The sequence below is a fragment of the Pipistrellus kuhlii genome, unplaced genomic scaffold (genome assembly GCF_014108245.1).
Source record: "Pipistrellus kuhlii isolate mPipKuh1 unplaced genomic scaffold, mPipKuh1.p scaffold_m20_p_16, whole genome shotgun sequence".
NCBI lineage: Eukaryota > Metazoa > Chordata > Mammalia > Chiroptera > Vespertilionidae > Pipistrellus > Pipistrellus kuhlii.
The window spans coordinates 9,389,538-9,533,716 of record NW_023425471.1 but is presented as its reverse complement, the minus strand read 5'-3'; the positions used below and the strand labels follow the sequence as shown (position 1 = coordinate 9,533,716).

The following is a 144,179-nucleotide window of genomic DNA, read 5'->3' as shown; positions in this document are numbered from 1 at the left end:
CCTCTCCCTCTCCGTCTCCATCACCGTCTCTCTCTGTCTCTCTCCTCCCTTCTTCCCTTTCATTCTCCCAAAAATATAGGCCCACAAAATTTGCATCACATGAAATTGGTACACATAATGGCCATAAAAGTACACTCACTTATAAGAGGTTAACATTTTTTAAATAAAATTTAAAACAAGTTTTCATAGTGATATTTTTATGAATTAACATTTTCAGATGAAAATCATTTCAATAATTCTTAATGCCTCCACAGGAATAGTAAGAATAGTTACATTGATATAAAGTACAACATAGGAAATATAATCAACTAGAGGCCTAGAGCACGAAATTTGTGCATAGGTAGTATCCAAAGCCTGGCCTGCAATCAGGGCCGATCATCCCTAGCTGCCGGCAGCTGGCCCTGCCCCCTGCCACTGCAGCCACTGGTTGCCCTCGTATGTGGAATGACCGGCAAGGTGATTGGGGGCTGGGGGCAGCTCCTGTGTTGAGCGTCTGCCTCCTGGTGGTCAGTGCAAGTCATAGCTGATTGATGCTGCTGTCTGGTCTATTTGCATATTATGCTTTTATATATATAGATAATATTGCAATAATTATGTATGGGTTCTGTTGGCTTCTGGCAATATTAGTGGGAACACTGTGTAAAGCATAGGATTGTGTAATCACTATGCTGTACTCCGAAAACTAATACAAAATAATACTGAAAGTGAAAAATAAAAATTGGCCAAAACCAGTTTGGCTCAGTGGATAGAGTATTGGCCTGCAGACTCAAGGGTCCTGGGTTTGATTCTGGTCAAGGTCATGTACCTTGGTTGCGGGCACATCCCTGGTGGGTGGTGTGCAGGAGGCTACTGATCAATGTTTCTCTCTCGATGTTTCTGACTCTCTAACTCCCTTCCTCTCTGTAAAAAATCAATAAAATATGTTAAAGCCAAAACCGGTTTGGCTCAGTGGTAGAGCGTCGGTCTGCGGACTGAAAGGTCCCAGGTTCGATTCCTGTCAAGGGCATGTACATTGGTTGCCGGCACATCCCGGGTAGGGGGTTTGCAAGAGGCAGCTGGTCGATGTTTCTCTCTCATCGATGTTTCTAGCTCTCTATCTCTCTCCCTTCCTCTCTGTAAAAAATCAATAAAATATATTAAAATAAATAAATATGTTAAAAAAATAAAAATTATAAAAGCAAACAAAAATAATTTCAATAAAATAAAAGCCAATAAAAATACTAGAAACATTTAATCTAGATTATAGAGGAATTTGATATCAAGGGATTAAATTGATTTGAATTTGCTCAGGAAAATATGTTCTTTGTAAAATTTCAGCCATGCTGGCATGATTCTGATTAGGGTGTTTTTACTCACAAACATGGAGTCACAGTGTCCTCAGGCTCAAAACAAGAGGAGGATGGAAACATCCTGTTCTTGAGTTACTAGAGGCCAAAAAATGAAGAGGATTTGTGCCAGGGGAAATTGCATGGGTAAATGCAGAGTGGAAAAGCATATGGAATGCTTTGAGAATGATGAATTCCTCACTGACAGAGCTATGGGAGCAGATGTTAAGCAAAATAAATAAATAAATAAATCAAAATCATTCATGAATATTCTGTGGATCTGCAGATTTCTTTGTTGAAAGAGGATAAGAAAAATTGGATCTTACAGTCTTCCAGTGTAACTTCACAGCTTGTCACTAAAATATCCCATGACCTTACAGGAAAAGAACAAAAACCCATTAAAAATAATGAAAGATTGACAGGCAGCATAATATAAAATTGTGAACAGCCTTGTAAATAATCTTAAGGCAAATGGAGTTTGAGTAAAATAGACCCGCACTTTTTCACCTTATGTAATATTCAGGCTTTCCTCATGAAAGAAAGCAGCTAGAGAAATATTTTTTAAAATATACACTGCTTTTGCTCCACCCACCGAATCCTGACTCAGAGATTCAGGCCTTTACTAGCCTGAGGACTGGGTATGCGTCTCTCTTGATCCCAAGATATATGAGGAGGCAGATTTATTCTTGTGTTTTCCCCTTTTCTTGAAACCTCGCAGTCCCCCCTTCTCGCCAGCAGCCCTCATTGCCCCCCCCCCCCCCCGCAAGTGTACTCATTGTCTTTTTACATTGAAAAAGGACCACAGTAATCAAGTAGGCAGGAAGTAGGGGCTGACTGGCCGAGGTGTAGTGTATATCCTCCCCATTACTCATCCACTGTGACCGCAGACATAGGAAGAGCTATTTCACTGCCATTGGCTTCCAGTACCAGAGTAGACAACGTGAGGAGGTTGATAACCACCAGAGTACAAAAAGGTACAATAACAGACAACCCATTAGAAACTAAAATGTAGACTGGAAGTTGTGCCCAACAACTCACCTCCTTTCCAGTTGCAGACTTATGAAAGGGGTGACACTACTACCCAGATGGATAGAAGTTGGGATGAAAGGCAATGCACATGTTCTGTTGACACACTGAGTCTGGAAGGGTCTTTCCTTGTTTGTGTATGAATTAAGACAAAAAACAAATTGGGATCTACAAACAAAGACTATGATCAAAGAAATGGAAGACTTGGGGAAAAGGAAATAAACTTGTGGGAAATTATGTGCTTTCAGAGCCAGGAGAAAAAGTCAAATTGTTAGGCATCTTCAAAAGATTGCAGGAGAAGCAAAAGATCATAGGTAGAAAAAGAGCAAAAGTGTAAAAGGTACTTGACTCAAAGAAAGACTAAGAACATTCCAAAGGCAGCAGCAGAATTAAAATCCATAGGCAGTAGAGATGGCGTAGAAAATTCACCTGCCAGTGTGAAAGGTGTCCTTGAGGTGTTTCCCGGAGTGCAGGTGAAAAGGACAGATTCAGTTCTTCACCACATGCTTCATGAACACCTACTATGTGCTAGTCATGTGCTAGGTGCTGGATCTAAAGGCTTGCACATTATCCTCAGAGTATAAGAGGCAGTCAAACCCTTAAACACAAATCTTATATAATAAAAGTCCCATATGCAAAGTGACTAAACGGAACAGCCAGTTGCTATGATGCACACTGATCACCAGTGGGCAGATGCTCAATGCGGGAGCGCTAAGGATATCGGACTACTGGGAGCAGGCGTAAACTGGCAGCTGGACATCCCCCAATGGCTCCTGAACTATGAGAGGGCACAGACCAGGCTGAGGGACCCCACAAGTGCACAAATTTCATGCACTGGGCCTCTAGTTAATATAATTGCAAATCTTGATGGTTGCCTCAACTGAAAACTGGCTCTATAAGGATTGCCTGTGTAGGAGAAGCCAGTTCTGATTGGGTGATTAGGGAAGGTCTCTGTAAAGAACAGATAGCTGGAAAGAGAGAGGGTGAGTGGGAGAAAAGAGATTATAGAGAGTGGACAGGGGTGTGAAAAGCATGTGCAGCAGAGACTGAAAGAGGCCCAGGGCCTCTGGTGACGTGAGGGAGGTGAGGAATGTGGTGCAAGGTGTGTAATGGGAGCCACTATGGCCATACCTCACAGGGCTAAGGCTGGGTGAGGAGGTAGTATTTCATTCTAAGGCAGGGGTCTTCAAACTATGGCCCGTGGGCCACATGCGGCCCGCAGAGGAGTCTGATCCGGCCCGCCAGGTTTTTTGGGCAGTGAGCGCAGCCGAGGTGTTACAGTAGGAATTAGTAGTTCATATAGTCCGGCCCTCCAGCTCTCTGAGGGACCGTGATCTGGCCCCCACTTTAAAAAGTTTGAGGACGCCTGTAAGGGAAGTGGGAAGTTCCTGAAGGCTTCTAGGTAGGCGGCTGATGTGATGTATGTCTTAAAAGGTCATCTGGTCCTTGAATCAGGGTAAGGAGGAAAGCTGACTGAGGGGCCAGGGAGTATGAAGGGTGATGACGATTTAGACCACATGTGTCAAACACAAGGCCCTCGGGCCAAATCCGTCCCGCCAGGCCTTGCAATGTGGCCCGCACCGCGCTGTCATCACTGCACTCCGCTGTGTTTCCATCACAATGACAGTTTATGACTGTTCAGTAAAGCATTCGGCCCGCGATTTAGGCTGGATTTTAGATTTTGGCCCCTTCTCTGATTGAGTTCGACACCCCTAATTTAGACGGTAGTGGTGGCTGACACTGCAGACAGAGAAGTGAAGGGATTTAGGATGTGCCCTGGAGGCTACCACTGGCAGAGCTTGGGAATGAATTGGATGGTATAGGAGAATGGATGGCCCGTAACAACTCCAGGGTGCACTGTAAACACGGGGCCTATTGGCATTAATCATGATGGAAAAAATGGGTAGAAGAGTGGTTTGGGAAGGGACCAGTGGGAGCACAGGTTCAGGCTCTTTATTTTTTTAAAATATATTTTATTAATTTTGTACAGAGAGGAAGGGAGAGAGATAGAGAGCTAGAAACATCGATGAGAGAGAGTCATCCATCAGCTGCCTCTTGCACACGCCCCACTGGGGATATGCCCGCAACCAAGGTACATTCCCTTGACTGGAATCAAACCCAGGACCCTTCAGTACGCAGGCCGACGCTCTATCCACTGAGCCAAACCGGTTTCGACAGGTTCAGGCTCTTTAGGTCTCAGATACCTGTGAGGTGTTTAAGCGTGAAGAAGTGAAAAATATCACTGGATATGAATCTGGATGAATCTCATGCGAGAGGTCCGAACTGACAGTATCCACTATTACAGATAGTATTTACTTGGGTTTTATTTGATTATGTTCCCTTTAAAAGACACAAAAGTAGACCAAATAGCATACTGAATCTCTGTGTCCCCATCATAGTACAAATGATATTTTGCCATGAAAATGCCAAGTCACCTAAAAAAAAGAAAAATCCCAACTACAGCGCATATAGGCCTAAACCTATGTTTTAACTGTAAAATTAGGGGGTCGTCTTATATGCCGGAAAATACGTACTCCAGTCTGAGCTTTCTCATCTGACAATGGGTACATTCTGACATCATGGAGTTCTGGTGAGAATTATATCAGATTAACCATGTCAACAGTGCATGGTAAGCAATGTTATCCATTAATATTTGGTTATTTTGGAGTGGGAAATGTCAATCCAATAATGGAGAAGGAATATATATCAGGGTTAGTGACTGGAAACAAATTGAGTTAAGTTTATAAGTTCAGTAGGAAGTGTTCAAATTATTGAGCTTTTATGGAGAGAACAAAACAAGCTGGTGGACACAACTATAGCACATTCTGGAATTCTTGCGAGCTGAGGACACAGCAAGAGCAAGTAGACTTAAGGTTTCTATATGAGTCCCTGGTACCCCCACAATGGAACCCCCACTTTATGGTCATTATATTCAGGGGAAATTCACATAAAAATTAAGTAAGTACTCAAGTGTCAGAGCATTACATGATCTGGTCTGGTCATTTTGGGAAGATTTTTGCTGAAAAGAATGACCGTGAGAAGATCCAAAAATGGATTATGAACAAAAGGCTCAAACTGATCCTGTGCTCTGGAGCAGAGCTTCTCAAACTTTATGGGCCAGAAAGCCCTGGGGACGTGAAAAGGCTCCTGATGAGGACGGGGCCTGAGAGCCTGCATTTCCCACGAGCTCCAGGGCGCCGCGGAGGGAGCAGGGCTCTCTGGGGTCCTCACTCTGAAGTCTGTCACTGGGGAATCCTGCAGCGCAGACCCTGCCACTAGGAAGACAGTGGGCCAAGGACAAGGCAGGAACCCTTTGGGGCCGGACCTGTGGCAGCCAGTGGCTAGAGTCCTCCCGTGGGCACGGTGTGGCCCAGCAGCAACAGCTCGTGGCATGGATACTGCATCACCCACGTCCATGCCCCTGGGAACTGGTGCTCAGATGTGGAGGAGAAGGAGGAGAACGTGGACACGGGGACAATGATCAACAAATCACAGGTGCGTGATGTTCCTGGCCAAGACATACATGATGAAAGATGTTTTATTTTATTTTTTTTAATGTTCATTTATTGGTGAGAGGGAGGAGAGAGAGAGAGAGAGAGAGAGAGAGAGAGAGAGAGAGAGAGAGAGAGAGAAGAGAGATTTGTTGTTCCACTTATATATTCACTGGTTGATCCTTGTGTGTGCCCTGACCGGGAATCAAACCAGCAACCATGACATACTGGGACAACGCTCTAACCAGTGGTCGGCAAACTGCGGCTCATGAGCCACATGTGGCTCTTTGGCCCCTTGAGTTTTTAGCAAAGGCCAGCTTAGGAGTACCCTAATTAAGTTAATAACAATGTACCTACCTGTATATGCTTAAAAAATTTGGCTCTCAAAAGAATTTCAATTATTGTGTTGATATTTGGCTCTGCTGACTAATGAGTTTGCCAACCACTGCTCTAACCAACTGAGCTAGCCGGCCAGGACATGAAAGATCTTTTAGGTTTTTCTGAGTTTAAGGGCGATCTCCACGTGTAGACTGAAGGAAGGAACTTGCCCCATTTCAGGGAGGATTATCTAATCTCACACACACACACACGGCAATACGTTTTAGCTCCAAAAGCAAAGGGCCTGGGACCCTCAGGACAGGAGAAAACATCATTTGTTCTGCGCCCTTGGTGCCCTGCGTGACTTCTCTCCTGTGGCCTTCATACATTCCAGACCAGGGTGGTGCTGGCCTTTAGGTGACCAGAGTCAGGAACTCCAGCTATGCTGTTGGGATCCCTTTGCTCTCCAGCTGCCTCACTCTCATTCCTCCCGGGGGCCCACGGGCTGCCTCCAGACAGCCCAGCAGCTCCTGCTCACTTATCAGAGCTCAGTGACACCAGGAGAGAGGGAGTCTGTCCTGGTTTCACCAGAGAAGGTCTCTTTTTGCCTTGTGCTCGCCCTGGGATCCATCACAGTGGCCAAGGGAACGGGGTGAGAGAACTGGCCAGGGGCTGCGGGTCCTGTGATTCGAAATCCCCCCAGAATGAAAAGGGCGGAGCGAGAAAAGTAAGCGAATCAAAGAGAAGCTTGGCCAACAAGCACCAAGGGCACACATGGGGAGGGGGGTCTAGGAGTAGCCCCGCTGTGCAGATGCTGGCAGTAAGGTTAGAGGTGGAGACCTTTGCCCAAGGTCACACATCCATGTAAACTGAGGCGGTCAGAGTGCAAACCAAGGCAGTCCGACCAGCGTCCCTCCCCACTCTGCTCCCAGGCAGCAGAGGCCATTTGGGTTCAGACTCCTGCCACATCAGCTTTCAGAATGAATGCTTTGAAAATTGTTGTTCAGCTTGAATATTTGTTACCAGTTTTCTAAATAGAGCTGGTGCCTCCTAACTGGTTTGGCTCAGTGGATAGAGCTTTGGCCCATGAACTGAAGAGTCCAGGGTTCGATTCTGATCAAGGGCACATGCCCAGGTTTCAGGCTCAATCCTCAGTAGGAGGAGTGCAGGAGGCAGCCGGTCAATGGTTCTCTCTCATCACTGATGTTTCTGTCTCTTCCTCTTCTTTACTCTTTGAAATATATAGATATAGATATAGATATAGATATAGATATAGATATAGATATACAATAGATATAGATATATATTGCCTGAGCTGGTGTGGTTCAGTGGTTGAGCATCCACCTATAAACCAGGAGGTCATGGTTTAATTCCTGGTCAGGGCATATACCCGGGTTTTGGGCTTGATCCCCAGTGTGGGACATGCAGGAGGCAGCCAATCAATGATTCTCTCTCATCGTTGATGTTTTCTCTTTGTCCCTCTCCCTTCCTCTCTGACATCAATAAAATATATTAAAAAATATATATATATAAATACAGCTGGTGCCATAAACTCCTCTATAGGAGAAAAAAGTATTTTTTAAAGAAAGGTAGTATTTTTAAAAATATGTTTTTATTGATTTCAGGGAGAAGAAGGGAGGAGAGAGATACAAACATCAATGATGAGGAAGACTGATTGGTGCCCTCCTGCACGCTCCATCCCTCACTGGGGATGGAGCCCACAACCCAGGCATGTGCCCTGACTGGGAATTGAACTGTGACCTTCTGGTTCATAAGTCGATTCTCAACCATACCAGCCAGGCAAACTGGGATTTTGTTTGTTTGTTTGTTTTGGTAATATGAACTCAAGGATTAAAACTTATTTGATGTGTATAACCCATGTAATTATCTTTACTGATGCTCAAATGATTCTAACTGTGACTAGCTGAAACTTTAAATTGAATTCTGTGTCCCTTTACCATGACCTAGTAATCTCTGAAAGCTTTATTGCTATTAAAAAGCTTGTATGTGTCTTTCCCCAGATCCACAGAATGCTTCAAGGTCATACAATTTTAAAAGAATATATATATATATATATATATATATATATATATATATATATATATACACCTTCCAAAGCAAAGAAGAAGATACAAGCAAAGAAAATACTTATAAGACAGAAAACAAATCATAAAGCAAAACAAATGGCAAAGAAAAAGATGGCTGTGTCCAGTCTTGCTCAGTTGGTGGATCATCATCCTGAGCATCACAAGGTTGCTCATTCCATTCCTAGTCAGGGCACATGTCCAGGTTTCAGGCTTGATCCCTAGTGGTGGGCATACAGGAGGCAGCCGATCGATGTTACATTCTCACATCTATATTTCTATCTCCCTTCCCCTCTCTTTCAAAATCAATAAAAAATCCTTTTTTAAAAAGATAAACTGCCCTGGCTGGTTTTGCACAGTGGTTGGAGTGTCAGCCCATGTACTAAAGTCTTCGGTTTGATTCCCAGTCAAGGGCATGAACCTCATTTGTGGTTTTAATCCCCAATCCAGGTCAGGTGCATGGCGGAGGCAACTGATCTATGTGTCTCTCTCACGCCGATCTCTCTCTCTCTGTCTCTGTCTCTCCTTTCTCCTTCTCTTCCACTTTCTCTGAAAATTAATGGAAAAATATCCTTGGGTGAGGATTAACAACAACAACAAAAAGATGAAACATGATACACTAAATGTATTAGTTATAATGCTAAATCTAAATGGAACCTACTCTCATCTATATAATAAAAGCCTAAGTGACATTATGGCAGAATGACCTGAACGACCAGTCACTATGACACACACTGACCACCAGGGTCAGACACTAAATGCAGGAGCTGCCCTCTGGTGGTCAGTGTGCTCCCACAGGGGGAGCACCACTCAGCTAGAAGCCGGGCTCACGGCTGGCGAGTGCAGATGCCATGGGTGGTAGCACTACCGAGCTGCAGCGGGCCGGGATGAGTGTGAGCAGTGCAGCACCTGGCCCTAATTCAGGTTCCTCTCTGGCCGCCTGCAGCTTGGCGCACTGCTACATCCCTCAGGGGATGTCCGACTGCTGTTTAGGTAGTCAGACATCCCCCAAGGCGTCCCCGGACTTTGAGAGGGAGGTCCAGTTGCCAGCTTAGGCCCAATCCCAGTGCCGTTCTCTCTAGAAAGCAGACAGTCTGAATAACTCAGTGCCTCAGAGAAGCGCAGGAAACTCAGGGTGAGCCCACCTCCATGCTTGACTCACCCACTCGATGGTGTTCGCAGGACAGACTGTGGTGGCCCAGCCCGCACACGTGCAGCAGCTGCTGAAGCTCAAGCAGCAGGCTGCGCAGCAGTAGAAGGCCATCCAGCCACAAGCCGGCAGTCAGACATCCCCCGAGGGGTCCCGGACCGCGAGAGGTTGCAGGCTCAAGCTGAAGGACCCCCCCGCCCCGAGTGCACAAATTTTATGCACCAGGCCTCTAGTATACAAATAAAGTTTCCCAGACTGGACTTAAAACAATTATTTCTATGCTATTTACAAGAATCACAAAATGACACAAAAAGATCAATGCAAGAGAATCAGGGAAATTGCAAAACAAACACAACGAAGGGAAACAAAAGATCAAAATACTTGTGAGTAGAATTTGAGACAAAAAACTGAATAAAATGGCATTGAAATGTATAAAACCAAAATAAGAAGGATAGAAACTCAATAATTCAATCAATGTCTTATTTAATAGTTTCCCAAAAAGAAACATGAATATTAGACAAATATACCTTTTTCCCATGGAACACATATACAATTTGAATATATAGCTGCACTCACAGTGGCACTTCAGCAGGGTTCCTTTGCTGAAGAAGACTCATGGGACCTAAAAGACAAAGCTTTCAAATGTAGTTTATGATAGAGAAAGGACACCCTATAGCAAGAGCCTAAAAATCAGAATAAACATCACAGGAGGGTTCTGGAGAGGCCACATGCAGGCTCTGATTGTCCCTGGACAGGGAACCCCGGATGTGAGCACAGATCACTTCGGAACCAGGGAGACAAAAATGAAGCCTTTGCTGAGGGTGTTTATATTTTGCTTGTTACCTAGGTGTACCCCTGCTGCAGACCCAGCAGAACCTGGGGCAGGGGGCGCTGTTGAGCATCACACCCAGACCAGGTACAACTCTCCAAGCTTATTGTTTGTTGTTGTTGTTGTTGTTTTTGTTTTGGGTAATCCTCATCTGAGGATATTTTTGCCTTTAAAAAAATATATTTTATTGATTTTTCACAGAGAGGAAGGGAGAGGGATAGAGAGTTAGAAACATCGATGAGAGAGAATCATCAATCAGCTGTCTCCTGCACACCCCCTATCGGGGATGTGCCCGCAACCAAGGTACATGCCCTTGACTGGGATCGAACCTGGAACCTTTCAGTCCACAGGCCAACGCTCTGTCCACTGAGCCAAACCAGTTAGGGCCCGAGGATATTTTTTTCCATTGATTTTTATAGAGAGAGTGGAAGGGAGGGGGCGCGACAGAGAGAGAAACATCGATGTAAGAGAGACACATCTCTTGGTTGCCTCCTGCATGCACTCTGACCAAGGTGGGGATCAAACCCACAACTGAGGTACGTGCCCTTGATCAGGAATTGAACCCACGACCCTTCAGTCCGCTGGCTAGGGCCTAGCTCATTGTTATTAATAAGCAATGCTGACAAGGTGGGTCGAATTCCCCTGAAACTCTTTGGACTCATAGTTACATGGACACATTATACACCAAAGCTTTGTGCTTTGACCAGGAACCACATCAGGCAGGAGCTTTAATTTAACCAAACAGCTCAGGTTGCTTGTAGACCTGCGATGAATAAGCTTTATAGCACAATAGCAAAGCACAAAGTCTATCTTAATAATTTCCAAAACACTGCAACCATACAAACTAGTTTTGGATCACAATTCAAAAAATATATATATGATAAAACAAAGTAATCAAAATGCAAATTTAAAACAAGGCATTTTTCTTTAGATTATAAGTCTAATGAAAATTAATAAGAATGATCATATCCAATATCAATAAGGATCTAGGGGAACTGGGCCTCTTTGTTCATTGCTCCTGGAAATATAAATATGTACAATCTTTGTCAGGTACATCTTGGTAATCTGGATCAAAATCCTTAAAAATGTACATCCTCTTTGCCCAGAAATTACTTATTTGGCATTTCATCATGAGGAAATTATTGAGGATATGGGCAGGAAAAAATGCTTATTGCAGCATAGTGGATGATAGCAAAATGTCCAGCAAAATGGGGAGTGTTTCAGTAAGTCATAGCCATAGCCAATGATTCAAAATAATTTTGTAGCGGTCTGTTAGTGGCAGGCTCTGTTAGTTGCATGTCTACAAAATTTCCCCTCTTCTATAGTAATAGAACCCAGATACTCTTCAGGGCAATGATGTTCACTGCTCCAGGCATAAATCATGACAGTCCTATTCCCACTTGCCAAGTTTCCCTTGCAATCAGGAGCGGCCATGTGATCCAGTTTTATTTTCATTAAATATTTTTTTATTGACTTCAGAAAGGAAGGGAGAGGGAGAGAGAAACATCAATGATAAGAATCATTGATCAGATGCCTCCTGCATGCCCCCTACTGGGGATTGAGTCGACATGTGCCCATGACTGGAATTGAACCTGGGACCCTTTAGTCTGCAGGCTGATGCTCTATCCACTGAGCTAAACCAGCTAGGGCGTGATCCAGTGTTTAAAAAATGTATATTTTTTATTGATTTTTTTTTTTATAGAGAGGAAGGGGTCGGGGGAGAGAAAGAGAGAGAGAGAGAGACATCAATGTAAGAGAAACATCAATCAGTTGCCTCCTACACCCAACCCGACCGGGTATGTGCTCTGACCAGGAATCAAGCCAGCGACCTTTAGGTTCATGGGATGACACTCAACCAACTGAGCCACAGTGGCTGGGCTGTGATCCAGTTGTTGTCAATAAAAATGTAAGAAGTCTACTGGGAGTTTTGAGAAAGTTTTGCTTTCCTAGTAAAAGGGAAAGATGCTGTTCATGCCAGCAATCATCTACTGCAGACCTTACATTAAGTGAGAAAAATTAATTATTTGTTAAGCAAGAGTTGTTTGGGGCCCAAAGAGTCCCTAACTCTTTGGATACTATAATGTGCCTCTCCAGAACCTCCTCAGGACTCCCAGACACTGGGAGTGCTATAGGCTGACAGTTTTCACCTGCCAGCTATATCCAGGAATTGAACTCATTGAAGTCAGCTGCCTTGCCCAATTTCACATCCCCTTCCTGGGAGGCAACCCATCCTATATAATAAAAGGCTAATATGCAATGACAGAGCAACTGGAACAACCAACCAGTCACTATGATGTGCACTGACCACCAGGGGCCACATGTGGAATATGGTGTGAGCTGCGGTGGGATGGTGGAGCAGGTGAGCGGGGGACTGGGGGGGCCAGACCAAGGCGGGGCACTGGTTGCTGTCTTTGGGGCGAGCCTCTAGTGGTTACTGAAAAGTTTGCTCCTGAGCGCTGTGGTCCCACTTGGCACTTGCACCTGCTGCTGGTGCTGGCCCAGATCGCACCTGATGCCGGTGCCTGAACCACTGATCACACCCACTACCGGCACCTGGCACTGGCCCTGATTGCTTGGTGCCGTCAGTGCGTGCAAGCAGAGGCTGCCGGCCCTGATTGCCCCTCAGGGCTTCTCCACCTCTCCCTGCTCCTGAGGGGCGATCGGGGCAGCAGCCACTGCTTGCACGCACTGACGGCACTGGCTCTGCTGGCACCCACTGCTGGCGCCGACCCCAATCACTCCACTCCTTCAGCAGGTGAAAGTGGGGCAGGTGCTATGAGCGCATGGGAATGGCAGTGGCGGGAGCAGGCCTACCAGCAGATTGGACTGGGGGCCATAGCAGGAGGGGCTGGGTGGGGGCATGGAGGATGGGCCGAGACCCACCCTGTGCCCACCGCAGCCTTGTGGCCCACAGTTCCTTTCAAGGTACATGAATTCGTGCACTGGGCCCCTAGTATTATAGGACTATAAAGGCTCGGCCTTCTTTCTTCAATTTGGGACAACTCTGCAGGTCCTCCCAGCTCCACAGCCGGAGCCCTTCTAACCACTGCACCATTGCCTAACTTCCCTTTGTGCTTAATCCTACTTTATTCCCTTTCACGATGGTGTTGATCTTAAGAGCACTTCTTAATACATTTCCTGCACTCAAATCTCTTGTCTCAAAGTCCGTTTCCTGGGTAACCCTACCCACGGCATCACTGACATTTATTCATGTAAAAAGGTATTTAAAATATATTGCTAAATGACACAAGAACATGTTATAAAGCAGCATGCATGGTGTCTTCTTATTATACCTATTAAACAGAGGTGGGCAAAAGTAGGTTGATAATAAAAAAGTACAATACTTAAGAAATAATACAAAAATAAACTCTGTGTTTCGTATAGTCATAACTATAAACCTACTTTTGCCCTACCTTGTATATCTGCATAGTAAAAATGCAAAGGAAAAGACGAATATTTTAACACCAGGATTTGTGTTTCCAACAATATCCTGGCCAAATGTTTAGAGAAACTCTAGTTTAGAACACATTAAATGCCAAAAAATAAGTTTGAATATTTGAATACAGAGTTGTAGTGGAACTCCAAGGGTGGTGGTGGTGGTGGGGGCACAGAAATTAGAGAGAAGCACAAATTCACAAGAGCTAACGATCACATTTGCTCTGGAGGTAGCTGCTGATTCCTGATGGCCTAGAGCCAGGTTTTCATGAGCATTGCTGGGGGAGACGGGAGACAAAGCCTAGAGTGTGAGCAGGATGGAGACCCTTGCATTAAGGCAGAAGAGCCTAAGAGCAACAACCTTAAGAAGTTCAACTGAAAAAGATGGCATCTGGAGATGTCAACTCCATGGGAACAACCAGGTATGAGCAAATAACCGATATAAATATGGGGAAAATATTTGACCAGACACTTCGTCAAAGAAGATATAGGAATGGCAAACACATGAAAAGATGTTCACCATCACTGAGCCTTAAGGGAATGCACAGGGTTGGGGCAAAAGTAGGTTTACAGTTCTGAGTGTGCGAATCAGAGTTTATTCTTGTATTGTTTCTTATTATTTTTAAGATATATCTTTATTGATTTCTGAGAGAAAGGGAAAGGGAGAGAGAAAAATATCAGTGATGAGAGATAATCATTGATCAGCTGCCTCCTGTACACCCCTACTGGAGGTTGAGGCCACAACTCCAGTATATGTCCTTGACTGGGAATCAAACTGTGACCTCCTGGTTCATAGATCAGCGCTCAACCACTGAGCCATGCTGGTTGGGCTACTTATTAATTATTGTATTATTTTCTATATGATCAACTGTAACCTACTTTTGCCCCACCCTGTATTAAATCACAGTGGGATGCCATTTCACACCAATCAGAATGGCTAAACTTAAAAAGATTGAGCATCTGTTCTCTGAGCATGCCCACGCCCCCCTTTTCTCAGGCAGGCACTTTGCTTCTATCCTAAGCTTTAAGGGTCCCAATGAGATTTGCACCCAGGGGAGCAATTGTGCAGCAGCAGGTCATCCCGGGTTTACCCCTAATCCTGTCTCTAGGAGCCCTTCCTTTGCCTCACTATCCCAAGCTTTAATAAACGTACTCTCACTTTCACCAGAACTTGTGTGTGTGCTGAAATTTTCCCTGCATGAGTCAATAACCTGAAGGTGGCCTGAAAGGTCCTGGACCTCATCTGGGCAAGGCCAGCTCTTGGCACGGAAGTGGTCTGGTAACATTTTTGCACCTTAAGATAAATACCTTTGAAATGTCAGTAATTTCCTTTTCCAGATTACTCAGGGCAAAAAAAAAAAAAAAAAAAAAAAAAAAAAAAAAGAAAGAAAGAAAGAAAGGAAGGAAGGAAGAAAAAGACCAGGCAGTTCCAATATATTCCTAATTTGCTGAGAGTGTTTATTATGAATGGGCATTTAATTTTATTAAATGCTTTTTTGGCATTAATTATATTATCGTGTGATTATTCTGTTATCCTGTTGATATGATTGATTATACTGATTGTTTTTGAAAAATATTTATTGTTGAGAGTATTACAGATGTCCCACTTTTCCCTCGATTGTCCCCCTCCATGGGGTTCCCAACCCGCCCCAGGCTTCACCACCCTACTATCTGTGTCCATAGGTAAAATCTTTGGTTAATATCTTCCTGCCCCTTCTCCCCCTTCCTTCTGAGATTCATCAGTCTGTTCCATGCCTCTGATCCTATTTTATTCATCAGATTTCTTATTTGTTTATTTTGATTTTTAGATTCAATTGTTGATAGGTGTTTGTTGCCATCTTATCTATAATAATAAAAGCATAATATGCTAATTAGACACAATATCCTTCCAGACGAAGGACTGTTAGGGAAGCCCGGGTCCTGGGTGCGAGAGGGAAGCCGGTGCCGGCAGCTGGGGGAAGGACCGCCTACTCTTGCACGAATTTTGTGCATTTGGCCTCTAGTTGTTCATATTTTCTATTATTTCTCCTTCTTCTCCCTCCTTCTCCCCCTTCTTCTTTTTCAAGACTACCCTTCAGAATTTCATATGATAATGGTTTGGTGGTGATGAATTCCTTTATCTTTTTCTTGTCTGTGAAGCTCTTTATCTGACCTTCAATTCTAAATGATAACTTTGCTGGGTACAGTGATCTTGGTTGTAGGTCCCTGTTACTCATCTTTTGAGTATTTCTTGCCACTCCCTTCTGGCCTGCAATGTTTCTGTTGAGAAATCAGCTGACAGTCGTATGGGTACTCCCTTGTAGGTAACTAATTGCTTTTCTCTTGCTATTTTTAAAAAAATATTTTTTATTGGTTTCAGAGAGGAAGGGAGAGGGAAATAGAAACATCATTGATGAGAGAGAATCATTGATTGGCTGCCTCCTGCACAGCCCCCCACTGGGGATCAAGCCCACAACCCAGGCATGTGTACCTGACCGGAATTGAACCCGGGATCCTTCAGTCCATAGGCCAATGCTCTATCCACTGAGCCAAACTGAGCAGGGCTCTCTATTTTTAAGATTCTACCTTTGTCTTTAACCTTTGGCATTTTAATTATGTCTTGGTGTGGGCCTCTTTGCATTCCTCTTGTTTGGGACTCTCTGCGCTTCCTAGACTTGTAAGCCTGTTTCTTTCACCAAGTAGGGGAAGTTCTCTGCCATTATTTCTTCAAATAGGTTTTCAATATCTTGCTCTCTCTCTTTTCCTTCTGACATATCCATAATGTGAATTCTGGTACACTTGAAGTTGTCCCAGAGGCTCCTTACACTTTCTTCATATTTTTGGATTCTTTTTTCTTTTTGTTCTTCTGACTGGGTGCTTTTTGCTTGCTCATATTCCATATTGTTAATTTGATTCTCAGAATCCTCTACTCTACTGTTGAATCCCTGTAAGTTATTGTTTATTTTAGTTAGTGTATGCTTAATTTCTGTCTAGTCCTTCTTCATGAGTTAGAAATTCTCACTAAGATCTTTGAAAGTCTCACTAAGTCCCTTGAAGCTTTCATTAAGATCTTTGAGCAACCTTATAACCATTGTTTTGAAGTTTGTATCTAGTAGTTTGCTTCCATTTCATTTAGTTCTTTTTCACAAGATTTCTTCTGTTCTTTCATTTGTGACATATTTCTTTGTCTCTGCTTTCTTGTGTTTGTTTCTGTGTATTAGATAGAGCTGCTATACATCCTAAAATTGGTAGAGTGGCCTTGTGTGGTAGGTGTCCCATAGGGCCCAATAGTTCAGCCTCCTCAGTCACCTGAGCTAGGCGCTCTAGGTGCACATCTGTATGGACTGTCTGCAGTCTTGTAGTTGAACCTTGATTGCTGTTGGTGTCTCTGGGAAGAGTTGACCTCCAGGCCAATTACCTGTGAGGACCATCTGTGACTACAGTGGGAGAGCTGCTGTGCAGGAGGCAAGGCCCAGCTGTGAAGCAAGGAAGGCTGGTGCTAGTGCTGGGTCTTGGGCCTTTTATTGACAGGTTTAGGGCGTGCTGTCACCAGCTGCAGCTTATTTGAGAAATTTAAGCAAAGCCTGAGCCAGGACAGGCCATTCATTTGGAAAAGCTGCTGCAAACAGGTTGGGTGGGGCTGTAAATTGGATGGGCGGGGCCTCAGGGAACCACCAGGGTGGAGCAAACAGAGTGAGCCATGCTGATATTGCTGCCAGTCAGCGATGGTACAGGGGAGGTCTTGGCATAGAAACAATGACCCTTGTGAGCACCTCTGTCTGGGAGAAAGCTGCTCCCAGGTTCCTGCCCCGATGCTAGACAGTCCAGTTCCTCCTATGTGTTCACCCTGGCACTGGAGCTCAGAGGAAGCAGGACCTTGTAAGTTCAGTACGTACGCTGGCCCTTTAAGGGGGACACCTGGGCCCCCAGCAGCCACTGTGCCACTGAGCCCCAATCTCTGTTGGTTTTTACAGCCCATAGTTATGGGGACATCTTTTCCCAGCTCTGAGACCCTGGACTAGGGGTCTGGTGTGGGGCAGGGACCCCTTGCTTCTCATGGCAGCCTCCATATGGATGATCTCCCTCCAGGTTAAAAAAGTGGCATGTGTGTGTGGGACCAGCCAGTTGACACCTCCACCCCTCCTTCCAGTCTCAGTGTGCTTTCTTCTTTACCTCTCTAGTTGTAGGACTTCCATTCAGCCAGCTTTCCAGTGGTTCTGGATGATGGTTGTTCTGTATTTTAGTTGTAATTTTGATGTGGTTGTGGCAGGCAGTGAGTGTTTACCTACACTGCCCTCTGGGTTCTGATTGTTTTGAATACCGCACCTTTACATCCTGAAGCAAACCTCACTTGGTCATGATATAAACTTTGTATATATTGCTGAATTCCATTTGCTAAATATTTTTGAGAATTTTGGTGTCTAAATTCATGAGTGACGTTGTTTTGTAGGTTTTTTATAGTGCTTTTGTCTGGTTTGGGTATTATATTGTCCTCAAACTGAGTTGTAAAGTACTCTCTACTATTCAATTTTCTGGAATAGTTTCTGTAGAATTATTGCTAAAACTCATAGAATTTTAAAGCTGGAAGACACCCTTGAAATCACTAAGTACTGACCAGAAACTTGATTCGACTTTAAAGATACCTTTTTATTCTCTCCAGGTAGCCAGATTCAATTTAGTCTTCTATACCTTGGAGGATTAGCAGAGAAATTTAATGATTTTTCTTTTTAAAATATTTTTTTATTGATTTCAGAGAAGAAGGAAGAGAGAGAAACATCAATGATGGGAGAGAATAATTGATTGGTTTCCTCCTGCAGACAGTCCATACAGATGTGCACCTAGAGCGCCTAGCTCAGGTGACTGAGGAGGCTGAACTATTGGGCCCTATGGGACACCTACCATACAAGGCCACTCTACCAATTTTAGGATGTATAGCAGCTCTATCTAATACACAGAAACAAACACAAGAAAGCAGAGACAAAGAAATATGTCACAAATGAAAGAACAGAAGAAATCTTGCAACACAGGCATGTGCCATTGGCTGGAATCAAACCCAGGACCCTTCAGTCTGCAGGTGGACCCTCTATCCACTGAGCCAAACCAGCTAGGGCAAATGATTTTTCTTGATACGGTGTAAAAAGAAGAAAGTATACTCAGAAAGGAGCCAAAAAGTCATTTCCTAAAAAATTGACAGTTACTCTCTTCATTGCACTATAAAACCAGGAAATAGCCCTGGCTGGTTTGGCTCAGTGGATAGAGCGTCGGTCTGTGGACTGAAAGGTCCCAGGTTTGATTCCGGTCAAGGGCATGTACCTTGATTTCGGGCACATCCCCAGTGGGAGGTGTGCAGGAGACAGCTGGTCGATGTTTCTCTCTTATCAATGTTTCTAACTCTCTATCCTCTCCCTTCCTCTCTGTAAAAAAATCAATAAAATACATTAAAAAAAAGGAAAAAAAAAAAAAAGAATAGGTGTTCAGGGGCTGGTAAATTGGAAATTAGGGAATATGGGCAGCACATCTACCGCATCTGCCACAGCTTGGGAGGAGAATCACATTTAAGACACAGAGAAATTACCTTCCAGAAAAAGATTGGTATGATTTTAGAAAGGAAATATAAATACCTCGATTTAATTTATTCCAAAATTACTCAAACTATAGAGATCTATTCTTGGGGATGACACTGTAAGAACTTTTTTAAAATATATTTTTTATTGATTTCAGAGAAGGCAGACGGAGAGACAAAAACATCATCATGAAAGAGAATCACTGATTGGCTGCCTCTTGAATACCCCCAACTGGGGATTGAGCCTGCAACCGGGACATGAGTCCTTGGCTGGAATGGAACCCACGGCCCTTCAGTCTGCAGGCCAAAGCTCTATTCACTGAGCCAAACTGACTAGAACTAAAATTTTTGTCAATTATGATACTCGTTTGATGCTGTGCCTTCAAAAATAATTTGTGAAGGCAGAAAGGAACTGGTAATGTATGGTCTTTGCATAGAGCATTTGACTCACTTTAAATTAATGCAAACCTGGATATCATCATCTGAACCTATTTTCTCTGGCATGTTAAAAGAATTGCATTAACTTATTTGTGCTAAATGAGAAAGTACTCTGAATGAGAAAAAAAATAATGGATTGCATGCTGAGAATAACCTATGGATTAATATTTAAAGTTTCTCAAGAGAAGTCATAATACAACTCCCTGGAACAGATAGTATAATGGTATTAGTCATAGATTTCTGGAAATGCTGATCCAACCACTTTTAGCACTGGAAGCTTTTTATTTATAGAAACCCATAATAATTATTGATCCAAAATAAGCTCGGTTGTATTTGATTCTTTCTTAATATTCTGTGGTGGAGTGGTATAATTTTTGAATTTATTGTTTTAGTCTGGTCCATAAGCATCGTGTCTTGATTATTTCACTTTTAGAAGTTCCTCGGAACTCTGCAAATGTTGGAGAATTTTGGAGACTATAATTTGACAGGTTAATTTTACTGCCAAAGATTGTCATAATTTAATATTACCAGGGAGAAATGAATATTCACTTTTCCAAAAATACAGGAGGAAATGACTTACTTTTGGACAACTTTAAAAAAAAAATGACACACATGAATATTTTAAACTTAATGTCATTTCTATGAATCATAGCTGAATATAATGCTGTAAATTTATAGCGCAGGGCTGAAAATTTTTCAGGGGCCATCTTCATTCTCTCATATCTCCCTGGTTCACAAATCTGAGCATATACCCTTACTTCCAAGGAAGTAAATAATAATAGAAGTGCAGTTAAGTTATTGTTACTAGAACTTCATTAATTTTATAAACATTAGGGGTGACTTAAATGTTTGACCAAATATTGCAGGCTAATTTTTAAGTGGACAATTTTGTCTAGCCCATGAATAATGCTATAAAGATCCAAATGGCTCTTGGCAGAAAAAAGGTTTCCCACCCCTGTCCTAGAGAAAACCTAAAACACAACAACAAGGCTTATCAGAATAATTTATGTTAGCTACTGTAACAAACAACCTCTACAATTGCTGGGGCTTAACTCCAGGAAGTTTATTTCTTGCTCACATATCAATCCATCAGGTCGGGTTGCTGCTCTGGCTGTCACTCTTTCATTCGGTGACATAGGAATCTGGGATCCTTCAATCCTATACCATCTTGGAGTTCTTTGTCTCTAGACACGCACACAGAAGATCATGGATGACGTTTTTGTCACGCCTAGAAGTGGTATACCTCACTTCTGCCCACATTCTTCTGGCGGTACCAATGGAATTGCAAAAAGAGCTGGGAAATGTAGGCCTGTGTTTCCAGGAAGAGGAAATGGAATTAGTGAGCACTCAGGCAGTCTCTGACACATGAAAAGGTTAAAAATAAGAAAATATGCAGCCCTAACCAGTTTGGCTCAGTGGATAGAGTGTCGGCCTGCGGACTGAAGGGTCCCAGGTTTGATTTCAGTCAGGGGCATGTACCTTGGTTGCGGGCGCATCCCAGTGGGGAGTGTGCAGGAGGCGGCTGATAGATGTTTCTCTCTCATCAATGTTTCTAACTCTCTATCCCTCTCCCATCTCTCTGTAAAAAATTAATAAAACAGATCAACCGAAGGACTTGTATACATGCATATAAGTACAACCAATGGACATAAAACTCTGGGGAGGGAGGGTACGTACGGGAGGGGGGTCATTGGTATATGTACAAAAATATAAAAAAATCAATAAAACATACTTAAAAAAAGAAAAGAAAATATGCAAAATATGCCAGTCAGATGCTAATCAGAAGAAAGCTAAAGTAGCTTTGCTCATAATGGATAAAATAGTCTTCAAGGCTAAGTGCATTATACTATCTAATAAAAGAGTAATAGCAAATTGACCATCACTCCAACACATAAGATGGCTGTCCCCCATGTGGTCAAAGATACTGCCCCCATGTGAACACAAAATGGCCACCACATGATGGCTAGCAGGAGAGGGCAGTTGGGAGGGACCAGGCCTGCAATAGAGGGCAGTTGAGGGCAATCAAGCCTACAGGAGAGGGCAATTAGGGGTGACCAGGCCAGCAGAGGAGGGAAGTTGGGGGCGACGAGGCCTGCAGGGAAAAGCAGTTGGGGGGGTGGGGACCAGGCCTGCAGGGGAGGGCAGTTAGGGGGTGATCAGGTTGGCAGGCAGAAGCAGTTAGGGGCAATCAAGAAGGCAGGCAGGCGAGCATTTGGGAGCCAGCAGTCTTGGCTTCTGAGAGGGATCCCAGAGAGGAAAGGATACAGGCTGGGACACTCCCCCACCCTCCGTGCATGAATTTCATGCACCGGGCCTCTGGTTAGGAATAAGGATAGTAGCTACAAAAAGATAACAGATTCAAATCACCTGGAAGAGATGCTAATTTTGAAATTATATATGTACCTAATGATATCTTTAAATAACAAAGAGCAAAAACTGACAGAATTTGAGGAGAAACTGAAAGTCCACTGCCGTAGAAATTAACATATACCCTTCCCAGTAATTGATGTCACACAGCCTCCAAATTAGTAGCAATAGAAAATATAAACAATAGAATAACAAGCTGGATCAAAAAAAGGACATGTATTGGGGAAAATTTTTATTTAGTAATAATTGCACCTTGGATAAACCTCCTTGGCTGTGATAATGCACTGAGCAATGCTGAAGAAAGGACAAGTATAGAATCTTGTATCCAGTGGCAGACAATGCACATTTTTCTTTTTCTATCCTGGATGCTTTCTTTCTTTTCTTCCTTAAGAGTGCAAAAAACGTTTATCCAACTGAAGATGTACTTGGCTAGAAAGCCAGTCTCAACCAATTTCCCAGAATCAGTATCATACAAATCATGTTCTCTGATTACAGTGCAATTAGGTTAAAAATAAACAACAAAAAGATAAGCAAAAGAAAGAAAACTGTGTATGATGGTGTTTACTCTAGTGTTAATTACCTACAATAGTGAAAAATTAGAATCACTGAAATATCCAATGATATAGTACGGTTACAAAAATTATGCCTCATCAACCCAATGGTTATCATGTGGCCATTAAAATTATTTTTAAATGGATTATGTTTAAGATACAATATTAAGTGAAAAATTTAAATCTACAGGGGTGGGCAAAAGAAGGACTACAGTTGTAATACAAATAAATAACACAGTAATTGCCCTAGCTGATTTGGCTCAGTGAATAGAGAGTTGGCCTGCAGACTGAAGGGTCCTGGGTTTGATTCCGGTCAAGGGCATGTACTGAGGTTGCAGGCTCCTCTCTGGCCTGGACCCTGGTTGGGGCACATGCAGGAGGCAACCCATCAATATGTTTCTTTCACATCAATGTTTCTCTCTGTCTTTCCCTCTCTCTTCCTCTCTCTCTAAAAACCAATGGAAAAATATCCTTGGGTGAGGATTAAAAAAGAAAAAAATACAAGAATTAATAAATAATACAAGAATAAACTCTTCACACAATTTTCTTCCTTTTGCTTATCTTTGTGTACTCACAATTGTAAACCTTTGTTTTGCCCACCTTTGTATGTTACTTATGATTATAACCATGTGAAAATATGTGTGCATTTAGACAGATTAGAAAGATATGAGCAAATTAAAACAATTGTTGTATTATAGCAATGAGATTATGTGTGATTCTACTTTTAAAAGGGTTTTCTATGATGTGGTTATATTGTTTAATGTAAGTTAAAAGAATCAATAGAAGACATTCTCTGGCAGCTGATGGTATTTATGTCTTTTTTATGCTAGTTATGTCTTAATATCTATTATCACTTTCTTTTATAACAACTGAATTTTAGTATGGTACAGAATTGCCCAAAACAAGAGTACATTTCCCAGCCTCCCTTGCAGCTAGGCGTTATGACAGGACAAAATCGTAGCTAATAAGAGAAGTGGCTGCTCTTAAACGTAAAGAGTCTGTCCTTCCTTTGTCCTTTTCCTTCATCTTGTTACCCTAAATCTCCCTTAGCTTTTGTTTTTGCACATACTATGGGTCGACTGAATCTGATATGCATTTGATTGAAATAGGAACTGTTTCATAATTTAACAAATGAGAATATACATGACTCATGAGGTATGTGTTTTCTATTGAACCAGTGTCCAGTACAAACGCTGAAAACAAGGGGATTATCTGTCCCATTTCTGGAGATCAAATGAGGGTATATTAATATTGAAGAGTGCATGTTTAGTGCTCTCCCTCCTGGGAGCAGGCCTGTGCCTTTTCCTCCCTCTATTCTTCCCCCACAGACATGCATCTCCTAAACCCTAAGGGTCTCCACAAGACTTGTAGCCAGGGGAGCAATGGGCAGCGGCAGCTCGTCCTGGGCTAACCCCCTGAACCTGTCTCCAAGGCCCCCTTTTCTCTGGCTTCCCAGGGAGCCTTTTTCTTGCTAAGCCCTCCCTTGTTTCACTGTCCCAGCTTTCATAAATGAACCCCCCCCCCAAAAAAAAAGAGTACACATTTTTGTTAAATATATTCTAGTGGGAATCATACACATTGACTCCAATATTCCTTGTCATTTAAGGGAGTGTTTTAGCAGAGAATGAGATCCATGTATAGGCTGCTTTGTCTGAGTTAGAGCAGCAATCAGCTTCCACATTTTAAATGTTAAGCAAAATAAAAAATTGTATTTTTAAAGTTAACTAAATAATGCCCTTTGTTTAACTATCATAGCTGCTGGTAAGGTTTGATATCATCTGATAGCCTGGATCACAAAAGATCAATACTTCACACTATATCAGGCATGAGAATTTATCAATTCAAAAGGAAATTGATGAATACTACTGAAAATAGTCTTCATACTTGGAAAACAGCCAAAGTGCAACATGAAAGCAGATGCAACATTCTGTCCCAACTGCTTACAATGCTCAGTAATGATTAGGTATGCTATGTCACACCGACTGTAGCAACAAATGCATTATTAATTTTATTATAATTGAGAGTAGGTCAATCACAAGCTGTTCTGTAAAAACAAAATGCTACTGAAAAAAGACACTGGAGGCTGATTCCATAGCAGCCTTTTATCCTGCGAATTCTAATATTTATGCTAAGCCTGGCCTGTTCAGATATTTTTTAAAATGAAGGAAAATCAAAATTGAATAAAAGTGCTAGGGATTCATATATGTACCATTTCTCAAACAAAACTGTATATGCTTAGTTTGAGGGCATCTAGTTGAAATAATTTGTTCAGATTAAACTTCTGCCAGCAAAAAAAATATTTGCACCCCTGGTATTACAAAAAGGGCTTAAAAATCTGTCGCGCATTTGGTTTAGAGAGCATACTGAGGCCTTGTTTATATTTTTTTCTTTGATATTCATATTCATCATTTATAGACAGACAAGCAATTTATTAAATCACTTGGTTTTCTTTCAATTAGCTGCACATTAAAATGGTGGATCACGATGAACATACAATTTTTGACGCCAGAAAAATGGTTCCTTTTTGTCTTTTTCCGATTTTTCATCTAAGGTGGGGTCTTTAAATTTCACAATTTCAAAAGTTGAGGTGGAGAAGACAACCTTTCGCTGTTGCTTTGTTTCTGGTTTGTCTGTCTGAGGTTCCTAGGTAGATTATAAATGAAAGCAGAAAGTGTTTTATATTTGCTTTTTATTACTTTATCATTGACTTTTTGTACTTAGCCTCATCTCAATAAATGTATAACATATTAACAATTACATAGCAATACATGAATACAGGTGCATTATAAATATGCCTATGGTGTAGAGTATACTGAGGCAGAATTTACACAGTATAGCTTTTTTATTTTCTAAATATGTTTTTATTGATTTCAGAGAAGAAGGGAGAGGGGGAGAGAGAGAAACATCAATAATGAGGGAGAATCGCTGATCGGCTGTCTCCTGCACGCCCCCGCACTGGGAATGGAGCCTGCCACCTGGGCATGTGCCCTGACCGGGAATCAAACTGTGACCTCCTGGTTCATAGGTTTATACTCAACCACTGAGCCATTCTGGCCAGGCAGTGTAGCTTTTTTAACTTTATTTTTATTGTTGACACTATTTCAGATGTCCCCCTCCTCACGACCTAACCCCCCCATCCACCTCCACCCAGCCCTGCCCCTCTTCCCTCTGGCCAACACCACACTGGTGTCTGTCCATAGACTGTGCATACATGTTCTTCGGCTAATGTCTTCACCTTCTTTCACCCAGTCCCCCCCCCCTCCTCCCCTCTGTCAGCTGTCAGTCTATTTCATTTCTGTATGCCTGTTTCTATTTTGTAATCAGTTTATTTTGTTCGTTAGAATCACAGTATAGCTTTTAAGAAGTTCATATAGAAATGACTTCCTCTGAGAAAAGCACCATTAAGGATGTGCTGATTCATCAGTATAAATATACAGAGTGGGGTTTTTTTGTGTGTGTGTGTGTGTTGTTTTTTTTGTGTTTTTTTTTTGTGTGTGTGTGTGTGTTTTGGTTTTTTTTTTGCCAGTTCATACCAGCCTGTTATTAATCAGGTTTAAGAATTTCAAAAAGGCCGAAGCCGGTTTGGCTCAGTGGTAGAGCGTCGGCCTGCGGACTGAAGGGTCCCAGGTTCGATTCCAGTCAAGGGCATGTACATTGGTTGCAGGCACATCCCCGATGGGGAATATGCAGGAGGCAGCTGGTCGATGTTTCTCTCTCATCGATGTTCCTAGCTCTCTATCCCTCTCTCTTCCTCTCTGTGAAAAATCAATAAAATATATTAAAAAAAAAAGAATTTCAAAAAGATGTGTTACCAAGAGAAATGTAGCTTTATACTATCTAAAATATTTAACAGGGTTTTCAGCATTGAACTTGTAGATTAGGAAAACTCGACTCGTAGAAGTACTTGCAGTTTGCATATTGCTCAAAACGATGAATTCAGTACAAGTTAAACTTACACTCTTCGCAGAAGTGCTTGCTTTTTTCTCCTTCTCATAAGCTTTTTTCATTTTTTCATTTTTCAATCGCGCTTGCTTGGATCGCCGACCCAGATGTTTAAATTGACTTTGCTGTTGGGCGGGCCGAAATAAACTTTGGCTTTTCAACAGAGGTAAGTACCTAGGAAATATTTGTATTACCGACAGAAAAATGGAACAAAATAAAAGTTAAACATACAGCAAGTTCCAAATTTTATTAAAGCATCCTCTAGCAAATATATCATAGATCTCAGTACTTGTAGCAATACTGCATATATATATATTTTAGGCCAAAGTTATCATTTCTACTTGAGGTACATAGCATGGTTCTTTAAATGCCATGATGACATTGATGATAATGATAAAAATTATAAAACGTGGTATCAATTGAAAATCATTTTTCCCCCCTGGAAAATACTGTATAGTAGCCATTTGAATATTTTTAACCATATACTAATACAAAAAGGTATTAAATTTCATAATAGCTGGGAGGAAAACCCCACAAACTTTTTATTTTAAAATTTTTTTTATTTTTTTAAATTTTAATTGATTTTTTACAGAGTGGACGAGAGAAGAATAGAGAGTTAGAAACATCAAAGAGAGAGAAAAATCAACCAGCTGCCTCTTTCACACCCTCATTTGGATGTGCCCGCAACCAAGGTACATGCCCTTGACAGGAATTGAACCTGGGACCCTGCAGTCCGCAGGCCAACACTCTAGCCACTGAGCCAAACCAGCTGGGGCCCCCAAAAATGTTTTAAATGTGTTGGGTTCAGACCTAGTGTGTATTATGCCCATAGTCCCCTGGCTTTACCACTGCAGGCACACCGCCCCAACTTCCAACTGCTAGCATTGCCCTCCCTCAGCCTGCAGCTCTCTTGTGTAAACAGGAACCCATGTTCTGGGAAACTGCCCGAGAACTAATACAGCCCCTCCTAAGCAATCCTTTTTTTTTTTTTTTAAATATACTTTATTGATTTTTATACAGAGAGGAAGGGAGAGAGATAGAGAGTTAGAAACATCGATGAGAGAGAAACATCGACCAGCTGCCTCTTGCACCCCCCCCACTGGGGATGTGCCCACAACCAAGGCACATGCCCTTGACCGGAATCGAACCCGGGACCCTTCAGTCCCAAAGCCGACGCTCTATCCATTGAGCCAAACCGGTCCCAGCCTAAATGGACACTGGTGGACAAATATCCCAACTCCTTTGCCCCCTGTGGGGTAACTTGAGTTGCATATTCTATATTTGCTCAGACATTTTTCAGCTCGTTACCCATAGTGGTAGCTTGCTTGCTAACCCACATTGTTTTGGCGCCTGCCCTTCCCCATTTCACTTCTCTACCGCCTCTTATCAGTAGCCCCTGGTATCACCCCCCCCCCCCAAATAAACTATACTCAAATCTTTGTCTCATGTTTTGCTAAGACTACATTCGAGAAAGCCTTTAAGCAAATCCTTTGCCCTCTCCAATTGATTTAGCGTTTGGCTACTTATCTGGTTAAAGCAACTCATTCTTGGATAATCAGTAGCATGAGCTCAAACAGCTAGGAGTCTAGGGTTATATATGGTGGCAAAGAAAATGACATCATGTATTTGACCTTGGTGCTAATAGGGTTAAGTTCTATAGTCAGTGCTTATACGGATGAGTGAGAGAAAATCTATTTTACGATGACAGACTGTGCCCTGCACCAGGCCATCTGTCTGGCAAATGTATAGTCTTGATCATAAAAATAAATGGGCTAAATTATGTTATTGGGTCAGCACCACTCATCTCTCCTCCTGAAGAAAACAACACCCACACAGAACAACAAGACCCAGCATGTCTGCGTGACAATGGGTCACCGGTGTTTTCTTCAGGTATTAAAGGAGGATTTTTCATTTCCAATATGACAGTGTGAAAATAGGTCCTCTTCGGTCTTATTATCTTTTTCTTAAGAATGCAAGCTTAATCTGTAAACAAGGTGGGTTTAGGTGAGACTTGGTAATGGAAGGGAAAAAAGCGATAATTGGAGTAGGCATATTCTGTTCATGTTGTTCGGCTCATAATACAGTCCATTTTGCTACAACAGGCATTTCTATAATGTGAATTGGCTCGCATGCTATTGGTAAAGAAGGGAATAATGTAACTGTGATTTATATGCAATTTATCTACAGCAAGGCGAGGCAGAATAGCAAGAGCAGAATCATAACCTTCAGCAGAAAGGAAAAAGTCTTGTGCAGCATGGGCAATGGGAGCCCTTCCGGCTGGATTTATCAAAACAACAGTTAGCACCTCACCCCCACAGTCCACCCTTACGTAAGGTGACCAGACGTCCCGATTTCTAACAATTTGTGCCGCGTTGTTTTAAAAAAGTTGTTTTATAAAAAATTGGGACTTTAAAAAAATATATATTTTATTGATTTTTTTCAGAGAGGAAGGGAGAGAGACAGAGAGCTAGAAATGTCGATGAGAGAGAAACATCGACCAGCTGCCTCTTGCACACCCCCTACCGGGGATGTGCCCGCAACCAAGGTACATGCCCTTGACCGGAATCGAACCTGGGACCTTTCAGTCCGCAGACCGACGCTCTACCACTGAGCCAAACCGGCTTTGGCAAAATCGGGACTTTTTTAAAACGCCACAAATCGTTAAAAATCGGGACTGGCCCGCCAAAAGCGGGACATCTGGTCACCTTACCCTTAATGTCCTCCACCCACTCCCCACCTTGGGTGGCTCTCGGATCTTGGCAAGTGGTACTGCCTCTCATGTCCACTTGAAAGGCAATCACGCTGGCTCAGGGCTCCACTTCTCTCTGCACTATTTCGATGCCCACTCTTGCTCTAATTAAAGAGTTGCCAACATCTCTACCCTACATTTTTATATTCGCTCTGGTGGCCTCCAGCCATCCTAAACCGCCTGTCTGGTGAGTCAACTTACCTCCCTAGGTAGCAATTGTCCTTTTGGTTGGTGCTCTGTTTACGAAGTTGCATAAGTTCTGAGCCATCTGCCTCAAACCTGCTATTATATTGTGTGAACTATTGGGCGGAATATGAACATTTCCAGAAACGTCTCTAGTATCCTAACTCTGGTAAGGGTCACTTTTACCTCGTTTCGGTAATAATCTGCAGCTGCTTTCGACGCATCTCTTCAGTTCGTGGTTTCTGTAACAGGTACTTCATTTCTTTTTGCAGACGTTTTGTGAGTACTTTAGACTCTGCATAATCAAGTATGTCATACATTATCATTGTCTTGGGAATGCTGCTGAGGGTCAATCTTCTCCAATAGTTATTTCTTCCACCAGAAGATGCAGGTGTCTTATCCAGAATACTGGAATACTGCAGGGGTGGGGGACCAAAGTAGGTTTACACTGGTGAGTAGTCGAAACACAGAGTTTATACTTGTATTATTATCTATTAATTATTATAGTATTTTCCATACAAACAACTATAAACCTATTCTTGCCCCACCCGGTGGAAAAAAACAACTAAGAATGATTGGTTGTGGTGCTCCAGAATGGTTTTAGACACATTTCCCACGGTTCCACTCATTCAAAAGGCATTCCTTGAACATCTCTGATTTTATTGGTATCTCTCTTCTATGGCTCTGATTGTTGACAAATTGATGGTTTAGCTATCTGTGTGTATCTTAGCTCCCCTACTAGAAGGCAGAATCCCTGTCACATAGAATCATGCATAGGATACCACACTCACTACATATTTCTTTAATGTATAAACATTTTAATGGCAGCTGAAATCGGTTTGGCTCAGTGGTAGAGAGTCAGTCCCAGGTTTGATTCTGGTCAAGGGCATGTACATTGGTTGCGGGCATATCCCTGATAGGGGGTGTGCAAGAGGCAGCTGGTCGATGTTTCTCTCTCATCGACCTTTCTAGCTCTCTATCTCTCTCCCTTCCTCTCTGTAAAAAATCAATAAAATATATTTTAAAAAGACACACAACATTTTAATGGCAAATAGAACTCACAGAAGAGTCTCTGATGAAAAATGGTAGCAGAGTAAGTGGAAGCCACACTGACACTGTCCTAGGACCAAACTGGAAATACAACTAAAATACAGAAGAACCACCTTGAGAAATCAACTGAAGACTTGCTGGAGAGAACCCTAACCCAGAATGGACAGTGGCGACCGCACCGAGACTGGTGGAAGGGTGGAGATGCAAGAGGGTGGACCACAGGCAGCAGATGAAGGTCTGGAGCAGGGGTCCTCAAACTTTTTAAAGTGGGGGCCAGATCACGGTCCCTCAGAGAGCTGGAGGGCCGGACTATATGAACTACTAATTCCTACTGTAACACCTCGGCTGCGCTCACTGCCCAAAAAACCTGGCGGCCGGATCAGACTCCTCTGCGGGCCGCATGTGGCCCGCGGGCCGTAGTTTGAAGACGCCTGTCTGGAGGGATATCGCAGCTGTGGGGGCTTCCCAGTGAGAACCCTGGGGTCTAAACCCCAAGCTGGGCTTCCCAGCCCAGGGCACCAGGACTGAGAAAGGCGCCCACATAAAGCTCAGCTTAAAAAGCAGCAGGGCAGTCAGAGACTCCTGGAAAAGCAGGTACCCTCTTAAAGGGCCAATGCACACAATTTTGTGTGCAGCCAATTACACTGGGCTCTGGCAGAGGGAAGGAAGAGTGGACTGGAACTGTGTGAGGAGAGTCCAGGGTTAGGGGCTTTGGGGTAGGAGCTTGGATGGCAGCCAGCCCAGTTTCCCGCGTTGTCATTCCCTCACTCTTCGGGGAATGTCTTTCTCAGCAGACCTTAGCTATCCAGGTGGTTTTAGCCTGGGGGAAGGCAGTTACCACACCCGGTTGAAAGACCTCTATCGTCCTGTGTTCCCTACCCCGAGGCTAATCAAGGCTGATAACATTCACACTGCAGATAGAGACGGAACCCTGGAGGCTTTGAGTCTTTGCCTGATATCTGTCTGGGCCCAGGGCGAGGAAAAGCAGACCCAGGTGCACGTCTTGGTCTTTGCCAAAGGCACTCGGCTCCAGCAGAGGGGCCCGCAAGCTGGGGCTTTCTGGGAGTCCCAAACAGGGTACTCAGGGCCAGTCAGAAACAGCATCTGATATTTTCCTGCAGTAGAGGTTGGCAGTTGTAGCAGATCTACCCAATACTTAGACACAAACCCAAACAGACTGCCAAAATGGGGAGACAAAAACAAAAACAAAACCCAAAACAAAAGAGCAAGAGAATTCTCCAGAAGAGCTAAACGAAATGGAGATAAGAAATTTATCTGATACCAGAGGCCTGGTGCATGAAATTAATGCACAGGTAGGGTTCCCTAAGCCAGACTGGTGATCAGGGCCAATCTGTGGGCTGACCAGCAGGTGATTAGGGTCCCCCGTTCACATCTGCCTTGGCTGGCCTGTTGCTGCCCACTCACTAGCCCCCTACCCCCACCGCCTGTCTCCTCCCTCTGTGGGGCAACCAGGGGACCCCTGCTCACATCTGCCTGGGGCCTGTGGGCTGGGGGCAGCTCCTGTGTTGAGAGTCTGCCCCCTGGTGGTCAGTGTGCATCATAGCGACCAGTTGTTCTGCAGGTCATTCCACTGTTCTGTTGATTTGCATATTAGGCTTTTATTATATAGGATAGAGTTCAGAATAATGATGGCAGAGATGCTCAACAGCATGAGAAAAGATATAGTAACTATAAAAAAAGGCCAGTCAGAAATAAAGAATGACATAGTATTAATAAAGAACAAATTAGAAGGAATACTCTGCAGATTAGGGGAAGCAAGGTTTGGATCAGTGAATTAGAAGACAGGGCAGAAAAAAATCACTCAATCAGAGAACCAAAAAGAAAGAAAAAAGAAGAAAACAGGACAGCCTACCCAGCATGACTCGGTGGTTGAACCTTGAACTATGAACCAGGAGTGTACAGTTCGAATCTCAGTCAGGGCACAGCCTGGGTTGTGGGCTTGATCCCCTGTGGTGGATATGCAGGAGGCAGCTAATCAATGATTGGAGAACATCATGCTGAGTGAAATAAGCCAGTCAATGAAAGAGAAACACCACATGACCTCATTCATTTATGGATAATAAAGAACATTATAAACTGACGAACCAAAAGATAGATTTAGAGACAGTAAAGCAACAAGTAGACTGTCAAATTACAGCAGGGAGGGTAGGAAGATCTCATCATTGATGTTTCTATCTTTCTCTACCCCTCTCCTGTCCTCTCTGAAATCAATAAAAATATATTTAAAAATAAAACAAAAAAACAGGAGGATAGCCTAAGAAAGCTGTTGGACAACATGAAATGTAACAATATTCACATAATTGGAGTGCCAGAATTAGAGGAAAGTGAGCAAGGGATAGGATAGAGAACGGATATAATGGCAGAAAATTCCCTAACCTTTTACTGTTTCACTTCATTACTGCTGTGTATGTGCTCCATGTGAGAGACGTAGGTGCTTACGTAGGTGGGTTCTGACTTATGGCGAAAATTGCGTTCTGTCCCACCATAGGAACGGATCTCCAATTTAACTCAAGGACCTACTGTATATAAAATCAGAAACCAAAGCGGAGAAGTAACAACTGACATCACTGAAACACAAAGGGCAACTATGTAAGAATATATTATGGCCAAAACCGGTTTGGCTCAGTGGATAGAGCATCAGCTTGTGGACTGAAGGGTCCCAGGTTCGATTCTGGTCAAGGGCATGTACCTTGGTTGCGGGCACATCCCCAGTAGTGGGTGTGCAAGAGGCAGCTGACTGATGATTGTCTCTCATCGATATTTCTAACACTCTATCCCTCTCTCTTCCTCTCTGTAAAAAAAATGAATAATTTTTTAAAAAAGAATATATTATGAACAACTATATGCCATCAAGCTGGACAATGTGGATGAAATTCCTAGAAAACTATAATCTCCCAAAACTGAATCAGGAAGAATCAGAAAACCTGAATAGGCCAATAACAACAGATGAAATAGAAACAGTAATAAAAAAAAATTCCCAGCAAACAAAAGCCTGAGTCCAGACGGCTTCACAGGGAAGTTTTATCAAATATTCAAAGAACTAACACCTATACTCTTCAAACAATTCAAAAAAATATATTTAAAAATATATTTAAATAAATCCAATAGGAAGAAAGACTTCCAAGCTCTCTTTATGAGGCCAGCATTATCTTAATTCCAAAACCAGATAAAGACACTACAAAGAGAATTACAGACCAATATCCCTGATCAACATACACTGAGTGGCCAGATTATTATGACCTCTGAATGCATAAAAATCTGGCTACTCAGTGTATATCTTATATATAATAATAAAAGGCTAATATGCAAATTGTCCCCTCAACCAGGAGTTCGGCCAGCAGGCAGGCTGGCCAACCACCCATGTCCCCTCCCCCTGGCCAGGCTGGCCGGATCCCACCCATGCACAAATTCATGCACTGGGACACACACACACACACACACACACACACACACACACACACACACTGAGTGGCCAGATTATTATGTGTTCAGAGATCATAATAATCTGACCACTCATTACATATGCCAAAATCCTCAACAGAATATTAGCAACTCAGATCCAGCAATATATGAAAAAGATTATACACCAAGACCAAGAGGGATTTATTTCAGGAATTCAAGGCTGGTACAATATTTGCAAATCAACACATGTGATACATCACCTAAACAAATTGAAAATAAATTCACATGATTATACCAATATATGCAGAAGAGTATTTGACAAAATCCAATACCTATTTTTGATGAAATCTCTCAGTAAAGTGGGAATACAGGGAGCATATCTCAACATAATAAAGGCCATATATGACAAACCTACAGCAAACATTATACTTAGTGGGGAAAAATTAAAACCATTTCCCCTAAGAAAAATAACAGGACAGGGATGTCCGCTTTCACCACTCTTATTCAACACAGTACTGGAAGTCCTAGCCACAGTTATCAGACAAGAAAGAAAAGGAATCCAAATTGGAAAAGAGGAAGTAAAACTGTCATTATAAACAGATGATATAATACTGTACATACAAAACCCTAGAGACTCCACCAAAAACCTATTACCGGTAGATATAATAAATGATTTAGGTAATGTAGCAGAATATAAAATTAACAACCAGAAATTGATAGCATTTTAAAAAAATATATTTTATTGATTTTACACAGAGAGGAATTGAGAGGGACAGAGAGTTAGAAACATCGATGATAGAGAAACATCAACCAGCTACCTCCTGCACACCCCCTACTGGGGATGTGCCCGCAACCAAGGTACATGCCCTTGACCGGAATTGAACCCGGGACCCTTCAGTCTGCAGGCCGACATTCTACCCACTGAGCCAAACTGGTCCCGGCTGATAGCATTTTTATACACCAACTAGAGACCCGGTGCATCATACAACTTAACAAAATTCAATTTAAAATGGGCAAAATAGACACTTCTCCAAAGTGAACATATAGATGGACAAGAGACAAAAAGTGCTCAAAATCACTGATCAGCAGAGTGATGCAAATTAAAATGACAATGAGGTATCACCTCACACCTGTCAGAATGACTACTATCATCAAATAAACAAAGGACAAGTGCTGGCGAGGATGCGGAGAAAAGGAACCTTAGTACACTGCTGGTGGAATGCAGACTGGTAAAGACATTATGGAAAACAGTATGGAGTTTCCTCAAAAAATTAAATATGGTCCTAGCTGGTTTGGCACAAGTAGATAGATTATTAGCCTGTAGACTGAAGGGCCTTGGGTTTGATTCTGGTCAAGGGCACATACCTCAGTCGCAGGCTCTGGTCGAGGCCTTGGCAGGAGGCAACCAATCATTGTGTCTCTCTCACATCAATGTTTCTCTTTCTCTGCCTCTCTTCTCTTCCACTCACTCTAAAAATCAATGGAAAAATATCCTCTGGAGAGGATTAACAAAAAAAAAATTTTTTTAATTTATATATAGAATTGCCATTTGACCCAGTGATCCCACTTCTAGGAATATATCCTAAGAAACCTGAAACACCAATCAGAAAGGATATATACACCCTTATGTTCATAGCAGCACAATTCACCATAGCTAAGATCTGGAAATAGCCCAAGTGCCCATCAGCAGATGAGTGGATAAAAAAGCTGTGGTACATCTACACCATGGAATACTATGCAGCTGTAAAAAGAAGGACCTGTTACCCTTACAGACAGTATGGAGGGACATGGAGAGTATCATGCTAAGCAAAATAAGCCAGTCAGAGAAAGACAAGTATCACATGATCTCACTCATATGAGGAATCTAATGAACAAAATAAAATGATGAACAAAATAGATCCAGAGACATAGAAACATGGCACAGATTGTTGAATTTCAGAGGGAAGGTGGGGGTAGGGAGTGGCGTGGGCCGGGAGAAATTAACCAAAGCACTTATATGCATATATGCATAAGCCATGGACACAGACAGTGGGTTGGTGGAGGCCTGGGGTGTTGTGTGGGGATGGGCTAGGAGTCGATGGGGGGGAAAAGGGGACTTATGCAATATTTTCAATAATAAAGTTTTAATTAAAAAATATAAATCTAAATTAAACTCAGGATGAGCCTAACATTTGGTAATAGCTATGTGATCTGCATACCTGGTAGTGCTCCTTCATGACATGCTTGATTTGAGATGACATTTGCATAAAGCTTTTTAGAAATAATGAGTTTGTATTTGGTACTAAGTGGCAAATTTCACTATAGTCATTTGAAGAATTTATAGAAACCCCACTTTTCTTTTTACAATATGTAAAATATAAAATTAGGAATTTTAAAAGTGCAAATATATATTATCAATTCAACGTTATATAATAAATGCTCATTTAAGGGATAGGAATAGGGAAGCAAGATCTATGATGCTAGGAAATGGAATAACAGCAAGACAGGGTATATACACACACACTCACACATACAGGCCACTCTCCCTTTGTATTATTTAGGCATGCATGAATTTTAATTACCGCTATTTAGTTGAATAAGCCCAGTCCTCTAACAACATGGATCAAATTTCAGTTACCACAGTATAATTGAGTAATTGCATCAAGTACAAACTCTGCTGCTCGCTCTTCAGTCCATAAATCACTGTATAAATAACAGATGTGTATGGTGATTATGACAAATCATGTCACTTCTTTCAAAGTGTGTCAATGATTGGTCGCAATGGGTCTGTTATTTAATTCACACACAGACAGCAAAGTAAATAGTTGTGTTGCCTCTTTGTCCCCTCGTAACAACAACAAAATCAAAAGAGGGAACAGGCCAAAAAAGTGATAATGCTGGAAGTGAAATTCAAATCCCATGTACATGGACTTTTAGAAGAAATAGGTGACTGTGGGGATGTTGATGCAGCCATCATTCAAGAGACTGCACATAGGCAGCTGGGGGAACCTGGAGAGAGTGAAGTTATCAGCATAAGTGAGGAGCGAGGCTGTAACAAAAGGGACGAAGCTGTCCCAGAGGAAGTGACCCTGACAAAAAAGACACTTCACAGGAAAGGAACTCTGAGATATCTCACAACATTTAAAGTCCAAAGGATAAGCCCTGGCCAGGTAGCTCAGTTGCAAACACCAAGGTTGTGAACTCAATCCCAGGTTAGGGCACACACATGAAGCAACCAATGAATGCATAAATAAGTGGACCAACAAATTGATGCGCATTCTCTCTCTCTCTCTCCAATAAAAAAATGTTTTAAAATATATTCTATTGATTTTTTTTTTTTTTACAGAGAGGAAGGGAGATAGAAACACATCCATCATCTGCCTCCTGTACACCCCCTACTGGGGATGTGCCCACAACCAAGGTACATGCCCTTAACCTTTCATTCCGCAGGCTGATGCTCTATCCACTGAACCAAACCAGTTTTGGCTCCAATTAAAAAATTTAAAGGATAAAATGTTGGTGGGTAATCCAAACTTAAGAGAAGTATGACAATTTTCCAAGACATAGAGAAGATGCATTGTAAGTTGCATAAGAACAAGAAGGCAAGCACTTTAAACTACTCTAGCTAGCTAAACTTTTTTTTAGTAGCTTTATTGAGATTCACATCGCATGCAATTCACTTATTTATTTATTTTTAAATATATATTTTTATTGATTTCAGAGGGAAGAGAGAGGGAGGGAGAGAGAGATAGAAACATCAGTGATGAGAGAGAATCATTGATCAGCTGCCTTCTGCACACCCCCTACTGGGGATCGAGCCCGCAACCCAGGCATGTGCCCTTGACCATCCGCACGCTGATGCTCTATCCACTGAGCCAAACCAGCTAGAGCCAATTCACCTATTTAAAGTGTATAAGTCAGCCGAAACCGGTTTGGCTCAATGGATAGAGCGTCGGCTTGGGGACTGAAAGGTCCCGGGTTCGATTCTGGTCAAGGGCATGTACCTTGGTTGTGGGCACATCCCCAGTGCGGGGTGTGCAAGAGGCAGCTGAGTGAATGATGACTCTCATCAATGTTTCTAGCTCTCTATCTCTCTCCTTTCCTCTCTGTACAAAATCAATAATATATATATATATTATATAGTGTATAAGTCAGTGGTTTTCAATGAGTTCAAGTTTTTATTTATTTTTTACAAAGATATAAACACTTTACAATGAAATAAAACACTCTGCTGGTACAGTGAGGACTGCCTGTATATTTTATTTCCCGAGGGTAGAGTAGTAAAATGGGTAAACATCTCACCACTGTCAATGATGTGCTCTGCACTTATTAGCTATGTGACCTTGGGCCAGTTTTAGAAAAATCTCATTAAACTTAATTTTTTCCTCATCTGTTAAAGGGTCACATAATTTATGAACGTGAAGATGAAAGGAGATAATATGCATATAAAGAGCTGAAGTCTGTGCTGTGTCCATAAAGGGCTCAATAAATATCAGGAATCACCATATCTCTCTCTTCCAAAATGTCAATCTGGGGACTTTTTTCCTATGACCCCAATCCTTGGCATAGCTACGATCTGCAAGTACGAGACCCATGTCCTTAGCAAAGACAGTTAGCATCCTGAAGCTCTAGTCATTTCCTGGTGCCCTAATCTTCTAGGTTAAGGCTTTGAAAGAAAGCAGAAGTGGGAGTATCCAAGGCAGTATATTAATTTCATGTTTCACACTGAAACAACTGAGTGAGTAGTTAAGACCATGTGCTATTATTATGAGCTAGAATTTTGGGATCCCTTAGTCTTTTAAAAAATATATATTTTATTGATTTTTTTCCAGAGAGGAAGAGAGCGGGATAAAGAGTTAGAAACAGCAGTGAGAGAGAAACATCAGCTGCCTCTTGCACACCCCCTACTGGCGATGTGCCTGCCACCGAGGTACCTGCCCTTGACCGGAATCGAACCTGGGACCTTTCAGTCCGCAGGCCGAGAGGAAGGGAGGAAGGGAGAGGGAGCGATAGAAACATCAATGATGAGAGAGAATCATTGGCTCTATCCACTGAGACAAACCAGTTTCGGCTCCCTTAGTCTTTAGAATGTGTGAAATAGGGTAATAATAATACCTATCTTTTAGGGTTATGAGAATAAAAGGAGTTGGTATTACAGATATGCGCCACATAATGATGTTTTGGTCAACAACACACCACACAGATGATGGTGGTCCCATGAGATTATAATGAAGCTGAAAAATTCCTTTCACCTAGTGACGCCATAGCCATTATGACATCATAATGCACTATTCACATGTTTGTAGTGCTGCTGCTGTAAACCTACAGTACAAAAAAAGTACAACACATACAATTATAGTAGCAACTACACCATCTAGACTTGTGTAAGTGCAATCTGTGATGTTCGCACAATGCTGAACTCCCTAATGATGCATTTCTCAGAATGTGTCCCTATCGCTAAGTGGCGCATGACTGTACATTGGCATTTGCTATTATTGTTATTTAGGTATCTAGTGTAAGTTCCCTGATTCAGCACTGCTGTCCTATTAGTTATGCAAACCAGAAGACTTGGAGCCATGTTAAGGAAGGCTAGGACACCTTCCTTTAACTTACCACCCTGTCACCAAGGCCAACTGCTTTAAAAAATTTTTTTTTTATTGATTTCAGAGAGGAAGGGAGAGGGAGCGATAGAAACATCAATGATGAGAGAGAATCATTGATTGGCTGTCTCCTGCACATCCTCACGGAATTGAACCCAGGACCCTTCAGTCTGCAGGATCACTCTCCTCTGAGTGAAACTAGCTAGGGCAAAGCCTACTGCTTTTATTCCCTAACTAGAGGCCCGGTGCACGAAATTCATGCACTGGAGGTGGGGGTGTACCCTCAGACTGGTCTGTGCCCTCTCATAGTCCAGGACCCCTTGGGGAATGTCCACCTGCCTGCTCGCTGCTCCTTACTGCTCAGCTCACTGCTCCTTAGTGCTGCCGTGGAGGCGGGAGAGGCTCCTGCCACCACTGCTGTGCTTGCCAACGGTGAGCCCGGCCTCTGGCTGAGCGGTGCTCCCCCTGTGGGAGCACACTGATCACCAAGGGGCAACTCCTGCAGAGCGTCTGCCCCCTGGTGGTCAGTGTGCATCATAGCGACCAGTTGTTCTGTCATAACTAGGGGTGTCGAACTCAATCAGAGAAGGGGCCAAAATCTAAAATCCAGCCTAAATCGCGGGCCGAATGGTTTACTGAACAGTCATAAACTGTCATTGTGATGGAAACGCAGCGGAGTGCAGTGATGACAGTGTGGTGCGGGCCACATTGCAAGGCCTGGCGGGACGGATTTGGCCCGCGGGCCTTGTGTTTGACACATGTGGTCATAACAGTTGCTTAGGCTTTTATTTATTTATTATTATTATTTTTAAAAATATATATTTTATTGATTTTTTACAGAGAGGAAGGGAGAGAGATAGAGAGCCAGAAATGTTGATGAGAGAGAAACATCGACCAGCCACCTCCTGCACACCCCCCACCGGGGATGTGCCCGCAACCAATGTACATGCCCTTGACCGGAATCGAACCTGGGACCTTTCAGTCCGCAGACCACCGCTCTACCACTGAGCCAAACCGGTTTCGGCTAGGCTTTTATTATATAGATTATCCCTTGCATCTCCAGCCTCACTGCCCTAAACCAATATGCCACTCCTATGATAAAATACTGTGGGAACCTCCAAACTAAAAGGCTGTTACTGTGCTCCATTCTATATTCTACATTGTGACTGCATGGATCTCCTCACTCATCAGATTCTGTCACCTCATTTCTTGAAACACTGTACCAGCTTCTCATTGTACACAGAATCAAGAAAACAAATATCCCTCCAAATAAAAAACAAAAGAAAAAAAAAAGAAACACCTTACTATGGTTGAAAGCCCTGCATGATGATCTTAGTGGCTCTCCAGCCTGACTACATACCGCCACACTCTGCTCTCTCTACTCCAGTCCCACAGACCTGCCTCCAGGCCCCACAGCCCCTCCTGCTACAGGGCCTTTACCTTGGGTATGCCGCCTGCTCAGCCCCAGACCGAGGCTGTGACACATTATTGATTGCCTACCCATTTCTCTCTTGCTCCTGGAGCCCTGGTTGTTTTGGTTTTTCCAGGTATGGACCAGCAATATACTCCGGGAAGGAGAGTCCCAGCACACAAACCAATCGGTGATTGGTTTAGGGGGGAACACGTGATCTGATTCTGACCAATGGGGCCTGAGGGGAAGTCTGTGGGGGTCTTCTGGGAAAGAGTTTTCTTCCTGAGATAAAAAGACTCATGGGGTCTCCTTCTTCCCGCTAGTGAATATAGTTGAGAATGTGATAGTTATCTTGCTCCCGTGTGAAGGAAGCCAAGAGAACTGTAGAGAAGCTGACCCAGAACCCTAATGTCTTTGAGCTGCCACATTCGCTAGTCCAGGACTTCTTGCACGGGACAATAACATGTCCTTTTCGTTTCAGTCTCTTGTGGCTGGAAATATTCTGTGACTTGTAGTAGAAAGCATCCCAACAATAAAAGAATCCTTCTTTATTCGGTCAAATCCCCATGCATTCTCTTAGCACCATGTATTTATTTTTGTTTTTTAATTGAGATAACATTTATATAAAATTCACCATTTTGTAGTGTACAAGTCAGCGGTTTTTAGTAAATTCATGCCATATATCACCACTCTCTAATTCCAAAACATTCCCACCACACCAGAAAGAAACCCTACATTCCTTAGGTACTACTCCTTAGACACAAAAAGCCATACATTATATGATTTCATAAGTATGAAATATCCAGAATAGGCAAATTCAGAGACAGAAGGTAGATCGGTGGTTGATAAGGGCCGTAGTGATGGAGGAATAAGGAGTGACTGCTTAATGCACATGTGTCAAACACAAGGCCCGCGGGCCAAATCCGTCCCGCCAGGCCTTGCAATGTGGCCCGCACCGCGCTGTCATCACTGCACTCCGCTGCGTTTCCATCACAATGACAGTTTATGACTGTTTAGTAAACCATTCGGCCCGCGATTTAGGCTGGATTTTAGATTTTGGCCCCTTCTCTGATTTTGTTCGACATCCCTAGCTTAATGGATGAGAGGTTTCCTTTTGGGGCCCCCAAAAAGGTTCTAATACTAGATGGTGGTGAAGTTTACACAATACTGTGAATGTACTTAATGCCACTGAATTGTTCACTTTCAAAATGGAACATTTTGTATTGTGTGTGTTTTTAAATAATATTGATATTGATTTATTTTAGAGAGAGGGAAGGGAGCAGGAGAGAAACATCGATGTGAGAGCATAACATCGATTGGCTGCCTCCTGCACACCTGCTACCAGGGATTGAGCCTGCAACCCGGGCATGTGTCCTGACTAGGAGTTGAGCCAGCAACCTTTTGGTGTATGGGATGACGCCAAACCTACTGAGCTACATCAGGCAAGGCTATATAGTGTGTATTTTACCATGATAAAAAAATGTATGGTTCTTGGAAAATAGGGTAAGAAGGCTTTTTGTTGTTGTTTGGTTTCAATATCTAAATCTAAATTCCTTACTGTCACGTAATCTTGCATGGTGACAATATCCACTTCATCAGTTATTTTGAACCTCTGGAAAAGATATTCATCTTCTATAATTTGTTCATGAAACTTCTTCTTCCCCATAAGTTTATAAGCATCATATGAGGCCTATAAAAAGAATAGAGCATAGACTTAAAATAATATAATAGCAATAATAATCAGCACACACTTTATGTATTTTTCTGACAAATACATAAAATATTGTTCCTTTCTTCTAACAGCTTTTATTCAATAAAAGCGCAGTATTTAAAAAGAAAATATTATATAGGGATTTCTAAACTACCTAAAATTTGTTCCCATAACCATATCTATATAGTTTTAAAATGCAGCTAGAAGAGCTGAGTTTACAATTCTCAGAGAACCAGTTTTTAATTAAAAAAAATTCTCATCTGAGGATATGATTTTAGAGAGAGAATAAGGGAGAGAGAGAAACATTGATGAGAGCCATCTATTACGTGCCCCAACTTGGGATCGAACCCGCAACCTAGGTATGTGTCCTGACTAGGAATTGAACCTGCAACCATCTTGATTTACAGGATGATGCTCTAACCCAGTGTTTTTCAACCTTTTTTGGGCAAAGGCACACTTGTTTCATGAAAAAAATCACGAGGCACACCACCATTAGAAAATGTTAAAAAATTTAACTCTGTGCCTATATTGACTATATGTAAAGTAATTCTCTTGAATAGGAATCAAATAAACACAAAGAAAGTATTTTATAATTACTTTATTATGAAATATTAAGTAAACAAAATAGTGAAAAATTATAAAATTCTTGTCTTGTCTGCACCTACGGCACACCAGGCAACATCTCGCGGCACACTAGTGTGCCGCGGAACAGCGCTTGAAAAACGCTGCTCTAACCAACTGAGCCACCCAGCCAGGGCAAGGACCATATTTTGTTTTTTGAAAAAAAAATTTATTGATTTTTTACAGAGAGGAAGAGAGAGAGAGATAGAGAGTTAGAATCATCAATGAGAGAGAAACATTGACCAGCTGCCTCCTGCACACCCCCTACCGGGGGTGTGCCCGCAACCAAGGTACATGCCCTTGACCAGAATCGAACCTGGGACCCTTCATTCCGCAGGCCGACGCTCTATCCACTGAGCCAAGGACAAGTTATTAAAGGACCAGTTAGGGCAAGGACCAGTTATTAAAAGATGTTTTTTACCCCTTAAAAACACATTCCTTTCCCTTAAAACAAAACAAAACAAACCTATAATGCCATTCATGTTGTCCATGCAGGAAAAATTTATCTAATTATTAAATAGGTTGGCCTAGGAACTGCAATAAAAGGTATCACTGGGCCAACTATCTTTATGTGTTAATACAGTATATAGCCCCCAAATGGAGACATGTACGTTTTATTTTTATTTATTTTAAAATATATTTTATTGATTTTTTTTTTACAGAGAGGAAAAGAGAGAGAGAGAGAGAGAGAGAGAGAGAGAGAGAGAGAGAGAGAGAGAGAAACATCAATGAGAGAGAAACATCAATCAGCTGCCTCCTGCACACCCCCCACTGGGGATGTGCCTGCAACCAAGGTACATGCCCTTGACCGGAATCGAACCTGGGACCTTTCAGTCCGCAGGCTGACGCTCTATCCACTGAGCCAAACCGGTTTCGGCGACATGTATGTTTTAGATTGCTCAGACTTCTTTCTCCCTCAGACTTCATTCTCATTAGCCATAGATTGGCAAACAAAGGGTTTTTCACATTTACTGCTTAAGGAAAGCACCTGAGAGGGCAAAGACAGAAAAATCACAGAAAATACTGATGCTCAAATCCTGTCTGGCCCTATTGATACCAAACTCTTCCATGCACATTTCTCCTTGTTCTAAGAGCTATACACAGACTGTGAGGAGAGCCTTAAGTAGCACCCACCCTCTTTCCCACTCCCCACAGTATGTGCCGCTGCTTCGAACACATATTTGTATTATGCATCTGTGCTTCTGGCCACAAAGGGTACGCTTATGTGAAGGGAGAGTAGCGTAGATGAAGATTTCAATATCTTTTGATTCCAGATCAGTCTCAGTTTTCTTTTGCATCTCACAATGTGACGCTGGTGAAAGTATGGGCGCTCTGTGTTATATAATGCTGATGTAAGCCACAGAGAAGTCACTGAGATAGGATGGACTCAGAATCTGTTCTTTTTACTTACCACACAAGACAACAGCCAGCTTTGATGTATTTTCTATTTCAGTTCTCTTTTGTTGTCTAGAATGTTGCTTTTTAATTTTCTGAGCTTAGAACACAGATACATATGAAAAATAAGAGAAAACACAGGGTGGCCCGGCCGGTGTGGCTCAGTGGTTGAGCATCGACCTGTGAACCAGGAAATCACAGTTCGATTCCTGGTCAGGGTATATGCCTGGGTTGAGGACTCGATCCAAAGTGTGGGACATGCAGAAGGCAGCCAATCAATGACTCTCTCTTATCATTGATGTTTTTGTCTTTCTTTCCCTCTTCCTTTGTCTCTGAAATCAATACAATATATATATTTATATATTTATAAAGAAAATAGCCACAGCTGGTTTGGCTCAGTGGATAGAGTGTCGGCTTGTAGACAGAAGGGTCCCAGGTTCAATTCTGGTAAAGGGCACGTGCCTGGGTTGCAGGCTAGATCCCCAGAAGGGGGCGTGCAAGAGGCAGCCGATCAGTGATTCTCATTCATCATTGATGTTTCTATCTCTCTCCCCCTCTCCCTTCCTCTCAGAAATTAATAAAAATATATATTCTTAAAAAAAAAGAAAAGAAAATACACAGTGAGGTAAAAGTAGGTGTATAGTTTTGAGTATGCAAAACGCTGTTTATTCTTGTATTATTATTTATTAATTATTGTATTATTTTTTTTCTTGTGCAGATTGTTTATTTACTTTAAAAAATATATTTTATTGATTTTTTTACAGAGAGGAAGGGAGCGAGATAGAGAGCTAGAAATGTTGATGAGAGACAAACATTGACCAGCTGCCTCTCGCACACCCCCTACTGGGAATGTGCCCGTAACCAATGTATGTACATGCCCTTGACCGGAATCGAACCTGGGACCTTTCAGTCCGCAGACCGACGCTCTACCACTGAGCCAAACCGGTTTCGGCTATTTATTTTTTAAAATAAATCTTTATTGTTCATATTATTACAACTGTTCCTCATTTTTCCCCCCTCCATTGCTCCCCTCCACCAGGTTCCCACCCCACCCTCTGCCCTTTCCCCACCCCCCATTGTCCTCATCCATAGGTGCACAGTTTATGTTCAGTCTCTTCCCACACCCTCCACGCCCCTTTTCCCCGAGAATCGTCAGTCCACTCCCCTTCCATACTTCTGATTCTATTATATTCAACAATTAATATTGTTCATCAGATTTTTTTAAATTCCCTTGGTTTTTAGATTCACTTGTTGATAGTTACATATTTGTTGTTCATAATTTTTTAAATATATTTTTTATTGATTTTATACAGAGAGGAAGGGAGAGAGATAGAGAGTTAGAAACATCGATGAGAGAGAGTCATCGATCAGCTGCCTCTTGCACACCCCCTACTGGGGATATGCCCGCAACCAAGGTACATGCCCTTGACCGGAATCGAACCTGGGACCCTTCAGTCCCCAAGCCGACACTCTATCCATTGAGCCAAACCGGTCCTGGCTGTTGTTCATAATTTTTATCTTTATTTTCTTTCTCTTCCGAAAGAACCCCCTTCAGCAATTCATATAATTCTGGTTTGGTGGTGATGAACTCCTTTAGCTTTTTTTTTATTAGTGAAGCTCTTTATCTGGCCTTCGATTCTGAGTGATAGCTTTGCTGGGTAGATTATTTTTGGCTGTAGATTCTTGCTATTCATCACCTTGAATATTTCTTGCCATTCCCGTCTGGCCTACATGGTTTCTGTTGAGAAATCAGCTGACAATTGTATGGGTGCTCCTTTATAGGTAACTACCTGCTTTGCTCTTGCTGCTTTTAATATTCTCTCTTTGTATTTTGCTCTTGGAATTTTAAATATATATATTTTATTGATTTTTTACAGAGAAGAAGGGAGAGAGAGATAGAGAGCTAGAAACATCAATGAGAGAGAAACATCGACCAGCTGCCTCTTGCACACCCCCTACCGGGGATGTGCCCACAACCAATGTACATGCCCTTGAGCGGAATCAAACCTGGGACCTTTCAGTCCGCAGACCGACACTCTACCACTGAGCCAAACCGGCTTGGGCTGCTCTTGGAATTTTAATTATGATGTGTCTTGGTGTGGTCCTCTTTGGATTCCTTTTGTTTGGGGTTCTGTGCGCTTCCTAGACTTGTAAGTCTAATTCTTTCAACAGGTGGGGGAAGTTTTCTGTCACTATTTCTTTCAGTATATTTTCGGTATCTTGCTCTCTCTCTTCTTCTGGGACCCCCATAATTCTGATGTTGGTTTGCCTGAAGTTGTCCCAGAGGTTTCTTACATTATCTTCAACTTTCTGGATTCTCTTGTCTTCTTGCTTCTGCGGAGGAGTGTCTTCTGGCTCTTTATGTTCTAATCTTTGACTTGATTCTTGCGATCTTCCATTCTGTTATTAGGACTCTGTATACTATTTTTTATTTCAGAGAATGTATTCTTTATTTCTTGTTGATCCCTTATTATTCCTAGTTGATCCCTTTTCATATCCTCATAGGTCTTGTTTATTTTATCGGCCTTTTCTAGGAAATTCTTGAAAAACCTTATAAGTGTGGTTTTGAACTCTATATCCAGTTGCTTTTTGTCCTCCATTTCTTTCGTTTGTGATCTGTTTCCTTGTCTCGGCATTTTCACAGCTTCCCTGAGTTGGTAGCCTTAAAAGTCTCTGTGTTCAGCTTGGATGGGACAGAGTTTCAGGGTGGAGCCTACAGCCTTGTCTTCCGTCAGCCCCGCCCTATGAGTCTCCTGAGTCTCAGTGTTCCCCAGGGTCCCCCGGTACTCACCGCAAGCACCTCTGAGAGACAGACGCCCTTGAGTTTCGCCTGCTACCAAACAGTCTAGGCTCTCCCCAATGAGCCCAGAACTGGGGTTCAGTTCAGTTGGAAGTGGAGATGGAAGTGGGGTTCAGAGCAGTCTGAAGCCCCTGTCTCCCTCCCGCCAGGGCAATCCAGCAGCACAGCCAACTGTCCGTTCTCTGCATGCAATGTGTACGCCTCTGGGACCTCCTTTCTCTGCTCCCCCGGGTTTCCGCCTTACAGCCCAGGCTCCCTCTGTATGAGCCTGGGTCCACAGAGTCTAGCCCAGAACTGGGGCTCAGTGCTGTCGGATCTGGGGTTCAGCACAGTCTGGAACTTTTATCTCCTTCCCGCTAGGGAACACCAGCCAGGCACTCAGCCGCCCCCTCCTCTCTGCACGCGCAATGCGTCTCCGTACCTTAGGCTTTTACAGTTCCTCTGCTTTTCCTTCTGGCTTTCTCTTTCCTTCTCATTGTAGAATTTCCAGTCAGTCGACTTTCCTGTAGTTCTGGGTAATGTCCATTTTATATTTTAGTTGTATTTTATTGAAATTGTTGTTTGAGGCTGTGGTTAGGTGTTTACCTGTGCAGCCATCTTGGATTCTCCTCGTTTCTATTGTATTATTTTTTATATGAACAAATATCATCCTAGTTTTGCCCCACCCTTTATTCAAATGGTTGTAGTTTTATTCCTAAGGCAGTAAATTAAAGGGATAGAAATAGTTTACTAAACATGTGATAGAATGTTCCTTTGGGCAGATTATTTTGCTTTTCCATTTCATTAGTTTCTTTCTACATCTAACAAAAGGCAGTATTGGCACGTAACTCAATTGTGCTTTCTTACAGAGAGGAAGGGAGAGGGATAGAGAGTTAGAAACATCGATGAGAGAGAAACATCGATCAGCTGCCTAGGTACATGACCCTTGACTGGAATCGAACCTGGGACCTTTCAGTCCGCAGGCCGCCGCTCTATCCACTGAGTCAAACCGGTTTAGGCTCCATTGTGCTTTCTTGCAATTAATTTTCTGAGCGTCCTAATTAACCATTCTGACAGTGACTCTAAAGGTAAAAGCAAATAGTTATATACTGAACAGGTCTGAAAAACCACTTAACTTCTGCTTTGAACATTTCTTTAGATACAGTTATATTTTATTTTAGAACAAGTTACTTGAAAAGGCATTTGTTGTTTCCTCCCTACTGTACTCCACTCTGCCACCACCACCAATCTCTCCAAGCCCTGGTTTCTTTATTGGTACAGGGCCTCAGCTGTGTGAGGCCCATCCCAGTCTCTCAGCCAAAACTCTCTATGCCTGGCAGTATACAGCAGGCCTGCTGCTCATTTGTGACAAGGATTTGAAAAAAGTTTGCCCTCCAGTGGCCAGGATGTTCTTTCTCATACCTCTGTCGTGTATGGCCAGATTCAGGAAAGTCCTTTTAGACAGAAAGAGATGGAAAGCAGAGCTCAGCCCCAAAAAGGAAGGGTAACAACTAGGCAATGTTCTAGCTTGACCCCCAGTGTGGGGTGAGCAGGAGGCAGCTGATCAATGACTCTCTCTCATCCTTGATGTTTCTGTATCTCTCTCTCCCTCTCTGAAATCAATAAAAAATCTATATATTTTAACGCCCTGACCGGTTTTGCTCAGTGGATAGAGCATTGGCCAGCGGACTGAAAGGTCTCAGGTTTGATTCCAGTCAAGGGCATGTACCTTGGTTGTGGGCACATCCCCAAGTAGGAGGTGTGCAGGAGGCGGCTGATCGATGTTTCTCTCTCATCGATGTTTCTAACTCTTTATCCCTCTCTCTTCCTCTCTGTAAAAAGTCAATAAAATATATTTTAAAAAATAAAATAACTCCTAGCTCTGGCAGGTTTTGCTCAGTGGATAGAGCGTCGGCCTGCAGACTGAAGGGTCCCAGGTTCGATTCCAGTCAAGGGCACATACTTTGGTTGTAGGCTCAATCCATAGCCCTGGTTGGGATGCATGCATGAAGCAACCAATCGAGAGGCACATCTCTCTCTCTCTCTCTCTCTCTCTCTCTCTCTCTCTCTCTCTCTCTCTCTCTCTCTCTCTCTCTCTCTCCCGTCCCTTCCTTCCAATCTCTCTAAAAATCAATCGGAAAACATCCTCCAGTGAGGGTTAATAAAAAACAATACAAAATAAAACAAAAAACTAGGCAAGGAGCCAGGACCGGTTTGGCTCAATGGATAGAGCGTCGGCTTGGGGACTGAAAGGTCCCGGGTTCGATTCCGGTCAAGGGCATGTACCTTGGTTGCGGGCATATCCCCAGTAGGGGGTGTGCAAGAGGCAGCTGATTGATGACTCTCTCTCATCGATGTTTCTAACTCTCTATCTCTCTCCCTTCCTCTCTGTACAAAATCAATAAAATATATTAAAAAAAAAAAAAACAAAAAAAAACTAGGCAAGGATTCCGGCATAGCCACCAATCAGACTAAGATTCAAGAGGCAGGCTCCATTCTTAGCGGGTGACTCAGAGGGTCAGAAGGGGGCATCTCTAAATTTGACACCTCCCCTGATACCCGGCATCAATGTGGCCCAGAACCCCCCCCCCTTCCCCAATCCCTGTGGTTACTTGCTGGCCTAGATCCATACTTGGGCTATCAAGTTACTGTACCATCTCAAGTCTCTTCCCTGCCTGGCTGGAAATTCTTATTCACGAAGGTAGTAATAACTAGTGTCTCTGCACGGGGACAGTTTATTGGTTTGAAACAGTTCAATTAGATACAGGCTCAGAATTAATAAAACCACCACAATGGCCACAAAAATGTGCCCAGTACACAGAGAAGTGTTCAAGTCTCGGTTCTGCCCCTGACAAGCCTCTGTAAGTTTCAGTTTCCTCACAGGCATATAAGAGAACGTGTTTAGTGGGATTGCTGACTAAGGAGTGGGTAAGAGCATGGACTATGAAGTCAGGCTCACTGTTTTGTTTTGATTTTTTAATATATATAATTTCAGATAGGAAGGAAGAGGGAGAGATGGAAATATCAATCATGACAGAGAATCATTGATCGGCTACCTTCCGCACGCCCCACACTGGGGATCGAGCCTGCAACCTAGGCATGTGCCCTGACCAGGAATTGACCATGACTTCCTGGTTCAACCACTGAGCACACTGGTCGGGCAGGCTCACTGGGTTTTGATGTCAGTTCCTTCACTTTCTAGTTATGAGGCCTTAGGTAAGTTACCTAGTGTCTTTAAAATGAAGATAATAACAGAATCTACATTGTAGAGTTTGTGAGAATTAAATAATAATGCACATAAAGTGTTATACATCATACTTGATAGTGTTCAATAAGGATAGTTATTATTCATATTAATGTTTTTCTTTTTTACATAAATACACAATCCTCAAAAAGATGGGATCTTCAATTTAAAATAATAGTGAATGGCCGAAACCGGTTTGGCTCAGTGGATAGAGCGTCAGCCTGGGGACTGAAAGGTCCCAGGTTCGATTCCGGTCAAGGGCATGTACCTTGGTTTCAGGCACATCCCCAGTACGGGGTGTGCAGAAGGCAGCTGATCGATGTTTCTCTCTCATCGATGTTTCTAACTCTCTATCCCTCTCTCTTCCTCTCTGTAAAAAATCAATAAAATATATTTAAAAAAATAATAGTTAGTGAATGTTAATGTTTAAGAGCTGTCAGTTACCCAGAGGGGTCCCAGACCATGTCATTTGGGCATCTTGTTAAGGGCAGATGCTGGTTCAGTGGGTCTTGGGTAGGGCCTGAGAGTCTATGCTTTTTGGTCAATACTAACCCGAGGATATTTTTTCCATTGATTTTTACAGAGACTGGAGGAGAGGTAGAAGCCAGTGAGAGGGTGAGAAGGTGGAAGAGGGAGAGAGGGATGCCGGGAGGGAGGGGGAAAGGGAAGAAAGGAAGGAAAGAAGGAGGGAGGGAGGGAGAGAGAGAGAGACATCGATTGCTTCTCGCATGCACCCTGACCAGGGCCTGGGATCGAACCTGCAACTCCAGTACGTACCCTTGACTGGGAATTGAAATCACAACCCTTCAGTGTGCAGGCTGACACTTTAACCACTGAGCACACTGGCCATGGCTAGGGCTAGAGATTCTGCATTTTGAAAAATATTTTTTAGTGACTTTAGAGAGAGAAAGGGAGAGGGATAAAGAGAAACAATGACGAGAGAGAAAACTATTGGCTGCTTCCTGCACACCCCCTCACTGAAGATAGAGCCCACAACTCGGACATGTGCCCTAATGGGGAATTGAACCGTGACCTCCTGGTTCATGGGCTGATGCTCAACCACTGAGCCACACCGGCTGGGCATGAGTCTGCATTTTTAGTAAGTTCCAAGGGATGCCAGTGTTGTAGGTCAGCAGGCCACACTCTGAGTAAGTCACAAGGCTTTAGAATATTCTAAATATAGTTGGTCAACTAACCAGAGTGACAACCCTCTGTAAATAAGTATTGCTCTGAAAATAGATCATGGAAGTAGGTAACTGCAATAAGATCTCTCTTTTTTTTCTACACACAACTATACAATTGTGTATTTTTTTTCTAAAAATATATATTTTTATTGATTTTTTACAAAGAGGAAGAGAGAGGGACAGAGAGTTAGAAACATCAATGTGAGAGAACCATCGATCAGCTGCCTCCTGCACACCCCCTACTGGGGATGTGCAGGCAACCAAGGCACATGCCCTTGACCAGAATCGAACCTGGGACCTTTCGGTCCACAGGCTGATGCTCTATCCACTAAGCCAAACCGGTTTTGGCAACACACAACTATACAACTGTTCTCGCATCATTTGAACTGTCTTGGCACCTTTGATGAAAATCAATTCGTCATCTATGGGTAGGTCTATTTCTGAATTCTCTATTCCCTCTCATTGATCTACATGTCTATATGTTATCACTACACTGCTGGGATTACTGTGGCTTTTTAAGTCTTAAAATCAGGTAGTGTAAATTTTCTAACTTTCCCTTCTCCAAAGTTTGTTAGGCTACTCTATACTCTTTCACTTGTCTTTGCTTATTTTTGGTGAACACATGAAAGATAAGGAAATGAAACTAGAAATGGCAACAAAAACAAGAGAAAAGCTGGAACAACAACCACCTGTGAAACGCACCTCCTTCATAAATGAACTTAGATTAAACATCTGAGTGGACTAAAATTGACTTCTTTCTTTCATATCCTATCTAGTAAAGAGAGAATATGCTAATTGACCCTCACGCATTGCAAAGATGGCAGTGCCCACAGCCAATCAAGAGACAATATGCCAATTGCTGCCATGCCTTCAAAGATGGCAGCACCCACAGCCAATCAGGAGGGAATATGCTAATTGACTGCCATGCCCTCAAAAATGGCGGCATCCACAGCCACAAGATGGCAGTGCCAAGTCCCTTCAGCCTCCTAGCCACCCTGGGCTGTTCCGAGGTGCAGGCAAGTCTTGGATGGTGGCTGCTCAGCTTCCCAGGGCTGCTTGAGGCTCAGGTAACCAGAGCCAGCTGAGGCTTGCACTGCCGGCAGTGGCAGCAGCAGAGGTGTGAAGGGGCGTCACCTTCTCCTAATTGCCGGGTAGCCTCCTGCCCGTGAGAGCTGCTGGACTGAGAGAAGGGGCAGGCTGGGCTGAGGGACACCCCCTCCAACGTATGAGTTTTCATGCACCGGGCCTCTAGTTAAGAAATAAGTCAACTTAGGAAGTTGTGCCACTTTGCTAAAGACACAATTTCTACATTCAAAGAGCAAAGGAGTTGAGTAAACTTACAGTGAGAAAAATTCCACTTCTATCAATCATTAATCCAAGTGTTACCAGAGTTTGTTTTGAAGCTGAACTGAAGGGAAACAGGAACCCTAAACTGTGCTCTCCAAACTGAGTATGCCATCGTCATTTAAAACCCGTATAGCCGAAACCGGTTTGGCTCAGTGGTAGAGCGTCGGTCTGCGGACTGAAAGGTCCCAGGTTCGATTCCAGTCAAGGGCATGTACCTTGGTTGCGGGCACATCCCCGGTAGGGGGTGTGCAAGAGGCAGCTGGTCGATGTTTCTCTCTCATCGACGTTTCTAGCTCTCTATCCCCCTCTCTTCCTCTCTGTAAAAAATCAATAAAAATATATATTTAAATCCTGTATAATGTTTAGTGAAAAACTCAAGCTGAATGATGTGATTGCATTTTTACAATAAGAACAAAAATGTTTAAAAATATATCTGTGTGGTCCTGACCGGTTTGGCTCAGTATATAGGGCGTCGGCCTTCGGACTGAAAGGTCCCAGGTTCGATTCCTGTCAAGGGCATGTACCTTGGATGAGTGCACATCCCCAGTAGGAGGTATGCAGGAAGCAGCTGATGGATGTTTCTCTCTCAGTGATGTTTCTAACTCTCTATCCCTCTCTCTTCATCTCTGTAAAAAAAAAAAAGCAATAAGCTATATATTTTTTAAAAAATATCTGAATGTGTATTAAAAAATAAATATATGTGTGTATATGTATGTATATATATATATATATATATATATATATATATATATATATATATAAAATTGATTTTTTACAGAGAGGAAGAGAGAGGGATATAGAGTTAGGAACATCGATGAGAGAGAAACATCGGTCAGTTGCCTCTTGCACACCCCCTACTGGGGTGTGCCCGCAACCAAGGTACATGCCCTTGACCAGAATTGAACCTGGGACCTTTCAGTCCACAGGCCGATGCTCTATCCACTGAGCCAAACTGGTTTCGGCATGTGTGTGTATTTTTATGGGAAAAATGTGAAGGGGTGATGGGAGCGGGCTAGAAGAGGTTAATGGAAGAAAAGGAGGACCTATGTAATACTTTCAACAATAAAGATTAAAAAAAAGAAAGAAAGAAAAACATGAAGGCTACAAAGCAAACTGTTAACATTAATCATCAGGCGAGTGAAAGTTGCAGTACAGAGGAGCCATAAAGGCACATTTCCCCTTTTTGAAAAAACAACTATGCTATATCCTTTTTAAAAACAGTGATTTTGTAATTTGAATAAAAACTGAAGTTGTTATACAGCATTTACAAGCTTTAATGTACACACAGTGCTTTCCAGTCACGGCGTCCAACGTTCTCATGCGCTCCAGCCTGGGGACAGTAGGGGCCTCCAGGAGCTGACCCAGGAGAATTGCAGTTCCTGGAAAGGCCCCATTATGTAACCTCAGAAAAGCAGCAACTGATGCTGTTTTCTAGGGCCAACTCTAAGCTAATTCTGTAGATAAATGTGGTATGCACATAAAGTAAACGTCCACTTTTGTGTTGGAAGTCCTCCTATATACTGTACATGAAAAATAGTAATGTTTCTGAAACACCATGTTCCATATGAAAACACATAATCCATTTGATACATTTCTGAAACGGACTTAAATTTTCTCCGACAGTGCCTGAGAACAGAGAAAAGCAGTCTCTTTTCCTCTTCTAATATTCTTGGGAGAAGAAATGGTACACATGTTGGAGCTGATCAGAAACTGCCAGGCTGTGTGGTCTTCTATCCTTAATTTATGCCTTTACTGATTACTTCAGGTGGCCCACACTTTTCATGTAAAATACTTCCAGAAGGCAATAGGAAAAGGACCTTTTTTTTTAAAAAAAATATATTTTATTGATTTTGTACAGAGAGGAAGGAAGAGAGACAGAGAGTTAGAAACATCGATGAGAGAGAGAGTCATCAATCAGTTGCCTCTTGCACACCCCCTACTGGGGATATGCCCGCAACCAAGGTACATGCCCTTGACCGGAATCGAACCCAGGACCCTTCAGTCCGCAAGCCGACGCTCTATCCATTGAGCCAAACCGGTCTTGGTGAAAAGAACCTTTTTTTTTTTTTTTTTTTAAATAGGATACATCTTTTTAAAAAAATATATTTTATTGATTTTTTACAGAGAGGAAGGGAGAGAGATAGTTAGAAACATCAGTGAGAGTCACTGATCAGCTGCCTCTTGCACGCCCCCTATTGGGGATGTGCCCGCAACCACAGTACATGCCCTTGACGGGAATCGAACCCGGGACCCTTCAGTCTGCAGGCTGACGCTCTATCCACTGAGCCAAACCAGTTTTGGCAGGAAAAGAACCTTTGATTTATGGTTTATAAAAGGCTAAATATGAGTCCTAGCTGGTTTTTCTCAGTGGTTAGAGCGTCGGGTTGGATTCAGGTAAAGGGCAAGTACCTTCGTTGCAGGTTTGATCCCTGTGGGAGGCAACCAATCTATGTCTCTCTCACATTGATGTTTCTCTCTCTCTCTTCCTCCCTTCCATTCTCTCTAAAATCAATGGGGGAAAATATGCTCAGGTGAGGATTAACAACAACAACAATAAAAAGCTAAATATTAGAATGTTTATTTTTTAAAACTCAATTACAGCTATATAAGGGTCAACAGAATAAAACATACATCACTGGCAGGGGAGATACCATGATCAAGAAGGCAGTTTTCCCAGGGTAAGCTTATCCATTGCACTCCGGATGTGCTGACACCTGGGACTACCCCAAATGTGGGGAACTTGACTGCATAATTTGGGGAGGCGGGGAGAAAAAAAGTATGGCCCATGGGCCCCAGCTGGTTTTGCTCAGTGGATAGAGCATTGGCCTGCAGACCAAAGAGTCCCGGGTTTGATTCTGGTCAAGGGCACAAACCTTGGTTGCAGGCTCCTCCCTGGCCCAGGCCCTGATTGGGGCTTGTGTAGGAGGCAACTATTGGATGTTTCTCTTTGTCTTTCCCTCTCTCTTCCACTCTCCCTAAAAAAATCAACGGGAAAATGTCCTCAAGTGAGGATTAAAAAAAAAAAAGTGTGATCCATGGGAGCTGGTGAGATTCAGGCCCCACTCCAGATCTACTGAATCAGAAACTGCATCTTTAACAAGATCCTCAGGTGATCCCTATGCTGCAGACAATTTTGGTGAATATTCATGAAACTTAAAAGTTAAGAACGCAGATTTTAAAAAAAAAGGATAAATATTTTAAAAGTTCATTTCCAATAGTCCAGCATGGCTTTTTCTAAATATGCTACCAGAATTGAAGAAACAACGATAAACTGCTATTAAGACAAAATTGAATCAAAGGTTATGAATAATTTTAAAGCACTGACCAATAGGTCACTTTAGTCCGTTACAGGGTTGGCAAAAGTAGGTTTACAGTTGTGAATATGCGAAACAGAGAATTTATTCTTTAAATTTTTTTTTTTTTAAATTTCCATGTCGGTGTGCCTCAGTGGTTGACGGTCAACCTGTGGACCTGGAGGTCATAGTTCGATTCCTGGTGAGGGCACATGCCCAAGTTGTGGGCTCGATCCTCAGTGGGGGGTATGCAGGAGGCAGCTGATCAATGATTCTCACTCCCTCTCCCTTCCTCTCTGAAATCAATAAAAATACATCTTATTGATTATATTTAAAATATGTATATTTATTGACTATATTTAAAAGGTGTTTTATTGATTATTAATTATTATAGTTATTATTAACCTACCCCTGTCTTAACAAACCAAAAATTTAATATTAAGAATAATGGTGTATATTTTCTAGAGCCTTATATAAGTAATCATTCCAAATATTTTTTAGCTAATAACCAGACACACTTTGAAACATATGCTTAAGAAAATACTAACTGCATGCTGGGATGTTTAATGGTGAAATAATAGTCTGTATAGTTAAGTGCAATCCAGATACTATTGATATTAAGATGTGTAAGAAGCTAAATAACAAAATATACAGTGTGAAACATTACCTTACTTGCCAGCTTTAACGTATTTCTTCCGCTGAAATACTTGTAGCCATGGCCTCCAGTATGTAGAAAAATTTTATACACAATAAAAGGTGGAAATTTTTCACCACTGAATCTGAAATAAAGACCAAAAATGTGTCATTTGGAATCAGGTTTGGGAGTCAGTTATGGCTCCCCCTTGTGGTTAAGATAGTTTCCTGCATGTAGGATAAAGGCTATACCAGAGCTAGAACAAACTGGTAATAAAATGGATTACAGGAGATTAAAGAGCCACACCTAGGAGGTGTGTATGCTCACAACTATTCTCATATCTGGCAGGCTGGGCACATCATGGGACACGAGCTACTCTCAAGGCAACTTTGGCTCAAGAACCATGCCTCAGTTTCTTTTCACAATAAATGTAAATAAAAACCTATTTACTTTGCAGTTATATACTGAGAAGGTATGAGGGCTTAAAACACATTTCTACAGTAAAATGTCTTCATATTCGCTCAGCACTTCTTGAAAGAAATCAGCACAGAAACATTACCTGAATTTAATTTTACAGTTCATGCCACGATCTTTAGCAAACTCAGCCTCCAAGGGGCTCACATTCTTCAGTATATCATATGTCAGACAATATTCCTGAAATAGACGATGGTGCTATAAATGGAAGGTGGTACCTTGCCCAGTTGCAATTTACTGAAAATAACAGGCGGCATGATAAAGCGAACGGTAGACCAGACTCGGGAGTTCTGAAGAACTGGGCTCTAGAGTTGGCTTCTCCATTTATCATCCGGGTGGCCTGGAGTTAGTGATTCACTCTTTTGGCCTCCAAGTTTGGGGGTGTTCCTCCTCAAGATCCCAGGCACTGTTCTTTCCCTATGCTAGCCCTTCTCACAATGTACTGTAATGAACTACAAACTCCTTTTTTAGCTTCTACTAGACCCGTGGTCAGCAAACTGCGGCTCGCGAGCCACATGCAGCTCTTTGGCCCCTTGAATGTGGCTCTTCCAAAATGTGTCTGGGAGGGTCTATTTTGAAGAAGTGGCGTTAGGAGAAGTTTAAGTTTAGAAAATGTGGCTCTCAAAAGAAATTTCAATCGTTGTACTGTTGATATTTGGCTCTGTTGACTAATGAGTTTGCCAACCATTTACTAGACTGTACAAGCTTAATGAAGGTAGGGGCAGTGTCCTTTTTCTTTATCACTGTATTCCCACCACCTGGAACACAGCAGGTGCTTCAAAATATTTGATATTGAATGAATCACTGTAAATGAGGATGATCATAGTACTGTTACTAGCTTTTAAGCACTTTCATATTCCACATACTACATTAGGTACCTTATACACATAACCTCATCTAATCCTTACAACTCAGCAATATTATTTGAATCCTAGAGTCCTGTTGCAGGAAGATTCCTGCAATTGGGCTTCCTGCTGAGGTCGCTGCCCCGCCTGCTTCCCTCCCTTCTCCCCGCCCTGCTTGCTTGCTTCTCTGCAGCTTCACTCCCTTCTGCAGCGCTGTCTTCAGTCTTCACTCTGGCCTGGATATGCAAATTAACCACCACCTTGATTGAGTTAATTTGCATGTTCACCCTGATTGGCTGGTGGGTGTGGCAAAGGTGTGGTCAATTTGCATGCTTCTCTTTTATTAGGTAGGATTATCATTCCCATTTTACAAATGAGCAGGCTGAGGCACTGGGAGTGTCTGTAACTTATCCAAAGGCATACAGGTAGTAAGTGGGGAAGCCAGGATTCAAGCTTCAACCTGTTTGACTTTAAAGCCCCCACTTCTCCCCATATGACCCTGTCCAACATTTATGCCTATGCCAATCACATACAAATATATGCCAAAGGGATTTAAAAATGACAAAGCATTTTTAATGTAAGGTATTAACTTGAAGTATTAGGATAACACGAAAAAAAAATGAATTTCCTTCTTTCTGTCACTAAAAGAATCTAAAATGATAACGAAACCAGAATAATCATACTTAAATACAAGTTCCATATGTGAAGATGATGGACAATGAACCTGCAATGTCACAAGTTGACCTGGGTGGGTTTTCTCTGAATTATTCTGCGGTCACTGACATCACAACCATGTCTGTGGAGTCAGATGGTGAACAGGTGTATACAGTGCTGAGACTTTGTGATTTTTTTCAAAGGGGCTAAAATTCCCTTAATATGACTATCTATAATAATAAAAGTGTAATATGCTAATTAGACTGGACAACCTTCCCGAAGAAGCTGGGTCCTGGGTGCCTGCCGGGGGGGGGGGGGGGGAGGGGGTGGAGGGAGGCCCGGGTCCCAGTTGCCAGCGGGAAGCCGGTGCCTGCAGCCAGGGGAAGGCAGGCCTACTCTTGCACGAATTTCATGCATCGTGCCTCTAGTTACTAATAATAGACTACTGTAATCATGGGTGATTTTATTAGGAAAGTATTTGGTACTGTGTGATGGAAATTCTACTACTCCGCTTGGGTTGACAGAGTTGTTCAATGCATTTCATTTTACTCAAATAGGACTTTATTATTTATACTGTTCTGCACTTGCCTTTTTTATTAGCACAATATCTTAGCTATCTTTCCACTGCAGAATTACATGCAAGGCTTTGAGGTTTAACACTATGAAAGCACCAACACTTACTTTACTTAACCATATAATTGATGAACATTACATGGTTTTCCTTCCTTGCTATTACAAATAAGACTGCAGTGAAACGGTACATAGATTACAGAACAGTCCTAGAAGTGAAATTGCTAGGTGGAAGGTAAGGGCACTTCTTTCCTTTTTATTGTTAATTCTCACTGAGGATATTTCCATTAACTTTTAGAGAGAGTGAGGGAGGGAAGGGGAGAAATAGGAGGGGAGGGTGGGAGGGAGAGAGAGAAATCTTAATGTGAGAGAGACACATTGATTGGTTGCCTCCCACATGCACCTGGACTAGGGTTGGGGATCTAACCTGCAACCCAGGCACATGCCCTTGACTGGGAATCAAACCCGAAACCCTTGGTGATGCTGAAATCACTGGCCAGGGTGAAAAGGGCATTTTTAATTGAGATTTTTATTGTTGGGCGATCACTGTCTCTCATCTTCAAATAAACTGAATTTAAAAATATTATGTGGCCGAAACCAGTTTGGCTCAGTGGATAGAGCGTCTGTCTGTGGACAGAAAGGTCCCAGGTTCAATTCCGGTCAAGGGCATGTACCTTGGTTGCGGGCACATCCCCAGTAGGGGTTGTGCAAGAGGCAGCTGATCGATGATTCTCTCATCGATGTTTCTAACTCTCTGTCCCTCTCTCTTTTTCTCTGTAAAAAATCAATAAAATATATTAAAAAATATGTGGGTTTATGTAATAAAAGGCTAACATGCAAGAAATAATAGTCACTTATGTTAAAATAAGTCCAGAAATATTCATTTAGCGCGTATCAAAGAAGCAATCTCAGAACCCTTAATATTAGATTTAAATAGGAGGGAAAAAGTTACATATTTTATCCTTAGTTAACAGATACTTTAGCTTGATAAGTAATTAAATCTGTCAGAGAAAACAGAAAGCAAGATACATACTGCTGCACAAATTATATGCTTTAGGAGTTGAAATATTGACCTGTCCATATAAGATAGCCAAGCTCTTTGTATCTTTAGAGCTGAAATATCTTTACGAGATCTGAGAGGAAAAAAAAAAAGAGGTTAAGATTTGTGAAGTTGTTTTCATTTTCCTAAAATCTTGGGGAACTCTGAATTAATGCTCCCTCTTTTCGGCACCTCCCCACTCCCACCCTAAAACTGACCTAACAAGGAACAGTTAGATGTGGTTCTTGGAACTGGTTATTTGCTGAATCTACCGTGTTTCCCCGAAAATAAGACATCCTCCGAAAATAAGACCTACTTACAGGTTTTCTTCTGAGTGAAATATAAGGCATCCCCCCGAAAATAAGGCCGCCCTAGGCTAAACATGAGAGATTTGGTCCACTGATTCTGAAAGAAATGGAGTCACAAGAAATTCACCAGGAAATTCAGGATTGGATTGTTATGATGATGTTCCAGAAGATGATGACATGATTGTCATTGAATAAATGAGTAAATTCTTGATACTGTAGGATTCACAGTTTGTCTGGTTTGTGTTGACAACTACCGTACTACCGTACCGTAAAGAGGTAATAAATTTCCTTTATTTTCATTTAACAATAAATGTGTACCGTATTCTTCTTCATGGAAAAATAAAACATCCCCTGAAAATAAGACCTAGCGCATCTTTGGGAGCAAAAATTAATATAAGACACTGTATTATTTTTGGGGAAACAGGGTAGTTAGAATGAGGATATGAAATACTTGAGAAGATTTTCATGGAGATTAAAAAATCATTCTGGCTAAAATTTTATCATCAAAAGGCATATATATTATAATAATGTGTGAGGAGACAAACTTGTTTTCTAAAAACATCCATGACCTAAAATGATTTTTGCTGTAGTTAGTTCTTAAAAACACTGTCCAACTGCCCTAGCCGGTTTGGCTCAGTGGATAGAGCGTTGGACTCCGGACCAAAAGGCCCGGGTTCAATTCTGGTCAAGGGCCCTGGCTGGGGTGCGTGCAGGAGGCAACCAATCGATGTGTTTCTCTCCCATCGATATATCTCTCTGTCTTTCCCTCTCTAAAAATCAATGCAGCCGAAACCGGTTTGGCTCAGTGGATAGAGCCTCAGCCTGCGGACTGAAAGGTCCCAGGTTCGAATCCGGTCAAGGGCATGTCCATTGGTTGCAGGCACATCCCTAGTGGGGGCTGTGCAGGAGGCAGCTGGTCGATATTTCTCTCTCATTGATGTTTCTGGCTCTCTATCCCGCTCCCTTCCTCTCTGTAAAAAATCAGTAAAATATATTAAAAAAAATAAAAATCAATGGAAAAATATCCTCAGGTGAGGATTAACAAAAAGACACTGCCCAACTAATTCAAGTGCTAAGGAAATACAATGTGGAATTGTTGAGGTTTATAGCAGGCCCAATTCTCTCCTGAGAGCCGATGACCAGCCCTAGAAAAGAAACTCCTTTGTGATCTATGCTTAAACCAGGTTCATCCCAGTCAGGCCAGGTAATTATTTTACTTTTGTTCACATCCCAGCACTGGCAGGTCACAGGGATCTCCTTCTCCCCAACCTCCCAACCCCACAGGGCTACAGGCACAAAGAGAGGTATTCCCTGTATAGCGTCACTGTTGGTTGGCAAAACGCAGGCTACAAGGTGTAGAGTGGAAAAGGCCCGGAGTATGGAAACAGTCCTTTGGCTCCGAGCCCATGCCATTTATTAGCCGTCTAACCTTCTGCAAGCCACCTACCTTCTCCCAGTTGCGGCTTCCTCATTTATAAAATATAACAAGACAGCTTTATAGGGTTGTGTTGGGATCAAAGAGATGTGCGTTAACATGCTTTATAAATTATGAAATACTATCCTATGTAATAAAAGGCTAATATGCAAATCGACTGAACGGCAGAACGACCGGTTGCTATGACGCACACTGACCACCAGGGGGGCAGATGCTCAATGCAGGAGCTGCCCCCTGGTGGTCAGTGCGTTCCCACAGGGGGAGCGCCGCTCAGCCAGAGGCCCTGAGGTGGGCTCACAGCTGGTGGTGGAGCCTCTCCCGCCTCTGTGGCAGCACTAAGGATGTCCAACTGCCGGCTTAGGCTCGCTCGCTCCCTCATCCGTGGACATCCCCCGAGGGCTCCTGGATTGCACAGGCCAGGCTGAGGGACCTTCCCACCCACCGAGAGCACAAGTTTCGTGCACCGAGCCTCTAGTAATTATAATAATTACCCAGTTCGAAAGTAATTTAAAAACACAAAAATCTATAATTTACAAAACAAGAAGTGTTTGCCGGGACTGGTTTGGCTCAATGGACAGAGCGTCGGCTTGGGGACTGAAGGGTCCCGGGTTCGATTCTGGTCAAGGGCATGTACCTTGGTTGTGGGCACATCCCCAGTAGGGGGTGTGTAAGAGGCAGCTGATCGATGACTCCCTCTCATTGATGTTTCTAACTCTCTATTTCTCTCCCTTCCTCTCTGTATAAAATCAGTAAAATATATTTAAAAAACAACAACAACAACAAAAAAAGAAGTGTTTGATGTTAGCTAAGTAAATACCATATGTAAACTGTCCAGTTGTGGAAAATGATACAAGGCGAAATTTGGCTACTTACGGTCGTACTGGCCTTGTCTTTCTAGTACGTGGAAAAGGATGTTTTTGGTGGCCTTTTACCATCGTTGGATGAACTGATTTTTCATTACTAGTGGCCTCTATCTTTGAGGAACTACTCATTTTTCTTATAATGAAGTAATCTGAAAGTATACAAATTAAGCATTTGAGATCATAATCTGTATTATTACACTATTTGGATGAGACTCAAGTGTCATTGACTGTTGTACTAATTCCAGAACCCTTAAAAAGGAAGGCATCATGTATCTCTTAATATTGCTTACAGTTTATAGTCTTTGTGTACTAAAAATATCATGAGGAATATGGGAAAGACAAAGGGATCTATCCAATCGCCTTCTAACTGGTTTCCCTGTCTCCAGGCTCTTCATCCTCCTATTCTGTACACCCTGCAGCTGGAGTTAACTTTCTGGAGCAATACCCCAACCTTATCACTCCCCAACTTAAAATATTTTAGGGCCTGGCCACAGTGGCTCAGTGGCTGAGCATCAACCTATGAATGGTTAGATTCTGAGTCAGGGCACAGGCCTGGGTTGTGGCCTCCAGCCCCAATGTGGGTTGAGCAGGAGGCAGCCAATCAATGATTCTCTCTCATCATTGATGTTTCTCTCTCTCTCTCCCTCTCCCTTCCTCTCTGAAGTCAATAAAATTTATTTATTTATTTTTATTTTTTAAAATATATTTTCTTGATTTTTTACAGAGAGGAAGAGAGAGGGATAGAGAGTTAGAAACATGGATCAGCTGCCTCTTGCACACCCCCTAGTGGGGATGTGCCCGCAACCAAGGTACATGCCCTTGACCGGAATCGAACCTGGGACCTTCCAGTCCGCAGGCCCACGCTCTATCCACTGAGCCAAACCGGTTTCGGCTGAAGTTAATAAAATTTATTAAAAAATAAAACAAAATCTTTCAGGGACACCTCATTTCCTCCAAGCTGAAGTCTAGACTCCCAAGTATGCCACTCCAGCCTTTTCACAATCTAGTTCCATTCTCTCTCAAACCTCAAAATACCAACTTTCATCAGCATTCCTCGCTACGCTCTGTGAGAACAGGAACTTCTTGCCCAAACCAGTCAATGTTTTACAACTCTGGACTGCTGATCAGGCTATGTCCTCTGCCCGAAATGACTTCCCCGCCAGCAGCAAACACCAAGTCATCCTTGAAGACCCCAGCTAACTGATGCCTCTTCTCGTTTTCCATCTTTTATTTTTTTTCACAGAACTTCTCACTCCGATCTTCAAGGTCCCATAGTGCTGTACATGTTTTTCTTTTATAGTACTTCTCATATTGCATTATAATTTGTTTTCTTGGCTGTCATCCCAAGAAGTTCATTGAAGGCAGGAGGCATATTGCTAACTATGGAATCCCCAATGCCTAGCAGAGTGAAGGGTTTTCACATGCTAGTCTAAAAAATTTCCACTCCGGGTTTGTCACGGAATAGCTGTGAAACTTTGGGCAAGTCCCTTAAACCAGTGGTTGCCAACCTTTCAGACCTCATGGATCACCAGTGGTCTGTGGACCACCGGTGGGTGACTGCTGCCTGAAACTCTCAGTTACACAGTTCCCAACTTGGTAAAATGAGATAGTGTACTAAATCAGTGGTCGGCAAACTGCGGCTCGCGAGCCACAGCCTCGGTTTGCCGCTCTGTTGACTAATGAGTTTTCCAACCACTGTACTAAATGACCTGATTCCATCTCTGATTTTCTATCCTTTGAAGCATTACTCCAGTTTGGATGAAGTTCCCAAATTCTTAGTCACTGCTTAGTCTTTTCTACTAAACCAGGGGCTCTTTATCTTTTCAAATCTATTTTACTGATTTTTTTACAGAGAGGAAGGGAAAGGGAGAGAGAGTTAGAAACATCGATGAGAGAGAAACATCAATCAGCTGCCTCCTGCACACCCCCTACTGGGAATGTGCCTGCAACCAAGGTACATGCCCTTGACCGAAATCGAACCCGGGACCCTTTATCCACTGAGCTAAACCAGCCAGGGCTCTTTATCTTTTCTTTGGTATTGTAAATCCCTATGGGCAGACTCCTTCCAAGAACTATGCTTTTTAAATTTATTTAAATATATTTTATTTTAAATATATATATATTTTATTGATTTTTCACAGAGAGGAAGGGAGAGGGATAGAGAGCTAGAAACATCGATGAGAGAGAACCATCGACCAGCTGCCTCCTGCACATCCCCTACTGGGGATGTGCCCACAACCAAGGTACATTCCCTTGACCGGAATCGGACCCGGGACCCTTCAGTCCGCAGACCGAAGCTCTATCCACTGAGCCAACCCGGTTTCGGCAGGCTAAGAACTATGTTTTTAAAAAGGCACAACATAATATATATATAGGATTCCAGAAAACTTCAATTATATTGAAATCATTGTCGCAATATTTTAAAAAAAACAAATTACAGAAATATGTGCCTTCTTTCTGCACTTAATAAAAGGAGAGTTCTAATCACTACTGTACTTATGAAGTGGTAAATGAGTAGAAATGATATCTCAAGAAATCTTCCATGACTAAAACATGATATGAAGACATCTGTGCTTTCTCTTAATGACCAAGTCACAGGTACCGTTGATATTACCGTGGTTTGTTGCCTGCACTATAATAGAAAGAAATGGTAAAGTTCAGTTAGAGGTTAGTAAAAATCAAGTTGTAATTTTCCCCCATCCAAGTTCACATACTTCCCAAATTAAAAACTCCTGCCCTAATTTATCACTATACTTCACATTTTTATATACATACTAGAGGCCCAGTGCATGAAATTCATGCAAGGGGGAGGGGAGGTTCTCAGCCCAGCTTGCACCCTCTCCAATCTGGGACATCCCTCTCACAATCCAGGACTGCTGGCTCCCAACCATTCGACTGCCTGCCTGCCTGCCTGATTGCCTCTAACCGCTTCTGCCTGTCAGCTTGATCACCTCCTAACCACTCCTCTGCCAGCCTGATCAACATCTAACTGCTCCCCTGCTAGCCCAATTGCCCCTAACTGTCCTCCCCTGCCAGCTTGGTCACCCCTAACTGCCCTCCCCTGCTGGCCTGGTCATCCCTAACTGCTCTCCCCTGTTAGTCTGGTCACCCCTAACTGTCCTCCCCTGCAGGCCTGGTCACCCCCAACTGCCCACCCTTGCAGGCCTGGTCTCCGACAACTGCACTTCCCTGCAGACCTTATCCTTCCCAATTGCCCTCCTCTGCTGGCCTGGTCCCTCCCAACTGCCTTCCCTTGCTGGCCATCTTGTGGTAGCCATCTTTGACCACTTGGGGGCAGCTATCTTGTGTGTTGGAGTGATGGTCAATTTGCATATCAGGCTTTTATTATATGTCATTCTACTACTAATGCAGAGCCTTCAGAGTCTTCTCAATATTTCTCTTTAAGTATGTGGATGGGGGTAGCTTGGAACATACAATTCACTTCAGAAGGAGAATAGCCTTTAACATCTGGGAACTGGCCTGGTACTCACAGCTGGGATTTGGTGTTACACTAGCTTCCTAACCATACCCAATCCAGAGCAAAGCCCCGTTTCCTTTAACTTACCCCCCAAATCACCCAAAGCTCAAGTCCTATAATAAATCTTTCTAACACCCTCTTACTGAGATGCCCCACTGTGTCCCAAAGTGTGCGTTTTCCTTGCAGCAATGAGAAATAGACCCAAGTTGTTAAACTATACTGGTGTTCCCAGTGGTCTTTGACTGGAGGGCAGTGACATGCCACCACACAAACCTCCCACATCTTTCAGATGGCTGCCTGGATGGCTTTACACTTTCTATGGGGTTAGAGCATGAAACACAGGATAAAATATGAACACACACCCCGCCCCATTATGACACATTATACCAATTATTTGTGTGAGATCACAGGTTTTAAAGGTAGACTAGGTTTGATCCTGGCTTCCCACTTTCCTTCTGTGTGGCCTTGTACAAATTACTTCTCTGTGCCTCAGTTTTATCATCTCTTAGGTTGGGAAAAACAATCATGCCCATCTACTTTGGTTGTCCAAAAGATTAGATAAGTATGTGTAAGTAGTTGAGGGCTGAACTGGGTACGTACCGTAGTAAACGCCGTGTGAGAGCTTACTATCCTTGTGCATAGGATATTACTTATTTCTACTATAGTATTAAGGGATTCCCAGTGAAGGGCATGCACTTAGTATATCAAAGAGAAAACAAAAGGTTAGGGCCTTTAGAGACGAAAGGACATAGCAAATTAGTTTAAGACTAAGGTGACCAGACGTCCCGATTTTTAACAATTTGTCCCGCGGCGTTTTAAAAAAAAGTCCCGATTCTTTAAAACGCCACTGGACGCATTGTTCAAAATCGGGACTGTCCCGCCCAAAGCGGGACGTCTGGTCACCTTATTTAAGACCTCAGAAACTCCAGCCAAGGTAAAAAAAATATATATATATCTAAAAACCTTTTGAGAGGTAAATCCAGGCGCCCCGAAGTCGGCGGTTCCGGGTCCGAGGCTTTCCGAGCTTCCCGAGCCGTTCGGGCGCCCTCGCCCGGAGGCCTCGCGCACAAGATTCTCAGCCCACGCCGCCGGGCATCCAATCAGGACGGCGAAAGCCTCGTCCTAGTGCCGCGAGGCATCCTGCGCCTCCCTCTGCGCTCCCACACTGAGCAGGCGCATTCTGGTCGCCTAGCAACCACCTGCTCAGGGGCGGAGCCTGCGGGAGGCGGGCTTAAGCGCGCCGGTCGCGCGACGCGCGACGCGCGACGCGCTGCAGCTTAGCGACGTCGCTTCTAATCCTCGCTTCCGAACTAAACTTTCGCGGGACCAACTTGGCTGTACCAAGACAACCACCCGCTCCGCGGCCGTCTGGCGGTAGGAAGAATCAGGGCCCTATCCGGCTGCCGTAGCCGCCTCGTTCTAGTGGGCGGGGCCTAGGTCGGGGTGACCCCGCCAGAGCCGCCGTTGCCAGCGACATGTTCAAGGTGAGAGCGTGGAGCCGGGTCACATCTGTCACCGCTCCCTCCCGGTGTCCCGGAGCCTCTCTGGGGACCAGGCCTACTGGCCCTGAGGTTTTTCCCGCCTCCGGGCCGGCTGCATCTTGGTGCCGCGGTTCATTCACCTGTCCGCTCGGAGCCAACGGCTGCCGGGCGGAGGCGTGAGACTCCGGGGAGGGTGGGTGGGGCCATTTGGGTCGTATTCTCGTGAATAAAACACTTTGAAAAATTAAAGTACCCCCCAAAGTACCCACCCTCTCCCCGCTGTGCCCTCCTGGGTTTGTGGGTAGAATGAGGCCAACTCGGGGCTCTGCGGGGTTCGGCTTTGGTTGCTTGGCAGGGTCAGATTTCAGAACCTTGTGTATGAATGGGGGAGGGCCACCCTCTTGAGAAGGATGTGGGGGTCGCTGGCCTAGGAGAAGTTGGGGGAGGGGGGAAGCCGGAGTTTTGCTCCCCTCCTTAGTGAACATTATTTAGTGTGGACAAGTCGACCTCTTTCTTGACATTTTATAACTTCGTGTCCTTTGAAAGAAATTGATTTGTACAGTGAAAACTTTTATCCAAAATCTGCATTTTAACAGTTATTATTCTATTTAAAAAAATAAATGATAGTCTCTATCTTGAAAAACAGATCACAAGGTACCAGAAATTTGTCTGCAAAAAGCATAACATTCATTAAATAATGCTAATGAAATTTCAGAAATACTGCTCAAAACTTATTGAGCTCCTGCAGTGTGCTTTGGGTGCATTAATATAGGCTATCAAATCAGAATAATAGATTTTGCCTTCTTACCCTGGCCTTGCCACTTCCCGGCTGTGTGACCTTGAGCAAGTCACTTAACCTCTTTGTACTTGTTTTTCTACTAGTGAAATTGGAATAGCGTGTGCCTCATAGGGTTGTTATAAGTTAGGGCAAAGCACTTGGAAGGGTTTCTGGCACATAGAGTTACCATCTAAGCATTCACTTTTATTTTGTCTTCAGGCAGCTCACAGTTTAATCAGGATGGCAGATCCCAGGCAACTTGCATTCATTTGATTACTCTGTGTTGAACACCTACCTATTATGTGCTAGAAGCTCAGCTCAGCTTTAGGGCTGCAATGACAAAGGATATGGCTGTGATCAGTTTACATGGGTATCAACAATGTACTGTGTGGTAGTAAAAGGGAGAGCAAGATCTATTCTGCCTAACCAGGGCTTCTTTTTTTAAAATATATTTTTTATTGATTTTTTACAGAGAGGAAGGGAGAGGGATAGAAAGTCAGAAACATCGATGAGAGAGAAACATCGGTCATCTGCCTCTTGCACACCCCCCACCGGGGATGTGCCCGCAAACAAGGCACATGCCCTTGACTGGAATCGAACCTGGGACCTTTCAGTCCGCAGGCCGACGCTCTATCCACTGAGCCAAACCGGTTTCAGCTAATCAGGGCTTCTTAACCATTGGTCCTCATCCCCTCAAAAGTGTTTGGATAGAATCTAGGGAGTCCCTGATGTCTGATGGGAAAATACTCTTTTTCACCACTTTCTGAAATTTAGCAACTTCTATTATGAATGGAGATAATTGTGTCATTTATGTATTGCTGGAGAATGATCCACTGCAAGCCAGTACCTTAAAACAACTGAGTTATTCTCACTGGGGGTTGGCCGGGCAGTTTTGCTGGCATGTGCCAGCGGATGAATTCAGTTGGTGGCTATATACAAGGTGGTCTTACTCCCATGTCTGGGGGCGCGGCACTCCTCAATGTGCCTAACTTGAGCCCATGGGTTGCTGGGTTACAAGAGGGCAGGTCTCAATGTACAGACTTATTGGCTTGCATCACATTTGCTGATGTCAAGACAAGTCACATGACCAACCCCAGAGTCAGTGTGGTGGGGGACTCCATAAGAGCATGGATATAAGGAGGTGTGGTTCAGTAGGAGCCATTACTTTATTAAGCTGCTATAGCAACAAGTCCCAGTAGTATTAGCAGTACCTGTCACCAGTAGAAGTCCAAAACCAATGCAAGTCCCAGACTTTCCCACATCACATTACAGTTTTTATAACTTGCAATATAATTAGCGTTTTATGCAGTTAGAGGCATTACTTTGAGAAGGGGTCCAGAGGGCTCGTCAGACAGCCAAAGAACTAGCACAAAAAAGCAAGGAACCCATGGGAATTTTAGGAGAGGTTTCAAAGAGGAGACGTTTGGCCGAAAGCGGTTTTGCTCAGTGGATAGAGCGTCAGCCTGCGGACTGAAGGGTTCCTGGTTTGATTCCGGTCAAGGGCATGTACCTTGGTTGCGGGCACATCCCCGGTAGGGGGTGTGCAGGAGGCAGCTGATTGATGTTTCTCTCTCATCGATGTTTTTTTTTTCTTCTTCTTTTTTTTTAATAAATATACTTTATTGATATTTTACAGAGAGGAGGAAGGGAGAGAGAGAGCTAGAAACGTCGATGAGAGGGAAACATCGACCAGCTGCCTCTTGCACACCCCCTACCGGGGATGTGCCTGCAACCAAGGTCCATGCCCTTGACCGGAATCGAACCTGGGACCTTTCAGTCCGCAGACCGCCGCTCTACCACTGAGCCAAACCGGTTTCGGCTCTCATCGATGTTTCTAACTCTATCCCTCTTCCTTTCTTTCTGTAAAAAATAAAAATAAAAATAAAAATAAAAAAAAATATATATATATATGTATAAAAAGAGGAGACATTTAAGTTTACTTATGAAAGGCTAGTAGGACTTCCTGAGTTGGATGAGTTGGGGAACATTAGCATTGGTATTCCCTTGGGGGCAATGCCAGGAACTAGTACTGCTGTGCCAAGGGAAATCCAGAGTGAGCTGAAATGATTCAAACGTGTAGCTCGAGTAGAAAAGATGCAAGAAACCTTGGAGAATACCAGAATACAAGGAGTAGGCAGAGGAAGAGGGGAGGCCACGGATATTGGAGAAGCAACTTTGGAGAAGTAGAAGCACAAAACAGTGAAGTTTAGAAAATTAAGGGAGGAAACTTTCGAGAAGGACAGGCTATGCTAGGGTACTTTCAGCTGGGAAAACCTGATTGTTTAAATAGCAAGGCAAGCCGAAACTGGTTTGGCTCAGTGGATAGAGCATCAGCCTACGGACTGAAAGGTTCCAGGTTCCATTCCGGTCAAGGGCATGTACCTTGGTTGCAGGCACATCCCTGGTAGGGGATGTTCAGGGGGCAGCTGGTAGATGTTTCTCTCTCATCGATGTTTCTAGATCTCTATCCCTCTCTCTTCCTCTCTGTAAAAAAATCAATGAAATATATTAAACAAATAAATAGGCAAGTTATCTCACAAAGTCCAGAGGCAGGGTGGACTCCTGTGGGTCACACATGTCATCGAGGACCCAGTGTCTTTGCTTGGCTTAGTAAGATTGGTTCCCCTATGGTTGCAAGATGACTTTAAGACATGCTTTCCCACTCACTAGAGCACATGTGTCAAACACAAGGCCCGCGGGCCAAATCCGTCCCGCCAGGCCTTGCAATGTGGCCCGCACCGCGCTGTCATCACTGCACTCCGCTGCGTTTCCATCACAATGACAGTTTATGACTGTTCAGTAAACCATTCGGCCCGCGATTTAGGCTGGATTTTAGATTTTGGCCCCTTCTCTGATTGAGTTCGACACCCCTACACTAGAGCAAGAGATGACAAAACTACCATGCTTGGATTATGCTCTTTCTTCAGTCCGATTGGACCAGCTTAGATCAGGTAGCTGCCCCTGACCTTTAGCGATCGCTAAGGGAATGCTGTGCTCTGATTGGCTTAGAGACAGGATCATCTCCGGATAGGGCCACTTTACCTTAATCACACAGGAGAAATGAATTCATGAACACTGTGCGGGAATGGAGACTGGATATGTAACCAGCAATGTCTATTGCAGAAAGATAAGCTAATTGGCTGAAACCCGTTTGGCTCAGTGGATAGAGCGTCAGCCTGTGGACTGGAGGGTCCCAGGTTCGATTCCAGCCAAGGGCATATACCTTGGTTGCGGGCACATCCCCAGTAGGGGGTGTGCAGGAGGCAGCTGAATGATGTTTCTCTCTCATCCATGTTTCTAGCTCTCTATCCCTCTCCCTTCCTCTCTGTAAAAAAATCAATAAAATATATATTTTTTAAAAAGAAAGATAAGCTAATTGAATTTGGAGAAGTGTTCATTGATTTGGGCAATTTGGAAAGCTTCCATGGTACATACAGGTTTACTGATGGAAGTGAAAGCTAGGTTAATATGGTTGATGCTTGAGAGATGTGTAAATGTGCACAGTGTTTGATAAGTTTGATTGTCAAGCTGGAGGGACATGTTGGGGCAGGATTCTAGAGTTGTCTTGTGGTTGTTGCAGTATTTAAAGATTTGGCAATGCTTATGGCAGAGGGAGGGATGTGGGGAGGAAGGTTTTTAAAAAGAGAATTCCTCAGCTTTAAAAGGAGAGATAATCCCTCCCTCCGGTGAGATGGAAGGATGACAGTGATTGCAGATCAGTAGTTCTCATCTGGATGGGAACTCTGCATACTTGGGTTGTTCCTCACATGTTTAATTTAGTTGCGTTGAACATTTATATACTGAAATATAATTCTTATAAATCTTTCCTTTTTGTTCCCCATTATTGTTATGAAATCAGTCTACTGGTCTCTTTTTTGGATTTGTGTGTAAGTGGGTGATTAATTTTATTTAAATTTTGTGCACAGGGTGGGGGTGGGAGGCTCTCAGCCCAGCCTGCACCCTCTCCAATCCGGGACTCCTCGGGAGATGTCTGACTGCCAGTCTAGACTGGCAGTTGTACATCCCTCTCACAATCCTGGACTGCTGGCTCCTAATTGCTCACCTGCCTGCCAGCCTGATCATCCCTAACTGCCCTCCCCCTGCTGGCCCGGTCACCTCTAACTCCCCCCCCCCCCCACAAGCCTGGTGACCCCTCTCTACTGGCCTGGTTGCCCCTAACTGCCCCCCCATAGACCTAGTTACCCCTCAGTGCTCCCCCCCCCCAGCCTAATTGCGCCCAACTGTCCCCCCCTATTGGCCTGTTTGTCCTCAATTGCCCTCCCTGTCAGCCTGGTCACCCCCAACAGCCCTCCCTACTGGCCTGGTAATCCCCAACTGCCCCTCCTGCCAGCCTGGTCGCCCCATGCAGCCTGCTTGCTCAGTCTTTTGGTCATCCCTTGGGCTGGCCCTGGGTGGCTGGGCAGCTGCCATCTGCGGCTTGCCTGCACCTCGGGTTGGCCCTGGGCAGCTGGGGGCTGAGGAGACTGGGGAACTCTGGAGTCTGGTGCGCAGAGCAGCCGGGCCTGCCCATGCTGCACATCTGCCGCCCTGGTGGGGCTGAGGGGACTGGGTGCCGCCATCTTTGAGAGCGTGACAGTCAATTAGCATATTTCCTCCTTATGGGTTGTGTGGTGCCACCATGTTTGTGAGGGTGTGACAGTCAATTAGCATATTCCCCTTTATTAGATTGGCTAGCAAAAGAATTACTTTGCCTAGCTGGCTTGGCTCAGTGATAGAGCATTGGCCTGCAGACTGAAGGGGTTTGATTCTCGTGAAGGTCATGTACCTCAGTTGCAAGTTCTTCCCCGGCTCTGGGCCCTGATTGGGGCACGTGCAGGAAACAACCAATCAATGTGTTTCTCTCACATTGATATTTCTCTGTGTCTTTCACTCTCTCTGAAAATCAATGGGAAAAAAACCCTGGGTGAGGATTTAAAAAATTACATTAACAATATTTGTCATAAAATGGTGGTGTTAGGTAGACATAATAGTGGAGAACCAGTGCTTCTCAAACTGTAATGTGCATGCAACTCTTCTTAAAATGCAGCTTCTGATTCAGTAGGTGAGGGCTCAGATTCTCCATTAAATAAATCCTCACCCGAGGGTATCTTTATTGATTTGAGAGAGAGAATGAGATCGATTGGTTGCCTCCGTATGGGCCCCAGCTGGGACCAAATCTGCAACCTATCTTTGTGTCCTGACTGGGAATCGAACCCAAGACCCAGCCAAGGCAGATTCTCTATTTTAAGCAAGCTCCTGGGTGATGTAGAGGCTGCTGGCCCCCTATCATACTTGAAATAGCAAGAACTGAGGCAACTTGGTAGATGAATAGTTGCTTGTGTTTTCGAGGTGAGTAACTTTATGACTAAGGTGGGGTTTGGAAGAGCACTGACCAAGGAGCAAAAGAGATAAGTGAGAGGCTGAGAGCTGCTAGGGCAGGTGTATCATGATTGTAGCCCGGCAGTGGGGACAGAGCACACAGTGGAATTGATTTGGGTTTGGGCGTTATCAGTTTGGGTCACCTAGGACCTGAGGGCAAGGGAGTGGATAGTATAGGTGTTGGTGGGAAAAGCACAGTGTGTGTGACTAGTTCCGTACATATACAATTAAATATTTGAACTGGAACCGGTTTTGATCTTGCTGTTCATCTTTAGGCCAGCAGAGGGCACTGGTGGATTATAAAACGTTTGAAAAGCTGCTCAGTATTTGCATTTTATTGCAAGAAGCAGCTTTTCAGGGTGCTGCTTCAGGAAGCTCAAATATGGAATACATACACCCAATCCCCAGATTCACATTACTAGATTTCATTCATTACACAAATGCTTATCATGGTCCACCAGGGCACTGTGCTGTACCCTGGCGGCTACAAATGAAAAGACCTAGTTCTTCCTGGGAGTCTCCAAATTTGGCCACACATCATAATTAGTCAAGGGACAAATAGTTTCCAGGGGCCTGGCCACAGATCATATTTAGTTTATAAGTGAGGTCCAGGAATCTCTCTCTAGTTTTGAGACAACAAAAATCCCCAGGTGACCGTGAAACTTCCATTTCAGGATCTCACAATGCTGTTAGCAGCACAAACACAAACAGCCCATTCTAATGCAGTTGAGTAAGTGCTCTAATGTAAAAGTGTTGGGGAAATACAGAGCAGTGGATCTCAGTCTTTTAAAAATATATATATATCTTATTGATATTTTACAGAGAGGAAGGGAGAGGGATAGAGTTAGAAACATCGATGAGAGAGAAACATCGATAAGCCTCCTCATGCACACCCCCCACAGGGGATGTGCCTGAAACCAAGGTACATGCCCTTGACCAGAATCGAACCTGGGACTCTTCAGTCCGCAGGGCAAAGCTCTAACCATTGAGCAAACCGGTTAGGGCTGGATCTCAATCTTGACTGCACATTAGAACCACCTGGGGGGCTTCTATAAGTCTCCTTGCCCCAGTTGCACCCAGACCAATGCCACTACCCCTGTTTCCCCGAAAATAAGACAGTGTCTTATATTAATTTTTTCTCCCAAAGTTGCGCTAGGTCTTATTTTCCGAGGATGCCTTATCTTTCCATGCGCCAGGTCTTATTTTCGGAGGATGTCTTATTTTCGGCGAAACACGGTAGAATCTCTAGGGTTCGGATCTAGGCATCTAGGTTTTAGACCTGCAGCCAACTTTGAGAACCACTGACTTAAGGAGCAAGCACCAGCAGGGGGCATCAGGAGACTTTGCAGAGGAGACTGTGCTTGCGTTGACCTTAGAGGCTGGGCAGACAAGGTCGGAAGGGCCTGCCAAGCAGAGCAGAAAAGTGCTCCCAAGGACACAGGAGTGGGAATTCAGCGGAACGTGGGCAGGGAACCAACGTTCTCTGTGCTGTGTCCTCACCCGTAAAATACCATGAGACTAGCGCCCACCTCAAATTGTTATGTGGATTAAATGAACTCAGGCCTAAAGCTTAGCATGGTCCTTGGTACAAAGCAAGTCTCAATAAATGTGAGCTTTTAGTAACCTTTACTTGGCCTCTTAACTTTTGATTGGCTGTAGGAGGTTGTCATAGCATTTTTCCCCCTTTTTTATTAAAAAAAAATAATATATATATATATATATATATATATATATATATATAATTGATTTTTTTTACAGAGAGGAAGGGAGAGGGATAGATGAGAGAGAATCATCAACCAGCTGCCTCTTGCACACCCCCCACTGGGGATGTGCCCGCAGCCAAGGTACATGCCCTTGACCGGAATCGAACCCGGGACCTTTCAGTCCGCAGGCCGATGCTCTATCCATTGAGCCAAACCGGTTTCGGCTCCCCTTTTAATTTACAGTAGTGTTATGGTGGTACATGTTCTTGATGCTTTCCAAAAGTATTTATTCAAAACTTGGTAGTTGAATGGATGTGGCAGAGGAGAGAGGAGGAGAATTTTCAAGCTTTTGGCTTGGAAAATTCAGTGGCTGCTAGAACCATTCGCTGACACGGGAGAGTGGAAGAAGGCCGAGTTTGGTTTGGGGAAGATGATACTTTGATTTTGAAGAAGTTGAGCTTATTGAAATACCTGTGGACAGTAAGAGGTGAGATTCAGGTGGCATGGAACCCAGAGGTACGGAGTTTTCATGAGAGAGATGTAAGCTAGAGATGGGAGAATCCTCAGATGTTTTGACTTGAGAAGAGGCAATCAGCGAAGGCTATATGTATCAGTTCCTTCGGTAAGGACAGAGATGTCACTTGTACTCACAGCACTATTCAGAGGAACCTGAGGTGGCCATGTTTTGGGCTGTAGAGCATTATTACCTCACATATTCTTTGTGGCTGTTTGGTCTTTTAAAATATATATTTTTTTATTGATTTCAGAGAGGAAGGGAGAGAGAGAGAAACATCAATGATGAGAGAATCATTGATTGGCTGCCTCCTGCACATCCCACACTGGCAATCGAACCCACAGCCCAGGCATCCCTAACCAGGAATCGAACCGTGACCTCCTGGTTCATAGGTTGATGTTCAACCACTGTTTGGTCTTGATGTAAATGCCTTTATTGCCTGTCTTACTTTCTGAAATTAATTTCCTTACCATGAATAATATGTTACTGGTACAAACTGAGGGGAGAATTACACTGCTAAATAGAAAGGAAAATCATCTGTAAACTGGAAAAGAAATACTGTAACTTCACTTTACTTGATTATTATTTTAAATGCCACATATTATGGGAGATAATATAGATATCCCCCCCTCCCCTTACAATTTAAGCATCTCTGAGGCGATTCTCCATGAGGAATTCTAGTGAATACATTTTTACTGACATAAATACCTATTTATGTGAAGAACTCATTGGATGTTTTTCCCTTTTTACCCTTCAAAGATGTTGGGCGGTAGATCACAAAGAAGAAAAAACAGTTGTAGTGTTTCTGGTCTCTGAGTGACCTTAATGAGGTCTCTTTATCTCGGAGTCCCTTTATCAAGGTACTGTGGGGACAGTAACATGCCCCTCCATATCACACAGGACATTTGGGAGGTTCACATGAGACAGTGTATGTGAAAAGCACAGTACACCACAAAGCACAGTATGAATGGGAAGTATTTTCAGCACGCCTGTCCACTGAAGTGGTCTGGAGTTTAAGGTCAGCACTGTGGCCTTAGGACTGGGTAAAGTAGACCAGCCCTGGCCAGTGTGGCTCAGTTGGCTGGAGTGTCATCATCATCATCATCCTGTGTACCAAAGGGTCTTGGGTTTGATTCCCAGTCAGGGCAGTTGAGGTTGATTCCTGGTTGGGGCACATGCAAGAGGCAACCGATTATGTTTTTCTCTCTGTCTCTGTCTCTATCTCTGCCTCTATCTCTGTCTCTTTCTCCGTTCCTACTACCTTCCTCTTCTTTCCTCCCCCTTCCTCTCTCTAAAACTCAATTAAAAAATAATTAAGTCACAGACCCCTTCTACCCTTTAAAAAAAAGTTGATCAGACTTGGATAAACTTACGTCTCATATGGAACTGACTTCTGCTTAGGCCACTGTAACACACTCTTCCATCTACTTCTTTTTTTAAAAAAATATATATTTTATTGATTTTGTACAGAGAGGAAGGGAGAGAGGTAGCAAGTTAGAAACATCCATGAGAGAGAGTCATCGATCAGCTGCCTCTTGCACACCCCCTACTGGGGATGTGCCCGCAAAAGGTACATGCCCTTGACCGGAATCGAACCTGGGACCCTTCAGTCCCCAAGCCGATGCTCTATCCACTGAGCCAAACCGGTTTCGGCTCTTCCATCTACTTCTAAAATGCAAATAGCCTCTCATGCAGCTAACACTGGAAGAGGATACAGAAGTAGATGAGTTATTCCTTAAAAGAATGGGGGAAGGGGCAGAGACAAAATGGAGAACAGTAGATAATACCCTAGACATTTTTGTTAAATGAATTTATTACCCCATGAGACCTATGCATATTTGTAGACTTTTATGATATAAAGGTTTAATTTATAATCTGTATGTATATGTGCTCCACACCCATGTCCTTTCTAGACTAAACTGGAACTTCTCAGAGGCTAGGAAATGAATTTTGATATTTATTTGTGTGGTACATTTAAAATTAATTGCAAGTAACTAGATTTATAAGAAATCTCTAAAAAAAAACAAACCCAAAAAACAAAAAAAAACCCCACCATAGCAAATATGTGTATCTATTTAAAAAATTTGAGAGCTATTTGTAATATGACAGAAGGTACCAAAAGGTTTTCTTAAAATGAAAGAATTAAAAGTGTTTATATCAGTTGATTTTTCTGCAATAATGCTTAAGTGGAATTTTAGAGTTAGTTCATATAACATGAAACTAGGCAGATATTTTCAGGGGAAATCTCAGTCTAAAGATATATCTTTGAACTTGGAAGTCGTTTGGTGTTTTTTTTTTTCCTGATTTTTTCTTAATTTTTGCATGGCTTCATGTCAGTTTTATTAGAAAGCTTGAACAGTACCAGTTTCTGCCTCCTGCATGCCCCACATGGGATGGAGCCCACAACCCACACATGTGCCCTGATTGGGAATCGAACCGTGACCTCCTGGTTCATAGGTCAGTGTTCAACCACTGAGCCACACCTGCTGGGCTTAATGTAGTGAGTTTTAAAACTTGTGTCCATTGTTCACAAAAACTTGTATACACAAGAATTTAGTGGAAGGGCTGCAGAGTTTTCAATATGCTGAGAGCCTGTGACTTTGAATATTAAGCTGTATCTTCATGATAATAGATAGGACAGTTGTGTTTTGAATGAATATTGTCTTAAAGGCACTTTAAGTACACTCACCCTTTGTTTGTCTACTTCTTTCTGACTCGTTAAAGCAATGTAGTATGTTTTATTCAGAGCCCCCCCACCCCACACTGGCTCCAACTTAAGGATGTCTTTAGTTGGGTGAGGATGAGGAGCCTTCTATGGGAGCTAGAGACAGAGTCACAAGTGCAAGTTCATTGCTTTAATGGGAGGGATTCCCAGTGGTCTGTTTTTTTTCAGATATGTCTATTCATTCCTTTGAATGGTCTTTTAAAATAGGATATATGAAAATAACAAGGTACATTTTTCTTTCCCCCCATTCCAGAAATGCCAGTCCTTTCTTCCATCCAAGTACTAACCAGGCCTGACCCTGCTTAGCTTCCAAGATCAGACGAGATCGGGCGCGTTCAGGGTGGTATGGCCGTAGCGTAGACAATGCCAGTCCTTTCTAAGTAACGGCCTGTCTCCTTTATGCTTGAAATGAACCTCCTCTGCCACTAGAGGGGCCACTTCACGTGTTGCATTGTGAACCGGGATAAACTGGTTAGTAAGTGAGCACCAAGCGATAGGGGAACTCCAACAACTTTACTTAAATCCTCTGATGATGGCTTGCCTCACTTGGCTAATATTTATTCTGAACCGGAATGGTTGTATGCATGCATATTAGCATAACCAATGGACACAGACACTGGGGCGGTGGGGGCTTACCCGGGGTGGGAATGGCTGGGTGGGGGGTGTCAATTGGGGAAAAAGGAGACATATGTAAGACTTTAGACAATAAAAAATAAATAAAGTTACTGAACATCTAAAAAATTGTTGTATATAGTACAAATACTGACTTGTTTTTGTTCCTATTTTATTTTTTAAATTATTTTTATTTCTTTTTTTTTAAAATTACCTTTATTGTTGAAAGTATTGTGATTGTCCCCCCTTCCCCTTCACAGATCCCCTCCCCCCTGCTCCCACCAAGCTATTGACTATGTCCATGGGTTATGTCTGTAAGTTCTTATTCTAGCAGTAAGTTTCATTATGAATCCAGATTACTGTAGCTGAATTGAGCCTAGCCCATGATTTATTTTTTCAAAAAACATTTAGGTTCTCTTTTCCTTACAGATGAAAAGCCAGTCACTGCGATGAGGTGGAAGGCAGTTGTGGCCAGTGACTTTGGCCTTCTCTGTGCGCACAGCGGCCTGCTAGGATACGAAACCAATAAGGAAACGCTCTCTGTACACTCAGCGATCTCTTAGGAAAGAACCCTAGATAGACTTCACTCTGATAGAATAGCTCTTCCTCTTTAGAAAATGTAGATTTTTTTTAGTTGCTTGAAAATATAGCAGTATTCGAAAGGCAAGCCTTGAAGTAAATGTTCCCTTGTGATTTTTCCCCCCTACCTATGTTCCCTCAACTCAGAAAAGAATGAGTGGATTTTGAGATGCTATTTCTATACACACACACACACACACACACACACACACACACATATATATATATACATATACATGTGTGTATATATATATATATATATATATATATATATATGAGATTTAAGTAAGCAGTGGTAAACTTTTGTCTGAATGAGGAAGTTCAAAAATATTTGAAACATGGTACATTACATGTCATCTGTGTTCCCATTGTGTGAAGCCAGTACAGCCTAACCAGATGACTCAAAATCTGTCTGAAGAAATAATTATCTCATTCTTTGCCCCTGAGGTTTCTTCCTTCCTGTTTATCAGACAACTTTATGACTTCTTGTGTGAATTTAATAAAATCTGATAAGTATTTTTAACGAGTAGGAAGTGGAATGATTACAGATGAAACATCATTTCTTTGCTTTGCGGACCTCATTTTGTGGAGAATTCTGCTTTCTAAAGATAAAATAGAAGTTGGTCTTCTGTAAGAAAAAGGTAAATGTTAATCTTGAAAACAGCCTCATTTTTTTTTCTTTAGTCATCTCTAGATCACACTAGGGAATATCCACTACTCTAGTACAGAATTGAAAGTTTGTCATAAAATACTTCCGTGTTTGTCATAGTTAGAACACGTTCTTTTTGTTAGTTCAAGTTTGAATTCTTAAAATGTTGGCTTCATAATCCCTTTACTGTGGAACAGATTGAAGTGACTGTGGTTTGTATTGTTGAAGTATAGGTGCTCCCAATTGTATACATTCAAATGAGTGTCCATTAAAACAGTTGTTTTGAGAGGACAGATTTAATTATTCTGTCAATATATTTCTTCCAAACACACTGTCACTGATCAATATAATTATTCCAAAAATATCATCACTGATCAAAACATTTTCCCCATCTTTTGGTGTTATTGTCATACTTTGTGGTAAATTCTTTCCTTTGAACCCTCACCTGATTTTTGGAGAGAGAGGGAAAGACAGAGAGAAATATCAATGTGAGAGAAACATAGCAGTTGGTTGCCTCCTGGCCCCTCCCCCCCCAAACCAGGGCCCAGGCAGGGGAGGAGCCTACAACCAAGGTACGTGCCCTTGAGTTGAATGGAACCCAGGACCCTTCTGTTTGCAGGCTTATGCTTTATCCACTGAGCAGAACCATCTAGGGCATAAATTCTTTATAATATCTTCAGGAGCCAGCCATTTTTGTTTTTTTGCATAGCCCAAACAAATCAATATTTATTGTAAAAACTTAAGGAATTATAGTCTCATTTTTACTCATTTCTTGGCATACTTTTATATTATACCCTCAGTTGGACATTTTTTTTAAAACCTCACAAATCCCCCCTTTTTAAACAAATACCATTTTCTCATTTTTATTTCAAATATATTGAGACAGATTTACTTATAAACTGAAAATTTGATCTGAAGGCATTTATAAATAGAAAACATATTTGATCACATATTGAAAGTAAATTTCTTTAAAAAAAATTTTTTTTATTATTATCTGTGTACATATTTTAACATTGCCCCCCCTCCCATACATACCCTCAAAGTAAATTTCTTTTACAAATTTGCTATATAAATACTTGCAATAAATTTTGACTCAATATATATCTATCAAGATTACTACTTTGAAGAAAAAAATACTTTTTTTTGAGGGGGCGTACTGTTTATTTTTCTTCCTGGCTGCGTTGACTTTTTTTTTTCTTCTTTTTTACCATTTTAACCTTTTTGTTTGTTTGTTTTAGTTCCATATATTTTTTTATTGTGCTAAAAACTTACATAAGATTTACCATCTTGGTCATCTTAAGTGTACAATTCAGAAGTGTTAACTATATTTACGTTGATGTAGAAAAGAGCTCCAGAACGGTTTCTTCTTGCCAAACTGAAACTCTATACACATAAAACAACTCCCATTTCCTCCTTCCCCCACTCCTAACCACCATTTACTTCCTGTTTCTGTGAGTTTTACTGTATTAAATACCTCATGCAGATGAAATGATGCAGTATTTTGCGTCTGGCTTCTTCACTTAGCATAATGTCCTCAAGATTCTAATATTCCATTGTATGTATATACCACATTTTCTTTACCTGTTTATCTTTCTGTGGACCCGGGTTGCTTCCCCCCCTTTTTTAGGCCTCACCTGAGGATATATTTTTATTGATTTGAGAGAGAGAGGAAGGAAGGTGGGGGAGAGAGAGAAATATCTATGTGAGAGAGAAACATCGATCCGTTGCCTCCTGAACCCACAACATAGGTATGTGCCCTGACCTAGAATTGAATCCACAACCATTTGGTGTATGGGCTGACTCCCAACCAACTGAGTCTTAACTTTGGAAACCAACCAGGGCTTGCTTCTACCTTTTGGCTATTGTAAATAATGAACATGGATGTGCAGATATGTCCTCGAGACCCTGCTTTCAGATCTTTTGGATAAATCCCCAGAAGTGGAATTGCTGGATCATATGGTAATTTTATTTTTACTTTTTGGAGGAAACTCCATGCTGTTTTCCAGCCCCACCAATAGTGCACGAGGGTTCCAGTTTCTATCCTTGTCAACACTTGTTATTTTCTAGGTGTTTTTTTAAGTATATATTTTTATTGATTTCAAAGAGGAAGGGAGAGGGTGAGAGAGATAGAAACATCAATGATTAGAGAGAATCATCGACTGGCTGCCTTTTGCACATCCCACACTGGGGATTGAGCCTGGGCATGTGCCTCCACCGGGAATCCAGCCGTGACCTCCAGGTTCATAGGTCAACAACACTTGGCCACTGAGCCATGCCAGCCACGCTGTTTTTTGTTGTTTGTTTTGTTTTGTTTTGTTTTATAGTGACCATCCTAAGGGATGTGAGGTGAGAAAATACCTATTTAAAAATTGTATAAGTAATACTGAAATAACTTTTCTTTGAAAAAAATTAAAACAGTGCAGTTAAGGTAATTATCAGGTTTCCATTGTCCGCTTCCCTCTAACCCCCTTCTCAGGGGAAGCTTGTTACCAGTCTGGCATGTGGCCCTCCAGATGAGACAGGCTTGTTACATAAGATGTAGGTCCTGTACTGAATGCTCCTTTTGAGGCTGAGGGCAAATTATTTCGGTGTATCAAGAATATGGACTCATTTAGTTTCTCTATTTTTAATTCAATTTATGACACGTTAGTAAGGACAACAATGTAGCCTGATTTGGGCATAATTGTTGATTGTTTGAATCATTTTTTTACCCTAAATTCTTTCACATAGTTTATTTTTGTTTTATGTTCTTTTTTTAGAACAAGAATAAACTCAGCTATATTGTTAGTTTTCAAAGACCTTTTTAAAAACAAATCCATTTCATACTTTTAATTATAACTGAAAAGAATCAGATTAAAAGCATTTTGTTTTTCTATGGAAATTATTGCAGAAAAGGTTGATTGAAGATCAGTGAACCAGTGTAACATGGTGGGCGATACATACTTGTGCCTCATTTCCTATAAATAGGGGAATATCTAATATTAGATGGTGTTTATTCTTAATATATTTTATTGATGTTTTACAGAGAGGAAGGGAAAGGGATAGAGAGTTAGAAACATTGATGAGAGAGAAACTTTGATCAGCTGCCTCCTGGGGATGTGCCCGCAACCAAGGTACATGCCCTTGACCGGAATCGAACCTGGGACCTTTCAGTCCACAGGCCAATGCTCTATCCATTGAGCCAAACCGGTTAGGGCAAATGGCATTGTTTAAAAATGTCCCCAAATACATTTATTTCCTAAAGAGGTAGATCTAAAAATGATCTTTTGCAATGACTTTGGAAACAGCTGTACATTTTAATGTACAGGTTTTATAAGAGCTAAAATGCAATAATTAAAGCATTAGATTGCTCTGGCCCGGTGGCTCAGTTAGTTGAGCGTCATCCTGTACACCAAAAGGTTGCGGGTTTGATTCTCATTCAGGGTACATACGTAGGTTGCAGGTTCAATCCCAGGTTGGGGCATACAGAAGGCAGCTGATTGATGTTTCTCTATTTTTGTCTCACTCCCTCCTTCCTTCCCTCTCTCTCTAAAAATTAATAAAAATTTAATAAAAGTATATCCTTAGGTGAGAATTTTTAAAAATTAGATTTATTTATGCAATTTTTGATACCAAAGTATTTTGAGTGGATTATCCTCGAAACCCTATCTGACCTTGATTATATATGTACAGTGGAACCTCATTTCTCAAACTTAATTCATTCTGGAAAGCTAGTCAAAAACCAAATCATTTTTTCCCATTAGAAATAATGTAAATTGAATCAATCTGTTCCAAGCCCCTCAAATAATTCCAAGTTTTAACCTTTCTTTTAAAAATATATATTAATTTTTTTTACAGAGAGGAAGAGAGAAGGGATAGAGAGTTAGAAACACTGTTGAAAGAAACATCCATCAGCTGCCTCCTGCACACCCCCTCCTGGGGATGTGCCCACAACCAAGGTACATGCCTTTGACTGGAATTGAACCCAGGACTCTTTGGTCTGCAGACTGAGCTCTATCCACTGAGGCAAACCGGTTAGGGCCTTTCTTAAGAAAAAAAAAAATATATATATATATATATATATATTTTTGATTTCAAAGAGGAAGGAATAGGGAGAGAGAGAGAAACATCAGTGATGAGAGAGAATCACTGATCTGCTGCCTCCTGCACGCCCCACACTGGGGATCAAACCTGCAACCTGGGCATTTGCCCTGACTGGGAATCAAACCTTGACCTCCTGGTTCATAGGTTGGTGCTCAACCACTGAGCTGCCAGGCTTAGCCTTTCTTATGTACAATACACGTCTGTTGTACTGTTAAATCTGTAAATAAACACTTTAAAGACAAAAAGGACATGAAATATAAATGAAAATTTAACAAAAAGGAAAGGAAATGTTCAGTAAAAAATGAAAATTTTCCAATAATTGTAAGCAGCAACAACAGCAAAACAAAAAACAAACAAAAAACTCACGAAAATATTCACAGCTCCCTATCCTGATATTTTAACAGGGGTAAACTGACTCATATTTGCACATTCTCTCCTTTGCTTGTCACCTGAGAGATGCATGACTCATCATACAGGTATCAGCATGAAAGAGTTGTGAGGTTGAGAAGCAAATTGTTGGAGATAAGAGATGCTCGAGAAATGAGGTTCCACTGTATATATTTTAATCCTCACCGGAGAATATCTTTTCTATCGATTTTTAGAGAGCATTGAAGTGACAGGAAGAGACAGAGAGAGAAACATCGATGTGAGAGAGACACGTTGACTGGTTGCCTCCAGCATGCACTCTGACCCAGCCGCAGGTCAAGCCTACAACCTAGGTATGTGCCCTTGGTTGGTGGTGAACCTGGGACCTTTCAGTCAGCAGGCCAAAGTTCTATCCACTGAGTCAGACCAGCCAGGGCTCTGGCCTTGATATTAAAAGGGGACTTTTTGATTACGAATGTACTTGATCTTAAAGTAGCAGCCATGGTTTATGATTGCCTATTTTTGCTCCGTAGAGCAATCGAATCTGCTCATGGGTGTAGCTGAACAGATTGTGGCGTGTCAGAAATCTTTTTGTTGCTCCTCTTTACAGCGGCTATTCCTGGAGACACTGAGTCTTGACATTGGTCTGTTGACTGCTAAAAAATAGAAGCGGGGGTGGCCGGAAGGCAGGCATAAACTTTCTGCTTGTTGATTCCGCCTTTTCTCAGCAGTTGTTTCCCAGAATTTCTAGTTGCGGCACATTATGCCCTTTTCTTTGTTACTCCTGCCCCTCGTCTGTTAGTGCATTTCCACAGGTGGTGTGATTATTTGTTTATCCGCTTTATTGGACTGCGGAGGCCGTGACCGCATCTTATTGTTTGTGAAGTTTGTTTTCATTAAAGAGTTGCTTTGATGCTGTCCTTTGACTGTGTGGCTTGCACAGCCGTTAGATGAGGTAGGGAAACTCAGAGAAAAACAGGTTTTGGAGAAAGAAAATTCATGTTGAGGAAGCAATTGAAAAACCCGGTGAAGATGTCCATGGGGAGTTAAACATACAAGCCTGAGACAGGGAGAGGCCCGGTCGGGAATACTGATTTAGGCATCAATAACATATGATTAGAGTTAAAGACTTAGATATAAGTGAAATTGGCTCTGGAGTGAGAAAAGGAGAGGGCTTGAGAAGAGGGTTAAGAACTCCTCAACCTTGAAGAGATGGACAGTGGAAGAAAAGGCCCAGAAGGAGAGTGAAAGAGTGCCCTACAAAGCTTGTGGAATGGCCCTACCTGGTTTGGCTCAGTGGATAGAGCGGCGGCCTGCGGACTGAAAGGTCCCGGGTTCGATTCCCATCAAGGGCATATACTTTGGTTGCGGGCACATCCCCAGTGGGGGTTGTGCAGGAGGCAGCTGATCAATGTTTCTCTCTCATCGATGTTTCTAGCTCTCTATCCCTCTCCCTTCCTCTCTGTAAGAAATCAATAAAATATATATTTGAGGAAAAAACAAAGCTAGAGGGGAATCTTGAAACAAAGCAAGAGAAAGTTTGAAGATGGTGGAGTGGTCACCCGTTTCAAGGTGCAAGCAAGATGCCATATGTCCACTGAAGTTTAAAGAACTGGGAGGCCTTGGCCTTGGGAAGAACAGTTTTAGGTGCCTTGAGTAGCGAAGGGAGGAAGGACTAAAGCAGAGAAAGCAAACAGTCTGCAGTCTGTCTTTCTGACTTGGTGTTGAAGTATACACACAGAAAAGTGCACAGCTCCTCAGTGAATTTTACAAATTGACCATCCTGGTGTATCTAGCACTCTAGAAGTCCTCGTCAATGTAAGAATCGTCCAAGCCTGTAGAGATTATTCATGATTTTATTTGAGCTAAACTGCGGGCAATTACTACTGGGAGGCGAAGTCTCCACAAATTGAGCAAGTGCTCCTGAAAATGGCAGTTTTAGCACTTATTTTATACATCAGCATCCGTGGGTGGTGGATTGGGGAGGCGGTAGGAAGCAAAGTGCTGCTTTTGCCTGCACACTTTCCTGAGGGTATCTCTGCACGTTTTAACAGCCTTTCCCTTTTCTTTTTTCTTTTTCTTTTTTAATATATTGTATTGATTTTTTACAGAGAGGAAGGGAGAGGGCGTCTCTGGAGATGACCTTTGTTTTGTTTTTTTGTGGAGAGCCTGTGGGAAGCTGGAGGGTGACTGCGGAGGGGTCTTTGTTGGAGACCTGATGACACAGTTCTTGCTGTTGAGTGGGAATGAGGGCGGACTCCAGGGATAGACTAACAGGAGAAGTGGAAGAAGAAAACAACTTGGGCAAAAAAAGGGGCAGGTTTAGCACAATATTAAAACAAGAACAGTGGGAAAGAGGGAGAAATAAAGTAGAAATTAATAATTAAGAATCCAATACAGCCCTGACCGGTTTGGCTCAGTGGATAGAGCGTCAGTCTACGGACTAAAGGGTCCCAGGCTTGAATCCTGTCAAGAGCATGTACCTTGGTTGCAGGTACATCCCCAGTAGGGGTTGTGCAGGAGGCAGCTGATCGATGTTTTTCTTTCATCGATGTTTCTAACTCTCTATCCTTCTCCCTTCCTCTCTAAAAAAATCAATAAAATGTATTAAAAATTTTTTTAAAGAATCCTATACATTGTTAAATTTTAAAAGTAAACAAGTTGAGATTGAAAATAAAAGATGGCTCTGATTGGTTTGACTCAGTGGATAGAGCATTGGCCTGCGGACTGAGGGGTCCCAGGTTCAATTCCGGTCAAGGTCATGTACCTTGGTTGCGGGCACATCCCCAGTGGGGCTGTGCAGGAGGCAGCTGATGGATGTTTCTTTCTCATCGATGTTTCTGTCTATCCCCCTCCCTTCCTCTCTGTAAAAAATCAATAAAAATATATTTTTAAAAAAGATGAACAGGAGCATTTAAAAAGTAGAAATCTGAATTAAAATGATAGGCAGCTGTGGGATGAAAAGTGAAATATGTGGAAAGTACATAGGATTAAGGATTGAAAGCGGGAATCAAGACTTAAGGAGGTCAGCATAAGACATTACACTAAAGGAGGATGGCGATAGGGGTCAGTATGAACCTCAAATGCTCAACGGGGAGCGAAAAAGGGGATGGCAGCTATTACCTAGGAGGGAGGGAATCAGAGACAAAGTCCAGGGCAGGGCTGCCCGGCTCAGTGGAAAGTCCCCACCTCCAGTAGTGTTGTTAGTATGTCTCAGACAGAGGGCAGAGAGCACGGAGCGCACACCTCCAGATACCAGCGGCCTAGGCCCTCTCCTGTGGGGCAGGGAAGGACTCCACTAACTGTGTCAGCAGTAGCTGGCCAACCTTTAACCTGGAAGCAAAAGAAATTTTTAAAATATATTTTACTGATTTAAAAAAATATATATATTTTATTGATTTTTTACAGAGAGGAAGGGAGAGGGAGAGTTAGAAACGTCGATGAGAGAGAAACATCGACCAGCTGCCTCTTGCACACCCCCTACCAGGGATGTGCCCACAACCAATGTACATGCCCTTGACCGGAATCGAACTTGGGACCTTTCAGTCCGCAGACCGATGCTCTATCCACTGAGCCAAACCGGTTTCGGCTATTTTACTGATTTTTATAGAGAGGAAGGGAGAGGGATGGAGAGTAAGACACATTTGTTTCACTCTATTCAATGAGAAACATCAGTCAGCTGCCTCCTGCACACCCCGTACCCCAAGGGGATGTGCCCACAACCAAGGTACATGCCCTTGACCGGAATCGAACCTGAGACCTTTCAGTCCACAGGCCAACGCTCTATCCACTGAGCCAAACCGGTTAGGGCAGCAAAAGAAATTTGTAGCAATATTTTCTTGAAATGAAGACCTTTCAAGATGAACACATAATACTTTCAGGATGTGTTAATTATTTTAAAAGCAGGTGAAGTAATAACCACTTAAAAAATAACTTCTAGCTCTTTATTTGCTTCTGAAATATGGGGATTTCCTTTTTGTGTGTGTGACTTTAGGCATGCATTGCCACAGGCATTTTTGTTCTGGTCTATTTGTGTTTTGTGAGTATTCAGAATAGCCTAGTCTTTCACATTACAGGCATTACAAATCTCAGCACTGTGATTCCCGTGAAGCTGAATCATGCCAAAGTACACAGAATAAGTTAACTACTTATTTATATTTCACCTCTCTTCTGTCCATTTAGGCAGGCAATAAACAGTTAGTCAGCATTTGGTATGTGTGAGGCAGTCCTGGGCCCTAGAAATACACAGTAAGACATGACCCTATCCCAAAAGGGCTTCCATTCTGGTAGAGAGAACTTGATAAGCATACATAAATGGACAGATAAGAAAAGCAATGAATCTCCCTGCTCTTAGACAAGTTGTGCCGAAAGATAAAGCAAGTAGAGAACATTCTAAGCAGAGGACTCAGCATGTGGGAATCCATGAAGCTGGGAAACAGCATGGGAGAAATATAAGGAATTCAAGATTTGTGGGAGAAGGCAGAATGAGAGAGAGCAGGTTAGAGAAGGTGGTTGGGGTGAAATTATAATGGATGTTGTTTGACCCACAAGCAAGTCCTAGGTGACGAGTTCCAAAGGATCTCAAATAAGGGTAGAAGATAATCAATCAGGTTTGTAGTTTACAAAGACCATTCTTTCGCAGTGCGGTGGTTCAAGCCATCAGAGGCCAGGTGAGCAGTGAGAATGCCACTAAACAATCCAGGAAAGAAGTGAGGGCCAATCTACAGGAGGGGATGGAGAAAGGGAATCGAGGTCATTCAGTAGGCAGAATTAAGAGGACTTAATGACCAGTAGAATGGGATGGCAGTGAAGGATGACCTCAGAGTTTCTGATTAGGTGTTCTGGCTGGGTGATAGCACCATTCCTGAGAAAGTAGAGAAGAGGTAAGTATAGGGGATTATTGCTATGTAAGTATAGGGGATTATTGAGAAAAAGCTTTCTGACTTGATTCCACAGCACACATCCACGCATCGGGCCTAGTGTGGACTGGAGGCACAGATAAGATCCCGATGAGTTGGTTTTGGACATTCTTCTTTTGTTTTTGTTTTTGTTTTTGTTTTGGACATTCTTGATCTGGGAAGCTTGTGTCCTGTCCGAGTGGAAATGTCCAGAAGTCATAGGTGAGTGAGTTGGTAGCTCAGGAGAGAGTACTGGCTTGGCATTGTATATCTGGAAGTCACTGGGCATGAGTGACCCCCCAATCAGGGAGAGCAAGGCACAGAAAGAGACTGAGTTTGGGAACTGAGATCTGGAAACCAGCTCTGGATGGGAATGGGAAGAGGGAGCTTCTGAGAGTTTGATTAGCAGAATTACAGGCATAATCTTCACTCTATTCAGTGAATTACTAGGTGAGATCATGAAAAACTCCTTCCCTTGTTGGCTGTGTGTGTGTGTGTGTGTGTGTGTGTGTGTGTGTGTCTAATTTATTTTATTTGAAAGGCCAAGTGGAAAAACTTAGAAACTACTGTCTTTGGGAAATCAAGATAAAGGTGACCTGAAATGTTAAGTCCATGAAAACATGTTTTTCAGACAGGAGTGGCTGAGGTTAGGAACATGCTTATGTTGTGCACATTCATTTCATAACATTGAGATAAGGCTCAAGATTGCTTCTGTGTTTCAGGTAATCCAGAGGTCCGTGGGGCCAGCCAGTCTGAGTCTACTCACCTTCAAAGTCTATGCATCACAGAAAAAGGACGCAACTCACAAAGCTACTGTGAAGGTTAATGAGGTGACATGCTGTTCATGTTGTAATATGTATATATATATATATTTAATATATTTTATCAATTTTTTACAGAGAGGAAGAGAGAGGGATAGAGAGTTAGAAACATCTATGAGAGAGAATCATCGATCAGCTGCCTCTTGCACACCCCCTATTGGGGATGTGCCCACAACCAAGGTACATGCCCTTGACCGGAATCAAACCCGGGACCCTTCAGTCCACAGGCCGACGCTCTATCCACTGAGCCAAACCAATTTCGGCTATTGTGATTTATTTTGAGCATCTGATTTACTGACCCCAGGAAGTATACAAATTGTGTGTCCGGAAGATACAACATTTTAGAGGATATTTAATAGGAAAACATACATCTCCTTATAGCTTATTATTCTTTGTGAAGTTACCTGGCTTTTTCAACAGGTAAATTTTAATTAATGGTCCTGAGTGTCGGGTATAATGTTTCCTAAATTTTTAGTGGGGAATCTGGTGTGTCCCAGTAGATTGTAAGCACAGTTTGCTTCTCAGTGATCTGCCCAATTCCAGACTGCTTATCAAGTCAAGAAAATATTTTTTCTTTTTCATCTAGAAAAAAAAAGAAAAAGAAAGAAAGAAATTAAAGACCTGGCCTCATTCTGCTTCTTGGCCAGATTAGAAGCTCATAGATGCTTAATGAATACTAAAGAAATAAAACAAGAAATCTCTCCGTTTACATCCTTTTTTTGTCTGTACTTGCCACTGATTATTTTGGATATTTGGTTTCTGTTGACTGTGAGTAAAGTGGCATAAACATCCACCTTCAGACAGGAGCAGGGTTACTTAAATGTGTTTACATAAAACTAAACAGCTTATCTCTTACCCTTTACTCCCTTCTTCTCAGGCCTTGGGGCAGTGGAATTATTAAGGTTGAGGTAGGCAGCCTGTAGTGACTGTAAAAAGTTCATTCTCTGGGTGGGGAACAAACCTGCTGTCATCCTGCTTTGATTAGCACCAGACTGATCATTTGAACTAAGTAACATGCTCTTTAGTTATGCGTGAGCTTCTTTTCCTACCCCCTCTAGTCTGTCCTTAGAGCAAGCGTGTCAAACTCGCAGCCGGCGAGCTGTATGCCCCGTTTAAATTAGTTTGACATGCTTGCTTTAGAGTAATACTATTCTTTTTAAAAATATATATTTTTAATTGATTTCAGAGAGAAGGTAGAGGAAGAGAGGGATAGAAACACCAATGATGAGAGAGAATCATTGACTGGCTGCCCCCTACACGCCTCATCCTGGGGATTGAGCCTGCAACGGAGCATGTGCTCTGACCGGGAATCGAACTGTGACCTCCTGGTTCATAGGTCGACGCTCAACCACTGAGCCACGCTGGCTGAGCTATAGTTATATTATTCTTTTCCCAAACTAAATCTAAGGTGGAACACCAAATTTCAGTATATAAAACAGATAAAGGGAGCTGCTTTGTCTGCTACCAGTAATGTGGGGAGGACAGTAAAACACCTCATAGTCCTGCTCTCTCGGCCTTGGCATTATTGATTAAGGAAATAAGATGCAGAGATCCTGTGAAGCAAGTTTAGGGCGCAGTTTATGAATTATTAAAAATACAATGCCTAAAAATTTGTTTTTGTTTGTTTGTTTTGAGCTACAAATCTGATCATTGATTATGTTCTCTTCGCTACATAGACATTTTTACTTCTTTTTGTTCTGTTTTATAATTTATGCAGCTTTCACTCTATTCTGTTCCCGAAGTTCAGTCTAAGTATGTGGAGGAGCAAAGGACTGAACTTGAAGAGAGCATCTCACATCTCCGACAGTATTGCGAGCCATATACAAATTGGTGTCAGGTACAGCTCTTCTGAAAACGGAGTGAACACATTTCTATGTCGAGTCAACAGTGAGAAGTCTGTATAAGCTGCCTGTTCTCAGAAAAAGGGTCCCAAGTTAAGAGTGCCCAACTTACAAATGTTCATCTGTGCCATCTATGGGGTGGGGGTGGAGGGAGCAGAGAGCTTCCTGGTGGTGGCAATGGCCATAGTTGCTCGGAGAATTTCCTTCCCACTGGGCAGGAGTGGAGGGCTGCGAAGTATCTTGGTCACAGCTATGAAAACACTATTGTCTACAGGGAGAGGATATGGAGTTGGAACTCTAGAGGAAGGAAAAGAATACAATGTAACCATTTCATGTCAAAATTGGGAAGTCCCCCCTAGAGATTCTACAAATCAGCACCACTTTAAACAGTAATGGTTACAGAACATGTTGAATGCTATAATAAGAGGGTAAATAACTAAAAAAGAGTAGAATTACGTATTTGAGTAATGAACTATTTTGCCCCAACAATCCAAGGACAACTTGTACAAATTGGCTTCTCCCACTGCTCAGGTTTTAGATCAGGCATTTGTCATTATGTTCACAAAGGCATTTCTGTGATTTTTAACATCTAAAACCGAAGTTTACAGTCTCCAGAATGCTTTTGTGGTCTTTGATACATATATTTGCTATACTTGATCTTGATTTTGAAAATTGATGGGAAATTGGTAAGAAGCATGTAGATATGTGTCACCCGGTCTAGATTTACTTTGCTTGAGACTTAGAAACTCAATTTTCATCCAGATCTTATTAAAAATTTTTAAATTTCCACTGTCTATGTCAGCACTGAACCAATTTAGAAAGAAAATAGTAAGCACAGACTCATCAACAATATAATTAGGCCATTATACTTGAGTATCATAACCATATTATTCTTATGAAATACCTAAAGACTATATATGAGTTGTAAAACACTTAGACTTTATTCTCTTGTTCTAGAAGATTTTTAAACCATCTGTTAGTAGTTAAGATAAGGTCAGCAAAGTTGTGCAAATATTATTGTATTATGTAGGCATGACTACCGTTAATTCATTCTCTCTCTCTCTCTCTCTCTCTCTCTCTCTCTCTCTCTCTTTTTTTTTTTCTTTGGTTATGAAAGTACTTTGTCTCTTACTTTCAATCTAAGGTTGCTTTTTGTTTTTTACTTTTTCATCTGTATATGATACTCAGTGCAGGAAAATAGCTCTGTAGATGATAAAATAGTTATCAACATGTTTATTTGCACTACTTATAAATAATTTTTGTGATTATAATCATCTTATTTTCCTATAGAATAAAGTCTTTATGAATAGAAATATCTTAAATTATTGGCTCCTTTTTGTCAGGCGAATAATTTCTAGCCCCTTTCTTCAAGAACTAATTTAATTTTTCTCCATAGTGAAAAGATTATGCCAGCAAAAAATGTGGGCAGTCACTCTAGACATTGAACTGTAGCTTTTTTTAATGGGCAGCAAAAATGAATAAGTTTTAATGAAGTGATAATCAGTCTTTAAGTGTTTTTTATGTCCCCCTTCAAATTTAGCATTTATTATTTAAGTCCATTTAACAAAACTAGAATAACTTGTTTTGATTTGAACTAAATGATATAAAACAAATTCTTTTCCAAGTGGCAACTGGCTCTGATACCTTCTGATACCCACACATCTCTTTTTTCTATCATCACTGGTAGACTTCTTGAAGGTGGGTACCTTCTAGGCCACATGTGTCAAACACAAGGCCCGCGGGCCAAATCCGTCCCGCCAGGCCTTGCAATGTGGCCCGCACCGCGCTGTCATCACTGCACTCCGCTGCGTTTCCATCACAATGACAGTTTATGACTGTTCAGTAAACCATTCGGCCCTCGATTTAGGCTGGATTTTAGATTTTGGCCCCTTCTCTGATTGAGTTCGACACCCCTATTCTAGGCAGTCCTTTGTTTTCTTTAGGATCATTTGATGTTCACATCCAAAGCCTTTTTACTGTCATTGTTAAGGAATATTTACACTTCATTTACTTTGCGACTAGGGTAAGTATCTTTTCAAACTTAGATATAGATTCCTTTGTCCTAACAAAGCTAGTCATTCCTGTTTCAAATGGGCAGTTTTTTAGACATAGGCTTTAAAATCACAGCAAGTCAGGTATTAGACTTAATGTGAAAGGACAGATTTAATCTCACATGGAAAGGATTAATTATTGAGGGTATTGATTTTTGTCCATTCTCTTCAGTTTTAATAGAGAATGAAAAGGCTGGGTTGTTGAAACCATTCTACTTGAAATCTTTGTTTCCTGTGGCAGTCATAAGCCATTCTGCTAAGCAATTTGTGGTGAAGGGGAAATTACAAAAGAAAATAACACAAAACCCCCCCACTATATCATTGTTTAAAAAGTGCTGATAACATGATAATTTATTCAGTAAAGGCAAATATATTTATTATTACTTTATTAATAAATTCTACTCATTCATTTTCTTTTCACCTTTTTAGGAAAAGTATTCCCAAACTGAGCCCAAGATAAAAAGTTTGGTTCAGTGGGGGTCAGGTAAGTTTATTTTTAATGAGATATAATCAGTTTCTTCATTAAAATTGGACCCTTTAACAAGGGTTCCATGGACGGCTCCAGGAAATGTGTGAGTTACTTAAAATTGTATGCAGAATTTTAGAGCTATGTAGGTTTTTCTGGAAAGATTATTTACTATTTTCATCAGATTTCAGAGAATTCATGTACCCAAACACTCAGGTAAGTCTCTTCAAGATCATTAGGGTTGTTGGGCTAGCAAATGCAGATATATTGGATTTTTTTTTTTCTTTAAATCTATTCCAGGTGCAATGTCCTTAACTCACATTAATCCATACTGACTCATCAATAGGTTTTCAGAATCAGGAGAGCTCTTTTGCATAGCTATTAATACATGTTATAGAAGTTTAAATGCAGGAAAGAAATGAGTTGATGTGCCTCAGAAAGCCCTTATTGCATAATTAGTAGTGTTTTTACATTTTTTATTGGTTCTTATTTTTTTCAAATTATAAAAGAAAGTTTTTTGAAAAAGTCACAGTTAGAAAAGGTGAGCCAGCTGGGCTGCGTGGGCTCAGGAAACGAGTTATGAGGCAAAAGAAGAACCCTAGAAGGGTCCTTGGAGCTGAGGAGAAAGGCAAAGGTAATACACCTGGGGAAGGAGAGGGGGAAAGGTTCAGAGAGAGAGAGAGAGAGAGACAGAGAGAAAGAGAGAGAAAGAGAACATCGAAGTGAGAGAGAAAGATCAATCAGTTGCCTCCCATATGCACCCAAACTGGGGATTGAGCCTACAACCTGGGTATGTTCCTTGACCAGGAATCGAACCCACCACCTTTCAGGGTATGGGATGACGCTTCAACCAACTGTGCCACAATGGCCAGGACTATTGCCTTCATTTTTTTAACCTCAGGAAACTAAAGAACTCTTGATCTTTTATCTGGACATGTGTCATTGTTACCTGTTATTTCCCATTGATTCAGAACAGTAGTCATTTGCAACATGTAGTTTTTTCTTCCCTTGAACTCATAGTTCAAGGATAAAGGTTCTTAAGAAAAATTCCAATATGAGTTGTGTTGTTGTCTGCCAAGGTAATTAGTCCATTCCCCAGCACTCAGAGCCAAGTCATGTTACCAGAAGCTACGCTTCAGCTTCAGTGCAGTCCTATAGCGTATCTTTTTCCCCATTTCTTTGTGATTTTACCCGCTTCGGCTCAGCTCACCAAAGCCATTTGGTTGTCCTATCATCTGCTCTGTGTAGAACTGAAAACACCATGCTGACAGGCAAAAATAAAGGGAAGTAGAAAATTGTCTCAGATGACCCATACAAAAAGATGGAAACTTAAAACTAGGTTAAAAGCCAAGTAAGCAAAAGGCCAGACAGGAACTAGTACCAACAACACAAGCCCTATAGTAATATTTAAAATGACCACATTTCCCCAAGAACCCAGGAAATGGAAAACTGGGATGTGTCTGCTATTATCCATGGGAGAGAATTACTCAGTATTCCAATTCGTCCAGTTTCGAATACGTCACCATAATGTCTAGCATTGAAGATCAAGGCTGATTAAGACAGTGATCCAACCACTGCTGTGTGTAACATTAGCGCGAACACAGAGGTGGCCACAGGCCACTGTAGAAGGTACGGAGGAAGGAGACTAGTTTAATAGAGATTGGGGAGCTCGAAGCAGTCAGGGAAGGATCTCTGGGACTAATCTTGAAGAAACAGAGGTAGCCACACCAAAACATGGGGGCAGGACTGGGCAGCATTCCACACAGCGGGCACGGCACCATCAAGGCTTGGATGTATGACTCAGTGTTGCGTGTGCCGGGAACTGGAAGCACATAGGGAATTCTGAAGATGAGGTCGAGAAAGAGATGTGAAGGCTTTTTAAGTCATGACCCAGCTAAAAAGCCATTTGTTAATTCATGCAGTATTCATCAATACCTGGCAGCGTTTTTATTTTTATTTTATTTTTTAATTTTTTAATATATTTTATTGATTTTTTACAGAGAGGAAGAGAGAGGGATAGAGAGTTAAAAACATCGATGAGAGAGAATCATCGATCAGCTGCCTCTTGCACAACCCCCACTGGGGATGTGCCCGCAACCAAGGTACATACCCTTGACCGGAATTGAACCCGGGACCTTTCCGTCTGCAGGCTGACACTCTATCCATTGAGCCAAACTGGTTTCGGCCCTGGCAGTGTTTTTAATAAATTATCTGTCGTATGAACATTCACTGTTACCACTGAGGAAAGCTACATAGAAATCTGAGCAATGCACCATTGAGGATTGTATGTCTTGCTTGTGGAGACATAAAATACAGCCCTGATTAATTAAACATAAGGTGCTTTAAAAGTAGTATCAAATTATGGTACAGAGAATAAATATGATGGGTCTTTAGAGGAAGAAGAACGGTGTAGACTGATGAGCATAGGAAAGGCTTTTCTGTGGAATTAGGACTTGAGCTGGCTCGGTGGAGGGGAGAGGAGATGTATCATCATGCAAGTATAAGGCATGTTCAGACATGGCAGATGGGCCTACGTGTTGCCTTTATTTATTTTTATCACCATCAACAGTGACTCTGCCACATATACTTGCGCTACAAGTTTCCTTCATTATCCAAATTTATTCTCTTCTGGAGTTTGAATAATAAGTTCAGATAGCAAAGGATGCTTTTCCCCCTGAGCCTAATGTATTTGCTTCCTTAGTTTCAGAGAGCAGGCAGCAAAGCTTCAGAGAGAGATAAATTTATCCAAATCTGTAGGCTTACCCCATTTTCTTGTGCTTTGCTTTATTGCATTTTTTTTCTTTTTCTTTTTCTTTTTTTTTTTTTTTTTTACAAATTGAAGATTTGTGGCAACCCTGCTGAGAGCGGTGCCATTTTTCCAACAGGCTTAGATGATGGTTAGCATTTTATGAAGCAATAAAGTATGTTGTAATTAAGGCATGCACATTATTCTTTTAACCCTAATGCTACTGCATTACAGTATAAACATAACTTTTATAGGCACTGGGAAACCAAAGAACTCATGTGATTTGCTTTACTGTGGTGGTTTGAAATCAAACTTTTTTTTTTAAAGAGTTCTTAGAGCCCTAACTGGTTTGGCTCAGTGGATAGAGCATAGGCCTGCGGACTGAAAGGTCCCAGGTTCGATTCCGGTCAAGGGCATGTACCTTGGTTGCGGGCACATCCCCAGTAGGGGGTGTGCAAGAGGCAGCTGATCCATGACTCTCTCTCATCAATGTTTCTAGCTCTCTATCCCTATCCCTTCCTCTCTGTAAAAAATTTAATAAAATATATATATATATTTAAAAATAAAAGTTTTTATATTTGAGATGAACAAATGGTTTGATGAAAATCTTTAGTTATTTTTTTAAAAAAATATTTTTATTGATTTCAGAGAGGAAGGGAGAAGGAGAGATAGAAACATTAATGAGAATTGTTGATCAGCTGCCTCCTGCATGCTCCCTAGTGGGGATCCAGCCTGAAACCCCCGACATGTGCCCTGACCTGGAATCAAACCGTGATTTCCTGGGTCACAGGTCAGTGCTCAACCACTGAGCCACAACTGGCCGGGATGAACCCAAACTTATCGTATCTCTAAGGTATTCCTGTGTTCTGTGTTTGGATAACAAGAGTTCAGATAGCAAGGATCTCTATTTGTATTTCTCCCCGTGTGAATAGTTGATTCTGGTCTGTAGCCTTTAGAAATATGACATTACTTTAGTAATCTGACATTTCTTTACTGTCAGTAGGTTGTCAAACCAAAAGTGTTTGGAAATTAGATACTTGGTATGTGAATAGTAAGTCATAAGGTATGTTCAGGCATGGCAGATAGGCCTACATGTTGCCTTTATTTCATGTTTATCATATAAAAAGAATGTGTTGAAAAGAAGCATATTAGCAGAAAGCCAAGAATACATTATTTAAAAAGCATCTGATACTATATATACTACTTATAGTTAAGATTTTTTTGGTTTGTTTTTTAATGAGCAATTTATGGAACTGTTTCCTGGTCTGATTCTGTTGTAGACAGCTATGAATTTCTCCAAAATGCTCCTCCTGGATTTTTTCCAAGACTTGGTGTTATTGGTTTTGCTGGCATTGTTGGACTCCTTTTGGCTAGAGGTAGGTATAATTTTGTGAAATTAAAAAAAAATAGTTCATAAGGGAGAGAGAAGATATATATTTGGTTCTTTCTTTTCATTTACCAGTTTTTAGAATGAGTTGGATCCTGAATATGGCCTTCTGAATATATAATTTATATGGTTGTTTTCTTCAATATATTTGATTTTAAGCATATATAGAAATTGTAAAAACAAAACAAAACAAAAACCCTGAAAAATTATATATTCTTGGTTGAAAAAAATTAGTTATCCTTTATAGGCACATTTACTTGATCAAGTTACTGTTGCTCTTTGGTACAGAAAGAGTGAACTTTTGTTAACCAAAATCTGTCATACCTGAGACACTGTTTTTAAATGTTTCACTCTTAAGAATAGGCTATTAACCACAGTGAGTAGAAAAGTGATTTCATAGAAAATTTTAAATTTTTTTGATTCATTGTAGCTTTAGTCCTCGAGGATATAAAATTTTTTAAACACTTAAAAGTAAACGCTAATAAATGCCAACATAAAACTATTACTACACTACACTGATGGACTATAAAACATTTATAGGAAACCAAGGATGAAAACATCCTTCACTGTAATGAAATGAATTTGTTATGAACTACTTGATGATTCACTGATTGTGAAATCCAGATTTTACAAAAGTTCCTAGAATAGAAAGTTTATGAACTCTGTAATCAGATCCCCATAAAAGATAACTATAGACAGTAGTTCAGTATCCATCCCTCCACCTTTAAAAGTCTTCGCTGTGCATGCCTTAATGGTAACTTTAGAATCTGGAGAAACGCTGCACTGGTGCCACTCCCCAACCTGTGGAATGAACTCTGGTTGGAGTTTCTGCGCCCTCTTCCCATCTACTGTATATGAGAATTAAATTGAGAGCCCTGGCTCAGTTGGTTGAGTAACATCCCATGCACTAAAAGGTCAAGGGTTTGATTCCCAGTCAGGGACATACCTGGATTTTGGGTTCAATTCCCAGTCTGGGTGTGTATGGGAGGCAACTGATCGGTGTTTCTCACATCATCGTCTCTCCCTCCCCGCTTCCTTTCTCTAAAATCAATAAAAAGCATTTCCTTGGGTGAGGATTTAAAAATGCACACACACACACACACACACACACACACACACACACACACAAAACCAATAAACAGCATGTATATGTTATCTGTGTGTTAATAATATACATTGCACTAGCATCTATATGCATCCCATGTAAAAATACGTGTCTCTCAGTGGAGACTTTCTCATGTCAAGTCAATTTCAAGTGTATTTTCCTGTTTCACCTTCTATATGTTTCCTTAACCTTATTCTCAGGTTTTCCCCACCTCTTCATCCTGCTCAGTTCCCCCTCTCCCCAGACTGCACATCCTCTCAGTCTGGACTGACATTCAGCACAGCTGTTGTCTTGGGATACGGCTCCACACACTCTTGGGTGTGACCCCCTTTTCCGGTTCCATGTCACCATCTCCTTGGTTTGCTCTGCCATGCTGTTGAACTACATGCTTAAGTCACTTTCAAAAAGCCTGTGTTGGAGGTAAAATTTCCAAGCCCTTGCAGGTCTGAATACTACTTTCTGCCCTCATACCAAGTGATAGTGTGGTTGGGCATAGAGTTGGTTTTCCATCAAAACTTTGAAGGCCACATCTTCTAGCTCAGGAGTTGCAGATGTGAGAGTCAGAAGCCAGGCTGGAAGGTTGTTCTTTTTGAAGTGATTCTTTTTTTTTTCCCCCCTGGAAGCTTTGAGGAGCTTCTCTTAATCTGCAGTGCTCTGAATTCCCATGGTGCTGTGGCAACATATAGTTGTTTCTGTCCTGGTTGGGCATTTTTGGTGGCTTGCAGCATTCAGCTGCAGGAAGGCATCTGTGGATCTGGTATTTCTTTGAAAATTTACTCTTTATCTTTTTCCTTCCTGGACCCATATGCATTTGCGATTGAGCTGTTTAAACTGGCCCTATATGTCTCTTAGATATTCTTGATTATTTTATTTTATCCCTTTTGATTTTTTTTAGTTGGTCATTTCCAAGACCTCTTTCTTGTTCTCTGAATGTTCCTTTTTCTTAGAACCTTTTTTTTTTTTTTTAAGTAGTAGCTTCTTGAGTTTATTTGGTGATACTTAATTACAGGTTTAGTTTTTTTAATTTCTTGTTTCATATAAGGCCATTTTTTCCTTCTTGCTTATCTCAGTTTTCTCTCTCTCTCTTTTTAAAAATATATATTTTGTTGATTTTTTACAGAGAGGAAGGGAGAGGGATAGAGAGCTAGAAACATTGATGAGAAACATCAACCAGTTGCCCCCCCGCACATCCCCTGCCCACAACCAGTGTATATGCCCCCGACCAGAATCGAACCTGGGACCCTTCAGTCCACAGACCGACGCTCTATCCACTGAGCCAAACCAGTTTTGGCTCAGTCTTCTCTTTTATATTGCAGGCCTTCCTCAAATGGCCAGTGATCCTTGGTTGTACAGTCATGTTTAAGAGCAAAGCGATTGAGCCGAAACCGGTTTGGCTCAGTGGATAGAGCATCGGCCTGTGGACTGAAGGGTCCCGGGTTCGATTCCGGGCAGGGGCATGTACATTGGTTGCAGGCACATCCCCAGTAGGGGGTGTGCAAGAGGCAGCTGATCGATGATTCTCTCTCATCGATGTTTCTAGCTCTCTATCCCTCTCTCTTCCTCTCTGTAAGAAATCAATAAAAATAAAAAAATAAAAATAAAAAAGAGCAAAGCGATTGAAATGCCAATAGGTACTTTTTGGGTATAGATGGGGCTTGCTAGCAGACAGGTTTTACCTCAGGATGAGCTGAATGGAAACTGACTTAATATGAGAGGTTGCCTACCCTTAGTGCTTGAGTGAGGAAGGCCTGTCTACTCTCAGGCACTTACACATATGTGCACACTACACCACATATCGTGGTTCTCAACAGACATCTATGGCATTTCCTTAGAGACAACTCATCCACTTTTTAAACTTTTAAAAAATGTATATTTTTAATGTTGATTTCAGAGAGGAAAGGAGAGAGAGAGAGAAACATCAGTGATGAGAGAGAATCATTGATTAGCTGCCTCTTGCACACCCCACACCGGGGAGCCCACAACCCAGGCTTGTGCTCTGACCGGGAATCAAACTGTGACATCTAAACCACACTGGCTGGCCCACCCCATCCACTTTTTAAATTTTTGCCTGGAGAGACGTCTGGCCACAGGCAATTTTGCGCTGGGCTGGCCTGAGGGAAGGAGAAGGTCATCTGGCCTGAGGGAAGGAGAAGGTCATCTGGTCCTTACACAGGACTTGGTTTATACCCCTGTCTTGTTTTGTTTTGTTTTGTTTTGTTTTGTTTTGTTTTGTTGTTCCTCACCTGGAGGATATTTTTCTGTTGATGTTTTAGAGAGTGGAAGGGAGGGGAGAGGCAGAAACATCCATGGGAGAGAGACACATCGATTGGCTGCTTCCCACACCTGCCTAGACTAAGGCCCTGACTCTGTTGGAGCTTGCAATCAAGGTACTGTCCTTGACTGGAATTTAACCAGGGATCCTTCATTCCCCAGGCTGATCTCTATCTATTGAGCCAGACAGCCCAGGGCTATACTCTTGTCTAATCTCTGGTTGCCCTTTCCCCCCTCCACAATGCCTGTCAGATCTGGGCCCCTGAGATCCTGCTCCCTCCATGCTACAGCCCCTCCCTCCTCAGAACTTCAGGGCTGTGTGTCTTCTTGCTTCCAGCCACTCTCCATTTTCTTTCTTTTTTTAAAAATATATATTTATTGATTGCAGAGAGGAAGGGAGAGGGAGAGAGAGATAGAAACATCAGTGATTAGAGATAGAAACACCAGTGATGAGAGAGAATCGTTGATTAGCTGCCTCCTGCAGGCCCCACACTGGGGAGCTCACAACCCAGGCTTGTGCCCTGACCGGGAATCCAACCGTGACCTCCTGGTTCATGGGTCGATGCTCAACCACTGAGCCACGCTGGCTGGGCACACTCTCCATTTTCTGAAAAGTGATTGATACTTCTTATCTGTCGGTACCCCCTCCACACATTTCCTCTTTATTGTGGGTTTATTATCTGTATTTTCTTATTGTGCTGTTATTACCACAGAGTTTTAGAAAGGAGAGGAGAGGAATGCTTGTGTTCAATATGTACGTAGGAATCCAGTTTACTACAAAAGGACACACACCTTAGAAACCAAAATACTATGTGGCTTTTCTTTGCAAAACTATCTTTTTTTCTGCTTCCTTGAAATTGGTGGTTCTCTTAAACATTGCACTGACAAAAGAAGCCAGTCACAAGGACCACATATTTTTTTTTTAAAATATATTTTATTGATTTTGTAGAGAGGAACAGAGAGGGATAGAGAGTTAGAAACATCCATGAGAGAGAGTCATCAATCAGCTGCCTCTTGCACACCTCCTACTGGGGATATGCCCGCAACCAAGGTACATGCCCTTGACGGGAATCGAACCCGGGAACTTTCAGTCCCCAAGCCGACGCTCTATCCATTGAGTCAAACCGGTTTCAGCAAGGACCACATATTATATAACTCACTTATATGAAATATCCAAGTAGGCCAGTCCTTAGAGAGAGAGAGTAGATTAGTGGTTCCCTAAGGCTTTGAGTGGTGGGGGAATTGGGGGAACTGCTAGTGGATGCGGGTTTTTTTGGGGTGATGAAAAGATTCTAAAGTTGATTGTGGTAGTTGTTGCACACTTCTCTGAATAACTAAAAGCCATTGAATTGTACACTTTAAAACACTTTGTGCAGGGAAGTTGTGTGAATTCTATCGCTCTGAAGCTGTGAAAATGCGGCGGTCCTCTTTTATATGTTTGATATTAATAGGCATATTCTCTGTCAATCTTAGGACTGAAGACGTTTTATTCAGTGTTATTGTAGATATACAGGCAATTTGTGATGGTAAAAGTGGACTCATCTGACAGTGTACATAACCTTTTATTTGCTAGGTTCAAAACTAAAGAAGCTGGTATATCCACCTGTTTCCATGGGGTTAGCTGCCTCGCTGTATTATCCACAACAAGCCATCGTATTTGTCCAGGTAAGTTAGACCCAGGAAGTTCAGCTGCCCCTTATTCTCGCTTATGTATGAATGGGTTTACTGCTTGCTTTCATCTTATAGCTTTTATAACGCCAGACTACAGTTTATTTGCACATATAAATGAATAGAGCAAATTTAAATGTTCTCCACTATGTACTTCAGCTCTGGCTCTCCTTCCAATCAACCCATTAGAAAATACATACTAATTTGAATATTAAAAAAAACCTTAAGATCCTTTTTTAAAATATTTTATTGATTTTTTTTTTTTTAATAGAGAGGAAGAGAGAGGAAGAGAGAGCCAGAAACATCGATGAGAGAGAAACATCTGTCAGCTGCCTCCTGCACATCCCCTACTGGGGATGTGCCCACAGCCAAGGTACATGCCCTTAACCAGAATAGAACCTGGGACCTTTCAGTCCGCAGGCTGACGCTCTATCCACTGAGCCAAACTGGTTTCGGCTTAACTGGTTTTTTAAAATAGTAGCCCACTGTGCCGATTGCTGCTAACACTCAGGGTACTGTTAAGGTCCTGGAGTTGGTATGAAGAGTTTGCACAAGTTAAATCGTACTTGATTCTGCTGAAGCACACCTGCAGCTGACAGTGAGAAAAGACAGAAGCTGTCATGTCATGTCTCTCCCCAGAGTCACCATAGGTTTTGGATTTGTTTTGAGTATTTTTTCTTTTACTCTTTTCCTCCATATGACCTTTGCTGACCTGGGAATACCCAGGGGACGCTCCCCCATCAGTGTAACTCCATAGACTTTGCTGCAGTTGTTGGTGTGGTTATCAAATTTTTGGGATAAACACATTCTTTTTTTCCCAAATTTTTAAAATTACTCTTTTTAAAAAAGTATTTTTTCCTGATTTTACAGAGAAAAAAGAGAGAGGGAGAGAGAGAGAAACATTGATCAGTTGCCTCCTGCACGCACCCCAACTGGGGATCGAACTTGCAACCTGGGCAAGTGGCCTGATTGAACCGGTGACCCTTTGGTGATGATGCTCAACCAACTGAGCCACACCGGCCAGGTCAAGAGAAACCCATTCTTTTGGATAAAAATAAATAACAAAGTGTTTTTAAAGTTAGAGAAAGAAATGCAAATTCTCAGGCTCCAACCCAGATCGACTGACTCAGACACTGAGAGTTAGGGCTAGCAATCTGTTTCAGTAAGCCCCGAGGGAATTTTCATCTTTATGCAGTTTGAGAACCACTGACAGAGACTAGATGCCTTTAGGGCAGTGATGTCTGAACTTAGTGGGACTCGAGACCTGGTGTTCCTTGGAAAATTGGCAGGAGCGAAGCAGGCTGTAGGTTTTGAGTTCCTGGACAGCAGCTGATGGAGACAGGGATCCGTTGCCAGAACTTCCATATCACACGGAGACTCTGTCCCAGGAGGAGGAGCAGGGCTGCCACCAGAAACGGGCGCTGGGGCCTCTGAGCCAGGCTGACGTGACCCTGAGCTCTCTGGGGTCCTCGTGACAGAATTGAGTGTACATTCCTGGATTGTGCTGCAGTTGTAGATGGGCCCCTAGTGGTTCCAGCTGTGGGAAATTAATGGTTTTGGTGGAAAATTCCAGTAAGATCTCTTCAGCATGGCCATGACATTGTTTATTGAAGCCCCGAAGGCAGACAGTTTATGTTCCTCTGTCTTTCAGCCCCAGCTCAGAATCAGAGTATCACTCTGTCTGCTCTAGGTCATAAAAATAATCTAACACCATGTCAGGCTGCTATGGTTTAAACAGTAAATGGATAGGGTGGGCCTGGCTGCTGATTGACAGGCACAGGTGGCTGCTCCCTGAATAAAAGACTTTAAAAAAATATATTTTATTGATTTTTTTACAGAGAGGAAGAGAGAGGGATAGAGAATCAGAAACATTGATGAGAGAGAATCATCGACCAGCTGCCTCTTGCACACCCCCTACTGGGGATGTGCCTGCAACCAAGGTACATGCCCTTGACCGGAATCGAACCCGGGACCCTTCAGTCTGCAGACCGACGCTCTATCCACTGAGCCAAACCGGTTTCGGCTGAATAAAAGACTTTTTAAAAATCCTATATGCTGCAGCATATGTTGAAAATATATATTTTATGTTCACAACCAAGATAGTAGGATGCAAATCTGAGTTGTATTCTAATTTATTTTTATTTTTTTAATTTATTTTTTAAAATATATTTTATTGATTTTTTTACAGAGAGGAAGGGAGAGGGATAGAGAGCTAGAAACGTCGATGAGAGAGAAACATTGACCAGCTGCCTCTTGCACAACCCCCACTGGGGATGTGCCCGCAACCAAGGCACATGCCCTTGACCGGAATCGAACCTGGGACCTTTCAGTCCACAGACCGACGCTCTACCACTGAGCCAAACTGGTTTCGGCTCTAATTTATTTTTAAAGTCAGTGGAAAGGAGTTTTGTCTTTTATTTGGTACCTAGGGTAAGCCAGAACAAAACAATTAACTTTATTTTCCCTAGGTATAAAACATTAGTGATCCTTTTAGGATGTTGAAAAAGTTCCAGAAATGGATAATGATGATGGTTGCAAACATTAGGAATGTATTTACTGTAATGCCACCAAATTATACACCTAAAATGGTTAAAATGGTAAATTTCATGTTATGCTTATTTTGCCTGGTAAAAGAAAACAAATATCAGTGATTGAGAAAGATTTTCTGATATTGTTTTAGTGTCATTTGGTTTCTATTTCACTCTTTAAATTTTTGTGTGTTTTTTACAAATAGTCTGACTTTGGACAGGCCTCCTAATCTCAAACATTCTGTTTTCTGTTCAGTAGTGTTTGGATAAAAGTACCATAGAAAACCCTTAAAGTGATGGTGAATGTTTTTCTCCTCTCAGAAATTTATAACACCGAAAAGTGTCATATATGTGTTAAATGTTTGACAGGTCTCCCTATGGGTCTGATAATCATAGTATATCATATTTTAAAAATGGTTGCAGCAGCTGGAAGAATGTAACTTGTAATCAGCATGTTACAACTACCACTTGATTTACTAGCACTGTATATAGAATAGATAATTCATGTGAATGTGCTTTGTAAACTAAAATGCTATATGTGGATAAATTATTATAAAAATTAGGAAGAGAATAGTAACTGTTATCTGAAAATTTTTAAAATATACTTTATTGATTTTTTTACAGAGAGGAAGGGAGAGGGTAGAGTTAGAAACATCGATGAGAGAGAATCATCGATCAGCTGCCTCTTGCACACGCCCCACTGGGGAAGTGCCTGCAACCGAGGTACATGCCCTTGACCGGAATCGAACCTGGGACCATCCACTGAGCCAAATCAGTCAGGGCTGAATTTTTGAATTACTGTCATGTGGAAGAGTAATCAGCATTCTTTGTCACAAACAGGACCAATGAATGCAAACTACTGGAAGCCTTTTTTTTTTTTTTAAAGAAAGCTCAATAATTAAAAAAAAAAAATTCCAACCATTTAATTTAGCTAGCCAAAGATGGACAAGTGCCTTTTAGGTAGTGAACTCCCTGACCCCCAGATATTCACTGACTCGGGAGCCTACGTCTTAGGATGTTGTAGAAAGGGTTTTGGATCAGGAGGCAAAATCCCAGTAGAAACTTGAAGACTTTCTATTTTGAGGGACCCAGCAAGACTGAGAATATCCTCATTGGGTTTGCTAGTTTTTCACATAAGCCTCTCACGTGAATGATGGATATTCATCTTGGCAGTGTGCCTTGATTGGCTGTTATGTGCTCGAAGTGGTAGGTAGCCTTCGTTCTGTGACTGATTTTCAGGAATTTCCCATGTCAGCAGTAATCTAGTTTTTCCCCCTTGAAATTATGAAAGTCTGGAATATACACCTAATTGATGTCAGATTATTTTAAATAACTAAACACAGCAAAGTATTTTTCTTCTTATTCTATCCCTCTTATTTTTATTTGCTCATGTTGCACAGTTTTAATGTGTATGTCTCCAGACTTCTGTAGTGATCATATGCTTAAATATTGTTCTATTGGAAACGGGAAAATTGTATTCCTTACCAGTCATGTACTGACTAGCAGTGGATCTTTTCTGTTTTGTTTCCAGGTCAGTGGGGAGAAATTATACGACTGGGGTTTACGAGGATACATAGTTGTAGAAGATTTATGGAAGGAGAACTTTCAAAAGGTAAAAAAGACCTTTTTCATTATCTTCCTTTTGGTTTAAACATGTGGTTTCTCTCGAGCGGGGGTGGGGAACATCCGGCCCGTGGGCTGTATGAGGCCCGCGAAATAATTTGGTCTGGCCCTGCCAAGGCATTAGGGCTGAGTAACTTAAAAGTGTGACCAAATATAACAGGCTGATTTTTGAGTTGGTAATTTTGTATGTCCATGAATAATGTTGTTATAAATATCCAAATGGCCCTTGGCAGAAAAATGGTTCCCCACTTTTGCTCTAGGATTTTGTAAATTTCTTGATAACCCCGTTGTTCAATCTTGCCTTTTCTGTTTATTTATTTGACCTCTTGCTCAGATTCTCTGGTGACCATCAGTGGAGAAGCAGTAAAACTTATGTGCTTTTCCTTATCAGCAGGTCTGAATAGATGGTAACCATAAATGCATTCCACATCAGTCTTATATAAGGTGACCAGACGTCCCGCTTTTTTAAAACGGCGTGGGATGCGGTACAAATTGTTAAAAATCGGGACTGTCCCGCCAAAAGCGGGACGTTGGTCACCTTAGTCTTATACCATAATTTCCATTGTATTAATAATTTGCTGAAATTATAGCATAGTATCTGAAAGTTTTTTCAAAACTGCATAGGAAGGGAACATACGTGCTCCTAGGCCAAAAACATATAACCAGGACTCCTCTTGCTGGTTCACCTGCCATAAACTCGTGTTCTTTCCTCTAGCAATACTGTATCTCAGCTACAGGCCAGGTTATCTGTCTGGCTGATGGACACGCGGCAAAGGTTGCATAACGTAAGGAGGTGTCATCGTTTATCTTTTCTTACAGCCACATAGCTCATTGGATGTTGCCCACGTTTACTGGAATTTTCTCTCTTTCCCTGATAAGAATGAGCACAGAACAAGGCATCTTGTCTCCTTCAGGCACTCAGAGGCACAGCTTGCTAAGGAAGAGTTAGAATTCTTTTTTTGTTTCCATTTAGAATCCTTCTATTAACATAACTTCGGCACTGTATATTGAAGGAAGTTTATTTTGACTACTGTCCTCTCAAATCACAATAAAAATATAAATAACTATCTCAAAATTTAAAACCAGAATTTGGAAACTGTAACTGTGGTTTCAAAACCAGAATTTGGAAGTAATGTTACAGAATAAATTTATAAGCCCTCCTCATTGTATACATAAATACTCTTTCAGTGAAATCCTCTTTTGGTATTTGTTTATGGTTTTTAAAAATTGTTGACACTATTGCAGATGTCCCCATTCCCACCCCCGCCTTTTCCCACCTCTGCTCCTTGCCCTCTGGCCATCACCACTTCCAGTGAAATCTTGACAAATTTTTGTACTGGTTTCTAAAGGAATTAATCTCTGTTGAGCCTATTTAAACTACTCCGTGAGTAGGAAGTTCTGAATTAGTTATCAAATGCCCCTTGGTAATCCCTTTTAAAGACTAAACACTCGTTGTTTTACTTTCATTTCTCTTGACATTTTCTTTGGGAGCTTTCTTTCCTGTTTTAAAAATTCCTTAAGTCCACACTGATTTTTATATGGGAAGGAAAAGACTAGAATGCCAGGGAAGCTGTACACAGCCCTAGAAAGTGAAACTCAGCCTCAGTTGTGAGTGTTCACTGTGTGGTCAGGCAGGCACATCACAGCCTAGGAGCCTCTCGATTGAAATAGTTTTCTCTGTTCTGATTCAGCCCAGTGCACAAGCAACGGGACCGTGATTGGAACACAAGTCAAACAGGCCAGCATTTTATAATTGGAAAATGTTAGGTTTTAAAGCTACTCAAATTTATTTATTTGGGGAGTAAGATAGTAAGGGGAGTGCGATAGTAAAGATGATTAATTAGCTCATGGTTGCTCTGCATTTCTTTCTCCTTTTTTGTGTGTGTGTGCCCTTGCTCTCTTCAGTCATGGAGAACTCATGTTCTTCCATTTGTTTATTTTCAAAACATAACTTTCTTGACAGCTGTTTGTTCTCAATAAAAGGTAATAAAGCCAACGATGACCACCTAAATATTCAGCGCAAGTTTTAAATGGAAAAAAAAATAGCACAAGGCTCTTATTAATTCAAGATTTAATATACTTAGATTTCAGGAATTATTTGGTAAATAAATGCCTTTGTTTTTATTGATTCCGCTGCCTTCCTTCTGTTTGATTTTGTGAGTTTCAGTGTTTGTTTGTTTGTTTTATTAACAAGAACAAAGATTTATTTATTTATTTATTTATTTATTTTTAAAATCTATTTTATTGATTTTTCACAGAGAGGAAGAGAGAGGGATAGAGAGTTAGAAACATCGATGAGAGAGAATCATCGATCAGCTGTCTCTTGCACACCCCTACTGGGAATGTGCCCGCAACCAAGGTACATGCCCCTGACCGGAATCGAACCCAGGACCTTTCAATCCGCAGGCCAACGCTCTATCCACTGAGCCAAACCAGTTCCGGCAAGAACAAAGATTTAAGCCACCCTGGAACAGAAATCTTTTAGGGCCCAGGAACTATCTCTTAGATGGAAATTGGGGGACACTTGCCTGGCTGGTGTGGCTCAGTGATTGAGTGTCGACCCGTGAAACAGGAGGTCACTGTTTGGTTCTCCGTTGGGGTGCATGCCTGAGTTGTGGGCTCGATCCCTAATAGGGGGCGTGCAGGCAGCAGCCCATAGATGATGTTCCTCTCTCATCAATGTTTCTGTCTCTCTGTCCCTCTCCCTTCCTCTCTCTCTCAAAATTAATTAAAAAATAAAAATTGTATACAAATTTTAACAACTGATAGCTCCATTTTGAAAATGAAAAATGTATTTTATTAAACACTGCATTTGTAATTATTCAAAGTGTATATTTACATTTTGGGGGATACCCTATATATAAATCAAAATATAAATAAATATATAGTTTATCCAGAGGGAGTCTTACTATATGTCATCTTTAACTTGTTTTGTCCCCTCAACATTATGTTCATTGGCTATATATGGCTGTGGCTGCCTCATTTTCACTGAAGTAGAATATTTCTTGGGTGGGAAATGCCCATGTTGATGGCTGGTTGGGTGGTTTTCATTCTATTGTTGTTGTACACATACTCATAAGCGTTTTTGTGCATGTGTCATGGTTTATTAAGAGTTTTATAAGGCTGGGATTCTTTTTTTTTAAAATATATTTTTATTGATTTTACACAGAGAGGAATTGAGAGGGACATAGAGTTAGACACGTCGATGAGAGAGAAACATCAACCAGCTGCCTCTTGCACACCCCCCACTGGGGATGTGCCCGCAACCAAGGTACATGCTCTTGACTGAAATCGAACCCGGGACCTTTCAGTCCGCAGGCCGACACTCTATCCACTGAGCCAAACCGGTCCCGGCAAGGCTGGGATTCTTGATTCATGGGGTCTGCACATCAATTTCACTAGGTGGCTCCAAGTAAGTTTCTAAGGTGGTTGTTTCCATTTTTGCCAGTTGGTTGGCTTTATAATTGTGTGTGTGTGTGTGTGTGTGTGTGTGTGTGTGTTGTTATTGTTTTACTTTATTTCCCAATTTTGATTTTGAAAAATTTTCAAAACTACAGAACAGTTGCAGCAAGAATACAATGACTATACCCCTCCCTTAGATTCACCAATTAATACTTTGCTACAGTGGCTTTATTTATCTCTCTACGCACACTTGTATTTTATTTTTCTGAGCCATTTGAGAGTTAGTTGTAGATGTCATTGCACTTTCCACCCATATCTAATTCAGCACGTATTTCTAAAGAACATGGACATTGTCTCACATGATCACAATATCATCACTGTACTGAGGAAAGTTAACATTTTGCTGTTTTACATGAACATTACTTAATAGACAGTCCATATTGGAGATTTCTCCAGTTGTCCCAAGGATGTGCTTTCCTTCAACAGCTTAATTTTTTTCATAGCTGAGGGAATTATTATAACGCAAACACCCTTGTACCCATCATCATTAGGACAAAAAACTAGAACTTTGCCAGCCACCCAGAAGCCCCTGCATGTGGTCCACCCCATCTCCGTCCTCTTCCTCCTTCCAAAATACCCGCCATCCTGACTTTCATACTAATCACTCCCTTCTCTTTCCTTATGGCTTTTTCATCTAAGTATTTATCCCTGTCACTCTAGTCTTGCCTGTTATATTATTCCTGACTTCATATCCCAGTTTTACAAATGAGGAAACCACATTTTGAAAAAGTGAATTGATCAAAATAATTCAAATGGCGAGGGACTCAGAAATGATGGTGGTCTGCTGTACCTCAGAGGTTTGTCTGGGAATCCCTTTTCACATGCCAGAGCAGACTAGTTAGGAAGAAATGTTTGGATTAAAACAAATATTTCACTTTTGCTAATATAAATGATCATGCATGCTGTGGACAAACATGAATTTTCTGCTATAGCTTAGCCAAGCTGACACATCAAACTAACCATCACAGTGTTGTTTAGCTTATTCCTCTAGCGCTGTGTAGGCCCTGTGTAGGCCACTAGCTTCTGAGTACTTGAACTGTAGCTAGTCTGAATTGAAGTGTGCTAAAAGTTTAAATTCACACCCAATTTAGAAGACATGATAGAAATAAAAAGAATGTAAATAATCTCATTATTATTATTTGTTTTTATTTATTTATTTTTTAAAATATATTTTATTGAGTTTTTACAAAGAGGAGGGGAGAGAGATAGAGAGCTAGAAATGTCGATGAGAGAGAAACATTGACCAGCTGCCTCTTGCACACCCCCTACTGGGGATGTGCCCGCAACCAATGTACATGCCCTAGACTGGAATCGAACCTGGGAACTTTCAGTTTGCAGACCGACGCTCTACCACTGAGCCAAACCGGTTTCGGCAGATCTCATTATTTTTATATTGATTATACATAGAAATAATGTTAGATATGTTGAGTTAAATGTATTGATTACTAAAAAAAAAACCACAATGAAACCCAATATATATTAAAATGAGATTATAAGGAGAATGAGTTGTAAAATATTTTAAACAAAATTATTTCTCTGAACCAATGGACACAGAAAATTATGTGGTTAAGGCCTGGGTTGTGGGCTGGAAGGGGTCAATGGAGGAAAAAGGGAACATCTATAATACTTTCAACAATAAAATTTTTTAAATAATAAAATTATTTGTCTGAAAATGCAAAAAAGTTCATTTTTGGCTTATGCTAAATCACAAACTGTCTTTTGAAGTCAGAATGTTGTTGTTTTATCTGAGATCATGGAGGTTTCTGCCAAGAGAGGTCTGATTTGTCATAGGGTAGATATTTCTTCAGTGAGATATTTGACTGTCATGCTTTGTTATACTATAAATGATATGTAATCAAACAAGAAAATTTTCCTAGCAACAGACTTGTTTCCCTCAACCAGAAAAATGTTTATATGTGCTCATTTTCTTTTTTTAAAATACGCTTTTATTGATCTGAGAGAGGAAGGAAGAGGTGGGGAGAGAGAAACGTCTATGAGAAACATGGATTGGCTGCCTTCTGGGATTGAGCTTGCAACCTGGGCATGTGCCCTGACCGGAATTTGAACCGGTGACCTCTTGGTGCATGGATTGACCCTCAATCCACTGAGCCACCCCAGCCGGGTGTGCTTATTTTCTTAATGTCCAAAAGATGAAACAGCTTATGAATTTAGCATCTTATATTTTTGAAATTGAGATGCTGCAAGTATAGATAGCAGATATCTAAGAATGTCACTAGAAGTGCTTGGACCTGGGGGCCAAGAGAGTGGACCCCACAGTGGGCACGCAAGACCCTGTCCCTGCCCCACCTCTTACAAGCCTAGAAACCTTCTAGAAATTGCTCCAGAGTGCTGGGAAAGGGGGGTAGGAGCTCATGGGGACTGTTTCGAGGACTGAGTTTATCCATGTGAGCAACATTAAATGGACAGACTAGCGCACTAAGCCATGATAGATACCACTGGACATTTTCATTTCTGCCTGAAAAGATAACAGCTCCTGAAAGGAGAGGGAGCCATGGGGCTTGTCCCCATTAGTCAAGGAGCCTTCTATCAGTGTTTTAGTTGTTTATTACTGCGTAATGAATGACCACACATTTACTGGCTGAAAGCAATAAACATTTATTAAAATAGGCTCTGTAGGTCAGAAGCCTAATGCGAAATCAAGGTGTCAGCAGGGCTGCAGTCCTTTCTGGAAGTTTCAGGGGAGAATGCTCAATCCACTGAGCCACACCAGCCAGGTGTGCTCATTTTCTTAATGTCCAAAAGGTAAAAAAGCTTATGAAGCTAGCATCTTACATTTTTGAGATTGAGGTTCTGGCAAGTATAGATAGTAGAATATATAAGAATGTCACTGGAAATACTTACCAAGCATTGTGTTAGGGTAAATCAGACCTAAAGTATATTTAACTAAGTAGAGAACCACATAGTGTGTGTGTGTGTGTGTGTGTGTGTGTGTGTGTGTATGTGTGTGTTTATATATATATATATATATATATATATATATATATATATATATATATATTATTGATTTTGTACAGAGAGGAAGGGAGAGAGATAGAGAGTTAGAAACATCGATGAGAGAGAGTCATCAATCAGCTGCCTCTTACACACCCCCTACTGGGGATATGCCCGCAACCAAGGTACATGCCCTTGACAGGAATCGAACCCGGGTCCCTTCAGTCCCCAAGCTGACGCTCTATCCATTGAGCCAAACTGGTCTCGGCAGTGTGTGTGTTTTTTAATCCTCACTGGAGGAAATTTTTTCCCCCCATCAATTTTTAGAGAGTGGAAGAGAGGGAGGGGGAGAGAAAGAGAGAGTAAAATCGGTGTGAGAGAGACAATCGGTTGCCTCCTGCACACACACTGAGTGGGCTGGGATCAGGCCCACCAACCCAGGTACATGCCCTTGAACCAGAATTGAATCCGGACCCTTTGGTCCCTGGGCCTATGGTCTAACCACTGAGAACACTGGCCAGTGTGAGAACTACATAGTTTTTTTTAAAAAATTATATTTTTATTGATTTCAGAGAGAAAGGGAGAGGAGGAGAGAGATAGAGAAACATCAATGGTGAGAGAGAATCATTGAACAGCTGCCTCATGCACGCCCTCCCCGAACAAGGGCAAGTACCCTTGACCAGGATCGAACGCAGGACTCTGTAGTCCGCAGGCTGACACTCTGTCCACAGAGCCAAACCAGCTAGGGCCATAGTTTTTATGACAGACCCAATTGTTATCTCATCTCCATAAGTCTCTTTTTAATTCTTCTTGTTCTTTATTAATTACATACCCAGACTTTTTTTTATATACAAATGCTTGAATACTGTTGTAGGAGGTCCTCAGGATATTGTGCCCTTGTAAAGCGTATATATTAGTGAAGGATTCAAACATGAGTGAACGATTTACCCAAATCAGCAAGCTCTTGTGTGCTATGAATGTGAATAAAAGGTTCTTATCTAAACCAGTGGTCGGCAAACTCATTAGTCAACAGAGCCAAATATCAACAGTACAACGATTGAAATTTCTTTTGAGAGCCAAATTTTTTAAACTTAAACTTCTTCTAATGCCACTTCTTTAAAATAGGCTCGCCCAGGCTGTGTATTTTGTGGAAGAGCCACACTCAAGGGGCCAAAGAGCTGCATGTGGCTCGTGAGCCGCAGTTTGCCGACCACGGGTCTAAACCAAAGGGCAGTGGACCGAGGAAGCCTAGATCTAAGTAGGGGTGTCGAACTCAATCAGAGAAGGGGCCAAAATCTAAAATCCAGCCTAAATCGCGGGCCAAATGGTTTACTGAACAGTCATAAACTGTCATTGTGATGGAAACGCAGCGGAGTGCAGTGATGAAAGTGCGGTGCGGGCCACATTGCAAGGCCTGGCGGGACGGATTTGGCCCGCGGGCCTTGTGTTTGACACATGTGATCTAAAGGATGAATAGCATTTCAGTCAGCAAAAATTGGGATTGATCAACCGATGTCAAGGGTACATTTTGCAAAGTTCTCGTCACAGGAAAGAGCTTAGCAAGTTGAAAGAGCAACAGCAAGAAGGCGTGTGTGTGTGTGTGCGTGTGTGTGTGTGTGTGTGTGTGTGTGTGTGTGTGTGTGTAAGTGGCTCTGGAGGAACAGAGTAAGGTACAGGTAGTGAATGCTATAGAACTCTGTTCAGAGCAACAAGTAGACTGGGGTATTGTATAATGATCCATCAAACAATACATATGGCCTTGTTCCCCAGAACTCAATCGTCACGAGGATATGGTCTGTAGATATGGCTGGTGATCATGATATAATTTATCATCCAAACTAGAATACTTTACTAGGGGTGAGGAATGTCCAGCCTGCAGTCCATATAAGGCCCATGAAATCATTCAGTCTGGCCCTGCCAAGGCATTAGGGATTAGTTAATTAAATGTTTGAACAAATACAGCAGGCTGATTTTTAAAGTTGATAATTTTGTGTGGCCCAAGAATGATATTATTAATATGCAAGTAGCCCTCGGCAGACAAAAGATTCCCCACCCCTGCTGTAGAGTGTGTAAGGTACACTGTGTGCTGAGACAATAGGTATAAACCAGTAGAACTTGGGCAAGCCAGGGTGTATGATCCCCATGCTCAGAGACCAGTTCGCAAACACTCCGGTAATCCTGAAGTTGCCTGGAAACCATGCTCTGAAATCACAGGATTAGTCACATGTTTCTGCTCTCTCACTCCCCCCGCCTCCTTCAGCCATGGGCAGGAGAACCCGCACCAAGTCTAGACCACAGAATGACAGCCCCATTGCCTGCTTCACCGCAGCCTAATGTTTTTCAGGTTGCCGTCTCCCGAGAGCTCAGATCCTTGCTGGGTACACCAGGCCTTACTAAAATGAAAGTCTTCAAAACATAGGGAAGAAAGGAAGGCCTCTGAGCACATAAACCCCCACTAGAGACTTTCCTACATCACTTCTCACGGATGACATGACCTAATTCTATGTTCCCAGGTGGCGGCCAGGCAGTATGGGTGTGATCTGATCATAAGCTTTTTCAGAGTAAACATGTTTTGTGGCTTGGCCCCTATGGTGGATGATACACAGTGGAGTCCCTACAGGACGCGTCCTTGTAGTTGTAAACCTCATTTAACAATGACTGTGACATGAAGTGGTACAGAAATCTTTTCACTGCTGATTTTACTTTCTTTTCTATAGACTCAGCTGTTTGGCTGACTTAGTATAGTGAGGTTTGATGGAGCTTTATTTCCTGATCCCCTCTGTGCCTGTCACTGTCACTGTAATTCCTTAAGTTTACTAAGAAATGGGTCACTTCGTATTCTAATATTTAGTGTTCGATTCAACCAGATGCTGAAGATTGGCACTGTTTCTCTTCAAACCGTACTAATATTCTTACTTTTTGTTTTACAAGCCAGGAAATGTGAAGAATTCATCTGGAAATAAGTAGAATACTCCAGGTTCAGCCCGTTTTAATCAGGTAAAGAACAGGAACATTCTGGCTATTTTAGTATTGTTAGCACCAGCTAAAATGAGCTCTTTAATGAATTCAATCAATTCTATAAATGGATTACAGCAGTTTCAGCTTTATGTGTAAACATAGGACAAGACGGCATTTCATTCCATCTTTAATTTCTGGGTTTAAGTGCCATGACATGTAATTGTGTTTGTTCCTGAGAGGTACCTGGATTTTTTAGACACGATTTCAAACAATTGAAAAATGCCATTATTTCCTAAGTTTCTTTTTGCAAACTTCACTATAGTAGGTACAGTTGTACTCATCAAATAGTCATTCATTAAAAATTTGTTGAGTGTATGACTGTTTTAGAGAAGCTCTAGATTTAAGAGATACTATCTTAATTGACAGGGAATTCATAGGTGTACTGATCCCTTCTGTAAAGATTGAGTAACCTGAGGCTGGGGAATTTAAGATGATGACAGATGAAGTCAGAAAAATCAGTTTGATTACTTCTGGCTGGTCTTATGCTCAATTTACCATTTATTTTCATTCATTTGATATTTACTCATCAAGTACCTACTAAGTTAAGAGCACTAGTTATATTATTTTGGATGCATATTAAAAATTGTATAGTAGCACTTGTGATTTCCTTGACTATATGGAATTTGGAAACAATCTCATTATTCAACTGCAGGAAAATAGCTTCTCATGGTATATCCATAAACAGGGATGTTATTATGTTTTAATAATATTTAGTTGCATGGTAATATGTACACAATTATTGTTAAGTGGAGAAAAAAAGGAAAGTATGATACACTTTTTAAAATTTTTACTGATTTGTTTTAGGGAGAGAGAGGAAGAGGAAGGGGGCAGGGAGGGAGAGAGGGTGAGAGAGAGAGAGAAACATTGATTTGTTGTTCCACTTATTTATACATTTATTGCTTGCTGCTGCTGCTGCTGCTGCTGCTGCTGCTGCTTCTTCTTCTTCTTCTTCTTCTTCTTCTTGCTTCTTGTATGTGCCCTAACTGGGATCAAACGCACAACCTTGTGTATCAAGACAGTGCTCTAACCAACTGAGCTACCTGGCCAGGGTGATAGTATGATACATTTTTTGAGAGGGTAAAGCCCAGGAAATACAGAAAAATATTTAAGTAGTTCTCCCTTATTCAAAGATTCAATTTCTGTTATTTTAGTTACTTGTGGTCAACTGTGGTCTGAAAATATTAAATGAAAATTCTAGAAATAAACAATAATGATCAAACTCCTGATGGGGACACTTTGCATATTAGCCTTTTATATATATATATAGATTATGGCTGCAATTTAAAATTCATGAATGTCCCAGGTTTGAGGTTTTTCTCTTTCAAGCTGTCTCTATATTTGGAGACCCGGAGAGTCATATAATCTTTGATTTTGAGAAGGGTCATCTGACCCACCTCCCATCCTCAAGTGTGTGCTCCCACTTTTCACTTCCGCTGGTAGAAAACTCACCCCACATACATGTCCAGTTGCAGGCTCCATGCCTGGTTAGGGGCCTGCAGGAGGCAGCCAATCAATGATTCTCTCTCTTTGATGTTTCTTTCTCACCCTTCCCCCTCCCTCAAACCAATATATAATAATAATAATTTTACACTTATTACATGTTGAAATTGTGATATTTTATATAGATATGTTGGGTTAAATAAAATCTATTATAAATAAATAAAAATTTTAAAGAAAGAAAACTCACCCCACAGAGCAGCCATTTTGCATACTTCTGATTTTTAGGAAGCTGTTTGTTATACTAAGTGAAAATATGTCTCCTTATAAGACCTACACAGTGGTCCTGTTCCTGCGTTTGGGGTCATAGGAAACAAATGCAGACCTGCTTTCACATCACAGCCCTTCAGATAGTAACCCCAAGCCAGCAGTTCTCAAATGTTGTTAAACAAATTACCCAGGCAGCTCGTTAAAAGGCAGAGGCCTAGGCCCTACCCAGAATCAGCATCTCTAGCGCGTGGGGCCAAGTGTGCATCAATGTGCTGTGAGAGAGAGACTAGAGCGAGAACAGTAAGGAAGACACACTTGCCCTCCAGAGACTTTACATTGAATATGCTTATATTTCTCTACAGGGACAATGAAACATGGAATAAAGGGAAACTATGTACATATCCATTTCATTTTCCAAAAATATTCTGTGCCAGAGTTCAACTTATACCAAACACGACCTTGATTTCATTCTTTATCTTTTTAGGTTTTTATTGGAGATGTTTGTTTTTCTGTAATCCTCACCCGAGGATATTTTTCCATTGATTTTTAGAGAGAGTAAAAAGGGGGGGGGATAGTGTGTGTGTGTGTGTGTGTGTGTGTGTGAGAGAGAGAGAGAGAGAGAGACAGAGAGAGAGAGAGAGAGAGAGAGAGAGAGAGAGAGAGAGAGAGAAACATCTATGTGAGAGACACGTTAACTAGTTGCCTCTATGTGTCCCAACCAGGGCCAGGGATCGAACCTACAACTGAGGTACATGCCCTTGACCAGGAATTGAACCTGGGACCCTTCAGTCCCAGGGCTGACACTCTAACCCACATGTGTCAAACACAAGGCCCGCGGGCCAAATCCGTCCCGCCAGGCCTTGCAATGTGGCCCGCACTGCGCTGTCATCACTGCACTCCACTGCGTTTCCATCACAATGACAGTTTATGACTGTTCAGTAAACCATTCGGCCCTCGATTTAGGCTGGATTTTAGATTGTGGCCCCTTCTCGACACCCCTAACCAGTGAGCAAACTGGCCTGGGCAAGATGTATTTTTAATTTTACAAGTGATGCATATTTTTATAAAGATAATTTTTAAAAACTCGCCTTCTATTCCTTTCCCAGAGGTAATTTCTGTTAATATTGTGGTATATCATTCCAGACCTTCTCCCAATCTATTAATATGTATCCATTCATACTTTGGGTTTTTTTGACAAAATGAGATCATATTTCCTTGTGTTGTTTTACAAGAACACTGAAAACTCCATGAAGGCACATAATGCAATTTTATGATCACACCTAAAGAAATTAACACTAATTCCATAATATCATCCAAATAATCAGACAATATGCGGACTTCCCTGATTGTCTCATTAATAACTTTTTATACTTGGTTTGTTTGAATCAGGATCTAAACAAGATCAGCTCATTGTGTTTAACTGATAGGTCTCTTTTTAAAAAATATATATTTTTTATGGATTTCAGAGAGGAAGGGAGAGAGAGAGAGAAATAGAAACACCAATGATGAGAGAGAATCATTGACTGGCTGCCTCATGCGTGCCGCCTACTGGGGATCGAGCCTGCAACCCAGGCATGTGCCCTTGACCGGAATCAAACCTGGGCCCTTTCAGTCTGCAGGCTGACGCTCTATCCACTGAGCCAAACCGGCCAGGGCTGATAGGTCTCTTAAGCCCCTTTTAAACTGTAATAGTTCTTTCTCCCTCATTTTTCCTTCCTATTTATTTGTTGAAAACCTTGGCTTGTTTGTCCTTTAGAATTTCCCATGTGGCTGTGGCTGAGTGTATCCATTTTGTGTCGTTTTGTTTCTCTCTTGGTTCCTCTCTTCTGTGCATTTCCTGATGGATCTGAAGGCTTAATCAGATTTAGGTTCAATTTTTTTTTTTAAAGAATACTTCATAGACCATGCTAGGTTTAACTATTATATATTGAATTAATGAACTTGCATTTTTTCACTTAATATATTGTGTACATTTTCCCTGTTTGGTACTTCTGAATCTATGTCACTCCTTTAGCTACATAATAATATCCCAGTATGGATTACCACCATCTATTGAATCCTTATTAATATAGGTTGTTTCCAGTTTGTAGTTTTTAGCAATGCAGTAAAACTCTTGTATTCTTAGAGAAGTCCAAGGCAGATTAATAATCTGAGATAGAAAAGGTAAGCTAGTGGCTTACATATTTAATTTAAGAATTTTTTATTTTATCTTAGAAGATCAAAGAAGTAGTCACTGGCCTCTAAAATATTTATAAACCTCTAGTTGCTAAGTAGATTCTTCACATATTAGGGGAAAAGCAGTATAGAGAAGAGCCAGTTTACCTTTGGTGTGTCTGGATTGCCGTGTATCTCATTCCAGAAAAGAATGATGGGGTGTTTCGAGGAAAGATAGATGTCAGACTGACAGTAATACAATCATGTTCTCCAACAGATGGACGAAAATAGAGTTGTTTAGTTTTCAGAAAGGGTGCTGTGCCACTTAAGCATTTGTTTATTTAATGTTTTAATTGACTTTCTAGAGAGAGAACATAGTGTGAGAGAGAAACATTGATGTGTTATCTCCCACATGCCCCTCAGGTGGGGATGAAACCCCAAACCTGGGGGGGTGCCCTGACTAGGGATGGAACCCCCCCACATTTCTGTGCATGGGATGGCACTCCACCAATTGAGCCACACTGGCCAGGACTGGGCGTTTATTTATTATTTATAAATTCATCCATCTGTTTAATTAGCTCAGATACACAGCCAGTTGAAAATCTGAATGTGGTATTGATGAAACATAAAGCCTTTCGGGTATTTAGTGCCTGTCTATAAAATGAGAATAAGTACGCTTTTCTCTTGCTCCTTATGAGCCTCATGGTCATATAATGCTAATGGAAATATTTGTTATGGTTTCTCTATGTAAACCTAAAGAATTTTCAAAATGCAAAATTGTAGCATTGCTTTTATTTTTTTTCTGGCATAGTTTACTTATGTTGTTTTTCTTTTAGTTATAGGTAAACATTGGAAACTCCATACAATAAACCAGTGTTTCTACAGAAAAATGGAAGAGATGTCATTATTGAATGTAGTAAACGGGCTTTTTTCTTCAGGAAAAACCACACTAGGCCTCAGTGTTACCTTGGGTGATGTCATACTACAAAGGGACTAATCTAAAATCTTTCCACCTCCAGACAATGTACATGCCTTTGAACTTCTTGCTATTTATGTACATAATTAAAATTCCAAGTTAAAAAAGTTGTGCTGCTTCCCCTCCCCCCCATATTATGGAGCGACAATTCAAGTGTGTCTAGTGCCAATATGTGTATGTGGTATATGTGTGGTGTGTCTCAGAGTATACATGTATGTGTGAGCCTGTATGTGCTGTGTATGTGTGATGTGTGTCTGAGTATGCATGTATGTGTGGGTGTGGGTGGCATGTATGTGGATATCTCTGAGTATACGTGTGTGTGGCTTGTATTGTGTTGTGTATCTTTGAATGTATATGTGTTTGCGTGCGAGTGTGTATGTGAAAACTTTATTCTTTTAAAAACATATTTTTTAAAAATATATTTTTATTGATTTCAGAGAGTAAGGGAGAGGGGGGAGAGACATATCAATGATGAGAGAGAATCTTGATCAGATGCCTCCTGTATGCCCCACACTGGGAGGTCAAGTCCGCAACCCAGACATGTGCCCTGACCAGGAATCAAAACGTGACCTCCTGGTTCATAGGGCAATGCCCAGCCACTGAGCCACACCGGCTGGGCTATTTACTCTTCTTTGAGCAGCATCAGCTAGCAATCTGCAGTCTGTGCCCCACAACAAAGTCGAGTCAAAAAAAGTGGCTCTAGAACCAAGAGACGATGCTTCGAGGGCCAGCACAAGGAGCCAAACCTGTAAGTAACAGTCTGCCCGACTCCGATTATAAGATATAAAAATAAAAATAGTGAGTGGGAACCCTTGTGTGCTGTTGCCTCCCAGCTTGTCCAGAGCTTCCAGTTCTTCACTGCCAGTGGGAGATGCTTAATGAAGCAGGCTTTGTCCTCTGCCAGTGTGGGAATGCTATGTGCTTGTGTGTGGTGGCTCTCTGTATGTAGGCCTGGTATTCGCCTTTGTGGCCCCTGAATGCCCAGCTCATTGAACTCCATGTCCCCAGCGCTGGTGAGAATAGCAAGAGCCTCTTTGGACTTGTCAGCCAGCCAGGAAGGAAGGTGGGGAACAGTATGTGAAGGATTTGGAAATTAAAAATCATTTTTGTATTTCCATAGCATCAATGTAATTACCAATTGTTGATCTTAGAGAATTGATAGGCGTTGGTAAAACAGTAATATGCAAATGGAACGTGCACGTGTTAATATTAAATATATTTGATAGATTCAAAGTGGCAGGAATGGCACCAACATGGTTACTGGATTAATGAGTTGAAACACATTTGTCCCTAGAATAATCCTGCTAGTGACCCAGAAGTCTTTTACTTCCTTTTATGCCGAAATACTTTGTGTTACTATAGCAATCACCCTATATAATATGCCTAATATGCTAAGCATCCAACCATTTGACCAGTCGCTATGACGCACACTGACCACCAGGGGCCAGATGCTCCGACCAGTGGATTAGCTTGCTGCTGGGTCCAGCTGATCAGAACTGGGCAAAATGGGTTGGACATGCCTTGAAGCTCTCCCATGGTCCCTCTCCAGCCCTGATCATGTCCCGGTGGGGTGTCTCGGCCTGGCTTGCACCCTCTCACAATCCAGGACCCCTTGGGGGATGTCAGAGAGCCAGTTTCAGCCCAATCCCCGCAGGTCAGGCCGAAGGACCCCACCAGTGCACAAATTCGGGCACTGGGCCTCTAGTTTCAATATAGTAAAGCTGTGCCTAAATTATATCTCATATATTATCTTATTATAATATCTCATTATTATTTCAGGCCTTTCCCATTGACTTGTCTTCCTACGTCACCTCCCAAAAGTAGAGATTCCACAAGTTTCCTTGTTCTTGAGATTGCTTGGTCTAAAGAAGAGGAAGGAATGGCCCACATCATAGCATGCTCTGGAGATAGTTAATCAAAAGGTATTTGAGCTCCAGCCGGTTTGGCTCAGCGGATAAAGCATTGGCCCACGGGCTGAAGGGTTCGATTACAGTCAAAGGCACAGACCTTGGTTGCCGGTTCCTCAGGACTGGCCCTGGTTGGGGTGCAAGCAGGAGGCAACCAAACTATGTGTCTGTCTCACAGCGATGTTTCTCTCTGTCTCCCTCTCCCTTCCACTCTCTCTAAAAATCAATGGAAAAATATCATCGGGTGAGGATTAACAACAACAAAAAAAGGTATTAGGTATTACTTCCCCTTTTTAATTGTTCATTCAATATTGAAACATTGCCGTAAAACCTCTTAACTCCTCCAAGAGGAATGTGAAGGGGGGTCACAGAGCCGGGTTCTAGTGGTACCTGGTCCGTATCTAGTACAGCAGGGGGCTCATTCCCAGCCAGTGTAATTCAGTCACCCTTTTCGCTATGACCTTTTCTTTGTGTGGTTCTTGTCTCCAGTGCTGCCTTCTTTTTATATTTAACACTTTTCCCATGCCTTCCAGGAACACCCAGCTGTAGGGAATATAAAATTTGCAGATCATGATATCTTGCATTTCTCTAGCTCCTTATCCTTTCAGAGCGCTATTTTATTCTTTTCTTCCTTGGTTTATTCCTGACTTCAGTATGCTTGTACTGTTTTTCTGTCCTGCAGTGATACTCAGTGTTTAAACTTTTTAGTCTGTTTCCTCTGACCATTTCTCCTTAACTAAACTATGAACTTCAGTGCAATTTATGTGTAACTTAGTCAACATAGTTCTATCTGAATAACTTCAGGGAATTTGGAGGGAACATTATCATACAGAGTGATTTTAGCTCACCTAAACAGACAGATATGGTATAGTCTGTTCTGTGATAATGTGGAGTCCTAAGAAAAATTACTTTGCCGGAAATCAGGATTTAAAGGCAGTTGCTGCCGTGGGAATAAAAGGGGGTAGGGGCACTAAAGAATGTCTTCATGCCCGGCCAGTGTGGCTCATTGGTTGAGTATGTTCTCATGAACCGAGAGGTCCCGGTTTGATTCCTGGTCAGGGCACATGCTCCAGTTGTGGGCATGGTCCCTGGTGGGGGGTGTGCAGGAGGCAACCCATCAATGTGTCTCTCTCCCTTCCTCTATCTCTAAAATAAAAACATATTACAAAAAAAAAACTGTCTTCATCAATCTTGTCACTGGTGCCACCTCTTGGGACAAAATCAAAATAGTAGTAGTAGGAACACCACCCACCTGGGCAGTGGAGTAGCAGGTGCCTGGGCTATTGGATCAGCACTTTTGTCCCAAGTGCTAGATTCCACCCAGCAGCACGTCCCTAATAGATCAGTGACCTATCCAGGTGGCCTGAAGACAATTCATTCGCTGCAAAATGCCCGGATTCACATATGCATATGGCAAAATGTGAGTTGCTTGTGACTTATTGCCAAATCAATGGCAGTTAGAATTAGGCCACATAGTGAGTATTACTACTGGTTTGTATTCGTTTAAGATATAAAATTCAGAATCCTTGAATTCACTGGGAAAAGAGACAGAGATTCTGTTCTCTCAGTTGTCTGTCCTGTTTCAAGGAATGCACTTTGCACTCATGTTTTGGGGAAGGCTTGATAGTTAGAGAAACACTTTTCTCTGTGACTACGGGTATCCGTGCTTATTATGTAAGCTGAATGATTTGCCCCGAATGTAAAAGCTTTCAATCCCCCCCCCCCCCCCGCAAAAAAACGTTTTGGCTCAGTGGATAGAGCGTTGGCCTATGGACTGAAGGGTCCCGGGTTCAATTCCCATCAAGGGCATGTACTGTGGTTGCGGGCACATCCTAGATGGGGGGTGTGTAGGAGGCAGCTGATTGATGTTTCTCTCTCATCGATGTTTCTAACTCTCTATCCCTCCCTCTTCCTCTCTGTAAAAAAATCAATAAAATATATATTTTTTAAAAAGTTTGCACTTTTTAATTTATCACACCCACCTAGCCTAATGCAGTCACCACTGTCAGGGGGACCAGCAATGTATTTGTGGGACTAAACTCTCACCTTAGGCTTAATTTTGATTAAGGTAAATATTTGAGTTAATGGTTCCATTCACCACTGGTTGAAAGGAACTTCCTTGAGGTTTTGTTTTTTCCCTGTACACCGCCTGTCTGATGTATTGTTTCCATTCCCATAGGTTCAGATTTCAAGTCAGTAATTAGCCAGCTCACAGTTCTAAAAGTACAATTAGGTCAAACTCCAGACGTGACCGAAGTTCAAGCTTATTTATGTTTATGAAATGATAGCCAAGGAAATTTATAGATGGAGAAAATGCTTGTTTTCGTAAGGCAAGCATTTCCCTATTTCACATTTTGTTTGCTTAGCAGTGCTGAACAGATTTGGAAATTAAAAAGTCATTTTTAGTTTCTGTATTTCACACTTAAGGGCCATTCTCATCCTAACCAACTCCAGAGCTTTGTTGTTGGACTTCAGCTGTGTCTCTAGAAGGCAGAAGAATAGTGCAGGAAGTGACTCTTCTCCCTGCCCACCCCAACCTGGAAAATAGTCTTTAGACTCTGTGTTCAGAGAGTTAGTTGGTGAATGCTCTGCTCTCCCTTCAGTGCTGGCCTGACTTGGGAATAGACAGGACAGGTGGGAGAACAAGAAAAAGGCAAAGATGGAGAGAAATACAGGATTCAAAGACTGCTCCCAACATTCAAAAGTGAAGTCATAGTGAGTCCTTCTAATGCTACGTGATGCAATTCTGGGATTTTGTTTGCAAATTTGAGTGTGGTTGGAGGGATGACTTTAAATGTTTTGTTCACTACAGGCAAAATATGAGCTGTCTAATTTATCTCCCATATCTTTTCTAAACCGTAAGAAGGTGATCTAAGTGTCAGAATATATCCATTATTTTCTCCTGAAAACCAAAGAAGACCAGAGGAAGGGAATTTTGAAGATACATTAGCATACAAGGAAAGAATGGGAAGAGGGAGACAATAGGATTTTATTTTTTGCAGCAAAAATAGTGACCACTGACTCCTTTTTAAAATAATTATTGACACTATTGCAGATGTTCCCCATTTCCCCTTCCCCTTTGCCCATCTCCACCCAGCCCCAACCCCCCTCCCTCTGGTCATCACTACACATTGTCTATGTCCATGGGCTGTGCATATATGTTCTTCGGCTAATGGCTTCACCTTTTATCCAGTTTCTCTCCCCCCATGCCCTCTGATCTCTGTCAGTGTATTCCAATGTATCCATGCCTCTGGTTCTATTTTGTGCATCAGTTTATTTTATTCATTAGATTCTACATACAAGTGAGATTATGTGGTATTTCTCTTTCTCTGACTGGCTTATTTCGCTTAGCATAATACTCTCCAGGCCCATCCGTACTGTCACAAAGGGTAAGAGATCCTTCTTTTTTAAGGCTGTATAGTATTTGTGTAAATGTACCACAGCTTTTTAAAAATATGTTGTTATTGATTTTTATTTTATTTTATTTTTTAAATATATTTTATTGATTTTTGTACAGAGAGGAAGGGAGAGAGATAGAGAGCTAGAAACATCGATGAGAGAGAGTCATCAATCAGCTGCCTCTTGCACACCCCCTACTGGGGATATGTCCACAACCAAGGTACATGCCCTTGACAGGAATCGAACCCGGGTCCCTTCAGTCCCCAAGCCAACGCTCTATCCATTGAGCCAAACTGGTTTCGGCTAGGTTCCCTTTTTATTTTGATGCTAGTTTTTTGTTTGTTTGTTTGCTGTACAGAAGCTTTTTAGTTTGATGTAGTCCCATTTGTTTATTTTGTCCTGTGTTTGTTTTTTTTCTAGGAGATGTATCAGCAAAAATATTGCTAGGAGAGATGTCTGAGATTTTACTGCCTATGTTTTCTTCCAGGATTTTTTTGGTTTCGCACCTTACATTTAAGTCTTTTACCCTTTTTTTTTTTTTTTTTTTTTTTTTTTTTTTTTAGTTTATTCTTATGTGTGGTGTAAGTTGGTGGTCTAGTTTCATTTTTTTGTATGGACCTATCCGGTTTTCCCAACACCATTTATTGAAGAGACTGTCTTTACTGCATTGTATGCTCTTGCTTCCTTTGTCAAATATTAATTGACCATAGAGACTCACTGTTCTGTTTCATTGATCTATATGCCTGTTCTTATGCCAGTACTAGGCTGGTTGCTTTCTTTTAAATCCTTTCCAGAGGATATTTTTTCTGTTGATTTTGAGACAGAGTGGAAGAGAGGGGGACAGAGAGAGAGAAAAACATTGATATGAGAGAGACACATCAATTGGTTGCCTCCTGCATGAGTCCCAACCAGGGCCAAAGATTGAACCTGCAACCGAGGTATGTGCCCTTGACCAGGAATCGAACCCTCAACTCTTTGGTCTGTGGGCCAATGCTCTAACCACTGAGAAAACTGGCCAGGGCATTACCATGCTGTTTTGATTACAATGGCGTGTAGTATGTTTTGATATCAGGTATTGTGATACCTTCAACTTTGTCCTTCTTTCCCAAGATTGCTGAGGCTATTCAGGGGCTTTTTTGGTTCCATATAAGTTTTTTAAATATTTGTTCTAGATCTGTGAAATATGCCATTGGTATTTTAATAGCGATTGCATTGAATCTCTGTAGATTTCTTGGAGTAGTATGGACATTTTAATGATGTTAATTCTTCCATTCCATGAACACAGTATATGCTTCCACTTATTTGTATCCTCCTCAGTTTCCTTCTTTAATGTCCTATGATTTTCTGAGTACAGGTCTTTTACCTCCTTGGTTAAGTTTATTTCTATGTACCTTCTTTTTAAAAAATTTATTTTATTTTATTTTTTTACATTTTTTATTGATTTTTTACAGAGAGGAAAGGAGAGGAATAGAGAGCTAGAAACATCGATGAGAGAGAATCATCGATCAGCTGCCTCCTGCACACCCTCTATTGGGGATGTGCCCACAACCAATGTACATGCCCTTGACCAGAATCGAACCCAGGACCTTTCAGTCTGCGGGCCGATGCTCTATCCACTGAGCCAAACCAGTTTCAGCCTTATTTTTTGTTGTAACAGTAAATGGGATTGTTTTCTTAGTTTCTCTTTCTGATAGTTCATTATTGGTGTATAAAAATGCCATTTATTTCTGAATATTAATTTTGTATCTTGCTACTTGGCTGAATTCCTTCATTAGATCTAGTAGTTTTTTTGGTGGAGTCTTTAAGGTTTTCTATGTACAATATCATGTCATGTACAAACAATGATAGTTTTACTTCCTCCTTTCCAATTTGGATGTCTTTTATTTCTTCTTGTCTGATCACTGTGACTAGCACTTCTATTACTATCCTGTATAATATAAGTCTAATATGCTAAGTGACTGTTCGTTTGACCAGTTGCTATGATGCACACTGACCACCAGGGGACAGATGCTCCAACCAGTAGATTAGCTTGCTGCTGGGGCCCGGCCCATCAGGACTGGGCGAGATGCACTGGACACGCCCTTGAGCCCTTCCATGGTCCCTCTGATCAGCCCTGATTGGGACTGGATGAGATGAGCCAGACATGCCCTAGAGCCCTCCTGCGGTCCCTCCCTGGCCCCGATCATGCACAGGTGGGGTTCCTCAGCCTGGCCTGTGCTCTCTTGCAACACAGGACCCCTTGGGGGATGGCGGAGAGCCAGTTTCACCCGATCCCTGCAGTCCAGTCTGAGGGACCCCACTGGTGCATGAATCCATGCACCTGGCCTCTTGTTGTGAATAACAGTGATGAGAGGGGATATCACTATCTTGTTTCCGTTCTTAAGGGAAACACTTTTAGTTTTTGTCCATTGAGTATGATGTTGGCTGTAGGTTTGTCATATATGGCATTATTATGCGGAGGTATGGTCCCTCTATTCCCAGCTTGCTGAGAGTTTTTATCATTAAATGGGTGCTGGATTTTATCAAATGTTTCTTCTGCATCTATTGATATAATCATGTAATTTTAATCTTTCATTTTGTTTATGTGAATGTATCACATGTATTGATTTGTGAATATTGTACCAACTTTGTATCCCTTGAATAAATCTCACTTCATCGTGCTGTATATTTTTAATGTATTGCTAGATCCAGTTTGCTAATATTTTGTTGAGGATTTTAGCATCTTTGTTCATCAGGGGTATTGGCCTAACATTTTCTTTCTTTGTAGTGTTTTTATCTGGTTTTGGAATTAGCGTCATGCTGCCCTTGTAAAAAGAGCTTGGAAGTCTACCCTGCTCTTGAATTTTTTGGAATAGTTTGAGGAAGATAGTGTTTGATAGAACTCGCCTGTGGAGCCATCCAGTAGACGACTTTTGTTTGCTGGGATTTCTTTTTATTGCCGCTTCAATTTCATTAGTCGTTATCGGCATATTCAGGTTTTCTGATTCTTCCTGATTCATTTTTGGAAGATTGTATTTTTCTAGGACTTTGTCCATTCGCTCAGGTTTGTCCAGTCTGTTGGCATATAGTTGTTTATAGTATTTGCTTACAGTCCTTTGTATTTCTATGGAGTCAGTTGTTTCTTCTCTTTCATTTCTGATTTTATTTATTTAAGTCCTCTCTCTTTTTCTTGATGAGTCTGGTTAAAAGTTCATCAATCTTGTTTATCTTTTCAAAGTACCAGTTCTTGGTTTTCTTGATCTTTTGTATTTTTTTTTGTGGTCTTTATGTCATTTATTTCTGCTCCTGTCTTTATTATTTCCTTCCTTCTACTTACTCTGGACTTTGTTATTCTGTTTGACTCTTGAAACCCTGTGCCTATATAACATTGACACCAATAAAAATGACAAATTATAAGAAAAATCAAGGAAATTTATATTAAAAATCTCATTTGCTTTGTAAATTTTTGTTCCTTGTGTCAAATAGGGCTCTTCCTATAATGAATTCAATATGATGCATTTCTTTCCATCTATTAAAATTGTAGAAGGTTATGGTGTGTCTTCATATCTATGGTATTTGCAGGTCATAACTCTGACTCATTTTCTGAGTCCTTTATCAGAAAGGCAGTGCTCATTACAGCATTGCTCAAGAGAGAGGCTGTGATGTGTATGAGGCATGTTCCCTGGGATTGAAAACCAGGTTGTTTCCGTGAAGAAAAGCAGAGGCTGCTCAGTGCATTGCTAGCCCTGCAGAAACCCTTCTGAACCGGAACTAGCCATCGGGCACCGGGGCCTTCCCTGCACTGGGCGCCCCATCTGGGAGGAAAGCGTCCTTTCTGTTCTAAGCAAACCTCACACTGTTTAACACTCTTCACTTTGCATTACTGGCTTTTTTGTGGTCACGACCTAAAGATGCTTAACTTATTATTAATCTATTTTCTATGTGTGATTGCTGTTTCCCCCTTGGCACACCTTCTGTTCTTGTTATTCATTTCAAGTATCAAGATGTGAGAGTTAGGGAGAGCTTGCACCCTTGTAAAACCTTTGTACCTTGTTTGTACTCCTATCTAATTCACCATCACTCTTACATTTCCGAAGAACTGAGTGTCCAGACATGAAAACCTTTTCTTTCTGAACTCGTGGTTCACTTTCTAGATTTCTTTTTGTTGTTGTTGTTGTTAATCCTCACCCGAGGATATTTTCCCATTGATTTTTAGAGAAAGTAGAAGGGAGGGGGACGGACAGAGAGAGAAACATCGATGTGAGAGAGACACATCGATTGGTTGCCTCCCACATCTGCCCCGACCAGGGCCGGGGATCTGGCCTGCAACTGAGGCACATGCCCTTGACCAGGAATCAAACCCAGGGCCTTTCAGTCCACAGGCTGTCACTCCATCCACTGAGCCAGACCAGCTAAGGCCACTTTCTAGATTTCTTATGGCCTCATACATACTCTACCTTTGTTAGTTCACACTTGATCTCTAGCAGACTGTAATCTCCTGAGGCCGGGACAACCGTTTTTCTTAGTGTACCCACAGTGCTGACCCAATGCATTGATGTATGTATACATTGCAAAACGTGTTTTGAGTGAATTATTTGAAGTTCACATTTTTGTTATGATTTGGTTTCAGTGCCTATGGGTACCTTTGAGGGTACCCATAGGCACTGAGTTTGTTTGTCACAGCCTGATAGCATGTTTCCCTGTGCTTCTGACTTCCAAATCTAAAGCCAGAGGAGGCTGGGCCAGGTGCTGTCTAAAGGCCTTCAGTCTCTCTGACTCTCCCCACTGCATTGAGTGCATGGTCTAGGCCAGTGGTCGGCAAACTCATTTAGTCAACAGAGCCAAATATCAACAGCACAATGATTGAAATTTCTTTGGAGAGCTGAAACCCGACTTCTGTGCATGGGCCACGAAGATTCAAATCGCACTGAAGGTGCGCGCGCCCGCACGTGGTATTTTGTGGGAGAGCCACACTCAAGGGGCCAAAGAGCCACATGTAGCTCGGGAGCCGCGGTTTGCCGACCCCTGGGCTAGATATTCTGTTATGTTGGGCAGAGGGGAGAAATGCACTTTACAGTTCAGATACGAAGACAAAGAGCAGCAGCATCGTAACACACAGATTAACTACCTGATAGTGATTCCAATATTGGTCTTATGCAAAGAAGCACCCAAGGATATTTATTGAAAACATGAATTCAGTGTGCAACGGCAGTGTTTTGGGGTGTGTTTTTTACATTTTTTGTTTACACTAACTTCTTTAGAGAAGGAGAGTAATCAGAGGAAATGAGTCTGGTAAAATAGGAGCCATTAGCTTTGGATGGATGATTTTACTTTTTTGTTTGTTTGTTTGTTTGTTTGTTTTGTTAATCCTCAACCAAAGATATTTTTTCTTTGCTTTTTAGAGAGAGTGGGAGGGAAGAGAGGAGGGGCGAGAGAGAGAAACATCTATGCGAGAGAGACACATAAATTGGTTGCCTCCCACATGCTCCCCTATAGGGGCCGAGGATCAAAACTGCAACCCAGGTACCTGCCCTTGATTAGGAATCGAACCCACAACCCTTTGGTGAGCAGGCTGATGCTCTAACCACTGACCTACCAACCAGGGCTGGATGATTTTACTTTTCCTGAATTAGGGCTTAACTCACACTCTACTGTTTTCCCTTTAGAACACCTGTTCCCAGCAAGTTCAGCAAGAATGAGCCCAGGGTTGGGCTTTTGGGGCCCCCTTGTTGTATTTCTCTAGCTCAGTGGTCAGCAAACTCATTAGTCAATAGAGCAGCAAACCGCGGCTCTAGCTCATTCTTTAATGTTAATATATGTAGACAAGATTAACACCTATCTAAGGATAGTACCAGTTGAGATCGTATAGGTCCTGCTTTAATTAATATATATGGTTAATTAAAAATCTATATCTGGCCTTAACCGGTTTGGCTCAGTTGATAGAGCATCAACCTGTGGACTGAAGAGTCTCAGGTTCGATTGTGGTCAAGGGCATGTACCTTGGTTGTGGGCACATCCCCAGTAGGGGGTGTGAAGGAGGCAGCTGATCGATATTTCTCTCTCATTGATGTTTCTAACTGTCTCTCTCCTTTTTCTGTAAAAAATCAATAAAAAAAATTTATATATATTAAAAATGTATATGGTTGTATAAGAAGGTAAGCCACTGTCCTTTAAAAATCTTTTAGTAGCTTAAACATACTCTAATACAGGCGTCTTCAAACTTTTTAAAGTGGGGGCCAGATTTCGGTCCCTCAGAGAGCTGGAGGGCCGGACTATATGAACTACTAATTCCTACTGTAACACCTCGGCTGCGCTCACTGCCCAAAAAACCTGGCGGGCCGGATCAGACTCCTCTGCGGGCCGCATGTGGCCCGCGGGCCGTAGTTTGAAGACGCCTGCCTAATATATTGATAACTGTTGTAGTGTACTTATTTATTCATATCTAGGATAAACCTCAACCCACTGAAATGATAACAAATTTGAATGTTTCCTTAAGTAAACTTCAAATCAGAGCTTGAGTGAGTGCCATGGTCTCTGTGTAGGCCATAGAGATTGTACAAAAGACGTGATTTGCTCAAATGCCTGATATGCCCCTGAGATTCGGGAATTTTGGCAGTTCTTGGGCAGGGGATGCTTGTGTGACCGGCCGCCAGTAAAACTCTGGGTACTGAGTCTCTAATGGGCTTCCCAAGGCAAAGCCTTGGCTGCATTTGTTTTCTGCTGGGAAAGGAACGCACGCCTAGGCTAAGGTGACCAGACGTCCCGCTTTTGGCGGGACAGTCCCGATTTTTAACAATTTGTCCCGCGTCCTGCGGTGTTTTAAAAAAGTACATAGCTTTACTATGTTATATCATCTTCCCTTCCGCTTTAGAGCAAAACCATAATACAAGGATTATTGTATTATTACATTAAATATTACATTAAATATTTCCAGGTCACAAGACCTGCAAAAACAGTTTGTATTCATCCTCCTCAAGCAAAGAGAAAATTCTAAGCTCCCTTGTTTAGACCAAATTACTGATTGGATTTTTTTTTCTGATTCTCACAATAGAGTCTTTCTTCCATCCCTCATGCTATGGAGGCAAGCTATTTGGGCTGGTTCATAAGTAATTGGGTCATAAACTTCACTCCATTCAAAAGTGACGTATTTATACAAGTATTTATTTGTCCTTCAGAGAAAGAGAGCGCGCGTGCATGAGAGTGCACATTGGCTCATTTCAAGTATTGTTCTCAGTCCAGATCAGAATGCTGAAGAGCATACATCACACATTTTATTTTAAACACAATAGTCTGATTGTTCATTTTTGATGGTGTGATAAATATTTCCCTGGGAAAGCACTACCAAATAGGTAAGACTTTTAAAAGACTGTGTTGGATCATAAACCTAAATGTAAGAGCTCAAACTAGAACTCTCAGAAGACAACAAAAGATTAAATATTGGTGAAAGAGTAAAGCGTGACCTTGGGTTCGGTAATAGTTTCTTCAGTACAACACCAAAAGCACAAGTGACAAAATAGAGTTATTGGACGACTACAAAATTTAAAAACTTGTGCTAGAAACAAAACAATGCTATCAAGAAAATTAGAAGACAACCCATTGAGTATGGGAAATATTTGCAAGTCATATCTGATAAGAGACTGTATCCCTATAAAGAACTTTATAGCTCAACAATAAAAAGACAAATAAACCAATTAAAACTGGGCAAAGGATTTGAACAGACCTTTTTTCCAAAGAAGATATTCAAACGGCCAATAGGTACATGAAAAAGATGTTTGCCCCAGCCGGTTTGGCTCAGTGGATAGAGAGTTGGCTGAGGACTGAAGGGTCCCGGGTTCGATTCCGATCAAGGGCATATGCCCAGGTTGCAGGCTTGATCTCCAATAGGGGCATACAAGAGGCAACTGATTCATAATTCTCTCTCTTCAGGGGTGGGAGGGGCTGGAGAGGGGTTAATGGGGGGAGAGGAGACATATGTAAAACTTTAAACAATAAAAAATAAGTAAATAAGTAGCTACCTAAATTATATTTATTCAAAAAATTCTCTCTCATCATTCATATTTCTATCTTTCCCTCTCCCTTCCTCTCTCAACTCAATAAAAGTATATTTAAAAAAAAAGAAAGAGATGCTCATGTCATTTGTCATTGGGGCAATGCAAATGAAAACCACAATGAGATACCACTTCACATCTTCTATGATGACTAATAAAAAAAGACAGAGAATGACAAGTGTTGATGTGGATTTGGAGAAAATAGTTCAGCAGTTCCTCAAAATGTTAAGCAAAGAGTTGTGACATGACCCAGAAATCCCACTCCTAGGCATGTACTGAAGAGGAAGGAAAGCCCGGTCTGCATAAGAACGTGTGCACATATGTCTATTGCTTCACTATTCAAACCAAACAGTAGAAACAAGTAATTGTCCATCAACAGATGAATGGTTGAACAAAATGTATTTTCATCCAATGGAATATTAGTCATAAGAAGAAATGAAGTAAAAAAGAAGAAGAGCCGAAACTGGTTTGGCTCAGTGGTAGAGCGTCGGTCTGCGGACTGAAAGGTCCTGGGTTCAATTCCGGTCAAGGGCATGTACCTTGGTTGCGGGCACATCCCCTGTAGGTGGTGTGCAAGAGGCAACTGGTTGATGTTTCTCTCTCATTGACGTTTCTACCTCTCTATCTCTCTCCCTCTCTGTAAAAAAATCAATAAAATATATTTTTTTAAAAAGAAGAAATGAAGTATTGATATTTACTATCAGTGATACGTGAAAGCATTATGCTAAGTGAAAGAACGGTCACATATTATTGATATATTGTAAGACTCCATTTATTTGAAGTGCCAGGCAAATTCAGAGAAAGTAGATTAGAAAATAGATGAGTGGTTGCTTAGGACTCTCTGGTGGGAATGGAGTAGAGTGAAGTGTGTCACCTGGTGTTCAACGAGAGAAAACAGAACAAGTAGGCAATATGTATTGAGAGGTTTATTGCCAGGAATTGGCTGAGGTGATTGTGGAGGTTAGCTAGGCAAGTCCAAAATCCACAGGGCAGGCCATCAGGAAAAGCAGGCTGGAACTCTCGGGCGTGAGCTGAAGGTGTCCATACATGGAATCTTTTCTAAAGGAAATTTCAGCTGAAACCGTCGGCTTGGGGACTGAAAGGTCCCGGGTTTGATTCCGGTCAAGGCATGTACCTTGGTTGCGGGCATATCCCCAGTAGGGGGTGTGCAAGAGGCAGCTGATCAATGACTCTCTCTCATCGATGTTTCTAACTATCTCTCTCCCTTCTTCTCTGTACAAAATCAATAAAATATATTTTAATAAATTAATTAATTAATTAAGGAAATTTCAGTCCTCATCTTGGGCCCTTCAACTAATTGAGTCAGGCCCACTTACATTAAAATCATCTGCTTATGGACTTGGATCACATCTCAAAATAACGAATGTTCACAGCAGTACAGCACCTAGATTACTGACAACCTAGATTAGTGTTTGAACACCTGGGGACTCCAGTCTAGCCAAGTTGACACACAAAACTGGCCATCATGGGTTAGGGCATGGAGGAGGGGTGACTGCCAATCGGCTTCTTTTGAGGGTGATGAAAATGTTCTAAAATTGTGATGGTTGCACAGCTCTGAATATACGAAAACGGAATTGTCCTCTTTAAAAATGGGTGAATTGTAAGGTCTGTGAATTATACTTCAGTAAAGATGTTTTTAAGCCCTCACCATTTGGCTCAGTGAATGGAGCATCAGCCTGCAGACTGAAGGGTCCCAGGTTGGATTCTGGTCAAGGGCACCTGCCCGGGTTGCAGGCTCGATCCCCATTGTGGGGCGTGCAGGGGGCAGCCGATCAAGGATTCTCTCTGATCGTTGATGTTTCTCTCCCTCTTCCTTCCTCTCTGAAATCAATAAAAATATTTATTAAAAGCCTATGTACCCCTAGCTGGTTTGGCTCAGTGGATAGAATGGACTGAAGGATCCCGGGTTTGATTCTGGTCAAGGGCATGTATCTCAGTTGTGGGCTTGATCCCTAGCCCTAGTCGGGGTGTGTATAGGAGGCAACCAATCAATGTGTCTCACATTGATGTTTCTGTCTTCTCTGCAACCCTTCCACTCTCTAAAAATCGATGGGAAAATATCCTTGGGGTGAGGATTGACAAAAATAAAAGCCTGTGCATTTGCAAATCCACGTTCATAAGAGCGTTATTCACAATAACCAGAAGGTAAAAGCAACCCAATTGTCCATTGAGCTATGAATGGATAAACAAAATGTGATATATCCCTACAATGGAGTATTACTCATCCTTAAAAAGGAATGAAATCCAAGACAAACAAAAACTACACAAATCCTGTTACCTGCTACAGTGTGGATAAACATTGAGGACATTATGCTCAGTGAAATAAGTCACAAAAGGATAAATGTGATTCCACAGATTTGAGGTATCGAAGATGGTCAAATTCATGGAAACAGAAAGAATAGTGTTTGCCAGGATCCAGGGAGAGGAGGAGATGCGGAGTTCTTATTTAATGGGTACAGTTTCAAATTTGCAAAGTAAAAATGTTCTGGAGATTTGTTGCATAACAATGTAAGTATACAGGGCGGGGCAAAAATAGGTTTACAGTTTCTATAGAAAATAATACAGTAATTAATAAACAATAATACAAGAATAAACTTTTATGTACTCACAACTATAAACCTAATTTTGCCCCACTCTTTCCTTAATACTACTGAGCTATACACTCTGAAATGGTTAAGATGGTAAATTTTGGTGTTTTTTGTTTTTTTTTGTAGATACATCTTTTTAAAAAATATATATATTCTATTGATTTTTTACAAAGAGGAAGGGAGAGGAATAGAGAGAAACATCGATGAGATAGAAACATCAATCAGTTGCCTCCTACACACCCCCCACTGGGGATGTGCCCTTTACTAAGGTACATGCCCTTGACCGGAATTGAACCTGGGACCCTTGTTCCAACTCACCCTCAGGTGGGAACGTATGCACAGGTGACTGGGGTCCCTCAGCCAGAGAACTGGACTTATACGGGTTGCCCACAGTACTTAACTAAAACTGACCGAGCATAAACCAAACACAGACACAAGAGTTAAAATGCATGAATCCCAAGGTTTATTTACCAGAGTCCTGGCGGTTTCCAGAAGCCAAGGCAGGTCACCTGGAGATCCGCGCCAACAGACACACACACTGGACAGGAACACGTTGCTGCAGCGTCTCGGTCAGGAACGAGGCCTCAGAAGTTTGGCTCACAGGCAGTGACAGCTTCACTCAGGCAGAGTCCCATGCAGTATTTCGATCAGGGAGAAGGGAGTGGGAGAGCACGTCGGGTGGAGGAGCCCTCCGTGGTCTCTGACCAGCGCCTCTAGGTCCCTTCTTTTATGGCCATTTCTGGGTATTCTCTTGTTCCTTCTGGGTGCAACCAATAAATCTTCAGTGTGTCTAATCAGGCGCTCTCCAGGTACCTTTTGCCTCAGTTTCCAACTTTCCAGATAAACACTCGTTGGGGTGTCCACACAGTTACAACTTTCCAGATAAGCACATGTTAGGGCGCTCTCACAGTTAGGGGCTCCAAGTCAGTTTTAAAACTCAAGATTTACAAAATGGATTCAAGTCACATTACACATTTCAATTTCTTTTACTTAAAATCAGAATAAGATCAGAAATATAATTCACACTTAAACTATAAATCACTCAGAAAAGGAAATGCTTTCGTTCCTATTTTAAATCACACAAATAATTATTCTTACACTGTTTTAAATACTTAAAACATCACACTAATATAACTATAACAACCCTTCAGTCGCAGTCCGACGTTCTATCCACTGAGCCAAACCTGTTAGGGCATATTAGGCATTTTTTATCACTATTTTAAAAATACCAAAAAAGAGACTTTGTGTCCTGCATTGCCCAAGCAGCACCCTGTTATCTGCATTCTCCCCTGACACCCTGTTCTGTCCCATACAGTGTTGTATATACTCTGAAATGAGAATGGGAAATTTCTTAAAATATCAAAATATAGCTAGGGGAGTCCAAGTGACATTGGCTCACTGTGTCTCTGTGGCTTATTTAATTTCATGAACCCGTTTCTTGGAAGATGATGAGTTTGCAGGATTAAAAAGTTGAGGTAGAATTGTTCATATTGTTTCTAATCAAGACAACTGCTAAAAGCAATTAAACATCATCTCTATGTGAACGATAGAGCTGTGGCTGCCTGGCCCTTTCCGGAATTTGGCAGACAGCCGGGGAGTCCCCTGAAGTGACCCGGAGCCCAGACCTGCGCGTCCTACTGTATTCTCAGACTCTCTGGCCCCAGTTTCAGGATGTGAGTGGTTCAGAAGAGCAGCCCATGACTGAAGCATTGAACCAGGAAGTATCCCCACTTCCTTGTTTACCCCTTTCTTCTCTATGAGCTATTGCTACTTGTCACAGTTAGCAAGATGCAGCCAGAAGGAGGGAGGGACAGCTGGAACTGGTGAGGCCAGGCAGGCTGGGAGCCTTGCTTCTGCCAGGAATGCTTCTGCCTGAGCCCAGCGGTTCTCAAGCAGGTGACTCTGCCCTCCAGGCACACTTGACTGTGTCTGGAGACATTTTGGCTGTCTCCTCTTGGGAGGGTGGGTGCCACTGTGTGTGGGCAGAGTTCCGTCGATGCTGCCAATAAACTTCCTCCAACGTACAGGACAGCCTCATAATAAAGAATGATCTGGCACCAAAGGTCAGTTGTGCTGGCGGTGAGCAACCCTGCCCTGGACTTTTGTAAGGCTGGCTCCTGGTCATCCTGGTCTTGACCTACTTTGATCTTTGGTTGCATGGTTTTTGATCAGTCAGCATAAAGGGGTGTGTGTGTGTGTGTGTGTGTGTGTGTGTGTGTGTGTGTGTTAAATATTTTTAGAGTTCAGAGAGGAAGGGAGAGAGAAACATCAATGAGAGAATCATTGATCGGCTGCCTCCTGCATGCCCCCCACCAGGGATCGAACCCGCAACCCAGGCATGTGCCCCTGTCCAGAATCGAACCTGGGACCCCTCAGTCTGCAGGCCGCTGCTTTATTCACTGAGCCAAACCAGCTAGGACCATAAAGGTAGTTTTATTTTCCTTGTTGCACTATCTCTATATTATGTATTTTCGATCTTTTCTCTATATAATCTTCCTCCCAACCTTCCCCCACATGCGATATAATAATGGCTAATGTAAAATCCAAAATCTGCAAAAATTAAAGACCTTGTTCCTCCTCACTGCCGTTTCCTTAACTTCTTTCATAGTGTTTGGGAGCCAGTGAGATGTAATCAATATTTGCTTCGTTAATGAATGAAAAGGACTTAACTTGCTCTAGTAGCTCAGCCTTCGGTTCCCACCTGTGAGAGTTTCAACCCTGCCATTGAGGTCACCAGTCCACATACCCCCTGATATGCCAGCTCCTCTTTCTCTCCTAGTCCTGAGGCCCCAGGCCCTTTCCTGCCCACCCAACCCCCCTCCCATGGCGGGAACAGGAGAGGAGGGAAACTCCTGGGATCCTCCCCTGGGAGAAGCAGACCTGCAGCGTTCAGGGGAAGTCTCCAGAACATTCACCATCAGAGGAGTGTGGGAGAAAAAGGACTCTAGTGAAATGTTATTTTATTTTAAAAATATTTTTACTGATTTCAGAAAGGAAGTGAGAGGCAGAGATAGAAACATCAATGATGAGCCGAAACCGGTTTGGCTCAGTGGATAGAAAGTTGGTCTGCAGACTGAAAGGTCCCAGGTTTGATTCCGGTCAAGGGCATGTATCTTGGTTGCGGGCACATCCCCAGTAGGGGGTGTGCAGGAGGCAGCTGGTTGATGTTTCTCTCTCATTGATGTTTCTAGCTTCTATTCCTCTCCCTTCCTCTCTGTAAAAAAAAAAGAGAGAGAGAGAGAGAGAGAGAGAGAGAGAGAGAGAGAGAGAGAGAACCATGGATGAGAGAGAGAGAGAGAGAGAGAGAGAGAGAGAGAGAGAGAGAGAGAGAGAACCATGGATCAGCTGCCTCCTGCACGCCCCCTACTGGGGACCAAGCCCGCAACCCGGGCCCAAGGCTGGAATCAAAACCCGGACCCTTCAGTGCACAGGCTGATGCTCTGTCCACTGAGCCAAACTGGCTAGGGTGCAAGGGAAATTTTAAAAGCTAAATGGAAAAGGATGGGGTGGTGAGTTACAGAGTATCTGGCTATTATTCAACATTTTTGAGTGGAAAAGAAAGGAATTTAACATTTAGTGAGTGTCTTTTAGGTGCAAAGCAGAATAATCTCATTTAATAATTCTGAGATGAGAACACTCAAGTCAGGCACAATCAAATAGCCTATCTAAGGCCCACAACTACGGGGTAAAGTTAAGATTTAAATCAAAGGTTTGTGGTTCCAAAGGCCAACCTTAAATCTTCTGGGGAGACCAGTACAGAGTTATGTCCTCAGAAGAGCTTCTAATGGGGGGAGGGGTCAGGCAAGCCCACAAATTAGCATATGGAAGTACAAGTGTCACTTCCCTGTAATTAAATTGTATGCTCAGTCTCTCACATATGCAAATTAGTAGGCAGTCCAGTATTTCCTCTCCCTCTGTCTCTCTCCCACACACACAACCTCCCACCAAATTGTATTCCAGAACCCCAGGGGAATTGGTCATTCCCGAATGAAAGACACACATGTGGTCATTGCCACCTCCTCACTACTGACATTGGTCATTGTAAGGGCTATAGTCATGGCCCAAGGTTTCCACTCTATACTCACATAGCTGACTTATACTCACAAACTCAGCTCTTGTCCCAGAGTTATTTCAGCTATACGGCCACAGCTACATTTCTGGTTCTACACGTTCCTGTGTAATCTGATTATCACTTCCACTAAAACGTGGGAACCAATTCTCCTCCCTTAGTGACTTCCTCCTGTAGAAACGGATGTAGCAGACGTGATGCTGCATGACTTCTGAGGCTGGGTCACAGACGGTGATGTGGCTTCCACCATGTTGCCTCACTGTGCTCACCCTCAGAACCCAGTCACCGTGCTGTGAGGAAGCCCAGGTCACGTGGAGAGGCCATGTGTAGGTGTTCCGCTGGCAATTCCAGCTATGATCTGGGCAGAACAGCCGGCATCAGCTATCAAACGTGTGACTGATTCAGCCTTCAGCTCCCAGTGGAGACGTAGAGGCGCCGTGACAACCTGTCGCTGCTGTGCCATGATGAAATTGATGACTCACAGAATCTATGAGCATAATGGTTATTTTTGTGCCTCCAAGTTTTGGCATGATTTCTTTTGTAGCCATTGCAACTGGAATGCTCCCCCTCACCCCCAATCTATGAGGGTTTCAGCTCTGCCATTGAGGTCACTAGTCCAGATACCCCATCTTTATTGTTTTGTTTTTTTGTGTTTGTTTAAAAGAAAGCATTCTTTTTTAAAATTGATTTTTCACAGAGAGGAAGAGAGAGGGATAGAGATTTAGAAACATTGATGAGAGAGAATCATTGATCAGCTGCCTCTTGCACACCCCCTAGGGGTGTGCCCGCAACCAAGGTACCTGCCCTTGACCGGAATCGAACCCAGGACCTTTCAGTCCACAGGCCGATGCTCTATCC

The 144,179-nt window shown here is 42.0% G+C and overlaps 2 protein-coding genes and 1 non-coding gene across 6 annotated transcripts; 2 read left to right on the top strand and 1 right to left on the bottom strand.

The window, feature by feature from the left end:
- Positions 1–23,823: 23,823 nt before the first annotated feature.
- CUNHXorf58 (chromosome unknown CXorf58 homolog) lies at positions 23,824–67,867 on the bottom strand (the record flags this gene model as incomplete). Its single annotated transcript, XM_036440082.2, has 8 exons — positions 23,824–25,199; positions 26,513–26,672; positions 29,617–29,846; positions 42,452–42,583; positions 57,135–57,246; positions 57,661–57,755; positions 60,678–60,777; positions 67,731–67,867. Coding segments are annotated over 8 exons (1,143 nt in total), but the record flags the coding sequence as incomplete, so codon positions are not given.
- LOC118720287 lies at positions 55,802–55,970 on the top strand. Its single transcript, XR_004988386.1, has one exon. It is a non-coding gene; the product is annotated as a U1 spliceosomal RNA (small nuclear RNA).
- A 122-nt stretch (positions 67,868–67,989) lies between the features above and the next one.
- Positions 67,990–123,438, top strand: APOO (apolipoprotein O). Of its 4 annotated transcripts, none has more exons than XM_045582326.1 (9): positions 67,991–68,251; positions 91,257–91,355; positions 93,073–93,192; positions 95,677–95,731; positions 99,740–99,835; positions 104,796–104,887; positions 108,950–109,030; positions 118,387–118,452; positions 123,171–123,438. In XM_045582326.1, the coding sequence occupies exons 1-8, from the start codon at positions 68,243–68,245 to the stop codon at positions 118,420–118,422; spliced, it is 588 nt and encodes a 195-aa protein (XP_045438282.1). In that variant the 5' UTR covers positions 67,991–68,242; the 3' UTR covers positions 118,423–118,452; positions 123,171–123,438. The 4 variants fall into 4 exon arrangements, with proteins under 4 accessions (XP_036295579.1, XP_045438282.1, XP_036295578.1 ...); XM_036439684.2 differs by having other exon boundaries at positions 67,995–68,251; positions 91,257–91,364; XM_036439686.2 differs by lacking the exon at positions 99,740–99,835 and having other exon boundaries at positions 67,990–68,251; positions 91,257–91,364.
- The last annotated feature ends 20,741 nt before the right edge of the window (positions 123,439–144,179 follow it).

What these genes read in the sequence shown, in the direction of transcription:
- APOO (XM_036439684.2), top strand. An exon ending in CTACTGTGAAGGTTAATGAG is followed by an intron (nt 91,365 to 93,072) that starts GTGACATGCTGT and finishes TAATTTATGCAG; the next exon opens with CTTTCACTCTATTCTGTTCC. An exon ending in GGAAGGAGAACTTTCAAAAG is followed by an intron (nt 109,031 to 118,386) that starts GTAAAAAAGACC and finishes TTGTTTTACAAG; the next exon opens with CCAGGAAATGTGAAGAATTC.